The sequence below is a fragment of the Cygnus atratus genome, chromosome 2 (genome assembly GCF_013377495.2).
Source record: "Cygnus atratus isolate AKBS03 ecotype Queensland, Australia chromosome 2, CAtr_DNAZoo_HiC_assembly, whole genome shotgun sequence".
Taxonomy (NCBI): domain Eukaryota; kingdom Metazoa; phylum Chordata; class Aves; order Anseriformes; family Anatidae; genus Cygnus; species Cygnus atratus.
In genome coordinates this window covers 12,552,491-12,673,848 of record NC_066363.1, presented here as the reverse complement: position 1 = coordinate 12,673,848, position 121,358 = coordinate 12,552,491, and the positions used below count along the sequence as shown (strand labels likewise).

The 121,358-nt window shown below is 36.8% G+C and overlaps 2 protein-coding genes across 4 annotated transcripts; one reads left to right on the top strand and one right to left on the bottom strand.

Moving 5' to 3' along the window:
* The first annotated feature begins 32,790 nt into the window (after window positions 1-32,790).
* Window positions 32,791-62,100, top strand: PITRM1 (pitrilysin metallopeptidase 1). The gene is made up of 27 exons (XM_035564281.2): window positions 32,791-32,933; window positions 33,121-33,223; window positions 34,065-34,171; window positions 37,684-37,835; window positions 38,263-38,377; window positions 38,475-38,571; window positions 38,966-39,126; window positions 40,440-40,566; window positions 41,241-41,329; window positions 41,941-42,069; window positions 43,795-43,908; window positions 44,353-44,449; window positions 46,412-46,546; window positions 48,376-48,514; window positions 49,644-49,760; window positions 51,267-51,399; window positions 52,132-52,252; window positions 53,018-53,094; window positions 53,537-53,702; window positions 53,824-53,924; window positions 54,854-54,974; window positions 55,758-55,829; window positions 57,163-57,275; window positions 57,793-57,918; window positions 59,155-59,300; window positions 60,950-61,052; window positions 61,651-62,100. The coding sequence occupies exons 1-27, from the start codon at window positions 32,887-32,889 to the stop codon at window positions 61,742-61,744; spliced, it is 3,102 nt and encodes a 1,033-aa protein (XP_035420174.1). The 5' UTR covers window positions 32,791-32,886; the 3' UTR covers window positions 61,745-62,100.
* Window positions 62,101-62,609: 509 nt separating this feature from the next.
* Window positions 62,610-107,199, bottom strand: PFKP (phosphofructokinase, platelet). 3 transcript variants are annotated; one of them, XM_050708659.1, is made up of 23 exons: window positions 106,750-107,162; window positions 98,870-98,943; window positions 92,982-93,059; window positions 91,744-91,933; window positions 89,101-89,266; window positions 88,349-88,393; window positions 88,140-88,248; window positions 87,739-87,834; window positions 87,071-87,163; window positions 86,563-86,688; window positions 85,935-85,999; window positions 84,333-84,402; window positions 81,006-81,152; window positions 80,091-80,161; window positions 79,567-79,654; window positions 78,559-78,711; window positions 72,853-73,005; window positions 68,098-68,262; window positions 66,875-66,936; window positions 65,752-65,863; window positions 64,436-64,535; window positions 63,704-63,809; window positions 62,610-63,140 (listed from the first exon to the last, which is right to left on the bottom strand). In XM_050708659.1, exons 1-23 carry the CDS (start codon window positions 106,832-106,834, stop codon window positions 62,987-62,989), a joined length of 2,508 nt encoding a protein of 835 aa, XP_050564616.1. In that variant the 5' UTR covers window positions 106,835-107,162; the 3' UTR covers window positions 62,610-62,986. The 3 variants fall into 3 exon arrangements, with proteins under 3 accessions (XP_050564616.1, XP_035420177.1, XP_035420178.1); XM_035564284.2 differs by lacking the exon at window positions 78,559-78,711 and having other exon boundaries at window positions 106,750-107,199; XM_035564285.2 differs by lacking the exon at window positions 72,853-73,005 and having other exon boundaries at window positions 106,750-107,179.
* Between the last annotated feature and the right edge of the window lie 14,159 nt (window positions 107,200-121,358).

The window sequence follows — 121,358 nt, the reverse complement described above, 5'->3', positions numbered from 1 at the left end:
AATTGTTTCATGTTAGAAAACCCATAAACATCTTTTAACTAATTTGCTGCTAAGTGCATCTGGGTTTCTAGTGTAGACATCTGTAAGGTAGTAAACTCCAGTTAAAATTGGGAGTACATGTAGGGTTAACCATGAAGCCATTGTTCACTGGAACAGGACTATATTTATGCTTATTACCATTTTACTTGAAATATATTGCCATGTTTGTAGACATGGTATGTTTTCCCAGGAAATGTATGTTTTCTGAAACCAAGTGCCCCTTTTAATTCTCCCTTTTCATTAAGGTTGTTGATTCTAGATGCTGTGGGAAAGGAATTCTTGCAGCAATTTTAGCAAGTGCCAGCTCTCATGTAAACATTTATCCTCCTACAAGGGTTGACACTATTTTTTTACAAACATTTCCATCTCTTTTCTTTGGTGCTAAGTTATTCAGTCCCATTTGATCTTTCCCATTTTCCCTAATGCTGCAGTCACTTTTTATTATTTTTTTTATTTTTTTAATTTTTTTTGTAGCCAGCAGTTCATTTGATTTGTGGGGTCAATGCTGTTAATGTTTGGGGTACCATTCCTGGATTTAGAATTCACAAAATATAAGCAGAACTAAGCTTAATTTATTGTCTCTGCAACAGAATTTCACTCATTCTCAAAGGGCACAATCTGCTAAAGTGCCAGAGATACATTAACAAACTCTATCTGAAGGCTTAATCTCTAAGAATTTCAGTTTAAAAAAAAAAAAAAGAGTTAATCTATTTGCATAATTGAAGTACGATCTCTGGTTAAATCTCAGGTACTGAATGGGCAGGCTGAGCAAGGATCCTGCATATGCTTAGGAATATATTAGTGTGGTAGGAATGAAAGGTTTGAAGACATTTTCTTTCTTGTAAGAAGTAAGTCCTTCTGTAGAATTACTATTCCTTTAAAAGTCAAATATTTTTTGCTAAGTTCTCAAGTTAAACTGCTGAGTCGGGTCTATTTGGCAGATACAAATGACTTTTCAAAACCAAGAACAATTGAGAAAAATCATGAACACAGAGAACTGATGGAAGGTTTTAAATAATAATTGGTCTAGGTATAATGTCAGGTCTACACTTGTTTGCTTGAAGGTTAGTCAAACAAAGAAGTAATAAATGATGATTAGTCCATAACTATAACGTGAATCATGACCAACTGTGTGTTTGAAGAACCTCACTATGTACTACTTTATACTGGGCATTTTTCACTATGTCATGATAAATGTGGCGCTTATTTGCCTTCCCTGCTGCCTTTGATCTATATTGACTTCACTTCACTGGAAGTAAATTTGCATCTGGCACATGGATAGTAATGAATGGTCATCAAACTTTAATTATCACCTGAACCTTAATCATCACCTGTTTATAATAAACACTTTTGGACAAAGCTGTGCCTATAGTCCAGGATGTGCCAATATTTCAAGTCTGAAGACCTGCCTTGGATTAACAAGTGGTCATGTCTACTGTGCAGTCTATCACTGTGCCAAGTGAGTGGTAAGCCATTTTAAAGTAAGGCTGAGCAGAAAAAAAAAAAAAAAAAAAAAAAAAGAGAGGAGGAGAGGAGAGGAGAGGAGAGGAGAGGAGAGGAGAGGAGAGGAGAGGAGAGGAGAGGAGAGGAGAGGAGAGGGGAGGGGAGGGGAGGGGAGGGGAGGGGAGGGGAGGAGAAATGGTATTTCAGTATTTAGTAAAGAGAGAGAGAGAGAGGAAGAGACCATGATGTCATTTAAAAGTGATTCATGAGCTCCTGGAGGTCTTTGCCTATTGTTCAAAAGTCTAGAAGAAAATTCCAGGCATTAAGGCAAGAAAATGTTTAGAAGTGTTTTACTGCTGTAGGCAAAAGTTATGAATGACCAGCTTGTAAATGGTGTAATTAATGTACTTAATCCTAGTGAAGAAATAACAGAAAATGAAGACTTCCCAAAGATGTGTGACAAAAAGACCATTTAGTACAGGAGCAGACTCATCCTCAAAAGCTAGGATTTATGTCCTCTAATTGTCAATATCCATACTGTTTACATCCAAGGTAGTTGTTTATATTTAGTCAGATGAATCTGATCCAAGGTACTGAATGCATGTAAACCAAGTTTGTGAGGCCTAGGAAAGCAGAGCATCCAGTCAAATGCCCAGAGGCAAGGGGAACCTTGCCAGGGCTGGAACCGTATAGACTGCCCATTTGAAATGTCTCACTGATGATAAGAGATTAAAATATTTCATCTGTTAATTAAAGTGAATAGGAAGTGGCTAATCCCTCTGCGCTTCTTTGCAGATCCAAACCTACCTCTCCTTCCACCATTAAATGCTTATGTTTTTTTTAATCTGTGCGCCATCTTCCTTGAATTTTTTGTTTGTTTGTTTTGTTTTAATCCATAGAGTCTATATTTTTTGATCCAGTCATATCCTGGAAAATATGTGATTCACGATCAATTTATTTCATAATACTTCTGTGAGATATTCTGAAATATTTCCGTGAGGTATTCAGTTTAGGCTCTGCATTTCTTCCTTTTTCAAAAGAGCTTAAGAAAATCTATCCTGCTGCACCACAAGTCCCCATGATCTCAGTTGTACCGTAAGACTCATGATCATGGGTCAGGTTATATCAGCCATAATCACCTCTCCGGGATAGGAACAAATGAAGGTTCAGCCCTTTCTAGTTTGCCACCCACCCAGCTCCTGGGTGGGGAGGAACAAGAGGAGGTGTGGGAGCAAGGACTCCTCTCCAACTCTGCACCCGCCTCTAGTCTCAACCCTTGAGTTCTATAAAAATGAGCACTTCACTTTTCTATTCTAAGCTCCTCTGAGAAACACAAACACTTTTAATGTCAATGCTTTAAGGAAAAAACATTTCTTCACATAGGAATGTCAGTCTCACTTGCAGCCCTTTCCCAGGGAACCACCAAATGTAGGTGTTTCACATAACACAGAAGAAACATCATAATTCTTGTCAGACACATCTAGAGTCATGACAGACAAAGATTATGAACCATTGGCATGAAGCTTATTGAATCTTTCAGAATTTATTAGCATTCACTACTGTAAATGAGGATATTCTTGGGTATTATATAAGCATCCAGCTACCTCTTCATCTCTGTAAGTCTTCATCCTTAACAGCATCCTTTGCAAGAAGTTTTAATATTTACCTGCTCTATTTGACAATATATTTCTTTTTATCTATTTTGAATTTAGCACCTTCTAATTTCATAAAAGTCCCCATATTCTTGTGTTATGAGACAGGGAGAACAGATGCTCCTGATCTACCTCTTCTATACTGTTTATTATTTTGCATATTTTTATCACATTCACTTATTCTTCTTTTTTTCTCCCAGTGTTTTCAATTTCTCTTATATGAGTTTTTGCACTGCTCTATTCATTGTATACCTGAAGATGAAAAATGAAATAATTTTAAAATAGTTAAATCAGATAAAATGGCTGAAGCTTACAAAAAAAAAAAAAAAAAAAAAAAAAAAGATAAAGTTAAAAAGAAAAAAAAAAAACTCCTTAGCGAGACCAAGGACAGAAAATATTAGTGAAAAAATATGTTATTTGAGAAAGGCCCCAGTAAAGAAAATGAGTAGATTAAACATTAATATTATTTTTATTACATATATACATATAAATATAAATGTACAAAACCTCTTACACACACAGCCCTAAATATTTAAAGGTATATAAGCACATACAATACATTTGACTTAGATGGGGGAATTATGAGTCCTAGGTCAACAAAATAGTTAAGTCAGAATTGTGACTACAAATATTTGCCAGTTCATGATATATCTCAAAGTGTTCCGGCAAGTGAAATTGATTTGCTATATTATTTAAGTAGAATGGACATTAATATGATAGAATTCTATTTAAAATAAAATGTTTGTGGTATTACAGAGCAAACAACATGGTGCCTATAAGCCTGTTCTGTTACCAAGGAAATTAAAGATGGGTCTTACACCAGCTGCTGAAAACCAGCCTTGCAAATATACACAAATAAGTAACTTCACTCAAACGCATATATTTTGGCCATGTTAGTTTCCTCATCTTTAGTCGGGGTCCCTGCTTCATTTGATTTATTACAATCATTTCCCCCCTAAATCACAGCCTGAGACACTTTTCTGAGCTGAAGTAGATAAATATTCTAGTTTTCTACAAGAAATGCCATATATTTATCTATTTTCCTACTCTGGAGTTGTTCTTTTACATTATAAATGCTAGTGAATGCACTGTATTTGAACAGTAAAACTGTAATTCAGTCCAAAATCCCAGTTTCTGTACAAGCCATGGATTAATACATAGTTTACAGTGATAGCACAATCCTTGGCAGCATTAATGCCTTAATTCACCAGTGTCTTCCAACCTGTCTATATTTCGTCTATATTTGACCAACACATAAATGAATAAATCATAAATAAAAAGAAAGAAAGAAAAGACATAACAAGTATTTGCCAAAACTTTTTGTGAACATGCCCACTTCAAAAAAAAAAATACATAAAAGCAAAACCAGCAGTGAATGACATAATCTCATGTGATTTAATCTCAGCTTCAATTACCACTCAGCAAAACACTTGGTGTCAGAGCATCCGCTGCGTTACACCAAGTTCTTAATTGCTGAAGCAGAAAGGAGCTGGGGAACTGCAGTGAGTGCCCAGGCTGGCACTGATCGTGACATCTCCATGCAGCCCTGGGAGAGCTCAGGAGGAACAAAGCTCCTGTAAAGAAGAAAAGGGAAGACTATGTTTTCATTTACTTACTGTCTTGTCTAAACCAAAGGACAGGTCAATGGATTCTGCTCACTTCTGAGTCGTTTGGGCATTGTCCTCTTGACCAGGGCATGGATATTCTTGTACTCTGCTGAAGTCAGGACATCCTTTTCCAGAGAAGGAAAAAATCTTTTATCTCCCATTCTCCTGCTTTTGGCTGGGATGGAGCTAATTTTCTTCCCAGTAGCTGGTATGGCACTGTGTTTTGGATTTAGGATAAGAATAATGCTGGTAGCACACTGATGTTTTAGTTGTTGCAGAGCAGTGTTCACACAAGCCAAGGTCTTTTCAGCTTCTTGTGCTGCCCTGCCAGCGAAGGTGCTGCGGGTGCACCAGGAGCTGTGAGGGGACACGGCCAGGACAGCTGGCCCAGACCGGCCAAAGGGATGTCCCATACCATGTGGGGTCATGCTGAACAATAAAACCGGGGGAGTTGGCCAGGGCGTAGGGGGAGCAGCCACAGCTCAGGAAGAGGCTGGACATCAGTCAGTGGGTGGTGAGCAATTGCATTGTGCATCACTTGTTTTGTATATTCTTTTATCACCATTATTATTATTGTTGTTATTGTTATTATTATTATTGTTTTTGTTGTTATTATTTTCCCTTCCTTTTCCATCCTATTAAACTGTATTCATCTCAACCCATGAGGTTTTGCTCTTTTTGTTTTTTCCTGATTCTCTCCCCCAGTGAACAGCTGTGTGGTACTTAGCTGCCTGCCAGGTTAAACCCCAACTGTTTCTCTGTTCACTAGCACCAGAATCAGCATGGTTTGGTTAGTCAGAAGCATCTGTCCACTGTCTGTCCAGGCAATAATGCTATACAACAGCTTTAACTGGAAAAAGATGTGATCTTTTCAAGCCCAATGACAGTGAAGATAAGGCCAATTTCTTAAAGCTGCTAGTGAAGAATGATGCAAAACTGGTAATGTTCTGCATTGCAATGACATTTCTTTGACAGATAAAGCTCATTTTCCAAAATATGGTGTAATGTATACTGAGCCCCTGTCCAGGATTATACAAGATCTAAAAAATAATAGTGCTAAATGGAAAAAAATGTTAGTGCTGTATGAATTCTGAAGATTTCCTATTGACACCTGGAGATTTTCCTTTCCATTACAGAAGAGAAAGTAAAAAAACTGGCAATTTTTAGGAGTCAAACAGATGCACAAATTTAATTCTCCATTTAAAAAAAATTCTCCATTTAAAATTCTCCATAAAATTCTCCATAAAAATTCTCCATTTAAAAAACTGAAGATAGTTTAATTTTGCTTTTAAAATGTAACAACATGATATAATTACATTTTTGAAAGTTCATATTTCTTCAAATGGAAAATACACTAAAAGTGATTCCTTTAGCAATTTCAATTTTAGTTTAAAAAAAAAGTTGAAAATTTCAAGTTCAGCTGTGGAGATGATAATGTTGATTTATCCATTAAAGAGCAAATGGATGAATTATGGAAATCCAATTCAATGTTTCAACTTTGATGGGTATGAATTCTAGAATCTACAGGTCTAGCCTATATTTATATTTACCTTATTCACTGTTCTTATATGGCCAAATATTTCTATATATATATATGGCCAAATATTTCTATTTGTGCAAGGAAAGCAGGTGTTTGGCTGTGCGTAAGGAAACAGTGTATGCATATCCTTCCAAGATCAATTTTCACATGAAGTCAATACACTTTAGTATCAGAGGAGTTGAAGATTGATACATCCTTGCTTGCAGATTTGGGGACTGCACATTCAAGGTATGTTCAGCTCCGCTAGAAAGGAGCTTGCCAGCTGCAACAACATGGCAGAAAGACCATTATTGTGCATATATGATATAATGAAGAAAGCTTGAATCTAAAAAACCAGTATTTGCGTAGCCATTTCAGAGCAATTTTTCACACGGAGGATCTGCAGCAAAATTAACTCAGCAAGAAGCTAATTCTAGCTTGACTCACCCACTCCCGTCCACAGATGCTCAGCAGAAGGATTATCTGAAGGTCTACTGGAAGTTCAGAATCTGATCCAAAGCCCATTAAACCATCAGTCCTTTGGGCCCCTAAATGAGAGTAAATCATCCACCCTGCAACATTTTCACACTTACACATTTGCTCAATTGATATTAACTGATCAAGACAAGTAGCCAAATATTTTTTGTATAACAAAAACACTAAAGCCTGAGAAGTTGTTTGAATTCAGGTTTCTGGTAACTCTTAGCTAAAACATTTGGCAACTGTTATTATAGAACCTGACAAGACGTCACTCTTGACAATGAAGAGAGAAAACCTGGGGTTCTACGCAAGGACCTGTTTAAAACAATGACAACAAACATTGAAACCACACATTTAAGAGGTTGCAACAAAGACTGACTTGGTAATTAAAAGAACTTTCTCAATTCAACAAATGATATCACTTCGAGCTTCAGTGACAGCTATTAAAATTCCTCAGAGGGACATTTTTAATAGGGAATTTTAGTGCTTTTAGTAAGTGGCAAGGCTGGCTACACAGGAGACCAAAGTACAAGACCAGCACAAGCTGTATCAGAGCTGGCCCCTCTCAAGCCCTGCTCTCTCTTGACCAGGGCAGACAGATGACCATTAGAGATGAGAGCCTCCATGCCTATCCCGCTCTTGGTCTCTCTGTCTGCTGACATTGCCAGAGGGTCGTTTTCAGATAGAGACAAGGCTGCATCACTAATGCATAAACATGTCAAAACTAGACTGTTTAAAACTCTTTTATTACACTGAAGCTTGCAGCAGTGATCTGGAATGAGTGATGAGTCTGGGTTTCGGGTTTGAGGATGGCCAAGTTTTCATTAATTTACATCATTTTTGGCCTTGACCATTCACTGTTATGTTTTTTAAGTTGTTTTTTTTTTTTTTTTGCTGGCACAGTTCTGATTGGTCCCCATCCAACTACCCATCTCAAAATGTGTTTACCTCATACTTTTCAAGAGAGGTTTTATTAGCATTGTCTAGTAGTGAGAGAGGAAAGCTCAAAGAGCCCAATTTAGTTTTTAGTCAGAGAATGCCATGCCGCTGATGTATTAAAAACAACCATAGTAAGTCCTTGGAACAAAAACAGAGGAAAATAAGAAATAAAGGTGATAAAAATAAGAAATCAAAGAGGAGATTCTTCCTCAATTAATAGAATACAGGACTCACTACTAATCTAAATCCAGTTCAAATACCTCTGTGTTCTAGACATATTTATTCTACATATACAACATTTTTTCACTATTAGCTGTTCTGTCATGTCTTTATAGAAATCTTTTTTGTCACAGACCTATCTTACTCCATGTCCTATACAAAATACTTGCCCATTCTAGGTGCTGAACAGATAACGAAGTCATCTATTACGGCTTCTGGTTCACTCTGTCGTAGTTACTCAGTTTATTTAGCAGAAAAATGTCTTGTGGACATAGATGCCAGATTCTTGCAGCCCTTCCTGACTGCCTGTATTTTTGACAATGAATTGCACAAACCACATTCCTGTTGGTGCCTCTGTATGTTGCCTATAGCCTGCACATGCTATCTACCTAGGCAAATAATTATGCAGACACTTCAATATACAGTATCTAACAAAGATACCTGTTCATGTCCCCAAGCTGGATGGCAGTGCTCACCAGTCAGTTCAGAGTTTAGGGTCCTATTCTGTCAATCTTTTTCAGAGGTATTTTTACAGTGATGTGTTCCTAATGCTTTCCCACAGTCCTCGTCTGGACCCTATTTTTTATGGAAATTTTGTCTTGTCACAGAACAGATCCTTTTTTTTTCCAGTCCTTAAAAAATGTCTATGCTGTGTTATAAAACCCAGAAAGGAAGCCCAGCTATGGAAGAAAATGGGAAAAAAGGATCCCAGAAACCCTATAAAATACTACCCCTTCATTGGCACATGTAGTTTGATGTTTAACATCAAAACAAAACCGAAAGGACTCATTTTCACTTGTGAATGTCAAATTTATATATTAGGCTATATAGAAATAGTATGTGGAAAAAAATAATAATAAAAAAATAATGATAGTTAAATTTTTGGATTAAAAAAAATAATAATAATAATTTTTTTAAAGGCTGATATGCAGGAGCTTCCCAAAAGAAAGAAAATCTAATTTTCATTTTGTTCTAATCTCAAAGCTTACAATTAAATCTCAAGAGATTTCTATCTGGTATAAAAGTCTCCCCAGTGTCTTACTACAGGATCATATGTTGATGGTTTTTTACTGGCTATAAGAATTAAAAATAGCTGACAAATTCAAACAGCTTCATAACAAAAACATTTTATATCACTGCAGGTTGAGAACATGATTAAAGAAAGCAAGTAAATGTATTTAGAATTTCAATTGATGTTCAGGAAAAAAAAAAAAAACATTTAAGTATGTGCTTAGCTTTCAGCAGGACAAAGCATGAGTTTTAAGTTAAATTTGGTTAATATGCTTTCCTGAACACAGATAATTTTCTGCATCAGGTTGTTAATGAGCAAATGGTAAGTGATACATTTTTTCCTTGCTACAAATACAAATGTATCATGATAATTTCAGACCAGCAAGTAATAAAACTATATTGTGAGAAATACCTTACTAAGAAAATCTACTATGAAATGTTATATAAAAATAACAGATTGTTCTGCATTCGATTTCTCCAAATGATCTCATTTAAATGTAAATTTTAACTAAGTTATGCTTCCCTTGGTGGTATTACTGTTTAAACTAATTGCTGGCTGTTAGAACTCAAAATCATGTGTGTATGCAGCTGTGAATAATGAATTTCTATCATCTTGCTAAAGAGCACAGGTTTTTCTCTCTTGATATCTCTTTGTCTTCATGGTATCTATCAGAACTAGTTTTTACACAAAATGAAATTAAAGAACCATCTAAGAAACATTTAAAATAGATTTTGGAAGAGCTTAGGTGAATCTCTTCTGAGGGAAACATTGGTAAACTTGCAAAATTTGTCTTAAAAGTCACGTTAAGATCATTTACTTAGCAGAAAATGAACTCTAACAAATATTTGCTGTCTTGTTTTTATTTTTTTTTTCTTAGAGATAATCAGTTTATTTTTGGCATAATTTACAATACAGGGAGCAGAGTCAACTTCACAGATTGCAGACAAATGGTATTACTATATATCTCATGATGGCGGGAATTTCACAGATTTGTGGTGGGGGAACACCTCATGTTCATGGCCCTGGTCAGATCAGTCCTTAGGTCTGTTTGTGCCTTTCAGGTGCGACCACGTGCAAAGACCAAGATTTGCCCCAGACAAACACAAGTGTAAGTCCATTTCCTTTTGTGACTTTTGCAGAACTGTTCATAGTCAGACAAGTGTACAGTCATTCAGCATCAGATCCAGGTTTGCCTGTTCACTGCATACCAATGCATGAGATTAACTGGATGCCCAGTGTACTGTGAAAGGAGAGTGCGAATACACATGGTGCAAAATGTGTCCTCTAGGCAGTCTGAGTGATGGGGAAGGAAGAGATGGGGCTAAACATGTTGCAGAATTTATTCTCTCTCTCTCTCTCTTTTTGTTTTGTTTTGTTTTGTTTTGTTTTGTTCCCATAGTACAGTGATTTCTTTCCAAAAGAGAACAGCATCTATTACCAGGAAGTATAGTTGACTGCATGGGATGTATGTTCATAGTAAGTGTAGACCCACTTTTGGGATCCCAGGTATAACCCTTCAGCCATTCTTATCCTGTATACCAAAACCACACTGCTGTTCAGGCTGACCTTGGAAGCTCTGCCAAACATCTGGACATGAGTTTGGTTCCCCTTTTTCTGCCTTCTAGTCCTTCCCTTTATAATGTGTATTTGAAACCTACCTTGATCTTCCACTGATCTGGGTTTACAAAATATGCCAGCACTCTTCTTGGCTCTTCTTCTCTCTTCTGGTTATAGGTAAAAACATTAGGAAAGAGAAGTTGTTGGTCCATCACTAATTTCTAAAAGGATTTTAATGTTGTGCGTTAGAAAGAAAAAAAGAATTACAACCAGTTGATATGATATTGGAATGACATATGACACAGGCAGTGAGTGGCCATGATATAATCTCTTTTAAATTTTTTGATTTAACAATATGGGCAACCTTGGAGATTTTTGATCTGCATTCCAATAGTATATTTGCAAAATTCAGAAAATATTTCTTAATAGGATTGTTGTAAGTGTAAAATTCAACCTTGTAAGATTTATGGTGTCCATTTTCTGACCCCCTGCCCCCCTAAAAAAAAAAAAAAAAAGAAAAAAAAAAGAGAGAGAGAAGAAAGAAAGAAAGAAAGAAAGAAAGAAAGAAAGAAAGAGAAAGAAAGAGAGAAAGAGAAAGAAAGAGAGAAAGAAAGAGAAAGAAAGAAAGAGAGAAAGAAAGAGAGAAAGAAAGAGAGAAAGAAAGAGAGAAAGAGAGAGAAAGAGAGAAAGAAAGAGAAAGAGAAAGAAAGAGAAAGAGAAAGAGAAAGAGAAAGAGAAAGAAAAAGAAAGAAAGAAAAGAAAGAAAGAAAGAGAAAGAAAGAAAGAGAGAAAGAAAGGAAGGAAGGAAGGAAGGAGAAAGAAAAGTGTAAATTCTGACTATTTGTGAGAAGAATACCACTTTGCAAAAAACTTGTCATTTGAAAAAGCAGACGAATGAACTGGAACCCAATGTACAATTTGCATGTATTATTTAAAAGCCAGACTACTTAAAAACACAGCCTTCCTTTACAAAACTCCTGCCAGCAAAGCTGAAATATTTTACTTTGTCCAGTTTCCATTTTTCTGCCAAGGCTACAAAATAAATTAATTCATTCCTCATGCTGCCACTTTGCTTTAAATTAAGTTTCCAAATACTCATTTCACTTAAAATACAAGCTGATGATGATAAGTTTAGCTCAGAGGTGGAAGTTTTAATGATATAGGAAACTAGTAACTGAGCAGAATCTTTCAACCTGGATTACTGTTTCAAACCCGATCAAACCGTAACCTCTTACAGGCTGGTTATGACATTCATTGACACCCTGCACCTCATTCCTTGAACAGGAAACCACTTTGTAACTGGCACTTACTGGCAGACATGCTGGCAATCTAAGCAGAACAAGTTAAGATTTAAGAGGTTTGGAAACTGAATCTTTTCCAAGTGTCGAAATGCGCAGAAGGTCCCGCTGCTGCTCAGACGACGGGCTCGGCTCCCAGGCTGGAGTCACTGGGAGTCCTTCCACTTCCCACACGAGCTTGGGTTCACATGTAAAAGCTGAACTTCAGCTTCTCGCAGCAGTTAGTCTGGGAATGTTAACAAAAGTAATGTAATTTCTTTATTGCTGCGGTTCGTTACCTGGCTGTAAGTGTGTTTAAGACTCCTTCACATAGTGCTAGGAAACTGCTAACGTAGTAAAGACAGGGACCCTCCCTCAAATGGTATAAGTTTTATGGTTGCCAAACATATATAGATAGCTTGATTATGCTTCAGTAGTTACCAGGTCACCATATAGCAAACTTACAGAACTGCACACTTTTTTATATGTCAGTGTTTCCCCACTTGTAAAGAAAAAAAAGAAAAAAAAAAAGTAATATTCTGCAGCAGTACTTGGAAAATGTAGATTTCTCAGAGTTAACACTGGAACATGAACTGTGATTATTGCAATCAATAAAGTTAAATTTGATTTAAAGAATAAGTCTGCTCAAAACAAATGAGAACACTTCAGTAATGCTACATTTCTCTGTTTTCAAGTCTTCTAAAACTAATGGAAATGACATGAAAATATATAAGAAATATATAATAAGAGCTTGGAAATGAATCAGGAAACATAAAACTACGGTTCTGACCACAGCATTATATTTTCCACATTGCATAATGTTGTTGCTGCATAACTTAAATTACTCTTATAAAATCAGGGTTAAGGCAGCTTATATTGAAATCTTGTTAATGTTAACTTAACGATTCCTATTGACTTCAGTGGCTTGAGACAGACCTAAAAGAGATTTTATTTTATTTATTATTGTTCTTATCATTGTCACTTTGCAGTATTGTCTCCATTGGACCACATTTATCAGGACAGTCAGTAATTGTTATATTTTAGAATTAGAAAAGAGTGCAGAAAATCTGTTGAATAACATTATACAGGACCTGCAGTGGGGAAACTGTAAACCTCAGCCCTCCTTTTGAAGAGTTGCTTGAACACCCTCCATAAATTGTAGCTGAATATCTTTTATGTTTGTTTTCGTGGATTGCCTGTGCAGCTATGGAACATTAGTTAAATTGAACCAATATAGATATATTATTTTGTATTATTGAAGGCAATTTTCTTTAATTAGCATAATAAGAGGAAAATTACATATCATACTAAGGGCCACTTGTGTCATTTCCCCGTACACAGAGGTCTTTCCAGCTGATTGTTTTCAATGAACCTAGAAAGCACTATGAACAAAACAGCTCAAGTGTAGCAGTCTTACTTCCAGCATTATTCATTTCATACATGACATATTTTCAAACATGGTTTCTGAGACCCAGACCACATGAAAAGATTTCTTTTGACTCTTTCAAAAAGTTTGTGGTCTGTTTGCTTGCAGTCATCATGGAAAGACTTATTCAACAACTGCATGTTTTTGGTGTTTTTTATTTCCTTTTCCTTCTTGTGAGTGAAGATGAAAGAAGAACCTAATTACTGTAGGATTAAACTTCTTTATATGAAGGACATTTTGCTGTGACTTTGAACATTAATATCACTAGAAAACACAGAGACAATAATTCTCATTTACCATACAGGTTCAGATGATGCAATGTGCTGAATTAAAGAATGTAAAACTATAATTATATACATACGGCTTGTCAGAAAGTAAAAGGAATGTCATAACAGCTGCTAATTAACTTTTACAGGCATGAGCAAAGTTGGTTATGTATTTTGAATTAGGAGAAGGTGAAAAACATTATTTCATCTGAGCTGTGAAAAATAGTCATATGGGCACTTTTCCCCAGATAAATCTGTATCTGAAACTTGGCATGTCATTAATGATTAGTGGTCATGTTCTTTGATGCACTGTAACAGACCTGTTTGTCAAATAATGTAGGGTGAGTAGCAGTTACAGAATCATAGCTCTGAACTTTTTAAAAAATTTGTTGTCATATATTCACTTTAAAAGTAAATCTAAGGATCTGTCAATAAAAATTAATGTTGGCAGTATGGTCTTTCATTTATTATGAATTTTTTTTTGGTTTTCCAGGAAAAAAAAAAAAGATTTGTATTAAATATGAGAAAGGGAGCAATTTAAAGGAAAAAAAAATACCACTAATTTTTTTTAAAAAACAGAAGTTGTAAAGTTTTGTGTGAATACTTTCAGCTTATCAAAAACATATTACAAATAACTTTTTTTTTCCCATATGCATAGTTCCTTTCTTTCTGTGTAGTTGAAAGTAAATTAAATTTCGCAAACGGCTACAGCAGAAAACAAAGGAACTTCTGACTCGCACATTTTTAACACGTATCCACAGTTGAGCAGCCATGACTCACAACCTTACCATAGCAGAAAATGAGGACATCCACACTAGGAAAAGTAGCTATGTAACTCCATATTTGGCTAAAAGTTCTCATGTAGATAAGCCCTAATTACTTGTCAAGAGCCAGACTGATACTTTTTCCATAGTGAGCAACACCCAGCTTCACCAGAAATCTTAACAAGACTCTGGAGGAATGCTGACCAAAACCAAAAATATAAAAATGTCTCTTGCAATATGAATTCAATCAAAATCCATATGTACCAGTCTGCTTTCTTTTTGAGGAATCTAAATTTAAAGAAAACTGAAAGTCCTATCTGTGTCAAAAGACATTGTCCTGTGCTTCAGGGCAAAATCCTAATTTTTATTTTAAAATGACCCTCTTATAAAAATCAAGACTATCATTAATATATCTATATATATATATATATTTCTGTCATTTATATATATATATATATATATATATTTGATCCAGCCAAACTTCCGATTCAAGATTTTTTGCAGTTGAGGTTTTTTTTTCTATTCAAAAAAAAATTTCAAATTCTGTTTAGATTTTGGATCCTCCCTGCCTTCACATGAAGGAGATCACTCATTGAGATTGTGATCACCTAATTTTCCACATTACAAGCAAATCAGTTCTCTTCATGGCATAAGAACATGCAGGATTCATCACAGCTTTGCCCTGTAACAAAATACTCGTGACATAAAGCCCAGCATATGTGTCAACCATATTGCTTATGTGCCCGTAATTCTGAGATATGATGTTTACATTGAAGTTCATAGGCCTTTGAGCCAAACCTTTCTGTTATTCATTACCTGGCTTTCCATTCTGTTCAGTACATGTGCAAGATTTTAGCAATCAAAGTGACATGTTATTTGCTTTTTATAATAACCAATATCAACATCCCCCTCCAAGTTGCATCCTTCCCAAGTAAGACTTGCAAGGAACAAATAAATACTACTTAAACTAGCATTTATTTTGCAATAACCACAGGCAAGGTCACAGGGAGTTTGAATGAAGCCATTTTTCTATACTTGTGCAAAGTCAGTGCCCATGCTTTTCTGAGCAAATCAAACCCAAAATGCTTTTGCCTAGGATTTTTAAATGTGAATTACCCACAGAAAGCTTCTCTGGCTTTGATTCTCCATTTGGATTACCTGCAATTGCTTGCAAGTACTTAGATGCAAATAAGCACCAATTTCCTTTCAAGATCAAAGATTTATTAGATGTCAGATTTTACCTCTGACAATCAGAACACTGTATGCATAAGCCTATTGCTGTAGGTTCTTACATTCAGATTCCCATGTTCATTGTGTTAAACAGAAAGTAGGTTGTTGCCACATAGTAAGTGAATGACCATAACAGTATAAGAAATCTATAATTCTCTCTTGAGGGTTCAACAAGGGAAGTAGGGAAAAAGATTGGATTAATTCTCCTGAAACAGTGTGGTTGGTCATTATTCTTTATGTGGATCAATATGAATTGAGTCTGGGCTATTCTAAAATGTACTGTTACTTTCCAGAAGTCAGTGAGCTATTTTGGTGGTGTACTCAAACCATAATAGTTACATTTGTCAGATTATCCATTATACCTCACATCTCCATAAAAATTCTCAGTGCTCAGATGTGCTGTTGAAATCATCTTAAGTACTTTTGCTTGGAGGTGAGATGATATAGTTAGACCTATTTTGGGTGATATTTTAATGATTACAGAATCAACCATTCTTAAAAAAAAAAAAATGCTGAGGAAAATTTGGTCATAATTATCCTTAATCATTTTGGCTATTTTAAAAATTCTTTTACCATCTAATCTGAGAACAATAGAATATGGCAGGTCAGACATTCAAATATCAGATGCTTCTTTACTATTACTATCAAAGGTTTTTCTCTTCTAATTACGAAGCTTGCTTTCTTAGCACCAGAATACTCAGTGCTCACACATATATACTCAGGATGCATCCAGCTGTATTCCCAGCTGTCCTTTGGGAATAGGTTTCACAGTGGTTTAGATGTCTACCAATCAGATCCTGTAAAGGGCTGAACAACTTCTGTAACTGTCAAGTTCTTTTTTTTAAGGACTAGATTTTTTTTTTTTCAGGTGTAAGCTCTTACTGAAGTAAGAAGGAAGACTTCAGTGGATCTATGATAATTTAAACCAGCTAATATTTTGCCCCTGCTTTCAAAATTTCGGAAGTTGAGATCTTTCAGCACCACGTTACAGGTTGGAGCCATGAGGAATAAAAGTTAAAAATCCCCTTATGACCTCTATCATAAGGACTATGTGCTGAGAATGTATATTCAAGAAAGTGTTTAGAACTGCATAATGTATGCTGTGCAAACGCCCTTCCTCATTTTGACATTGACACTGATTGTCTCAACCCATTGCAGAATGTTTCCTGCTTATAGCTAACTTCATTTTCATTTATCTTCACTGAATCTAATGATAGCAGGTAAAATGTGCAGTCATTTGGACCAAAGCAGTGTGCTTATATGCATTCCCAGTAAATGGTGTCAGGGAATGAAACAAGGATGTCCAGAAACAAAGGAGAACTGCAAGAAAGATATAGAGGGCACAAAAAAGTCAGCTTTTTGAAGGGAATGTGCAAGATTATTGCAATAACCTTTATATGAAAATAAAGCATTTGACCTTTATCTTCACTGCAGCATTTAAAGGATAGGTGAAGTGTTTTGTTTTGTTTTGTGGTTTTTATTTTATTGTATTCAAAAGACAAGAAATAAAATGTGTAAAAAAGCACTTATTTTCAGTGCTAACTGTATCAAGAAAGTAAAACCTATTTTCTCATACAATGTTTAGTAGGCACTGCTGCTCAGTAGATGTCAGTCAAAAGGAGTGAAAAGAGTTGTGAACAGTGACTAAAAATCTCTTCTTCTCTCATTTGTTCAGAATTCAGCCTCTTTTCTCTTGAGATGTCATAATTTCATTGTATCTCCAGTTACCATAGAGTCTTTCAGGATGGACAAGAGATGAATGCACATAAAAGAAGAACAAATGACTAAACGAATGAAAGAAAAAAAATGACTTTTTTTTTCTTTTTTCAAGATCAGTATTAAATGATATCTTTGTTCCTGCAAAAATAAATGCAATGGATTAAATTAAAGCAATGCTGACATTGTGACATGAAAATACAAGGTCATTATTCATTTATTATACCCTACTGAGTCATAGAAGTTATGGAAACGTGCACAATCTCACAGCATATTACCTAAGGTCCTTGATCCTGCTAACATGCACTTTAAAAACGGAAGTCATTCCATGTAACCATAATAGAAAAACTGACATGCTCAGACTTAAGCAGCTGCATAAAATTTTGTGGGATGGAAACCCAGACACATGGCAGCTAATATGAACACAGAAATTAATCTGAATTTCCGTATATTAGCCATGCAGAAATAAATATTCAGTTTACTTCTACTGGAAATGGCAGCTTAATTTCCCTTTATGGATATCATCACACAACAGGAATACAAGGAGATTAAAGTAATATATTAAATTGGCTAATGCAAACCCTTTAAATCATAGAAATTCTATGCCGCATAGAAATAATGCTGCCTAAAGGTAATGTAACACACTTCCTCAAGGTATTTGCATTGAATCAACAGGCAGTGCAAACATACAGTATCCCTGTGAACCAGGTCAGTTAGTTAAGTGACTAAATGTGGATTTGGGATTAGGATTTTCAAACAAACCTGAAGGATTTAGACCATTCCTCTTCCATGCTCTCTTCAAAGCTAAGTGACTAAATGAATTAAATGCCCAATTTTTATTGTTTTTCCTTTGACTTATCAGAAATCCCAGCCTAGTGCTGAAATCCTGGTCCCACTGAAGTCATCTACAAGCCACCCATTTGATTTCAAAAATGCCAGGATTGCGTCTGGGCCACCTAACTTTCCCCACTCCAGAATGAGCATTCTCTAGATGAGAACTGTTTCCGCTCCCATTAATGATTTTATTTAGAGCCAGATCAAGCCATAGGAGATTAGCTTGACTTCAATCCAGCTTAAGGTGAATGACCTTTAAGGGGAACGATCACATGGTGACAATAAGACCTGAATAAAACAACCCCAATAAAAAGCACAAATTTCTGCACAGGGTTTTTATTATGCTTCCAATGGGCAGAAGCCAGCATTGCTGATCTGTGCTGCCACCCTGTGTCACGCAGCACTCTGCCTGCCTTGTGATTGCAGTTGCTAGTGGAGTATTTTCCATGCAGCTCAAAATCACTTACAGTATCATCTCCTTTTCCCTTTCTTTGGTATTGAACTTCTCCCACAGCAAACATCCCACACTAAATTTCCATTCAGTCAGCGGGATTTATATTCCAGATGGAAGTATTTGACATCAGTTTGGTTCAAAACACACGTGTGCATTAATAGTTAAATAAATAAACAAATAAATAAAAAGCTTTCATCGTATCAAAGTCAAACTGATATTTATTTACCACTAGGGACAGACATTGTCGCATGATAATTGTCAAATAGGTTGTGCCCTGATTTAATAGGAAAACCACAATTGAAAATGATGGATAATGTTTTCATTATGTTTATTACAAGGCATTGCTTAATCATACTTATAGTTCATGATGAGGAAATATTTTAATTGGATTTCACTGGGCCAGTCTGGGGACAAAAACTGTCCTTTCATTTTCATGTGAAGTCCTTCAGGCAAAAAGATTCTGATCTTTAATCATGGCCTTTAAATACAACTACAACTAATAAACACATAATTTACATATATATAAAAATTTTACTGTAAATTATAACTTTTAATTCATTACAGATGTGCAAGAGCTTGAATGGACATGGGAAAACCTACCTGACTGCTGTCTTATAGGACAGTCAGTGTTTCTCTCTGTTGAAAAGCTGAAGGGTGCAAAGAGCAGAAACATATATTCCTTTCAATCACAATGTTCCACTTCTTCAAGAAAATATTGTATGTAGAGAAGCCTATAATCTCTCTGTTAAAATCAGCCACCAGCTGAACCCCATGGTGCCTTCTCCATTGGCAGATAGGAATACTTTTAATTAAAGTATGATTTTTGCACTCAGCAATATTCCCTGGCCATTGAGTGCCTATACTTTGTTTGCTTGCATCTGAAGCTGAGAGCTCTGTGATCACTTCTAGTTTGTCCTTCACTTCAGATCTGCAATGGCCAAAGCAGGCAGCTTTGCAGAGCCTCTGCAGCTTTGCCTCTGACTCTTCAGGTTGTTTGTTCAAAGCTCTGTCATTTTCCCTCTGAATTGCCTCTTTCCCAGACTGCAGAATAGGCCATTTCTCGTGGGTCCTCTCTGCTTTAGAGAAATACCTACTAGATACCTATATTGCACTAAATGTCACAAAACTATGTTTAGAGGTTGTTGAGTGGTATACAAAACAAATCACACAGAAAATATGAGATTGTTAACAATTGTTTATTAGATAATTGTTAATTGATGAGTACTGTCTTTGATTGCTATTATTTTTCCAGCATTCTTCAGTGCTGAGAATGGACAGTACTCAGGGAACTCATATTCCTAGTAAACCTCAGGCCACTCAGTGCTGTGATTTTATTTACTGCATGCCATTTAAAGCCTTGAGGGTGTACAGGACTCCCATCTCTTCATGGGCTTTTGTGTGCTATTCTTCACAGCCATTGCTCAGTTTTTCACAAATATTCCTTAATTCTAGGAGTACCTGCACCAAGCAGTGGAGTGTTGGACAAGCTAGTCACAAAACCAGGACTGTTATAAATGCATCAGTGTCATGTTGCATCTATTCCTAGGGAGAGGCTTTTGCTATGGTATGAGAATCACACTTTCTGTAACTCAGACAAGTGTCTCTGAATGGTAATGTACCTTGCTGTTTAGCTGTACCAAATTACCTGAAGCTAGAGATTCCTATTTGGAACGTGGTGTAGTCTTGTACCACACAACCATGGGCTTATCTTCACTATGCTGGGAAAAGGTAGGTATTGCTCTTTGTATTTATGAAAAAAGACTATCCATTTTTGCTCCTATCTTGAAATGCCTGCAGCCTGATTTTTCAGGATTTTCAGCATTTTTATGGCATTTTAAAGCACAGTTCCTTTTGGCTCCGTTTGCAAACCCACCAGATTTTGCTTTAAATTTCAAGTTAAAATGATCTCACCTCAAAGCTGTTATGCCATGGCTAGTTTTGTGGAAAGGTAAACAAGAAAAACCCAGCCTCAACCACATATTATGAATTTTGCATGGTTTCAGTGGAAATCCACGTCTCAGCCTAGATCCTTTAAAAAGCAAGTTATAAATTGCACATGCAATAACTGCACTTGGTTTTCAGAGAAGACAGTGAATAATGCTGGAGGCATTTTATCATTTTGCAGTAGTGTCAAATTTTAGCTTTCTAATGTAATCCTACCTAGCTAATGAGATATGAATGCACGGCTTTTCCCACTGCCAACTGTGTCAACAGCAAGCTCCTTTTGGCCAGCAGCACGATCAATAAGGCGATGCGAGTGGTAAAAGGAAGGAAGCTCAAACCAGCAGTGTGACCAACGAGAAAGCAAGGGTTAAGCTGAGGCTTTGCCATAAGACAGGGCGATAACATCAGTTTTAAATGAGACAAGGGTAGATGCAGTACTGTAATACAGGACAAAATCCTGCTTCTGTGAGGCTTTATGATAAAACAGGGAGCATTCGCCCTCTAGAGGATTAGCGACCAACAGCAGCAATTGCTCTTTCAAAGTCACAAATCCTTTGTTGCAGCTTGCGAATGGTGCCAAATGGTTCAAGTTACTGACATTCCCTTCCTCCTCCTGGCTTCGGTCCTGCTGTGCTCCCAAGACTGTGGAGAAGTCAGAGAGGAGGCGGCTCAGTAGTAGGTGCTTTCCCAGAAGCTGTCACAGAAAAAAAACTACTATAGGTCTAACCACTGAAGCTATCTGGAAAATGATTCAGACATTTCTGGAGCTATAAACTTGCAAATTGTGACTTTCCTGGAACAAAGCAGAGCAGATGTCACTTTTTAACACAGTTGCTTGAATAACAATTCTGCCAGTCTCCTCAGTTCCATTTAAAGATGATGTTATCACCCTTTCCCCTGGCATTGCCTCAAATTACCTCTCGTTCTCTTGTCCCTTCCCTGGCCAGAGTTAACATCCTTAGCATAAGTTTAAGCACCACTGGTCACTGCTGCCCATGGCCCAGGGAAGGTTCTCCTCCAATGGGCACAGCAGGTTCTGGGTGGAGGAGTTTTTCCTCGTGTGGTACCACAGAAGGGCTGCTTTGCTGCCAGAAATGCATCCTCAGTGTCCTTCCCACAGGTGGCACAAGCCTCCATCTGCTTCCTGTTGCATTCTACAATATTCCTTCTACCTCCTCCTCAGTCTCAGAAGGCCTGGAAGATAGGGGAGTTTATGACCCTTTCACTAATTCAACATCTTCCATCGTGCAGACCTAAAATTCTCCACTGCCAATATCAGTTCCCTAAAGACTGCGCCACTCATACCCTCATACCTGTGAAGAAAGCAAAATTTGCCACCTGAGGGGCAGTCAACCAGAATTTCCCAATTTTATCCCAGCATGCAGTGTGTATCATAAAACTTAAGTCTGGTCAGGCAGGACAAAGCTTTTTTTTTTTTTTTTTTTTTCGGATAGTTCCAAAATCAATAATCTGAAACAGTATTCCCAAGACCCAGAAGCGAGGCTAAACTGATCATTTAAGAGAAAACACTTAAAAATGTATGGCATGTAATGGCACTTTGGAACTAGTTACTATTTTTATTTTTGAAATATGTGAAAATTCAACTAAGGTTCCCAAAGGCCTAAATTTTAAGGCTGAGTTGAATTTTAATTGCTTACTAACAACATTATGTAATTCTCTTATTAATCTTCTCTCAAAACAAGCTTACCCATGAGATATACTCCAAAGCCAGTTTGTGTAAAATTGATATTTTTGAAAATGAAAATATATTTGATTTCCTAGCTGGAGTTAACCTCTTCTATACTGAACGATGTATTATGCAGTGTTAGAAAATATGACTGTCCAGTTCTGCAAATAGATACAGCCCTTCTTGTGATTACATCAAGCCTAGAGGAGCACTTCTGTATGCCAGGGTTAGACATTGCCTCATCTGAGTCCAATTGTACCCTAAGACATATTTAAGAGTTGAATAAGTCAAAGTTATTATCATGTTCACTTTTATGCTCAGCTGTTGCTGTAGAATATAGTCTTCTGCCACTCATGTGCTGCCCAGCTGCAGTTTTTTTATTAGGTATTCATTTTGTAAGGTTTCAGACATGTTAAGTACAGGAAGGTGAAATATATAGTACGGCTGAAATGAAAAATATTATATATATTTTACTGACACTAAGTATTGGAGCTCACCTGAGGGTTCAAGGATTCAATGTTCATAGCTACACATTTTCAATTAAAGTTTTCTATTTCCTTTTTAATTCCCTTTTGTCAAAGCCTCACAACTGCATGCAGGATTTTTTTCTATTTTTTATTTTATTTTATTGTGACTACATACCTTGTAGTTACAGTGCAGTCCAGTTCTGGGTACCATTTCTCCTGATAAAATGACAGGAAAAAACAGCATGCAAAACCTTGCTGTGCTGATCCTATTTGCAGTGGTCCTTGATTTGATCAGCAGTTTTCACATTCCCTTCATTTTCTGCTTGTTTGTGAAAGATATGAAGTGACAGTTTATCCTCAGTATAGGGGACAACCTGAACTCTTGATGAAGCTCTAGGAGGGGTTTCTGCTAAACAGTATCCAAGATTTTTAGTGGGAGGTGTCCCTGCCCATGGCGGGGGTGAAGGGGGGGTGGGGGAGGGGTGGAATTAGATGATCTTTAAGGTCCTTTTCAACCCTAACCATTCTATCTATCATTCTGTTATCCAAACAGATAAAAAGCTGTGACATATACATTCCACATACATATGGATACAAGCCAGAGTGAAGTAGAATTTTTTGTTTGTTTTCAAAAATGTGGGAGATTGAAAATAACATGTTAATTTCATGAGTTCTTCTTACATAGGTTGCTATGATTTTGGTCAAAATAAGCAAACACAGTCTTCAGAGAATTTGCTAGTCCAGTGAAAGATTCACTCCTGAGTTAGCTTTCATGCTCCCAAGAAAAGTAACTTTAAAAAATTTGTCAAAATATACAAAACCACACAGGTAACTGAGAAGTCTTTGTTGAAACTATACTTATTTGTTTGGAAAATCCATTTATGCAAAATAGATACTTGTGAAATTGTCTTGTTTTGAAATTCATCATGTAGGGTTAAGATAAAGACATATTTGAATTTCAAATACATACAAATAGATTTGTGTATCTGTAAAAAGTGTCCCAATCCTACAGGAACTTCAGAGGAAGTTTCACTCACGTATGTCAGGGAGGGGTTCATTACATAGGTGCTGTGTGATTATGACAATAAATGAATCTTTTTCCTGAGTCCCATTGACTAATTAATGGAATTCCATTAACTTATCTGTAAAATAATAATAGCAATTTTAATTCTTTGTCCAAGTGCAAAAGTGAGACCTGGTGACTGAAGTAGAGATTATAGTGATCTACAAGTCACCCTTAATCTTAGCAAGGCCAGAGTTTCTTTTGTAAGTCAGTGGCACAGTTAAAAGATTCCTGGAGTTGTGGTATAGAGTCTTCAGTTTTTGTAACTACTAAAGCCATCAAAAATAATAACTTGGTTCTTTCTCATATTATTGGTGCAGGCTGCCATCCAACACTTCTGTAGTAGGTTGCCTTCAATTATTAAGCAGTAAGAGGTGGCAGGTCTTTATCAGGAACAGAGATGAAAGAGAATACTTTGCTTTACAACAAGATGGGAAAGACATGTTGCTGAACATAATGAACTGTATACTATATGGAGTACATCATAATGGGCTCTTTATTTGGGTTACATGTGGAAGATGAAACAAATATGTTCATACATTCCAGAGACATCTTTTCAAAACTTCAAACCACCTCATTTCATTCACTTTGGATAATATTTTACATCTGACAAAGCATAGGATCATTTAGCAGATTAGGTCACATTGCCTATTTGAAGCTTTTATGGATTATTCAAAGGAGAGAGTCTTACATGTCCTGATAGATGTAAGTAAAAGTAAAACATACATGATAAAAACCCTGGCTCAGTTCTGCAACCTTACTTAGGTAAATCTGCCAGTAACACTTAGCAGAAAGCCACTGCTACAGGAATGAAAGCGACTCGTACCCTTGCCAAAATGCAAGGATTGCACAAGCTGCAGCTGTCCTTAGGTAAGTATGCTCTTCTGCCTTTCTGTGAGTACAGTGGTGGTAACAGTACTTGTGCACCTCCCTTTCCAGATGGCTATTTGTACAGCTACGGATAAGTTGAAAGCACCATAAAAAACAAAATCTATAGGGCAATTCTTCAGTGATGTGTGCTTCAAAAAATACTATTTACTTCAGTATGATTGACTACACCATATGTAAGTTAGAAGATATTTTTCGCCCATGAGACTTAAAAGATTAACTGAAAACAAGCTTATTGAGCAAATCGGGAAAAAAAATGCACCATCTTCAACATTTCTGAAGTGTTTTGACTCTGAATCTTCATAAAAATTACACATTTTAAAGTTTTACTTCAATAGCACAAGATGATAGCACAAAATACAGATATTTAATAAGTCTTACAATTGTGTCTCATGTCTAGAATGTGATTATAAGAGTTGGCCAACTGCAGCATGATGTAGACATTAACAGTGGAAGATACAGATGGTTTCTGTTTAGCACTTGTTTATAATAATGAAGTGTAAGTGAAGTTGCATTTTGTGCTGCATGCTAAACAGCTGCGTAAGAGCCAGTATGAAATCTAAAACCAAGTATGATTTAAATTATAACATTGCTTTGCTTTTCTCAGAAACAGCCAGTGAAGTGGAGAATGTTTTGATTACTTTAACTTTATGTCACTTATACACTTGTTTTTATCTTGGTTTTCTGGGACAGTTAGGTTTTGCAGCTCATGCTTTTCTTGTCTGTCATTGAGTTCCCCTCTCATCCACCAACTGACTACTTGCAATGGAACATAGTGAAAGCAGAGGTCTCGGATATTAAATGCCATATTTTGTTAAAACAGACAGATGAGCAGCAGAACAACTTAAATGTTAAGATGATGGAAAAGCAGGAAGAGCTCATCCATTTTATACTCAGTTTTTTGAGCAAGCTGTCCATGCATCATCACTCCAGATCAAGTAAAGTATATGATTTTTCCCTTCCAACCTCATCCATTCTGTGATTTTACACTGCTGGTATGGGCAATGGAAAACCATAGTCAGGATGAGACGCTCCTGAGACCATCACAATACGGGGACAGATAACAGGAACTGGTTCACTTCAATGTACAAGATGTGGCCAACAAGAAATGATATTTGGTTGTTCTGCTGCTCATGGAACAACTTGTCTACATTCCTACCTCTTCCCACAACAAACTTATGATAGCTGAAACAGCCAGAGATGCAAATATGGCATTTTTACTCTAAGCTTGTCAGAATACATCCAGCTGAGTACACTAAGTGTTCAAATAAGCATTCAAATACGAAAAGCTGAAGATTAACAAATAATTGATTCTCTGGCATTTGGAATTCAGAGCTGGCTATACCACATTTATCGTTCACATCACATAAATATTAATTCACTCTCAGAATCTCTTTTGGAGTGTACAAATTTGTCTTGAAACAAAAGCTGGGTGAGATTATGGATATGGTTTGCTCAAAGACCTCTTCCAAAAGGCAACTGGAACAAGACTTAAGAAGGTTAGCCTGCCATCAACTTCCACAACTCTACAGTTTACTCATGGGGTGTTGCACCCTCAGATTTCTTCAAGGTCTTTCTCCCACACTCAGGGGTATGCAGCACAATTTAATTCCATATTATAAAATCACTGCCCCAGTAAGCTGTAATACAGCTCTCTTGCTACTTTATGTAATTGAAACTAAGATTCCTCTCACCCTAACTATGTCTTAGGGCCTTACAGGGATCTGAAGAGACCAAGGGCCAAGTGTGGACCTTAATTTTTATGAACCTTCTCTGGCTTTGCATTTAGAAGACGTTTTTTATCATAGGGGTGCCCTGCTACCCAGACACTTAATTATGTAAAAAAATGCAAAAAATTTGAGGGTTAAATATTTTTTACCTTTCTTCCCTCCTCCTCCCAAAATGAAAGGTAAGAGATAACAAGAAGCAATTCTTTCCAGCATGTGACAGCTGAAATGCAAAGAGATGCAGAGTGGTTTTCAAACTACTCTGAACAGTATCAGACATGGACTAGGTCCCACCTCTCCCCAGAATATGTTTTACTTTACTAAAGAAAGACATAAATTTCATTTTTTTCCATTACTGTGGCTCCACAGGATCTAAAATGTGGTTTTGTAGGTACAGGCAGATAGCTGTCTTAAATAAAATTTTTAACCCTGCATAAACTCCATAACTCCTTTTGTAGGAGAATACACTTTGGCCTGTAAATGTGCTGTATGTGTACCTGCATTCTTAAGGTCTTAATAAAGGCTCTTTGTCAGCAGTGTGACAGGAGCAGGACTGAGGTACCTTATTAGAGCTATGTGAGAGACCATATCTGCACAGCATTAATCTCTGTTCTGGCTTGTCTGACTCTGGTGCAACAAAGAAGTTAAATGAAATAAAACCCAACTAGGGCTAAAAGAAAATTCATAAAGTGGGGACACTCCACAGTAAGTGTCAAGAACGGAGCAGGTAACAGTTTTCTACTTGTTTATCCTCTTGGTTTTGTGGATTATAGTTCTTAAATGGGTCTAAGAGGACAGCAGAATTTATTAGTAGGGAGGGTTTTGCTTTTCTTAGGTTGGCAAAGATGGACTCTGATGATTCATTATTACCTATGTTACCGTTATCTTCCAACAGGAAATGGCATTACTAATGGTTAAAGTGAATTTATTCTAAAATGTTTGTAAAAGGATGAATGAAAAGACTGATAAAACTATGTAAGTGATATTGCTGAATATTTCTGGGTATTATAAGCAACCAGTAAAGGAAGATGCTTCCAAACAGAATTGCCCTTAGAAAGAAGTTCTGTAAGTTATAAATTTTTAAGCCATATTCAGTGGAATAAAACACTGCCACTTGATAATTCATTGTTTTTCTTTGTTAACCCTGAGATTGATTCTCCTTCAGCTGTCATTGTTAACAACTTCCTCGTACATAATTTGGATATAGCATTAAATTGCAGTTTGGAGGCAGCACACAACAAGATATGTATGAAGTTCTCCTTACCCCTAGAGACACTGAAGTGTATACTGGCTTTCCATTCCTGTATTTGTGATTTTCTATAACAAAGTCTTTCACTAAATGATAATCATTTGCAATATCCTTTTTCCTACAAATAATACTGATGTGACTCTAGCTTCCCTCACTTATGTGCATGAATAAGAACCAAGACATTTTTGTTACAGAACCAAGAATTTTTTTGTCAACCTTGACCTAAGCCTCTACCTTTCCTCTACCTTTCTCTCTCCTTCCTCTACCTGAATTCTTTAGTGTCTCAGTATTGGTTAGCAGGGCAAGCAATTCTAATATTTAAATCTTCTAATAAAGATGAAGAAAAAGATGTGAAGGAGGATGGTGAAATCAATCGAAGTGTAAACTGTTATGTGAGGTGTTCATCTTGACTGTCACCAGGTATTCTGGTTTGGTTAAGGTAATCCTAAAACACAAGAAGCACTTGTGTTATGCTACATTACCCCAGGATTTTAGGAAGACACAAGATTTTCCTCTTTTCTTTCTCTCATATCACTGGTTGGAGACAAAACCTGCTCCTAGCACTGCAGCAATGGGAGGTATCCTCAAATCTAATTGTGTGATACAAAGAAGGGTCTGCACATTGATATTATATCAATCCTGCACAGGGTCCCATAGCCCATTGCAGGGTATATTTCCACGTTGTAGGAAGTCTTTAAGAGAAACTGTCAAAAAAACATCACACTGAACATTACCTGTGGTTTTTATTTCCTTTCCTACTGTAAAGTCTTTGTGGTGAACACAGTCTCTTCACACTACCATGTACACATTTAATAACCTTCTACCTGACTCTGACAGGCTTCCTGCTAACAGGCAGGCATTCCTTGGTTACCCCCAAGCCTTAGCTACAGGCTAAACAGGCATTTCCGAAGGTAGGAAAGAAGAAGAAAAACAGGAGCAGCAACACAAACATCAGTTTCTGCCTCCTTCTCTGTCTTTTACTTACAGTTTTGTCTAGAAGGAAACACAGGCAGAGCAAATTAGGAGGCATACTGAGGCCTGGCAAACCAGCTTTGTAAAATACTGATTTTAGTGAGCTGAATATTGGATGAGACCTGTAGTGCAGAAACCTTGGCTAGATTTTTATTATTATTTTTATTTTTTATTGAAGAGAATACTTTCAAAAATATGAATATGAATAATTTTGGAAATGAAATTGATACACAAGCAAAGGGTACAGTGATGTTCAAGACAAAGTTGAAGGTGCAGTCATGCTAACATCCTCTCAAAGAACTATACTCACCAGATCCTTTCTCAGAAACGTGATGGGTGGTGTGTGAAGGAAACAAGGGCATTTGGGATGCTGAAGTTTATCCTTTTCAGATCACTGGATGCCCCACAATTGTCATGAATTCCCTTCACAGAGTCTCTATTCATGGCCTTCAGAAAAGGGTTGACAGACAGTAGTCTCCTCATTATTCTTTCCACTGGCAAAGCAAAATTTCTGACATGCCAACTGTATCTCCTTTAAATTTCTATCTTTCAGAAGACCTTGAGCTTAGCTTTTTTTACTTTAACTTTTTTCTGATCTTTATAAGGAGTTTTATGTTGCTTATACACGTAGTAGAGGGCTATACAGAAAATCTTGTCTCTTCCCTGGGAGTGTGAAGCAGTGTCCTGGGTTAGGTTGGGATAGAGTTAATTCTCTCGATGGAAGCTGGTATTGTACTGTGTTTTGGATTTAGGATGAAAATAATGTGGATAACACACCGATGTTGCTAAACAACTCAGTCAAGGACTTTTCAGCTTCTCACAGTGCCCTGCCAGCAAGGAGGCTGGGGGTGTGCCAGGAGCTGGGAGGGGACACAACCAGAACAGCTGGCCCAGACTTACCAAAGGGCTATCCATACCATCGGACGTCATGGTCAGCAGTAAAAACGAATTGGCCACGGCGTGGCTGCTGTTTTTATTCTTTTCTTTGTGTGTGTGTTTTTTTTTTTTTCCTTTCTTATTAAACTGTCTTCCTCTCAACCTGTGAGCCCTCACACTTTCACCTTTTTCGATTCTCTCCCTCATCCCATTGTGGGGGAGTGAGCAAGCAGCTGTGTGGTGCTCAGCTGCCTGCTGGGTTAAACCGCAACAAGCAGTCACAAGGGAAATAACTTTTATTAACTTTAGCCCTGGGAAAACACTAGAAGAAACGTGCAGATGCAGTTTGTGCTCTGTGCAGGCAGAAATTCTGAGATCCAAGCATGCATGGTACAGGACACCATAAAAAAAATACAGCTATCCAGTTGCAACAGGCATCTACTAGGCGTTTTTCAGAGATTTTAACTTGGTAAAATTTGGCCTTATTGGCTAAAAAGCTAAGAAAAAACACTCTCAAGTGGAAGGGACCAAACTCTGCTCCAGAAAATATAGAATGAGATTTCTTAGTTAAACCCGAGCTAGTATTTTAAATCTTGAATAGTTTTAGTTGAATCTTTTGAAATAAACAGCTAGTACAGGCACAGGAATCTTTAACTCAGCTATATAGGTAAATTTGTAACTGATTGAAAACAAAATCTTTCGAGAGAAAAGTAAAGGTATACCAAGTAAAGGTATCCCTCTAGTCAAACACCGAGGATTAAATTGTCACCTTATTTTTACCAATTAAAAGATGATGTAATTGCAGTTATTAGATCTGACTCTAAATAACTGAACGCAAAATTTGATCATGGTAATTCCAACAGTTTTAAGCAATTTGTCAAGATGAACAAACTAAGATCATTTTATATCTGTTATACTTTTACACAGCAGTGAGATTTTTCTTAATTAAGAATTCTTAAGATGCAAAAGTCATGTTTATGAAATTAATATACACATATGTATGTGTGCCTGTACATTCACAAATAGTATAATGTTCCACTCTTATGTTACTAGTGCAACAATAATCCTAGACAGTAATAAAATGGGAAAAAAAAAAGACAAAATAGTAATAATAGAAAAAAAAATCAGTTTCTATTCCATTTCCCAGAAGAAATGCTTTGATGTGCAAAATACATCATAGACAATAGCAGGAGAAAGAAAAATATTTTAAAGTTGTCTAAGGGGTACAATAAAAGTCCTCCATTTTGTGATTAAATTTAAGTTTAGGAGTGACGTTTGATAGATTTTGAAACTCTGCCCAATCAGACTGGTTAAGTTTGTGAAAGGTTGCTTGTCAAATGCTATGTCAGTGATACGAAAACAGACAGCCAGTAAATCATCCTTCCAATATAAACATCAACTAAAAATAAATAAATGTCTGCAGCAGAATGTCAGCTTGATGCTCCATTAAGATGAATCTTACAAACTATGAAGCAAACTCAATAATGATGACAAGAAATCTGTAAAAAGAGACAGTCGCTTATGGCCAAATTAGGAAAGTGTTAGTAAAACTAGGGAACTGAATAGTCAACAGGAAAATAAATAAATAAATAAATAAAAGACAAAAAGAAATGTCCTTTATAATAAAAATTGATGCAAATTAACTTTTTTTTTTCTGACTATAAGAAAATAAACTATAAATATATCAAAATATTTAGAAATATTTAAAAATTGCACTAAACTCACTCTGTGAATTCACTCTGTGTGAATCCTGGAAGTACTTCTTCTCATTTATTCTTTTGACAACATGTTTCATTAGGTTGAAAAAATGTATAAGTTCTCATCAGTACTTGTTCTTCATGGTGTTAATCTCTAGAAACGTATATACTGAAAGCAACTCCCATCAAACTGGTGTGACTTCAGTCTACTCTGAAACAAAATACAGAGGAAAAAAGGAACACAGGAAAGAAAAAATAGAAACACAATAGGTTAAATGAAAGGAAATCAGGTATAAAGAAAATAGGCAGCGAACAAATTACACTCACTAGTACACAGTTCCTAAACTTTACAAGAGTGTTACTGAATCTTTCCACTAGGATTAAAAATGAACAAGAAAAAAAAATGTAATTAAGACAGATGATAGGTTATATAAGTTAATACACAGCATCCAAATTTTAACTAGAGCAAGTTATTGGCTGTGTTATTTAATTTAAAAAATAATGAAATGGGAAAATTATATGGAAAACACAAAAGAGAAAAACAGGAAATGAAAGACCAGGAGCCACATAGCTAGAAGGGAGATGGACAGTGTGCATTAGGGCAGCACAACCAGCAGCAGGGACAGGGACAGTGAAGGGCAGTGAGAATCGTGCAATGATGCTGAAACCTGAAGCGAGACTGAGCACAGGCAGCAGCGGGAGGCAGACAGCAAAGGGGAGGAAAAGGTCAGAGATGATAGAGACAAAAATTCCCTGCATGCCTTAAATTCATTTTTTTTTTTTTTTGTCAGTCAACATTGAAGCAAAGATGTGAAGACAAGCAGCTTGGAATGCGCCAAGCATCCGTTGCTCACACTGAATTTATTTAAAATCCCACGTACTCTCTGCTTTCAGAATCAGGCTTCTGATGTCTAAATAGCTAACGAGACTCATGTTTAGGAAGGAGGGCTTGGTAATTTGGTGGCCAGACTTCGCAGATCTTGTCCTCCTTTGAAACCTCATGAAAGTGAGATATGGAATCCATTATGAGTTATGACCTACAAACCACAATGATGTGCAAAATGGAAGGAACAGAAACCTATGCACGGACATCCAACGTACCAGCACTTTACTGGTGGGTACAATGGTGTCTGCTGAATCTTCACTGAGGCCCCTGTTACGACATTGACTGGAGTATATTTCTGCTAGACTCTTTATCTAAGGTGTACCATTCCTGTATGAAAGGCCTTGTGCAGGAGATAATGACTCTGCACACGCAGATACAATTGCAGGATTTGGCCCTGGTTTAGTTTTCCCCTTGTTGATTTTGTTTTGTTTTTTCCCTATCAAAATCATTTCATATTGGTGGAATATGAAATTCATATTTGATATTCATGGGCAGGCACAGCTGCAGACAGTCCTTGAAAGACATATATATATATATCTTTTTTTTGAAATAGCAAACAGGCTTTTCTCAAATATTCCCTTTACAACCAACACAGCTTTTGATTTTCCTGAGAACTCCCCGAACGTCCAAAGACATTACACAGAGTCGATTTTATCTTTTTATTTCTTGTCGTGTCCTTCCCCTCCCCCCCCAACCCCCTCCCCACCCCAAAGTCTCTCCTGCCTCTCCCCAAAATCAAATGTTTTCGGGCCGTGTACCCCCAAACACCACCACTACAGCTCGGGGCCAGCAGACGCCAGCCCCACCACCGCCAAAGGCCCCCCAGGCCCCCGCACGGGGCTCCTCACGGGCTCCCCCCGGGGCGGGCCGGGGCTGCGGGCGGAGCCTCCCGCCGCCAATGCAGGTCGCGGGGCCGCGACGCCTGCGCCGCTCCGGCTGCGAGGCCCGTCGCCGGCCTGTCCTCCGCTCTCGTCACGGTTCCCGTCCTACCGAGCCATGTGGAGCCGCTACCGGGCGGCCGGGGGGCTGCTGAGCCGCGGCCGGTGAGGGTGGGCAAGGAGCTGGGGGGAGCGGGAGGGAGGCAGGGAGGGAGGCTCCGGCTGCGGTCGTGTTTTCAGTGGCTTGCCCTCCGCTGTCCTCACCCAGCACGGGCAGGGGGGAAAAGGCCTCGTTCCCTGGTGCGGCGCTGCCATCAGACCGCGTTTGCTTTAAAGAAAAGTGTTGTTTCAGGTCTCTGAATCAGACGTCGTGGAGGTGGAAGAGCGTTTCTGCCAACGAAAGAGCGCTGCAGTACAGGGTAGGAGAGCAAATCCATGGCTTCACTGTACGTCAGGTAGGCATTGCCTTTTCTTGACATTACTTTTGTGTTTGTGCAGATTCATTTTCTCTTGGTGGGGAAGTGTCAAAATGAGTCCAAGTGTCCGCACACAGTGCAAATATTTACGTAGATGCTTTGGTTGGTCTTTTAAAACTTATATAGTAGTTTCTTATATTTATCTGTCTGCAACTAAGTTCTCTGGATATCATAAACACGTGATCCTGTAGGGACTTTGCTATTCCAGAGTAAATGATGTGCCATGGGAGTATGTGTGTCTGTTACAAATGCTGAGCATTCAGTGTGGTCTTCTAAAAGTATGGGTACATAACTGATGCTTCACCATGTGTTGTTTTATAGAAGACATTAAAGTAAAATTTATCCCCAGAGTTGCTTTTGATTGCTTTGTTAACAACTTGCAATAGCAATAATATGTGGAATTTCTTTTTACTTCTTTTAAAGAAAAAAGGCAGAAGCAGAGAATGAAGGTAATCTGCAAACAGTTATTGGTAGTAACAGAATTAGTAGTAGAATTGAGTTCCTTGATTCCTTGGTTTTTCTTTTGCTGCCCTAACCACTGATATTTGAATATATGCCTTCTCTTTTAATTTGTTATCAGGTTGTTTTGGTCTTAATATCTATACTGGAAGAGTATAGTTCTCTGATTTTAGTGTAGTTTATTTTTTTTATTTACATACAGTGTGTTTTTTTTTCATAAAACATAGAAACAAAGAACTTGTGTAATACTGTATGTGGTGTCATTATGTACAGGATCAGCAAACTGATCACTGCTATATTATTCTTAATTTATTTGATCTCCTGGGAGACATTCTAATGTAGGTGTTTTCTTCTAATACAGGTGACAGCTGTTCCTGAGTTGTTCCTGACTGCAGTCAAGCTTAGTCATGACAGTACAGGAGCCAAATATTTACATGTTGCTCGAGAGGACTCCAATAATCTGTTCAGGTAAAATGTTAGTATATGTATAGCATGTTCCGTCTCAGCATCAACTTGTGGTTTATAAACTGTAATTCAGCTTTGTAACTGGATTTTTCAGTGATAACAAAGATAGTAGTACTTTGTGGAACTTCCTTAGAATTATTCAGGTTGGAACAGATGTTACGAGAGCTGTTGTTAAATATGCTGCTCAAAACAGGGTCAACATTTAACTCAAATGAAGTTCTTCTGAAATTTATTCAGGTAGGCCTTGAAAACTTCCAAAGGCAGAGATTCTACAACCTCTTTGGGTAACTTCTTATCAGTGTTTGACTGACCATACGTAGATTATTTTTTTTCTTCAATACCAAGTTGGAACCTTCTTTTTTTTAATTTATGAACGTCATCACTTGGCCTTCCATCGTGTGTACCTATGCAAAGAACCTGTCTCCATCATAACCTCCTTGTAGGTATTAGAAGGCAGCAATTAGACAAGATTCTCATGTCTGCTGGTACAGTCAATCTGCCAGATTAGTTGGGCACAACTGGCCCTTGGTGAAGCCATGATTAGAGACAACCTTGGTTGGCTGTCTCTAATCACCTTCTTTTCTGTACAATTTCACGTAACTTGGATCTCTTTCATGATCTTAGCAAGCACCGACATGAGATTGACTGGTAGCTCCTGGATAGTTCTTTATTACTCTTTTCAAAGAGTAATATTTCCTTATTTCTCTTTTTTAAAATGGGTGTGATCCTTCACTTTCTTAAATCCTGATGGATTTTGCCTGTCTGCTCTGACTTTTCAAATATGATGAAGAGTGACTTAACAGTTGTCTGCCAGTTTCCCTCAGGACACTGGGATGCGGCTCATCACGTCACTTGGAGTCATGGGTGTTCAGGTTCCTCTGAACTTGATCTTCTCTTATGATTCCCCGCCTTGAGGTGCGGGAATACGAGAGGTGTGGGAAGAGTGCTTGCCCTTGAAAACTGAGGCAAAAAAAAATGAATACCTCAGCCTTCTCTATATCAGTTGTCACTAGTTCTCCTGTCTTACTTATCGGTGGGGTGCATTTTCTTTAGTCTCCTTGTTCTGATCAATGTGCTTGTATTCTTCACGTTCCTTGCTGAATTCAGCTCCAGCTGTGCCTTAGCTTTCTTTATTCCACCCCTACATTCCCAAGCAGCATCACTATATTATTCCCAGGGTATGTGTCCCTGCTTCCACTGCCTGTGCATTTCTATCTTCAGTTTGATCAGGAGGTCTTTCCTCAGCCATGCTGGTCTCCTGCCTTACTTTGCTGATTTCCAACACGTGGAAACTGAGAACTCTTGCATTTCAAGAAAGATCTCCTTTAGGAGCTGCCTTTTTTTTCTGATCTTTTTATCCCTGGGGAAGTTTTCCCAGGTAGTCCCATCCATTAATTCCTTAAACAGTTGAAAATTTGCTCTCCTAAAATTAAGGATCTTGTTTTTACTGGCCTGGCCCATATACCTCAAGATCGTAAATTCCACCAGATGTAATCACTGTAGCCCAGGCTGTCACCATTCTTGACCTCTCCAATTAGTTCATCTGCGTTGGTAAGCAGCAGGTCCAATAATGCTGCCCCTGTGGTTGTGCTGTCTGTCACTGGGATTAAGAAATTATCCTCAGTGCACTCCAAGAATTTCCTGAGCTGCTTACAGCTCGCTGTGCTGCTTTTCTAGATATCAGGCTGATTGAAGTCCCTCAGCAGGATCCTAAGAGCAGGATGCTTCCTGTACTTGAAGTAAGAATGCTTCATCAGCATCTTCTCCTTGATCAGATGGCCTGTAGTAAACGCCAGCCATGAGGTTCCTTTGTTGGTTTAGCCTCTGATTTTCACCCATAAGCTGACAACCTGTTTTTCATTGCCGTTTTTCAAAGACAGCTCCATGCATTCAATTCTTTTTTTTTTTTTTTTTTTTGCATAAAGGGCAACCCCCACATCTCTCCTTCCCTGCGTGACACTTTTGAATAGTTTATAGCCATTGATTGTAGTGCTCCAGTTGTGGTTTGTCCCACCAAGTTTTAGCAGTAGTGATTAGATCATAGTTTCCCAGCTGTGCAATGAACTCTATCACAACCACTCTAGGAATCTTCCTCCTCAAAGATAAGGGAGGAGACGCTACGATGGAAAAGAGCTCAAGGGCTGAGGTAAGTACAGGGAGATCACTCACCAATTACTGTCTTAGGCAAAACAGACTCAGCATAGTGAGATGAATGTAACTTACTGCCTATCACTAGCAAACTAGAACACTGAGAAACTAAAAGCAAACTAAAAACACCTTTTTACACCCATCCGCCCTGTTCTACATCCTCCCCCCAAGCCGCACTGGGGAATGGGGGCTGCAGTCAGTCCCTGATGCTTCGTCCCCACCCCTCATGGTCCCTCTCTGCCCCTACTCCACCTGGGATCCCTCCCAGGATGCCGTCCTTCCTGAACTGAGCCTGAGGGGGCTGCCCAGAGGCAGCAGCTCTTCAAAAACTGCTCCCACACGGCTCCGTACCACGGGGTCCATCCCCCAGGAGCAAACTGCTCCAGCATGGGTCCCCCACTGGCGGCAGCTCCCCCCAGACCCCCTGCTCCTGCGTGGGCTCCTCTCCACGGGCTGCAGCTCCGGCCCGGGGCCTGCTCCTGCGGGGGCTCTCCATGGGCCACAGCCTCCTCCAGGCCACATCCACCTGCTCCACCGGGGGCTCCTCCACGGGCTGCAGCGTGGAGATCTGCTCCATGTGGGACCCATGGGCTGCAGGGGGACAGCCTGCTCCACCAGGGGCCTCTCCACAGGCCGCAGGGGAACTTGTGCTGCGTGCCTGGAGCACCTCCTGCCCTCCTGCTGCACTCACCTTGAGGTTTTCAGGGCTGGTTCTCACTCCTCACTCTCCCAGCTGCTGTAACATAGCAATTCTTTTCTCCCTTCAATCTGCTCTCACAGAGACCCAACCAACATCACCCATGGCTTGGCTCTGGCCAGCAGCAGCTCCTTTTTAGTCGTCTGGAGCTGGCTCTGATCTGACATGGGGTAGCTTCTGGGTTCTTCTCACAGAGACCACCCCTGCTGATCCCCTGCTACCAAACCCTTGCCACATAAACCCAATACAAAAGAAAAAAAAAAAAAACATTTTTTTTCAGCTACTAAACTGAATAGTAGAGGGAAAAGATTGTATTTCCCAGTAGGATGTAAATTTAACTGTTGATATTGGCTACTTTTGTAGGTTTATGAATTACTTTAGTTACATAGGTTGTCTGCTGAGCCACCCCTGGTTCTAGTGTTTAGTTACGTGCTGAAGTATTTTGTGCAACTTTCAGAAATAGAATTGCGGAAGTGTTACCCCTTCTAGCAGAGATGGCTGAGCACTCAAGTCAGTCCTTCATAAAAGCTCAGTAACTCTGCATCCCACTGTAAATCATGTTAATTACTAGACAGTGATAATATTTCCATAAATCCAGGCTGCAGATGGGAGGTGGGTGCACTTCTCATCTCAAATAAATGTGTTCCTCTCTGTGCTGTCTGTCTTACAGTATACAGTTCCGAACCACTCCAATGGACAGCACTGGGGTCCCGCATATCCTTGAGCACACCGTGTTGTGTGGTTCTCAAAAGTATCCTTGCAGAGATCCATTCTTTAAAATGTTAAACAGATCATTGTCAACTTTCATGAATGCATTCACAGGTGAGCCCGAAGTAAATAATACTGCTTGAAATCAGCAAGGTTTTACTGCAGCAGAACTTTCTGTTGGTTCTCTTTATTTTCCCTTTGGAGGGCCGTTATTAAGTGTGAATGAGAGACTCAAAATTGTGAGTGAGGAATTAAAAAACTAACAAGGCAAGGCAACAAAATAAATCTTTTTTGTCTGTGAGTTACAAAGGCCCAGTAGAGCTGGATTTTTATAGTATACTACAAGACATTTAAATTTTTTTATGTTTGGCCAGCATGAAGTTTTCTTTACAAATAATTACAACATTAGTATATGTCAATTAGTAAGTTTCTTCTCTTCCAGTTATTTATATGGATGAGGGATTAAGTATAAATGAGAGCAAAATGAATCTCAGTCGCTGAAGTTCTGAAGTTCTGTTCTTGTACCTTTATTTGTACACAGCTAGTGATTACACACTCTATCCATTTTCAACACAAAATCCCAAGGATTTCCAGAATCTCCTGTCAGTGTACTTGGATGCAGCTTTTTTCCCATGTTTGCGACAACTAGATTTCTGGTAAGATGTGGACAGTTTGAGATGTATGCAAACCTTTTAAAAAAAGAAAGGACTCTCAAACTCCCAAGCTACACTTCCTGTTATTAATGTTTTTCAGGCAAGAAGGCTGGAGGTTAGAACACGAGAACCCAGCTGATCCTCAGACACCTCTAGTCTTCAAAGGAGTTGTTTTTAATGAAATGAAAGGGGCATTTGTAAGTTCTGTGGATTTTTGCTTTAGGTCTTCTACAAGGTTTCAGTTGCAGGTTATCAACACCATTATTGCACCAGAGATCTCTGTTCTTCTTTTATGAAATTTAAGTCCTTAGTAAAGACAAAACTGTGATGTGTTTATTCTTGAAGTTAGCCCATTGAAAGATTGTTTGCATATAGAAGAGAACCTTGTTAATGAATATTGTTGTAGAATTTTTCTTTTAAGTTGACATAATGTAGCTAATTTTATGAAAGTACATGGGCATCAAAATACGGCATAACAAAATGCTTATGTGGGGAGTTCTTGTGTAAGTTAGAACTGAGGTCTTATTGAGCACCTTTTATTTTTAAAATGTTTTGATGACTTTTACTAAAATGTGGTGTTTTCCTCTTAAGACAGATAATGAGAGGATATTTGCACAGCACCTGCAAAATAAACTCCTTCCTGATCACACTTACGGTGTAGTATCTGGTGGAGATCCATTAAGTATTCCTGATCTTACATGGGAGCAGCTCAAACAGTTCCATGGCACACATTATCATCCAAGCAATTCCAGGTATCTGAAATTTGTGACTAATTTGCTAGGTTATGTAGTGAGTTAGCATTGTATTTATATATTTGTGAGGGAACAGCATTTCTGTACTTATCGTCAGCAATATAACCTATACCCTCCAGCAGCTATCATAGCTTCAAAGCAATGAATTTGCTTTAGGAAGGGGCAAAGGGTGAATTGGAAGTAGGGGCTTCTGAAGAGAGGTGGCTGATGGGCATTTTCTAGACTGTGTGTGCCTGCTGGGTTATGAGGATTTGTTTGAAAGTTTTTATTTACGGATAATTTACCATGAACGTATATGGACTAGGGGGAAACGGAACAAATACAAAATAGTAAGTATTTGGAAGTGATGGTAGAGTGTTACCATACAGGTAGCACAGATGAGTCTAGGGGTTCCTAATCCCCTTCAAACCAACCCAGATTAAAAGTTAAAAGAAGTTAGAAATGCATTGCTGTTTATTTGCTCCTGAATCATACTACTGTATTGGGCTCTAAATAACGGATGTCCATTTGAGTCAGACACTAATTCTGTTGGTACTGGTAAGGTCATTAAGCTAAAAGTCAACTTACTTGAAAATATGAGGGCGATGTGGAGGGAAATCTATAGCATTCTTTCTTCTGTACTAATTTTGTGGTCAATCTGTTAGTCTGATTAATTCGTTTATGGAACATCAGCTTGTGACATGATCGTGAATTTACCATCCTTTATTTTCTCATCATCCCAAGTATTCATTTGTACCTGAGCTTAGATTTTAATTAAGTAATAACATTTACCTGAGACATACCCCATGCTCATCTTTAACCCAAGGGAAGTTAGCAATGATTCTTGTAGGTACTAGAGCGTACTTTAGTAGAGTGACCTGCAGAACTCAGCTCTATTTTATAGATAAGTTGAGAAATGTATCATAGTATTTTATACATTGCGTGAGGACCATAAGAATCTTGTCTTCTGAAACATTAGGGCATTGGGATTCTGGTTTCAATTACTAGTGTTTTTTTCTTATAAGTTCGTATATTGCTGCAACTAACTGAATTCTAGTTCTGTGGACTCCAAAGAATAAAACAGGAGTTGAAAAGCGTTGTGAAATTTTACCAGCAGATCTGTGGGTTTTATGTATGTGGCAAAATGTGGTGGGTCTTAAAACTACAGACCTTACAATGCATGTTCTCTTTTAGATATAACTGAATCACTGGAAGTTACATGAAATTCAGAAGAAAAAAAAACCACCATAAATAAACAAATACATATAAAAGCTGTTCCTACAGATTTCCTGTAAAATCCGATGTGTAATTTTAAACTTCCATTTCAAATGCAGATTCTTCACTTATGGTAATTTTCCACTGGAGCAACATTTGAAACAAATTCATGAGGAAGCATTGGTGAAATTTGAAAGAATCGAATCAAAGACTGACATCCCAAAACAGAAACTCTGGGAAAAGCCTGTAAGTATTTAAAACAAATAAAGAATAATTTTTAAAGAAGTGCACATCCAGTCTTGGAGTTGCAGAAGCTGAGTATAACTGAGTCCAACCTGCTGGGGTTATTTTGTTTGTTTAAAAGTGTGTTTGTGTGTTTAAAAAAATAAAATAACAAAAAAACACACTGCATCACTGTATTCTTTTCAATTTCAGTAATAACTGCATACAGTTGTTTATTTTCAGTATTCAAATGTCTTCAGCATTTGGAGAACAAGCATTTATGAATTTAAAGCATCTGGAGTTAGGTATTAAAAAATATTGATACTTATATTGTCAGCAAATGTACCCAGCAAATTTTACCTAAGATTCTAAACATTGCTGTTAAAATAACTTTTCCACTTCATTTATTTATTTATATTCTTTTCCTCCCTGGCTTGTGCAGGAGCTTAAGTTTTATTTGAAATCAAGCTTAGAATGTTAATTTCTTGATCCTCTTCTCTATTTCTTTACTTGTAAAAAGTGGAAGTACCACTCTTAGTTTTCCAAGATATACTGAGTAAATATCCTGCGTTTATGTATTTACTTAGGAGAATCTGTGAAATTATTTTAAATCTATGGAAAGAAGATGCAGTCATTTTTTTATTTGTAAGTCGGATATGAGTTTAGTCTGCATCATATGTACTTACTATACTTTACAGCGAGAACACCATGTAACATGTGGCTTAGACTCATTTGCTGCCGATCCTTCCAAACAGACGACTGTCAGCGTCAGCTACTTGTTGACAGAGTAAGTCTATCAAAATGAAACTCTCAATCAAAAACTTGTTTTAGAACTTTAAGGAAGATGCAGGTGTACTTACTTGTGCCCCCATCTCTCTTTGTAAATGTCACCTTTAAGTTAAATAATGCTGTGGGGTAGTACTAGACAAATCCTCCTTTAGTAAATGAAAGTTTACGTACTAAGTAAAATTTGTCTTGTTGTTTTCTTTAGCAGGTAGAGGTAAGGAGAATCAGCCATTATCGTACAAAACTATTCAGTGGATTAGGCTTTGGGAACACTGGCTTCTTGTCTTTGAACTGCCTTCGATGTGCAAGCTTTTCTGTATGACCCAAATGCTAACTTCATCCAGCCTCACAGCCTAATTGAACTTGCAGAGCTTTAGTGCTTGTTATGATGAGTAATTCAAGTTTATGAACAAGTAGCTCAACATAAACCCAGAACTCTCTTGGTTTCCTAAATTTTGGTGTGGTGTTCATAAGAGGCAGTTATTTCTCCCTTGTTTCCTTGTCTCCCCTACATTGTTTAGTAGAAGTAATTATTCTGAAATTAAGTCAGCGGTGTTTGATGTGACATATTTGGAGCTTGATGGCTTTTAAAAACTAATATTTTTTTGTCAGCATTACAGACACCTTTGAAACTTTCACGCTGAGCCTGCTGTCTTCACTGTTGGTTGATGGACCAAATTCTCCTTTTTACAAAGCTTTAATCGAGTCTGGTGTTGGTACAGATTTTTCTCCTGATGTTGGGTAAGTGTTACAAGTTGCATTTCATCCCTGTAAGCACTATTAGGAGAGTTACAAATGAATATCAAGTTGGGAAAAGTCATCTCTCATGCAGGCAACGTAGGCCACACCAGAAGAATCTTAAAGGTTTCTCCCGATGTAATTTTTGGCTTGTCAAAATAATTCAGTAGAAGCCGCGTTAGTGAAAACAGTAGTACGGCTTTGTTTAATGTTTATCAACAAGAAAAATGCATAGATAAGAACACGCTATGCTTTCAATGTGCTAGTTGCTTGGAGTGTTTTGATCTTGTGCGTTTAGTATTACTCAGAAAACTAATAAAATTAGTTTTTGCTCTTGCTGCGTACTGTTGCATTTGCTTTTTTGCTTTAATCCTGTGATTTAGTAGTAGGTAGGTTTGGCACAAATGTGCTTTTGTGCAATTAGGTGCTATTAATTTGCTATTGCCAGAATATGAAAGGATATGTCTGCCAGTATTTATTTGTTCAAACTGTAGCTTTTGCAAACAGTCTTCAGAGCTAGCTCTGCACTGCAAACTAGATGGGTGGATTCTTTTAACCTAACTGCAGGCTCGGTTGCTCATCATAGTTGGACTTCAGTGTTGGCAGAAAGAAAGAATCACTTTCAGGGCATGATTCGTCTGACTAATTTTAAAATTGAGGATGACAAAAATCATGCTTTGTCTCCACTGTCTCAGATGTTTGAGTGGGAAACCTAAACATACTAATCTAGTATGATTGTAATGCCTTGGGATACTCTACATGGCTAAAAATCGTCTCTTTTGGGAGTGCTGCAAGACCTGTGTCATGAATTCCAGTGCTATGTAGACATCTTGATACCACAGGGCATTATATCTGTCTTCAGCCACTGAAGTAGTGATTCAGTTGTTTCATAGTTCTTCAGTTAAGCCTTTTTTGGGCTAACTATATTAATTTGGTGTTGATCTATGCAGTGAATTGTCTAATACATATTGATTCATCTGCAGTTATTAATATAAAGACAAATTTTGAGTCCACAGATCCTCAATTTGACATCTGAGTCTGTCATTGAACCCCTTCTGTAGTTTATAGTTGTGGAATAGTGAATGCTTAGAGTTGAATACCTATTGCTTTTTGTTTGTTGTCCTTGGTCTGAACAGCTACATGCTGCATATTTATGCAAGTATCAGTCTGTCTCCCTAAAGTGGAGTTCTTTATAGTTAACTATGTCTGACAGGTTTACAACATTTGTTGTTGTTGTTGTTTGGTAGTATTGAAAATAATTGCAGCAAACACAGAACACTTCACCACTTGCTCTGCAAATAATGCTTTAAATGTATGAATTTAAAAGTTCTGTTTCACTCGTCTGCTTAAGTAGAATGTATGTGTTTGGCTTTACAGGTAGCTACAATTTTTGCTTAACAAAAGAGATTTTATTACCTGAACGTACGTACTGATGAACTGGAAGATGAACAGAAAATAATAGCTTTTCTCCTGTAACTGTTTTTCTTTCTGTAATAATCATATGCCATATGTTTTCCTAACAGTGAGCTGCTACTACTTAAATTGAACAAAAAGCACTTCTAAGTTCAATTTCTTGTCTCTTTGATAATTATTTTTCTTTCTGGCTGGCTTTTAAAGTCCTCTTTTTATGCGAAAATGATGAATGACTGTATTTCCCCTTCTGCCTTTGCTATGAAGTTTAATGCTGAAGTTCTAGCACTTGTAACTGAGTTGAATATTTTGTTCCAGGTTTAATAGCTCAACAAGAGAAGCCTATTTCAGTGTGGGTCTACAGGGTATTGCTGAGACAGACATTGATACTGTGAAACAGATTATTGCTAAAACAGTTGATGAAGTTATTGCGTGAGTAATATTAAATTTATAAGAATACTGTTAGTTCTCTCATGCAGTCTTTTACAATTAGATATTTATAGTAATATAATAATATATTAATGTATATATAATAATACAGGCATGCATATTGATATGCCTTAAAATTTTAGTTAGCTTTTTAAAAAAAATGCACTGAAGAAAGTTGTATTGCTCAATACTCTTAAAACTTTTATCTGCTACTTCCTCTGTTGTAGCATATTCATCAGCATAACCTTCAGGAGTTTAATGATATTAGTGCTGTTTTACTAAATGACACAGCATGATAAGATTATTTCATATCGATTTTAATTCAGTGTGGAAGTCATCATGTTGTAATGCTTCCTTTATTGATGTTATAATTCATTTTCATAATTTCACGTAGAGTGATTAGTGCTAATGGATGTGATTTCCTTTTCTCTTTACCCCTTCCCAAAGGAAAGGATTTGAGGAAGACAGGATTGAAGCTCTACTTCACAAAATTGAAATCCAGCTGAAACATCAGTCTACAAGTTTTGGACTTGCCCTGACATCAGTAAGTCTGTATGCATGCTTGTGTATGTTGTGCGTGGTTTCTTTTAGTTTGTTTCAGACATAGGCATGGAATCTGCATTCTACACATTAACAAAATATGGGGTAATTTTGTAGTCTCTTGATACCTAAAACTTTTCATTTTATGGCTTTTTTTCTTTGTCGTCTCTTGTACATCTCTCCATTCTTTTCAGTAGTCTTCAAACCATTGCTAGATTCTACTCTGTAGGACTTAATCAGGCAGTTAGCCTGTTGTCTTCGCCTGAATAGTAGCTGTGATTGCAGCAGGAATGATTACTTCTGTAAGAGAGGAATGACATGCTGGCTGTTGGTACGTTTTAGACAGTTGCCCATGCATTTGTAGAAATCAAATCAAAGGACTGTATTTTTCTTTGGAATTCAGCGTTGTGCCACTATAATAATAATATAAATAATAAAATATAATATAATATATATATATATATATAATATATATATATAATATATATATATATATATATATTAATATAAATAATAAAATATAATGATTTAATATAATTGCTAGCCCTACCATTAGAAGGACCTTCCTCTCTGTGATTTATTTATTTAAAACATCAATAGGAGAAATCAGTAAGCCTGGAGGTTTCCATTTGTTTCTAAAGTGATCAAAACAGTAGAAATTGTGTTCTTGGATGGTGGCCTGTTCTGGCTTGCTTACTTTTTATCTGTGCAACTGTTAAAAACAATCAGTCTCCTGATACCCTTTTGTCCTTTAAGATAGGTTCCACAAGAAAAGCTTATGGAGACTCACGTTACCAGGTAGAAGAGATCAGCACTTCCCTTTCCATTTTCCTTCCTCAGAAAGTTGTAAAGAGCAATGAATTCTCCTCTTAGCCTCCTTTTCTCCAAGCTAGACAAACCAAGTATCCTCAGCCTCTCCAAACAGAATGTGCTCCAGCCCTTTTACCAGCTTTGTTGCCCTCCTCTGGATGCATTCAAATATCTTAATACCGTTTTTATATTGTGGAGACCAGAACTGTCCACAATATTTGAGGTGAGGCTGCACCAAAGCTAAATATAACAGAAGAATCCCCTCTTTTGAGCAGTTGGCTATGCAGGGTTTGATGTACCTCAAATGTGATTTGCCCTCTTGGCTGCCAGGGCACATTGCTGGCTCAAGGTGAGCCTGCTCTCAGCCAGCACCCACAGGTCCCTTTCTGCTGAGCTGTTCTCCAGCCACTCCTCTCCCCATCTGTACTTTGTCCAGCATTTCTCCGTCACAGGTGCAGTACCTGGCATTTGCCCTTGTTGAATTTCATGTCGTTGCTGATTGCCCAATACGCCAGTCTGTCTAGATTCCTCTGTGAGGCCCTCAGCCCTCCAGAAAGTTAACAGCATCTTCCAGTTTAGCCTCAACTTGCAAACCTGCTAAGGAAGCATTCAACTCCTGTATCCAAATCATTGATAAAAAAAAATTACACAGAATCAGCCCTAGAATTGAGCCCCGGGGAACAGTGCTAGTGAACGGATCGTTTCATCTGACTGATAAGGTAAATGGGGAGACTGTTATATTTATATAATGTTTTGCATACACCTCCTGTTCCCCTTTTCCTTCTTTCCCTGGCTGAAAGTGAATTTACTTTGAATGTGAGAGAGGAAAGAATATTCCAACAGATTTCCAGAATTCAGACATAACGCACCTATGCAAAAAGAGGAAAGGAGGGGAAAAAAAAAAAAAAGTAGTTTGGTATGGTAAGATTGGAGGAGGGAGTGGAGGGAAGAAAGGGACAGGTGATGATGACATAGTCCTTTAGTTTGAGCAAACACTTCAGCAGCATCCCCCTCCTCAATCTATTAGAAGTATGCAATAGCTATTACTTATCATCTGTATATGAATAGTAGATAAGATGGTTTTGGAACACGGATGCTGCCAGTTACAGAAATATATATGAATTGTCCTGCTTACTCAGTTACTTTTGCCCTTCAGTATATAGCTTCCTGCTGGAATCAGGATGGGGATCCAGTGGAGCTTCTGAAGATTGCAGATAAAGTCTCTCGGTTCAGGCAGTGCCTCAAAGAAAATCCCACATTTCTTCAGGAAAAAGTTAAAAAGTATTTTAAGGTAGGAAAACTTGCAGGAAAATATCTGCAGTATTGATTTTTGAATCACTATTTAGTATTTAAAATTAAATTGGAGGGAACTGAGTTGTTCATATCCATACTGTCTATTTTAAGACGTTGATGAACAGCAGCACTTTTGAATAAAGCATGTTCGTTTTAAATGGTTGAAGTGAAAACTTTTTAAAACTGGAAAAATTGGCCTTTGGACATTTGGAAACACATATTAAAACATTATTATTTTCTCAATGTTCTAATGTTTAAAATACTGTGATGCCTGATGCTATAGAAAGGCACGTGAGTCTTTCCTAATGAGAAGTTAAGACGTGGACAGCAACATGGACGTAGTAATGTTCATTGAACTGCTGTCTGAATGTTGCTGTCAGCACTAATTGCTTTTTGCTCTTTTTCTTGTTTTCCTCTCTATATATTCTACTAGAGTGCTTTCAGATTTAAGAACAGTAAAGGCATTATGACATTGAATAGTTCTGAATCCCTGCATTAGCTAATGGCAGAATAAAAAAAAAAATCCAGTGGTAGCAGTGCAAAAGCGTCTTCCATTGTTTTTGTTGGTGGTTTTGTTTTGTTGTTTTGCTTAAATCCTTCAGGTTGTTTTGAAGGGCACATCTATTATATGTGACTGCCAACCTGATTTACTTGTGGGTGAATGCTGGTTTGCATATACTCAAAGGCAACAGGACACGGTGGCATCAGTTGAAATCTGATTTCTTAAAGGCATAATTAGTGTCTAGAAGTAGTAGGAAGCTGTTAAGCTTTTGGCTTTTGTATTAAGAAATACGGGCACGGTATTTTTATGAATGTCCTTTACTATGCAGTTCTGGTAAGGGGCCTAAGACAAAGGCACCACTCAACAGGAAGTAATGAGAATAGTTGGATGTTCTGATATCCAAAGATTATGTATCTTATATTACACGCTGTGCCTGGAGATTAATAAAGCAGGAAGGCTGTGAGCAAAAGAGATGCTGTTCATCCTATACATTCAGCTGTGCTTGGTTGATTTTGTATTTCACTCTCTAACTGTAATCAGTCATGTTTCCTTAGTCTTTCCAGATAAGCTCATAAAATAGAGAATCCGATTACATTGCCCTAAATTATTGGCAGTGAATCTCAGTGACAGATGTTGGTGTTTGACTCCTACTTTGAAATGGGCATTTTTGAGGTCACTGTCTTTTGACTAGCCTCCTATTATTATCTAAAATGGAAGGTGATTGAGTTATTTTGTGATTAAAATTCCACAATACAGCATAAACACAGAGAAATTCACCAGCAGTTCTGACACTTGCATAATGCATGGAGTTCTCTGGCAGCAAGACTGATGTAAACCGTTTCTGAGCAGGATAAGGCATGCCCCTTTTACATCATATGGGATTTCTGTGCACTCAAGCTTGGGCAGGTTGAATGAGGTGTTTAATGAAACCCTCCTGTATTTAACTAGATTCCCAATCTTAGAACATTCTCCAGATATAACTTCTGGCATACTGCTCTGTAGCCTTATATGCAGTTGTTTAACCTTGATTTAATTAAACTAATAAGTACTGTGTGTTGTTAAGGGAATCTGACTCCATACTGAAATTTCACAGAAGGTTGTTCATGCTTGTTCATGTGGTAAACTGTCTCCCTTCCCCACCCTAGCAGCAGACTGCTCTTCATTAATTGAAGAGTTTAAATTGCCTATTTGTGATACCTTTGATAATAAGTAAACCAAACGATGCATGATCTTTTCTACATTTGATGAAGCAATAATCTGAGGCAAAACAGGTGAAAGTAGCACTCCGAATTAATAATGCTTTGTTTTGGGATACATTTCTGCAGGATAATCCACATAGATTGACTCTGTCAATGAGTCCAGAAGAAGACTACTATGATAAACAAGCAAAACTGGAAGCAGAAAAACTGAAAAAGAAGGTCAATGCTCTTTCTGAAGAAGAAAAAAAACAAATCTTTGAAAAAGGTTAACATGCTTTTTCGTATTTTGGTTTGGGTAACTATTTAAGAACACAGCACTTTTTTTGTGTGTGTTGTTCTGTAAAACGTCTTAAATTCTTAGATATATCGGGCACAATCCAGCATTTCTTCTGAAAGGGATGTGGTTTTTTTTGTTGTTGGTTGGAAGCTTGAGTATGTGTGGTATGGGGCGATACAGTTTACTGTTCATACTAAATTGTATGATTGGTATAATCCATTAGTTTTAACACTCAAAAAAATAGAATGATCAAAGCGTCCAGTAGGGGAGAAGAAAGGGAATTATTTTAAAATAGTAACCTGGTTCTTTCCTATGTTAACTGCACTAAATTCAAGATGAATACCACCATTTATCTTAAAGCACTTTATTTTTGAGTATATGATATTTGTTCCATGCTCCTATAAAATTTACATTTTGTAATTGTACTTCTTTTCTTTTCTACTTAAAGAGCTAACTATAACAATATTTTTGACTTATTCTGAGGAATAACAAACTTGGAAACACGGAGCAGTTATGTCATTTTGTAAAAACAGTGATCTAGTCACAGAGATTGTGTAGAAGAAAGGTGGAGTTAATGTTCAGAAGCAGTTTTACTGGGAGGGGGAATAAGGGAGCATAGTGTCTTTCAGAAGAGGCTTTCTTCTTACAAAGGTAAGTCTGAGAGTACTTAGAGGCAGCCAGCTAGAATCTGAAAGAGGATGAAAGTTGTGAAAACAACTTAGCTGCATTGGTGTACTGACTGAGCACTTGAGAAAGATCTCTTATTGGTTAGATTTTTACTGCAAGGTCTCTGTTGCCTGGGTGGGGTCTACAGAGCTGGACAACAGGGCAGGCTGGCAGATATCACGTCTTTAGGGTTTTAATTACATGTAAACAGGATGCAAAAGGAGAGGGTGGGACTGGAAAGAGGATTTACAAAGGTACCCTGTTCTGTTCGCTGATATGGTATGATAACGTTCAGAATTTTTCAATACAATGTTTGAGAGAACAGTTTATAGAAAATGCTAAACTTCAGACTTTTCATGTTTTTCTGATCTGCATCATCTCAGAAGGTTTTGATAGCATTTTCACTGGAAGGTAAAAATTACAAACATTAGTATTCTGTTTTCTTTATTAGGTTTGGAATTAATTGATCTTCAAAGTAAACCTCAGGATACCTCTTGTCTCCCAGCTCTAAAAGTGTCTGACATTGAGCCCAAAATCCCATTCACTGCGCTGGAGACAACACTCACAGGTTGGTATAACCAGTATTTTGTCCTGAAAAGAATGACACTTGGATTGTTGCTACTTGCGAAGCTGTTCCTCTTCTTTGCTCTTTAAGAAGTGTGTGTACCTGCTAAGCTGTAAATAAACACTAAACAGGAGTAGTTTGTGGAGAAGGAAAAAAACAGTCATTTTGGCCTGAATTGTTTGTTTTTGCCAGTTTGTCAAGGTTGAGGGTGTTCTGACAAGCTAAATATGATATCCAAAACAAACTGTGGTAGCATTGTGAGTCAAGTAAAAGCCCTGACCACCTAGCTTCTGGCTTTTTTCTCAGTGTTAGCTTGCCAAAGTCAAGCTTCCAGACTCTAAGGCTGTCTTTTATATTAGGCTGTAGACCAGAGTAAAGTTTTAAACACAGAGTACCTAGAATCCTTTGGGAGAGATTAATAAAAATAAAAAGTAAAATCTGAACGTGAATCTCACTTTACTGTCCATAGCTTTTCATCTAGTCCATCTCCTTTTCATCTAGTCCACCACCTGTGCAATACAGTTTGCAGTGATCTGCAGAAAATTCTTGCCATCGCCTCTGAGGGGTGATGTGGGGCTGTTTCCAGCTGCGGTTCAGCTGCCTGCTCGTCAGTAGGAGTCTGGCAGTAGCACTCCTGATGCAAGCTCCCTGCCTCCTGCTTTCTCACTGCCTGCCCTGCCCTGCAGTTAGAAAAGTCACTAGGTGGTATGCTCAATTACTCTTGAGCAATCCCCTTGCTTTCCGAAGACTTCAGCTTTTTACAGGGTGCAGCACTCCTGGCAATGTGTGCATCAAGCCTTTGGTAGTGTCTGCCTTTCCTCCCTCCCTATTTTTACAGAATATGGTGTGCAGGAACCGTGAAGAAAAAAAAAAGTCATCCATCATAACATCACTGACAGTCTGTTCCTGCTTTGCCAAGGCTGTCCTATGGGTTGATAGGAAACAAGAAATTGTAGATCTCAATTTTGTTAGAGTTCTGTCAAAATCATGCAGGTAATACTGCTCTATATTATATTTTTAACAGACACTTCTCTGCTAAAATTATCAGCAAGTGTCAAGTGCTGTATAATTTTGATGCTGAAATGACCTGTTTTGTGGAAATCCTAATGTGTATGTTCCCAATACCCAATGTTAGAATAGAACATGCAGTGCAGGAACTGTTTTTCCTCGACTTTTGAGGTGATGAAGGCGAAAATAAGGGAGAAAAAACTTACTGAGTTGTTCAGAAACAAATTACCACTCCATTGTTTTAATGTTACCTCTAAAATGCGTGCTCTGTCAACAGAATTCTCATCAAATTGTCCAGACATCCTTTACTTTACCATGGGCAGAAACAAACAAACAAAACCAACAACCTTCAGTCCAGCATTCAGTACGATATATGAAGTTTAAATAAGAAGTGACTCTGAAGTAATTACAGAAAGTAACTCTGAATAAGATCTTACAAGAATGCTTTTGCATTTCAGAAGTAAACCGTTGGTTGTTCTTTTCTTGCTTTTTGATCCCTAGCTGATGAAGTTCCTGTCCAGTACTGTGCTCAGCCAACCAACGGCGTGGTATATTTCAGAGCTGTTTCCAGCTTGAACACTCTTCCTGAGGAGCTCAAACCATATGTTCCGCTGTTCTGCAATGTCATTACAAAGTGAGAGGTTTACTTTGCTAGAAGCTAAAGCAGTAAGATGTAAAACAACTTACTGAAATAATACTTTTACTAATTTCAGTAGCTGTCCTTTTAGGAAGGAGGTGCTGGTAAGCTGGTGTGCTGCTGAAACAATGGTTCTTCCCTCTCTCCACTGAGTTACCAACTCCTTTGCCCTTTTTCTTCAGTCTGTGCATTGCCTTGTTCCCCAGTGTCAACACAAGCATTCCCCAAATAGATTGGAAACTTGATCTAAACGAAAAATAGCCCAGCAGAAATTGAAGTTTTCACTTTTTTTTTTTTTTGGGTGTAATTTCACATTGTGGTCACAGAAACACTGACCCTATCACAGGGGAAAGAGTGACACAGGGTAGATGAAGTGACATGGACCAGAAGGAATCTGTTCTTTTTGGTGGTGATACCAGCTTACGTGATATTGCTACTCTGGTTCAACATGGATGTGGGGTGAACAATGTTGGGGTGTTGTGAAGTCTGTACATAAAGCACACTTAATACACCATTTTGAAACAGCAGTGGGTTTTAGTTGAAGAGCTTGTTGTATCACTACTTATTTTTTAATATAAATTGTGAAGTATTATGTTCGTTTGATAATGCCCCAAATTACTTACTTGCTAAATTAGTATTGGCCTAAACAGTATTCTTTGCATTTGATATATGAATCATGGTTTTGCCATACAATTAAAATAGAAGTAAATCTCTGATTATTTTTCACAGGATGGGTTGTGGAGTCCTCGATTACAGGGAACAGGCCCAGAAAATAGAGCTAAAAACAGGTGGGATGTCTGTCAGTCCACATATCATTCCAGATGATTCACACCTGGATGTGTATGAACAGGTAAATTAATTATAAACATCATGATGTTAAATTACAATAACAGCTCTGTAGTTAAGGGTCAGTCACGGCTTCCAGTAGAGGGTCAGCTAATGTGCATTGAAAGCAGCGTATGAAAGGGCTTGTGCCTTTTTGTGTAAAATGCTTGACAATTACAGTATCAATATTTTGTGTTAAGGGAAGTGTTTGCAGTTATCTCTTTTAAGATAATGTTTCACTAGCTTTTGTCAACATGTTTCTGAATGCTGCAAAAAAACTTTGGAAACAAAGGGCAGAGGAGAGAAAGGCATAGTGCTGCACATAGAGGTTGCTGTCATTGCATATGTGTCACAATCCTGAATGTTTTCAGGATCGTTAAATCTTAGTATTGGGCATAACAGTTTTAGCAATGTCTCTTAAGATTTTTCAGACTTTCTGGTGTCTGTTTCCTGTAGCTTGCTCCCCATGGATTGTGAAGTTGAGTTAGGGGGAATCCTTTGCAGAAAGATTCATCCCCAGAACAGTTTTACCTGTACTTTGTGGAAAAATAAAAAAGTCTGTTGCTGAACTGATGCTTACTGTTGAGAAAGAGTAATTGACAAGTTTGTTTTGTGTGAAGATCAATCATATTTCATGATTTTAGTAGCACAGCCTATATTAAAGTGGTTTTGTGTTGTGAAGCATTAGGTTGGTACCACTGCATCACTTCCATTAAAAAGTTCTCGTGCATTTCTTGTTCCATTGCTGAAGGAGTTTTTTTCTGTATGTGTTTTTTTTTTTTTCCTTCAGGGTGTACTCTTTTCATCTCTATGCTTGGACAGAAATCTGGCAGACATGATGAATTTATGGAGTGAAATATTTAACAAGTACTGTACATTGGGTTTCCTTCTTTTTTTTTCCCTCGTGTTTTGGGGTTTTCTTTATTTTTCCCCCTCTTCCCCTAACCATTCCCAACTTCTTAGAGATTCTACTCTGAGATTTGCTTTCATAACTGTATCTTTGAGTGGCTCCTACTTTCTAAATTACAGATTCACAGAATAGTTTATGTTGTAAGGGACCTCTAGAGACCATCTGTTCTAACCCCCCTGATTAAGCAGGGCCACCTAGAGCAGGTTGCTCAGGACCACATCCAGACATCAAATCTAAGCATTTCATCCTTTGCATGACTAAGTAGTGGATTAAATGGAAAACTGATGGTCTAAAAGCTCTTTGTTGAACTTGGGATAATGAACGAATGAGTCAGTATTATAAAAGCCCATTGGCGTCATTTTGCCTGAGATGTAGAGAACTGCTTCTACTCTTTTTCAGCCCGCGGTTTGAGGAGGAGGAACACTTCAGAGTGCTGGTTAAGAAAACTGCCCAGGAACTGTCAAATGGGATTCCAGATTGTGGGCATTTGTATGCCTCTATTAGAGCCAGCAAAAACCTTACGCCTTCTGGAGAACTGCAAGAAATGTTTAGTGGGATGGATCAGGTGAAAAGTTCATGTCGTCTTTTAGTGAGGCCCAAATCCTCCACTTTGGAATTAGAGCGCTAAATTTTCGCTAGTTCTTTCTAAATGGCTTCATCTGTAGTCTTTCTGCCTTCCTGTGCAGGTGAAGTTGATGAAGAGAATAGCAGAAATGCCCGATATTAAACCAGTACTACGCAAACTGCCACGCATTAAGAAGTATCTATTAAATAGTGACAACATCAGGTGAGTTCTGGCTAGAACAGAAAGGGACCATTTAGTTAGAGAGAGGCCATGGCCTATGAATGGGCATTTCTTAATGTGCTTTCTGGGATGTTGGGGTTTTGTGAAACAGAAAACCTGAGGAATTACTAAAAATGTTTTTAGTCCACATTCTCCTACCTTAAGAACTTGCTGGTAGTTATGGTTTATTTTGAGTGATTTTTAACATGTTTATGAAGCTTAAGGCAGATTTCAGATGTAACTTTTGTATCAAGAGTGCTTAAACAGCTTGTTGGGTTTTACAGAAATATTCCATCAACATTCTGCTTTTTTTCTTGAAAAGTGCCCAGGATAGAAATACTGTTATAGTGTATTATATCAGTTGAATATAGTTTTTTTTTTTTTTTTTCTTCCTTACAGAAAATAGTGACATTTTGAAATCTGTTTTATGTATATATTAGTAAAAGTAAGAGGGCATGTTTAAGTGCTTAGTATCAGATGCGTTAGTTTCAAAAATACTTCAATTTGAGGTGACATTAAATTGCAACGTATTGTTTGCAAAGAATAAAATGATGTGTAAAGTTATTGAAATACCTGTGCTGTTCAAAACCATGGGACAAAGGAGGTCATTAGTTTCCTTATGAGATGTTTCTATTTTGTAAAATCTGTGTAGTCTTGACCTGTACAGAGAAGGAGGTCACAGCTACTGCTGTCATCAATAGTGAAGTTGGTTTTGGGCAAGCAAAAGAACAAAGTAATTTGAATTTTGGTTTTTTTGCATGCCAAATGCTACATTATGAGTATTTTTTTTCTTTCTGTGATAACGATTATCAGTGATCACAGATGTCACATTCTGATGATTTAAAGTATTTAGGAAGACATAGAGGTGCAAATTATATTGGACTATACAAAACCACAAAAACATTAAAAAACTCAATATGCTTTTTTAACAGATGTTCAGTGAATGCAGCACCTCAACAGATATCAGAGGCATCTAAAGAAGTAGAGAAATTTATAAAGGGCATAACTAGAAGTAAAAAAGAGAGAAAACCTGTTCGACCCCATGTGATTGAGGTAGGAAATTACTTCATTTGTGACTAGTGCATCAAATACCGTTGGATTTGATGTTGTGTAAAGACAATTGTGCAATCAGAAGATCATTTGAACTCAAATACTATATCCATACATAGATGTCTCAAAAAATTTGCAAGTCAGATCTGCGATAAGCTGCTATGTGTTTCCCCACGGTACCTGTCTTCACCCTGTAAAATAGACAACAGTAATCCTGTAGATCAGCTGTCAAATGTTACTCTGAGGTGGTTACTTTTGCATGGGATGAAGGAAAATAAATTCTTCTGTTCTCTGTCACATAAAACTAATTTCTTTTTTAGCTTTACTTGGCATGTTAGCCAAAGGAAAATAGGGAATTGTGCAGTTCCTTAATTGTTTAGGAATCTGTTTCATTATCTGGATGGACATTTCGCACAGAGGGTACTTGGCTCAATACAGTTGACAAAGGATCTGCTCTGTGAATGTACATCTGTATTAATTTCTGAGACATGAATAGGCTCCCAGTTCCCTACCCATGAAGGAAATGATTGTCTGAAATTTTGGGGGGCTCTTTAATCTCCCTCTTGGTGTCTTTCAGTACCAAATTACTCTTGAAAGGAAATTTATTTAGCGCTTGCTTTGAAATACAAATGATTGAGTAGGTTGCTTATGTGTGTGAAGACACATGGGCTGATGGTGGTTTCAAAAGCTTACATAGGAAGTTCAAGGGAGTAGGGATTGCATTTACTGTAATCTTAGTCTAAATTGTTAAATCACCTTTTAATATGAGGGCTGTGTCTCTTGTAGAAATCTTCAGAAGTCAAACCTGTGGGAAGCAAAACGCTTAATTGTTTGCAGATCACAAGGAAACTAATTAATGTAAGTACATTATTGGTTGAGCATAGTGCTACGTGCCCTTCACTTCCACACTCTTACTCTATTGTTTCTCTAAATAGTTCATCAAACTTCTTCATGTTTCTATGTCATCCTTTTTGTTGTCTTCCCTTTGGTTCCGGTTTGCAGATCATTTAGCTGACTTCCTGTCAGTGCATGCAGGAAATTCCCGCTTATGCTGTTCCTTGCAAGTGATGTTTACAAGATTTTATTTTTACCCTGGTTTCTTTCAGAATCAGATCCATGTGGTGTCACTCCCAGTTAGCCCTTTCTTTTCCTTCCTCTGCTCCCTAAATTATTTTGAATGTGAATGACACCTGACAAAAGAGTATCTGTGACAATTAAGTAAAAATGAAAATTTTTATTTGACTATATGGGAGAAACACAACTTGGTGTATCCTGAGCATTGAGGAAAAAGGCAGGGACTGCTCAGCCAAAGGTTCTTCTTGCTGACAAGTCCGGCATGTGGTACTGTGCTGGGCCCAACCAGCCAGAGATGTGTGAGGGGCTGGGGAGCAGGTCTGTGGAGTTAAGGAACATTTGGGAGCGTTGAAATTAAATTTTAAAAGATTCTGGAGGTGCTTAAGGCTCTGCTTATGCGTAAATAAGCACACAAGCAGGTGTAGGTGTGAAAGAGACAAAGAAGCAAGTGTTGCAGGGCCTGGAGACGTGAGAAGGACTGGAAGTTTTGAAGTGGGGGAGTCCTCATCCCTGGAGGTATTTAAGAGATGTGTGGACATGGCACAAAGGAACATGGCTTAGGACTTGGTATGTCAGGTTGATGGTTGGACTTCATAATCTTGAAGGTCTTTACCAATCTAAATGATTGTGTGATTCTAAGTAAAAGACAAGTTTATTGCAGGGTACGTGTGAGCGGAAACTCATATAGCTGCTGCTGTTCATAAAACAGTGAGGAGGGGGTCTTTTTCTGGATCCAGTTGCAATATCGAAAATTGAGTAGATGGAGTCAAATATGATGGACATAGAAGTGGGAAGTTATGAACGCTTGGTTCAGTCCAAGTAAAGACGTGGTATACGTATCAAAGCTCTTTGGTAACAACACAAGGCATGGGCAAATGAGACGCTGGTGAGCAACGACGGGCAGCCAATGTACAATAACCACATACTTTAGTTTCCTAAGGCAGTTTTGTTACTGGATTGCTAACATGGGGGCAAGCTGAATGCCACCGATTGCAGTGCAGGTCAAGTGGCAGCTTTACCGTCTGTGTGTCTGTATGTTTGGCAGCGCTTCACAGTCCTCGACTGGCTAAATTGTCTCATATCTGCTAACTGTAGCAGTAATGCGTTTTTCTCTTAGGATCCTACTTTCAAACCGTGCCAGATGAAGACCCATTTTGTACTTCCCTTCCCGGTGAACTATATTGGGGAATGCATTCGCACAGTTCCCTACACAGCTACGGACTATGCAAGGTAGGAAACAAAATCAGCAGGGAGCTTGTATGTGTGTTGCATAACGCGAAACAAAACGGGACCGCTGAAAATGGAGTGTCAATAAAAATGTTTTGTGGTGTGTTTGTGACAAATTCTTTACAGACCAATCTTCACATTGCTAGGTCCATAAATGTGCTGCTTTACCAAGTGCTGAGATTAAGTAACTAGGGGCTACTAACCCCTAGCTTCCAAATAACAGCCCTATTTACCCAGATGTGTCTGAGGTGACAATCCTATTGCACTAACAAAGTTACAAGTAGAAGGCTGCTTTTGTATTTGATTACAGTGACATAAGTGGAATAATCTAGCAGTGTTCCAAAGTAGCAATGATGTGACATTGCTCAGCTGTTATTAAATATTGAGTGTTGTTACTGTTGTAGATTGGAAGAAGCAAGGCATTGTAAATGGGGATCTTTTTGAACTTTAGAGGCAGTTGAGAATATTACTGTTATCCAGTTCATTTAACAGTTTGCTGTTAATATTTCTCTCATTACAGCCTTCGAATTCTTGCACGGTTGATGACATCTAAATTCCTACATAGAGAAATTAGAGAGAAAGGAGGGGCTTATGGCGGAGGTGCTAAAATTAGTCACAACGGCATATTCACTTTCTACTCCTACAGGTAACAGCATTTGTTCATGTTCCTGTCTGAGGGAACCACTGACTGCACTTTGTATGTTTGTTTGACTTTATTTTTATTTCACTTAATCTTGAAAGAGAGCTACAGCTATGTTGAATCACAAGAAAGTGATTCAGCACTGGTGATGTTGAGATTAATTGCTTAATGTATATCAGTTTTGTTAATAAACCCCTCCTCTGGTTTCTGTCCCTGGGAAAGTTTAACTTATCTCTGCTGGTAGCAACCATTGTTTAAACCATTGTTTTACCAGGTTTATGTAAGACTGGTTATCATTTATTTTCTCATGGGTCCTCCACTTTTTTTTTTTTTTTAATAAATAAATAAGGAAATACAAGGAGAAAAAAAAAGAAGTTGAGATTTAATTATGTTTGAGACCATGGAGTAGAAATGATGCCGTTTCCTAATGCCCTGGTTTTGAAAATACTTCCTTGGCAGACTGTCTGGAAACAGCAGAGATTCAGCAGAAAGCATTGCTGGTGATGAGCTAGAAGGGAGAAAGTCTCTTTTTTTTTCTTTTTTTTTTTTCTTTTTTTTTGTCAAGTCTGGAACAGCTAACCTGCTTTGGACTTGCCAAACCACTTTCAGATGAAATTTGAGTTGGAAGTTATAATCCCCACTAGAAATGACATGTGTCTAGAGTCCTGGCTTAAATAATTTTCCTAGACCAAAGGTAGTCCATCACAGTACTTGGACAGTATTCCTGCCTAAAATCTGAGCAGTGTTGCTTCTCTGCAAAGTTTCAACGTGGTAGGACTTGTCCTGTTTAGTATTTCAGTAGTTGTCGACCTGTTGCACTTGTTTTACAGAGAGCAGAAAGAGGTGTAGCAGGAAAAGCAGCTTAGAGGAGATAAGGTGGTGTTGATATTAATGGAAGTTAATGCTTATTAAGCTGCAGCAGTGAATTGATAGTACATTATAAACACTGTTGGTTTACCATCTTTTGAATACCACTTCTCTGCACGCTGCCTTGAAACTACTTATAGGCAACTGAACTTGCTGCACTTGTGTATTTGAAAATTCAAAATATGCCTGGTTTATTGTAATACTAGCTTCTTCTTTAAAAAATATCTTGTAAACAAAAAGTAGGTTTCTCATTTGATGCAATCCACATGTATCTATGTTTGTGTAATGAATAGTAAACTCTGAATTAAGAACAAACTAATTACAGTATATCATTTTGTAAGACTGAAGTCCTTAATTCTTTTTTTTTTCTTTAAGAGACCCAAATTCATTAGCCACCTTGAAAACATTTGAAAAAGCAGTTGAATGGGCCAAATCTGGAGAATTCACACAACAAGATATCGATGAAGCTAAGTTAGCAGTATTTGCTGCTGTAGATGCACCAATAGCTCCTTCAGATAAAGGTACATTCTCACCAGTCTCCCAGCACTGGGAGCTAATATATTTATTTTTATTTAAGTTTTAAAGGAGAGAAAACAGTTAATTTGCTAAACTGAATCATACGTTAAAATTTGTACTTGGCAGATGTAAGACAACTGCGGTTTCAACAAAACAGTCAGTTCTTGTTAGTCCCTTTTCAGAAATAGCACACATTCAGTCTCTCCACTGAAGTATTCATATTTATGCTGCTCCTTGATGTCAGGGGAATACAGTTAGAAGATGGAGGTAGATTACAGAAACAAATTTAGGCTTGGAAAGGGAGTCAGATGCTAGCAAGCAAAAAATTAAATATTTTGTCTTTTGATTAAATATAAATAAAATTGAAGAATTACTTTCCTGACACAAGTGTACATTTTGACTACAAATGTGTAACTTCTGTGCATTCTTTTTTTTTTTTTTTAAAGAAATTAGAGCATAATACTGCTACGGTGGAGGGTGTTACCTTCTTTACATATCCGCATGCATATCACAGCTGGTAGTATCTTCACATCTTTTTAGTTTGCCTACATGTTGCCTTGCTTTCCTCGCTTTCCCCTTCCCTCTCCAAGTCTGAGCTTAAATTCAATCCAAAACTTGCTAATTTAAAATAGATTCCTGTCCTTTAAGTAAAGGAATTATAAGAATAAAACTAATGTTATTTTAATATGTATTTGTATTAACGCTAGTTTGTTAAATAGGACTTGAAGCTGATTTCATGTTCTTTGAACTGAATTTGGTTTTGGCCTGGGCGATTTAATTTTAAAGAAAAAAAAAGTAATCAATTTTAGGTGCAGATATGAGTGAAATGAACGCATATTGAATGTTGTAATTTGTGAGAGCAGTGATTTAATTTGAACATGCGCTGTAGCAGCTGTGACAAATTCAGTGAAGAACATTGTTCCATAGGCCTAGGATCTGTTGCAGAGACAAATATCTATCCCTTAATACTACCATTATATATTAGGTCCTGCATAGGGTCTTCAACAACCTTATCTCACTTTATCCTGGCTTTGGCAGAAGTTTGGATGAGTTAATTGTCTCCAGATGTCTTCCCCACCTACTGTTTTTTTCTGTAATTATTTTCACGTTAAAAAGCTTTCCTGTGGTTATTTTGGAGTTCTCTGGTTATTCACAGAGCTATAATATTGATGCTAAAATACTGTAGGTAAGTATTCCAACAAAAGCAATAAAGTATTTGTATGCAGACTTCTGTATGTAGCTTGATCAAAAGAAGGTGATTAAAACATTGTCTCAGCATCTATATTACAGCTGATTGAAAATTTTAAGAGGTTGTTCATACAAGCTGCATGAAATCCAGTTTGGCTAAAACATTTTAGAAATTATTGAGACTTTTTAGAATGAATCATGCTAGTGTGTTTTGCTTTTCATTGGTTTATTTCTTTAGGTTTTCTGGATCCAAATTACATTTAGATTTTTGGCAAACTAAATCACTTGCCAGACTATAATACAAAGTAGCAAACTCTTACTACCTCAGAAAATTAAACTTATTTACTCAATTCTAACTTTTGACATTTGATTGACAATTAATTTGTCTCAAAACAATGGTTGAAGTGTAGGCTCTATTCTTCCCTTCCAGTATATCGCTGCAGTATGTGGCTTTGTTTTGTTTTAGGTATGGATCATTTCTTATACGGGATTTCAGATGAAATGAAGCAGTCACACAGAGAGCAGCTTTTTGCTGTCAACAGTGATAACCTGGTTGATGTATCAAACAAGTAAGTCTATGCTCAACTTTAGAGAAAAAAAGATGCTTGAAAAACTGGACAAATCAGAGAAGTTTGTTAAAGTTATCAAAATTAAGTTCTTGAATTTCTTTCCCTGGTCTTTTGTACTACTTCCAGTATTTGTTTTTGTAACCTTAGAGAGATGTTAATTATATTCTGCTTATTGAATTTTAGCAGATGTAATTCCCTCCTATGTTCTGAAGTTGGAGGTGATTGTTTTACTTTTGAAAAGTCCAGAAAGCGTCTGAAGAAAGAGTACACTCAGACTTCCAGCTCCTGGCTGAATGAGCTGGTTCTTCTGGACTCCTAATATTTTTTACTTCTTTGGACTTCTGACTTGCGCTTTAGAGTTAAGAATTTCACATAGAAGAACATCTGTTTAAGCAGATTAGGCTAGTTATTGCCAGGTGGTATTGACTGTTGTATCATCATTAACAGGAGGAAAAAATGTAAATCCAGAAGATGTTATAAAAGCAAACGCAGGGTGCATATCAGACAGCACTGTTTCCTGAAATTAGAGTCTTTTTAACTGTATAATGTAGTTACAGATAACCAAATGCATTAACTTCTCATTTGTTTCTTTTTGCAGGTATCTTGCAGTTGGGAAGTGCACACGTGGTCTGGCGGTACTTGGCCCAGAAAATGCAGATATTACCAAAGATCCCTCATGGGTCAAACGATGAATTGCTGCTGAACATCCAAGCTCATATAAAGCAAGCCAATCTTTGTGACTACATTAATTATTTTTTTATATTAACTTTTAACTGGCCCATGGTCCAACTTAAATGTTCGTTGCTGCTTCTAACAACGTGCAACAAACCAGTTAAAACCCTGTTGTCAAATCTTCTAACCACACAGTATTTGAGAGCAAGAATTATTTGCTCTGTTAGGACAAAGACCATAATACTTTACTCAAGTCTCATATGGATACTATATAAATTAAATATTTTTGTATATGTAGAACTCCAGAGATTTAAATGGTATTTGTTTGAAATCATGTCTGCTGTTGGATATATAAAAAACTGTCTCTTATACTACAGCTTCCATTCTTTGGTATGCTAATTCCAGCTTCCTTTGCATAAACTACCTACAGCTTTGTGACAGTGCCTTCCACCTCACAGTAAGTTTGTAGTGAATAGCAGCGTAGTGGGCAAATCACTAATGAATCTGTGTACAATGCAGATTTTATCTTGTTTATTTGAGCAACATTTCAGTCAATTTTTGGTATGAAATGGTCTAGTACTTTTTTTTGGTCATCATCTAGTTAAATCAGCATAAGAAAAGAGTTTGGCTGTATTTGTTAACCTAATTTTAAAATTATTTTTACCCTTTGCCCTCATTATGAAGAGTTTCTATAGCCTTAACAAAGCGAAGAGAAAAGAAACATGAAACAAGGAAAAAAGTAGGACAGTTGCTTTTTTTCCCCCTTCACTAGATCGGGAATTAAGACAGGTGCTTTTTTTCCTTCGTTAGTCTGTAGAGAATCCTTCATGAAGGATTTTTGCTGTTTGTGGTTAGAAGCAGGCAAATGCATTTTGACACATCACACATGTTTGCAACAGTACTTTATTTCACTTCGGATACATTAAGCACATCCTGTAACTCAACATAAAACTAGCCATCTACACTTATTTTTGGGTGTAAGTACTCTGAAACAAAGTGCAGTAGGTGAGTAACTTACAGAGTGCATAGAACAGTGTTGCACTTTTTTGTTAAAGGGTAGTATGCGTAAAATGGTGCTTATTCCTTAGATGCTGGGATTTGTTTCAAACGTAACACAAAGATAGGACAAAATCTGTGTGACGTGACTGTCTTGTTTCACATAAAGTGCTGGTACAATAACTTAAATGTTACAAAGCTGTAACGATTCTAAAGCATTGTTACTCACAATGTGCATCTATGACAACAATCTAAAAATGATCTCTTTAGATGGCTCCAGTTTCTGCTTCCTTTGGGCTGTGCATAGCAACATGCTCCAGCTGGCCTGAATCTGAAACATCATAGCTGGTCTTGTATTTGGCCAGGATTTTCATCAGTGGTCGCAGCTTCAGCCACCATTGCTCCATGGGAATCCTATGTCTGTGGTGTGGTGGAGGGGGAAAAAAAAAAAAGTTACTTAGTAGCCATGGCAAACACATTGTAGCTCATCTGAGAACACTAACAGTAATACTCTTACAAATAGGATCAAATATTGCTATTTATGGTGGCATATAAGCACCAACCCAAGAAGGGAAGAAATAACAGAGCACTGAAGGAAAAAATAGATTTTACTGGATAGTTTTTCATAGGTAAAATGCCATCTAAGGCAATTAATGCTGCTCTACTACTCTACTAAATTTTATCAGAAGTCAACCCATTCCAGACATTAGAGCAAAGATGAAAAAAAGACAGTGGGCTCCCAGAATTCGTAACAAGAGAAGTTCATAATGTATAAGGAGATTGAATAGAAAGCATAAAGGGAGTTGTTCAAAAAGACAAGTGAACAATCAAAGTGAATCACTGGCTGAATGTAGGCCAGAGACAGAAGCACAATAAAACAGTTGGCAAATGCTGTGTGTCAGCACCATGAAGAAGATGTTCATTTGATGTGGTGAAAGAAAGCCTGTGTGGGGATGTTTAAAATGTAAGCAGCGTATACATACACAAAGTCAGTTTCATTCTTCAGCTCAGCCACTGGTTGAAAAACAAGGTTGCGTCTACGCATTCCCAGCAAACAGACTGAGTCATCAGTATTGGCAAATACTTTTCCTAATAGGAAAAGAAGGAAATAATTCAAGATTTTTTTATTCACATTTGTATGGCCAAATATCCTTGTTCTGTAATTAAAGTGAATGGGGAGCTTAATTTCAGTTACTGAACATTTAACATAACATTAAAACATCAATTAGTACTTTAATAGGGTTAGGAGATCTTCACTTTTTACATTTAGCTTTGGTGATTAGCCATGAAAACAGTGTAATTAATCAACAATGAGACTGAATTTTAACATCCAGTTTTAAATTAGATTTTAGTAAATAGTGTTTTATAAAAATTCCCAAAGAAGACATATTACCTTCTTCTGTCTCCCATGTAGCCATCATGAAACAGAAAGGAAGAACAGATGTAACTTAGGTAATCATCAATTCCTTCATGCATAATATACTGCAATCACACTAGCATTTTTTAAAGGCAGGTAAGAAAACAGCTATCTAAAATACTGACCTCACTTGAGGGGTAATATAGCAGGAAGCACAGCAAGACATTACTGAATAAGATGGAAAGAAGTATGTTGACTAACAACCTATCATGCATTCATGTGTTTGTGTGGCAGTAGGCATATACTGATGGCTAACTGAAGGCAGTAAAATGAGAGATAGGACCAAGTGTTTCTGCACCTTTCCGGTAGGTTTCTTTCAGCTTTTTGGAGATCCACTGCATAGCTTTTGCAGAAATTTTTGTCCCAAAGTTTCTATCGAATGGCGAAGGTGCACCACCCTGTGTGGAAATTTAACTGTGGGTTAATTCAGTTATCAAGTCAGTATTTGTCTCTTTATTTTACTAGTTTAATGGCCTGCTCACTCTCATTTCTATCTCCCCCACTTTAAACAAACAAAATTACCACACAAACCAAGCTAAAACACTTAAAATTTGTGTTAAGCCAGTGTAGAATTCTCACTGAATCAATACTACTTTTCACTTAAGATAAACAAAGGGCACTGATTTCCCTGGCCTCCATTTTCCCTCAGTGCTGATCATAAAGCACCGCCTAGCTCTCACACTGCACTAGGCAACCCGGTTTCAGCATAATATAAAACAGGAAACCATTGAAGGAGAAGGTGTCAGAACGAGCATAAGAAATGTAACTGCTGACTCTGTAATCTAGGAAGTCGGGGAAGCACAGCTCTCTTTATTGCAGCTAGAACAAGGAAGGCTGTGTATGTAATACTAGGATGAAACAACTGGGCTGGGACTTTTTAAACTAGTAATTTTTTTATTAATATGTTTTATGGCTGCTTTCATTCAAAGTATTAAAACAGCCTTTATATGGCTCTGGAAACAAAGTTATTTTTTTAAGCTATTTATATATGAAGTCTGATTTTTGTGTTCATTTCCAATGTAGCAGATGGAACTGAAATCATGTGGAACTATTTAGAACTACTTCACAAACAGTAGATCATTTCGTCAATGCTGGTCTTGACCTTCAAAATAAATTTGGTTAAATTTTATGCAGAAAGTGCCAATCTCAGTGTTGAAAAATCTAAAAATAAGTAATGGTAAAATGACAATGTGAACAACAGTCATTTCACTACTAGCACTCAAGAAATTTAGCTCTACATGTGTTTTTGACTCTACCTCAGCCTTGATAATTAACGTAGCCAATTTAGAAACTTATTATCTGCCCAAAAACAATCTTGTTTAACTTGTATTAACAACTTGTTAATATAGACAGAAGGAGAAAAAATAAAAATAATCATTAAGAAAATAATCATTAAGAAGCTAATGTGTTTTTTTTTCCTACATTTTTTTCCTACATTTTACGGAAGGAGTTGCAATAAATTTTAATGCTAACAAACACTTCAGAGCTACCTATGAGCAAAAATCCACACACTTTCTCTTTAATTCTGAGTCAGACTTACTTGAAATGCTTCAATAGTGTATGCCCTTTGTACATATAGTTAAGCTTGTCTGTAAATTCTAAGGTCATTTTTACCTGCTGCATGTGGCCCAATACATTTTTTCGACAGTCAAACACTCCTTTTCCTTCTTCGGAATACAGCTGATAAATGAAGTCAGTTGTGTAGTTCTCATTGCAGTTCTCATTTCTGTAACAATTCAGGCCAAATACTCATTAGCAACTCAACTGTTAAGTAGTCAACGTCTTTACAGCTACTGAATGACAAACGTTTTCCCAGTTTCTTGATAGCAGCAGTCACTGCTTGGATAATTTCATCTAATCACATAGGTTCACTTTCACGTTTCATGAACGCATTTCATGTAACATATTCATGATTTTAAAGTCTGCATTACTTCTACTGTACCAACATTACTTGCTGGTCAGCTGGAAACCATTATTGAATAAGGTAGCGGAAAATAAAATTTATGTCTGACAAATTAACTATGCAGTGGAAAAACTGCACAAACAGAAGTTATACACATCTAATGCCAGTATCTTGCCATTTATAAAAGCATGGATGATGAATAACACCTAGTCTGCTCCTTACCAGTACTTTAAATGTCAAGTATTTTTTCACCCTAATCACCATAAGCAGAACAATGTAAACAAGTGTAATAGTTTCCTCATACAACTTATTATAGTACTCATTTTTCAGCCCTTTGCTACTCAGCACACTGAAAGTAAATGCTAATGAAAGAGAGAGAAGCTGCAGACTGATTCAGGATGCCTAAGAATGGATAATTTTAAAACATGTTAAATAACATATTTTAAAGGTTTTGGTCTTTGAAAATGGTTTATCCTGTGTTATCTTGTAAAATCTAAGTAGAATTTTTATAGTAAAGGTTATATGTGTATGCTAGTTTTCACACTGTCTTTATTAACAATCTACAGTTAAAAATTGTTGAGAAAATAGGCTGAAAAAAGAATCAAGTATTAGATTATAGAACAATTAGATTTACATAGAAAGAAGGAAGTTTTGGGCTTCAGCTTCCAGACAGCTCCCAGACTTGCTTTCTGGAGCAACAGCTTTGCTAATAATCTTATGCTAAAGGAATAATCAAGGAATGTAGACGTGAAGTGTCTTCACAAGTGGCCAAACAGCCTTGGCTGCAAGTGCTCAGCATCACAGATTTCACTTAATACAACTACTTTTGCTTACCTCAGGACTAGACCACGCTGGATACTGGTTTTCATCTTTTCAGTTAAGTGTTCCACGTTAGCCTAGGAACAACAAAGGTATTTTTAAAGAGACAAGCAGAACACTTTAAAACAACTTGAATGAGCCTACAAACTCATCCTGAGAGCTTATATGAAGATTCCACATCAAGTAGTATGTGCAAATTCAAATAATTTTAGAGATCCAGCAAAACATAGTGAGTATGGCTATTCATCTTGGGTTAAAATGAACTTCTTCCTCCACATCACAAATAACTGATTTTAGTAGCCACACAAAGTGGTTTTTTTTTTTGTTGTTGTTGTTGTTTTTTTAATACTATAGTGATAGAGCACCAAGTTGGATTACCTTGATATACATAAAAATACAGAAACATTGTCATAAAAGATATCCTGCCCTTACTCCCAATCCTTGCAACAGTCCTGTTATGGATACAGCAATGTATTACCATGTCAGTACTCCCATGCATGACATGAAGAGTGCATGCCACAGAGAACTGAATGGGGAGGAACTACAATTCACTGTACTGCTCAGCTTTGTATTTACATTTGCTCAGCAGTTATATTTGTATGTCCATGACAGCAGCTAGCACCAACTACCTCAGAAGTGTAAAAGCCTCACAGTAGACATGTTTCACGAGCTTACCCCCTGCAAAGTCATATCCTAATCTGTAGTCCTTAAATCCTAAAATCTTTATTTCAGTAACATCTCAAAAAATGCTCTTAATAGTTTGATTATCAAAGTCAATATCTAATCCACTTTACATCCTGTTCAGTCCCTGACCTAAGCAGTCTTCTGACGCAATAAGCTGAGGCACAGTCATAATGGAAAAGGTATTTCTTTTTTATCCTATATTTGTCTCTTTTCATACTGCTGAACTTTTTTCATTTACATGTAGCTTGAATTTCAATCAGAAGAATAAAAATTAAATGATTCCCCTAATAGCGTTTAGTGGTGAATACAAAAAAATCATCAGTTAACTGACCCTAACGCCAAGAACAACTGGGTGTATGTTCCTTTAGGTAATATGGCATAAGAACTGGAACTATTGGACAGTGCTACTGACAAGCACAGCTTTTAGCTATAGTATAATAATAATAAAACTACAACAAAAAACATGTTAGCTATCTACTTCAAATATATACATGTACATACAACAACTTTAGGATCTACTTAAAAATGAGGAAAACATTTCTCATGTTGCATACCTGGAGCTCTCGAATATCAAACTGTTCTTCAAAAATATAAGCAGCATCAGCTCCTGCTGCAAGGGCCCCCATATTGGCCAGGTACCCACAATAACCACCCATGGTCTCAATGATGAATACACGACGTTTGGTACCACTGGCTGACTGTTTGATGCGATCACACGTCTACTCAAAGACAAGATATTAGAAATTTTAAAATTTGAATTTTTATTTTATGTCACACATTTTTGTGTTACATATTGATTTTAAAAAATTTATTAAGAAATGTATTTTAAAAGGCTCCAACATAACATAACCCATTTAACTACAATAAGTCATTTTCATAAGTCATACACTGAACACCACACTAGCAAAACATTTTGACGATCAACACGTGTTTCATGCAAATACTAACACAAGAAATAAATTTGTCTTCTGCATGAACATAAAAATTGTGATAGTTTTCTAACAGAGATACTAATACATATAACAGAGCTTTTAAATCAGTTTGGGTATAAGTAAGTTTCTCTTCTTTACTTTGACTCCATTCATTACTGACAAGTTTATATCATCTTACCATTGATTTTAAAATTCACTGCACTCCTGACTATGCTCAAGTTTAAAAAAAAAAAAATAACTTAATACTCTTGGGTATGTTCTGCTCTGTGGATTACTTTCCAACAAAGATATCCATAGAAATACCATTCTCTCAAGCACTACTGGAGCTACTGCTCCTTTTACGTTTTTATTTATTTGCACCATGCTCTGAACAGCCTAAGAAACATTCTCTACTAAGAGATCTGATGCCCACATAGCACCAATACTACCAATATTTACTACAGTTGCTTAAGAGACTTAGGAAAGAGTAGCAGAAAAAATCTCCAGGGTCATAGGACCTAGGAAACTGACATTACTATGCATCTCTAGGCTATAACAACACAAGAAGCTAGTTGATAAACTCTCACTTCCTGGAATGAAAATATTTCTACAGCAACTGTTCAAAGTTATTTTTAAGTCATTGGACAAAAGTACTTCCTTTCAGAAAGAGATTAAGAAAAGAAACATATTACTTCCTCCTTTTCCTTCAAAATAAATAAAAGTTATGCTAGACTTGGTAACAAGAATAATTTTGCAAAATTGATGTATAGTCCATACATCAGTTCTGTTTGGTAAAACTAAGAAATGAAAGTACCTAGCAACTGCATAATCTTGAAACTTGAATTATAGCTTTAAAAACTCCCCATTACTAATTACTAACTACTTACTACTATTAATAACTACTCTCCCTTACTAATTTTCTGAATGACCAACTACAGATCCTGTAATATTTGAGGTATTTCTGTTTCACAGATTTTTACCAGAGCCTTCATTCAGATAACAACAGGACTTCAAGAAGAAATTGCGAGCTATAGTGACTTAAAAAATATACCAAACAGACCACAATAAATACTGAATTGGTAAGTGAGGAAACTTAAAAGACTAAAACTTTTAACATCATAATGTTTAATGCATTCAAAAACTAAAACCAGTATGCATTTATTTAGGTCCAGCTACCAAAAGATGCATGTAACAATCTACTTATCTTTTATTTATATATATTCACATATATGTAAATCTATCTGTATACTTCCACCCCCAATCCCATACACACACTCAAATGCAGAATTCACATAGACGTATTTAGAATACTGATTAACACTCTGTTATGAAGAATGTTTCTGAATACTTCTGTTTAGGATAACCTAAATAAGTTTTTAATTGAACTTCCATTGTTTTTTCAAGGTGACATTTTCTTTTACCCATCTTGGATTTTACAGTGTCCTCAAGCGCTTTTCTTCCTGTTCCAGACGTGGTTTTGTAATTGTTGCAGAATGCTGGCACTTGGTATATGGTAAACAACAAATTTATAAAAATCCCTATTACTTGTAACAGTGGCCAGCACATTGATTGTAATTAAAAAAAAAAAAAAAAAAAAAGAAAAAACAACCTCCCCCCCACACACCTGCGTAGAAATGTATTGATACTACATTGATTTCCTTCTGTTTGAGAAGACCTAAAACATTTGTAAACTCCAAGCTTTCCAAAAACGTTTTCCTGCTGCTGGTACAAGAATGAAATTTTCTGCTTTGGGGATTACCCATTTTAGATATATTTAGAAGGATTTCTATTACAAGAGACATGCAGTAGAAACTGTCTGCTATTCTTGCTTTCTCAGAATGACTGTGACAGAAATACCCAAATGGCACTGAAGGGTTTTAAAGAAACTCAGGCAGCTTTATAGCAGATACAATATAAGGTTTCTTATTCACTTAGCAGCCTGACTCAAGAGGATTAAGTTCTAGGACCCAGTATGCATGAAATCAGACTAGATGAAATGTGGTCTTTTCTAGCCTTAAGATACATAGGTCTCTCTGGATGTACAGATGTATTTAATATGGTTAGCAGTAGTCTTCTGCAATCTAGCAGTCGTACATTTGGGTCCATCTATATGCCTGCTCTAGACAAACAGACCATCTTTAAAAACTGTTGCTGTGTTGTTTTCTAAGCGATACAATACCAATCACCATAACGGCAAGTGGTGATGTTAGGTACTAAAACCAGAAGGCAATACCTGTTTATGAATGTCTCATGTTTTTTACTGTGATTATAACTGGATTATCATACTATTACTTTATCTAGTCACATTGCTAGGTCCTTTTATCTTAGCTTTTTCATGGTAGAATTTCAAATCCTTACTTTCATTGACTGTGATGAGAAAAAAAGAAAAAAGCAAAGCTTTTTACATTGACATTACATTTCCTGCTGTAGGAGAACTGCCAGTAAGAACTTTGTGTGTACTTGTCTACACAACAATGGATTTTGACATAAGACACTAACACAGATTTTTATTTGCTATTTTCAGTGAGAGAGATTTGTAGCTGGTATAAACCCAGGAATTCTTAATGCATGGTTATGGGAACAGCTTCAAAGAAATTGAGGCTATAATAGCAAAGACTACTGCTGCGGTAGCAGCGCTTTTTAACTTGTCCATATTCCACTGCCTTGACACCACCTTTTGTGAAACCTTACAGTGAGCTTGGTCAAGTAACTGATCAGGATTTTAAGTCACCTTTTATTCCCCTCCACCCCCCCCATTGCCCTGTCTCTTAAATAAGCTTTCCCTCCTTCTAACTCCAGGATAAAAAAATGTTCTAGTCATTTTTCCCAATGGTCTTGGAAAAAGTAGAAGAAATGAACCATATACAAAATTTGAAAAATAACATTCTTAGAAATTGTATTTACCAAATTCTGCCTTGGACTTAAGTCCTGACCCTGCATTTTTAATTCATATCCTACTCCATAGGCAAGAAAGCCCAATGCTCACGAGTCTGATGCAGGCTTCAGAAGTTTTAAACACGGAGGTATGGTATTCTTTCTGGAGCAGTTCTTAGGATTCCACTGCTAGTCATGTTGTCATATGGACTAAGCTAGCTTCATGAAAAGTCTGATATTCAAACCTCTAAATCAACAGTCTTCCATCTTTTAAAATAAAATTTTCTGAAATTCAATAGATTTATTTTTTTTTTAACTGAGAGCATTACTGAATGCTGTACAAATTGCAATTAAAAGTACTTAAAGCAGTGAACTAAGAGGAAGCAGTATTACGTACATTTTCTTTTCCATTGTGTCGTGTTTTTACTTTTACATGTGCATATCAGCCATACTTAGAGGCTGACGTTTATAAAAGTTGGTAAGGCAGAAGCAGCTAATGGAGTGACGGGAGGACTTGTGTCTTACCTGTGAATATATTGGTACTATTTACCCATTTTGCATCATAGGTCGTCTTCATTCCAGGGATGTAGTATTGCATCTCCTACTGACCAGGTCATACTATATTTTGATGCACCTCTTTCATTTAGCTACAAGAGCTTTTTTACTCTAATAAATAAGTAATTCTGTACCGGAGCAGGAAAACAGATCTTTTTTCAAGATCATTTCTCAAACCCCAGGATCTCCATGCAGACTTCGGCCAATTGCTTCATCGTTATTTCTATAGACTCATAATAGGAAGTTTAATAAAACCCAAAGCCATTCAGAGGTTCACTCATTTGTTTGCATTAGTCCTCAACTCAGTTCCCCTTTTTTTTTTTTTACTTGATGAAATGGTAAAGAATTAAGGAGTTCATATAGCAATTGTACCTGAGGAAAAAAGCTACAGCAGACTAGAACTAGAAAACTGATTGTTGAATGGAAAGCTTCAGCTACAGCAAGATCTGACCTCAAATCAGCATCAGTGACAGACTTAACTGTTTATACTATGCTTGTATTTATATGCACTTAACATTAAACCTATTGTAGTCCATAGGATTATTCACACGTTAACAATGTACACAAATGTTCTTTTACACTAAGTTCAGTCACTGGCCCATGCAATAAACATGGTATTTGTTTATTAAACATGTGCTTTCTTCTTTCAGCTAAATAATGCTGAGAAGCTACGTAAGATTTAAAAAAAAAAAAAAAAAAGAAATTAGCAAAATCTTTTATTTTCAGTAAAAGCAAATTCCCTAGGAACTAATGCAGTAGTCTTGGATAACAAAATAGAATCCCCAAAAGCTAAACACCGACTATAATCAACTTTAATTAGGTTAATATTTAATCAGTCTTGGTAAAGTTCTTAACTGTAAAACAAAAATTACAGTGACTGATTTTAGAACACTAGACATTTCAAGGTCTTTAGGTATCCTGATGTTATGCATGTTATCATCTTAACTTTTAAAAGATACATGGTCTTACCTCCACAATAGCATTCAAGGCAGTGTCAGCACCAATGCTAAAATCTGTGCCTGGCACATTGTTGCTAATAGTAGCAGGCAACACACAGATAGGTACGCAAAACTCCTCAAAGCAGGAACGTGCCTCATGTAGCTGCAGACAACTCTCATAGGCCTGAAGCAGTGGTACAAGTATGAGTGATACATTCCTTGTCTTTGGATTGCTCTGCTAATGACTCCTTGCATGTGAGGGTAAATTTGGCTGTCCGTTGGCCCAAGTGAGTACAATTGGTGAGATTATTGGGGGTGCATCCTGTACAGACCACAACAGTGCACTGAGGTTGCATTGGCACAATGCTCTTTGAAGAAATGCAGATGATTAGTGCAGGTTAATATAGAGTGAATATGAAGTGTGCACAGCATTAGAGGTCTGAAGCAGTTTAGCAGAAAGAAGACAGCACAAAGATAGATTGGAAATCATTCAACAAAAAGCCACTTAAAGAACAAAGTTTGATACGTGTTAAGAAGTTCAGAAAGTTAACTAGGAAAACACCTGCAACATGAAGGAAATGCTTAAAAGAAATCCTGTTTTTTAACACTATGTTATCCTACAAAGTCAAGACACATCTATTTCCACAGAGAAAAAAAAAATCGCCTTTGCCTTCCAAGGTTCTATCAACACCACACATCTGCTTCTATTCACGCAGATCACACAGAGGTCCAGAAAAATCCAAGAACATGTGCACAAGGATGAGTTAAAATTTGCAAGTACATTTCAAAATTGCTTTGTGAAGTAGCTGTAGGTTTTTGGGAGGATTCCAAACTACAAAATAAATCTGCATGTGAAAAGGATTAGGTGTTCCTAGTAGATGTCAAAATAATGCTTGAAATTCAAGCTGTTTTAAAAGTCAGTGAACATTTTTTTTTTTACTTACATTATTCCAATTCTACCTAATCCAAACTCATTCAGCATCTCTCATGATGTGTGACAATTTTTCCAACTACCTATGTAATGACTCTCCACAAGAAAGCCTAATTACATAGTATGTTCCCGTTTTGTTAATCTTTTTCCCAGAAAAGAATGACGTTCACAGAAGTCTCATCTTTTTTCGATTTCTCAAATCAGTTCAGAGAAGCAAACTATGGCAAATCAAATTATTAGATACCTATCTCCGCAGCTACTAATTTAAGCAATGACTTGGGAGAAAGTGATGGGAAAAAATTCATCCATGAGAGCTCTGCTTAAAGGCTCTTTTCCCCAGATGAAGCAGATCCCATTCAGTGAGATGACAGGTCTTATGCCATCAGGTGAATGTAGTGCAAATTAAGTTTCTAAAGTCTATATTGACTTCAGATAAATTTTGGAAGTGCAAATTTAAACTAAGCTCAGTGCTAGGATGCACTTCCAATTTAATATCTCAGTCTAAAAAGCTGCTGTTTCAGATCTGCAGCTCTGAGTAGTAGTATAGCCAAAACAGAGCCATTATTTATTTATTCAAAACATTCTATGATTTTTTTTTTTTTGAGTGGATGAGAATGAATTTTCACTGAGAATTTCATTAAGCAGTAATTCATTAAGCAGTAATTGCTTAGCCCAGCTCAAGACAGTCAGTTGGAATTTTTGTTTCTAAGGAAAGAAAGTGACGTCAAAACCATAAGGCTTCTTAGAGATCTGCGAAGAAATGCTGATGAATTTCTCTGAAAAGTTTTACAATGAGACTTTTGGGAAACCATGTTGAAGGGAAATTTAGAGCAGTAACTAACACAACTGGTTAGTTATGATATGTTAAGATATGTTTTACTTGCATTAAATATTGCCATTTCATTTGATGCAAGTGATTTTAGCAAACATATCCAAAGATTGTACCTCCACCAAGCATAAGCATCAGATAATTATATGCAGCATCTTAGCATCACTGCAGAAAACAGAAAAACACTTTCAATAAAGGGTAGTTTAACAATTCTGGAAGGTAAATGATGAGTGGTTGTAATAATTGCTTTACATTTTTTTTTTTTTTAATGAGGACAACAGTAAAATCATAGAGGGACTACTGTACCACATCAATATAACATGTTTTAATCATTTCATATCCATTTATTATATTATTATTTAGAAGTGTATTGGCAGAATCAAGTGTGTTTCATAAAAATACAAGCAGTCAAGCAGACTGTGTTCTGTTGACTTTTGTCCATTAAAAGGGATGGACTTACTGCCCCAGCTCCACATCCACATTGCGAAGACCAAACTGGATGAAAACTGAATTGGATAATTAGTTTAGCCAAGTTAATATTCAGCCTGTTCAGCTGCCTGATTCAGATTAATGTATAATCACGTATGCTAGTACCAGCATAGGGATCATACAGGAGAGCGGTCCATTTTTTTCAAGGAAACTGCATGGACAATCTAACAAACTTTCTTCACTCCTCAGTGAGAAAATGTCTTCTTGTGGCTGTTTGCTATTCTTTTTCTCACCACCAGTTGATCAGCTTGCACACCCTTCCCTTTGAAGGATGGAAGGAAAATGCAGACTGTCAATTCTCTGAGTATATCAGAGAATTTTAGCCTCTTTTTTCAAGTTCCTTCATCCTCCATCTCTAGCTGCTACCTTTACTTTTCATTTCCCCATTTAGTTCTACATGTCCTAAATCAAAATGCATATTCTTCCAGACATTGTTATGGATTATTAGTCTTCCCATCACTGTCCTCTAGCCTATCTGTAGGCTTTGTTTTCGAATTAATTTTTCATTTTGTCCATGCTTTTTCATGTTCTGTAGCTGAAAGTCTAACTTTTTATTCATTCTTCTACTTACAGAGTAGATTTCAAGTTTAGTTTCACCCATAAAATGTATTGATAACCTCTCTTTTTGATGTTTATTAAATAACCCAGAAATGTATAGGTTATTTCTACGTAAATATGAAGGCTAACACTTCTTTCTTGTCATATTTCAGAAATCTGATATCCAAAATAGTACTCTACTTATTTCACTGAGTTAGCAACATGAAGTTGAGAACATAGGTATTTTTATTACAGTAGTTAATTTACTGCTGTTTCTTTTCAGAGAAAAATTCAAGTTAATGTTCTCATCCTGTAATCCTAAATTATTTTTTATGTCTACCTAGATACAAAAAGCCTAAAGTATACCCTATTCACATATTGAAACTTCCACCTTTCCCCAGGTATTCCAATACTGTGGAATACTGACAATTTCTCTGACAATTGTTCTCACTGATATTTTATACTGAAGTGAAAATGGAGTATACAAGAAAATTTACAATGCTACTCAAAAGACAACCCAAATTCTGTTCTACTGATTAAGAGTCTAACATTGTAAAATACAATTGAGAAAAAAAATCGAGAGGGTCAAAGAATCTGTCACAGAATCCAAATTCTAGTTATTGAGAAACATACCATCCACTATCATGACTTCGGACACAGCATGCTCTTGCCTAATAACTCATCCAGAAGATTTGTAACTGTGCAAGTATTTACAGATCATATACCATCTTTAATGCCAAGCTTAGGTAAGTATAAAACAGAGTAGTCTGATTTTTGTTCGTTTATTTTCTTTTTTAAATGCAACATCACCACATTTGCAAATGTCTCAAGGTACCATTTACATGCCTTGACAACTCTCAAACAACCTAACACTGACAAACGTCTAGTAATGCCGAAAACCAACAAGGCCTCATTACCCAGAAGGGAAGAATTTACTTACCTTACTGAAAGTTGCTGAGAACATAGAACTGTAAGTAGTACCACAGAAAAACTAAGCGTGGTAACATTTTGGTGTGTTAATCTGAAAGCTAAGAGACGCTAATATGAAAGCACTGAAAACTGACACGTTTACTCATCTAACAGTGTCAATAGGAATGAAAATTATATGACTTGTATTGAGCCTATCAGTCACACTTAACAGGGGACAGCATCGCTATCGAACCTGATTTGAACATGTGACACAGGAATGAAACGAAACATTTTTCATTATCAGTCTTAGTAGATCATATTCAAACAATCAGAGCAGAAAACTGAAAAAATACTAAGCAGGAATCTTTCCTCAACACAAAAGTCTGCTCCTTCCCAAGAAAAAAAAAAAAAAAAAAAAAAGAGAGAGAACAAACCTTAACCTTCTATTGGCTTGAAACTAATTCCTGCAAAGCTATTACTTTTCATATATATTTCAGAGAAAAATCTAGACAAAATAAATGCAAGAACAAAACAAAGACTACCAGTAAAACACAACAAAAAAAGTTTTCAACTACTACATCGAAAATATGGAGATACTGACAATTTGTTACCTAATGAAGTCTAACAGTATCTAGAAACCTAAGTATAAAGCAAAACACAAGGACAGCATAAGGAAAGGGAAAGAGAGGGAGACCCTACTCTACATGAAATAACCTATAAAAAGAAGGCAGTTAGGTAAACATACACAGGTTATGAAAAAAAGGAGAAAAGAAAAGTAGGTGTCATGCACAGTCCTTTTACTCACCTCAGTTTGTGATCAATCATTTTGGAGAGATATTTTTATTTACCAGAACTGGAAAAAAGTCAACCTTTATAAACCTACAGTCTTGTTCAAGGCAATAGTTTGGAAAACTGAAATTTCTTAACTCAAATGAGAATTATATCGAGAAAAATAAACCCTGATGTTGGTATGGTGAACAGAAATAAATAGGTGAAAACTATGCTAACGCTCTTGAGGTTGATAGCTTTTGAGGAATCCTTGAAATTTTTCAAAATATTATCATGATTAAAATCTTCAAACAAATCTACATGACAGAAGAATTGACATTACATTTCAAAAGCAATCTGAGATTCTTTTCCTACTTTACACAAGCAACATGGTTATTGTTTTTAGTTTTTTGTTTGTTTTTAAATGTAGCTCAATATGTATAATCAGTGAAAATATTTTGGCTCCAACACTACTGGATATGCATCCACAAATTATAGTGAAAAGAAAAATAAAACTGAAGGAAGCATAATGTTCCCATTGTTATTGCTTGGATAAAATTATCTCAAAATACTAAGAAAAGCAATACTGTTTCTATATAAGTGTATGGTTGATTAATGCTTCCTAAGTGATTCAGGTGAACTGTAAACATGCATGCTTGACGTGTTGTTTGTGTGGCACCTGCTAATTCTCACTCTATCCAACTGAATTTACTTTTAATTGACCCATTCTTAATTTACATTATGTTACTGTTTTTCTTTTTTTTTTTTTTTTTAATATAGCATATTATGTCTCAGCTCTTTATGTTAAATCTATTTCTTTTATTAGTAGTGTATACAATTCTTCTTATTACAGAAATGGTTACATAAATAAGGATTTGTTTCTGAACCGAACAATATTCACTTGGGATTTGTCACAGCTGGGTATACTGACACTTCACATATAACGGATTTTTTTTCTTCTTCTTCTATCTACAGTGCAAATGATTATCAAGTCCTAGCTTTAGGTTTCTTTCTTTCCTATACAATAAATATATGCAATCCTATTTTGTAGTTTACAAATTCAAAGGTCCTTGTAGTTTTGGATCTACCTTTGAGATCACAAAACTTCTCTCTTTTAAACAAGTATCACGAATGCATCTATATTGAGTAACTGTATTATTTTCCAGATTATATTTCCAAAGTTCTGGTCTATAAAAATATCCAGTTCTAGCCAATTCAGTCAGTTTTAACCAGAACTGCTTTATTAGTAAGCGCACACACCAGAATAGACTTACATCAGTTATAGTGTTCAGAGCAGTATCTGCACCAATGCTGAAATCTGAACCCGGTACATTGTTGGATACTGTTGCAGGAACCATAACCATTGGAACACAGAATTCGTCATATTTCTCTCGGGCAGCTGACAATTCCAAAAGTCCGAGGTACGCCTGTTGGGCACAGGCATTGGGTGAAAAATTAGGACAAATAAAATAAAGACAAGGTTGGAATGATAAAATGGAACGGGCCACAGGGGGAGCCATTTCTACCACGACACACTTCAGCAAGTCAAAGCATTAAGAATCCACTAAAATGACAGATACACAAAAAAACAGAAAGGATTAAAAACATGTATGCATTTGAAAAGAAACAATAAATAGAACACTCATTCATTTCAAGAAAATACGTAATTTAGACAAAGTTGCTTCACAAATATACTACAAAATAATTCCCCAATCTTCAGGTACTATTATCTGTTGTTTCAAATCATAGTATTCCTGAATCAAGACATCCTTAAAAAATCACTTTGGTAAAATAAAATGAACTTGAAATATGGATAGGAGACAAAAAAGAACACTTATCTTGATTTATTACAGATTTTTAAATGCATTATGTGAGAAGAGTGGCTTAAATAAGGGACCACAGTACAATTACGACTAAAGCTTAAGAACTTTTTGATATGTGTTCTGAGTATTGATATGGTATATAGACTGGAACTTGCTTGTACTGCTGAAGTTGGTTTTTTTTTTTTTTTTTTTTTTTTTTTAATACAGAAACAGCATCGCACCACCTCATCTTATTTATCCATTTACCTTACCTTGTTTTTCAGTTATTAGTCATTTCCTTGAATGCCAACTTTCCACAGAAATCAGTGATTAGTAAAAACTGATCCTAAATGCTATGTTGTGTATATAGTACAGCAAATCAAATGCACTTTACATGAAGATTGGGTGAAAACTAAAATGGTCTATTTCTTTTGTTAGGAATTCTATTCTACTTAGACGTAAGTTGAAACTTTGTTGTACCTCAAATCCACCAATAACCATAAGAGCATTAATGTTGTTAGTGCGCATCTGGTCAGCGATCTTCTCCAAATACTTAGCAGGAAGAGTACTGGAAATTATTAAACCAAAAGAAAAATAAAAACAATTTAAAGACTCTGCAGCAATAAGAACTAATTACTAAGCTATAACAGTAAACCCAGCAGGCAATAAAATATTTCTCATTTTAAATATCTATTCATAAAAATATTTCTTTCTGGTTGCCACTAAGGAATCACATCAACTATGAGAAAAATACAGACTTGCAATACTTTTAAGTGTTAAGTACCCTAGGAAATTTTTCAGTTGAAGTCCCAACTCCCATTCTCATTCTCTCCTCAGAGCTGATACAGTACCATCAAGAAACCCTGACTGGAACATAACGTTTTTTAAAAAAAATAAATTAAAGGTTTAAAACATTCGGTGAAAGGAAAAGAGAACTGAATTACACACAGGTTATATAACATACTAGAATTCACCATAGCAATTGGAAAAAATATTGATGTTACCGTTTGGTACCAAGAATCGATCCTCCTTGACCAGTCCAGCCTCCAACATCTCCCCAGTTGATTTCCTTTATCTTTGAATTAAAGTAAAGAAGTAGATTTTGTTACACGATTATCCAATTACTTCTCTTGACATGCAACAAACACCAGGTACTACTTAACATAAAGCTGTTGGACCGAGTTGTTGGGCACTCTGGCAGCACCAAAAATGAAATTGGCAAAAATATCAGTACCAAGAGGTTAACTAACTTAAGTTCTCTTTAATTCTTACCAGTCCCTTTCCATTCTATTTGTCCTTTCTTTCTCCAGATCATAATAAACTTTGCCTCCCTGATTCATACCATGGTCCTGTTTTCATATCTTCTCTTACTGAACATGAAACATAGAAGTCTAAAACTAGGTCTTTGAGGTTAGTTTTGGGACCTATGGCTCCAGTTAATAGGTAGAAATTGCTAATCTTATATCCATTTTCTCCTTAGGCCATTAACTGATACATAACATTTAAAACAGAGGAACAGAAGAATCTAACTCACCTTGAAAAAAACAAAAGCTTCCTTCCTTAAAAGGCATCACTGCAAAGTTTTTTATTGCAAAAGAACACAAATGCAACAGCAATTCTTCTGTTATTCTGTGGAAAATCTACCATATGCTAAACATTGACCAGAATGTGAAAGCGGGATTCACCTCAACTAATTCTGTAGCTCTGAAGCACGTGATCAGTAATATTTAAGTATAAATGAATCTATCGGTTTGTATAGTTGAGAAATAGTTACAATTTGGGTTTCATATGTCTTCATGAAATAATTTACTGAATTACTTTCCATGATAGTATCAAAGAATATGCTTTCTAAGAATATAACAAAGGCAGTAGAGTGGGATGTGGTACATACTACTATACTATCCACACAAAATACTGACCTTCCCTCTAGAAAAACCTTCAAATCCATCAATGACAGCAAACATTTTATGGCCTTCAGTTATGCCAACTCTCACTGCAGCCCTCACTGCAGCATTCATTCCAGCTGCAGGAGCACCAACATTTAAGACTGCCACATTAAAATTAGTCTGCAAGAGAAAAATAACAATCTTTAATAAAGCACTTTCTATTTTATATCACGCTTGATTTTTCCATCATGCACAGATGATAAATATTGTAATGTAGGAAGGGAACTTGCAAAGCCCTGAAAACCATTCAAAACTAACTAGAACATACATAAATCTATTTTTCCTGTTTTCAGAATGCCACACAGAAACAAAAACAATTTGGTTTTTAGAAATTTTTAAATAAGACTTTCAATTTTCTTTGCAGTTTGTTATGCAATTTTTTATAATCTAGCTCAGCTAGGTTCAAGAAAAAAAAGAAAACAAAATAGACTAAGTTATTCAACCATTTTCATATTATCCAAACAGTTGGATTTTGCAAAATATACTCAGAATATCCTAGAAAAGAGTAGAAGCTGATGTATTTCATTCCATCACTGTAGCAGTTAGACAGTGTCATCAGTAGACACACAAAGTGGAACAGATTACAACTTTAATTTAAAAGTATCTGCCAGACTTTTAGAGCAGCTGGCAGCAGTAAACAGGATCATTCAGTGTCTTTCACATTATCATAAGTTTTCAGATTATGGCAGATTTAAAACATTTTAGTGACTCAGAGTAACTGTTTACATATAGTGCTACCTCCTCCTGCAAGTCTAATATGTGTTCCAGGTAAACGTCTCGTCTATTCAAAGGGAAGAGTCTGAGATATCAAATATATATTTGTAAACTAAAACACAGGCAATGTAAGAGAAAAGGTTCTGCTTAAAACAAGACATGAAATAATATTTTGCTACATAATGTATATTCCATGAAAATGCATTTAGTCCCCATTTATATTTGTTAGTTACTGTGTCTAAATAAAACAATTCTGTAAATGGATGTAAACATTACTGACTGAACAACGAAAGGGAGCACATTCACACAACCTAGATATAAAATAGGATGTGAAGCTTCTGTCTTGCTACAGCAGGCCCAATTCTAAAGACATAATTTTCAAATCAAGAACACTATCCTTAATGGAGCTACATCTTCACACTGATAAATCCAAAACCTTTCAGACCACAGATTCTTTTTCAGAGTTAAAGCTTCAGTACTCGCATTAAAATAAAAAAAAAAAAATGTGTATGGGTAAAAAAAGCAACAGTACTACTATGAGTAAATGCCAGCAAGCATCTTTCAATTGAACTGCAAAGCATGAAATGCAAATCATACGTGTATGCATTTAGCAGAACAGGCTTTAAACGATAGCAAACTATGTAAGAAAAATGCAACAAAATTTAACAGCCTGAGCTTATACACTGAAATTCATCACACTTTAGTTCAGCTGAATGATCTTAAATTGTTTACAATCATTAACATGACAAAATTGTAACAACTTAGTACTGGAGAAAATTGCTTTACCTTGGAAAAAGGGAATACAAAACAAACAAAAAGAAAACCAAAACAAACAAAAAATACAGAGTAGTTGTTAGGCAACAATCATTGAATCTTTTCAAATAAAAAAAAAAAAAAAACAGAACTTTTTTTCATTTATTTATTTTTAAACCTCAGTGCAATCAAAGAGTTGTAAAAAAGGAAACGTAAGAGCAAAATATCTGCATGCAGCAACGCTTCTGAAGCAGAGCACTGAGTAGGCTCTAGTGATCCGATCAGCTTAGCCTTTTCCTCAATTCTTGTGACAGGCTTATTTTATCTGCTTTTTAATTCCCCTCTAGCCCCTTTTATTGAAGCACAGATTTGGCTAGCGTGGTCGTAGCCAAGTACTTGTGTTAATTATTCCAAGTGACCTACAACTCCTTCTAATGTCATCCACCACAAAAAGACATAGTAGAACTACCGTAAAACAAAATAGGAAAGACCAATGCTAACAATCCTAAAATTGCACTGCAATGTGAACAAGTAGCCTGATCCAGCAAAGCAAATGCTGAATATCCACCAAAAATAATCCTGAACTCTTTGGTCTCTTGAAAATCACTAATTCAGGTCTGTGTGTGTATACTACATACACAATACAAACACACACATTTTTAAATTATGTTACTGTTTTGGCGGGTATATTTGAAATAACTTCAATCGATATATTTACTTTTACTTATATTTAGATAAAGTAAAAAATATAATTTAATTTAAACTAGAATTATTTTATTTTATCCTCTCTAGAAGCTTCTACTATAACTTTTAATTTGTAATCAAGTTTTCTTTATTGTGAAGAGATTTTCCTGACAGATTACACATTAATTTTTGTCAACCAAAATGGCTGTTGTGATGATGCTATTAGCTATCCACAGAATTTCTGAACAGATGTCAGCTATTCAAATGAACTTTTCCTATTTTCAATGCAAATTTCTGCTTAATAATGTGGAGAAGGTACTATTAATCTTTACTTAAAACATCTCGTTGGAAAAAAATCATCAAAACATAATAGTAATATAATCATGTAAATAAGGCAACAAATAGTCACAAACCACAATTAAAAAGGAATTAACCAGTGAGGTGACATAGTTGCAAACTGGTAAAAAACAGAATTACTCAATAAACCATTAATAGGGAAAAAGAAAAAAAAAAAACTGTCTGAAACTTATTTCAGACACCATTTATTGACAACTTCCTAATAAATCCAGCTTTTCTCAGTTTGTAAATTGTATAGAGGAAATAAGAGGTAAATAGCCACTACTGCCTTGTGCACAGTGACTTACTAGATCAGATAACCATTACATGTGTCTTATCCATGAATTCCTGGACTTGTCTCTGTTCCTGAGTAGTTTTGCCCCTTTGAAAGGAAAGGCTAGAATTCTTTCATACTGTACCCTTCTTTCTACCAAGACTTTTAGTCTCTTAATTGCAATTACATCCCCTTTCCTTCTCTCCATGTCACCTAACAGAAGGGATGACAGTAACCATTAAGACCAGATACTGTGGCAATTGGTAAAAGAGATATATCCAAGACATACTCATAATAGAAATTGTCCAGGAGAAAAAATTTTAGTTAGATTTGTATCATTCTAAAAAATGTTAGCTACTATAATAATCAGATTGTGTGTTACAATCATCTTTCTCCCATTATAATATTTGACTAATTTTATAAAATAACATACGATATAGAATTGAAGACAACATTTAAGGGGGTGAGGAAGAAAAAGTTGATTTGTTGATATACCCTAGGGACAGATACACATTGCACACTCATAAAAGAACTCTCACCTTTGGAAGCTCAGCATCTGGTTTTTTGTGTGACAATAATTTGTAGGTGTTAAGGTTGTTTTCAAAGCTCCTAAAGAATAAATAAAATAAACAAACAATAATGCACTAATTTTTTGAACACAGTTACTTTAAAAAGAGTTAACTTTTTCATAAACTGATAGAAAGCATGAGAAGTTTACAGAACATGTTTTTAAAGATAATATGCAAAATCTTACAAATGTTAAAACTAAGCCAACTCCCAAGTAAGAAAGCTTTAAAATCAGTGTTCTGGCTTCACAAAAAGCCTTTAGAAAGGGAGACAACATAGTTTCCATTAAGCTTTGTTATCACAGAGCATATTGGGAGGATCATAGGTCTTCTAATACAAAAAAAAAAATCTTTTGGAAGAAGGTTTCCTTTTTTTTTTTCCACATTTTGTTTAGCCTTGACCTTGGTTGAATGCAAAGCAACACTACAGAAAAAAAAAAAAAGAATAAAACATGTCCCCGTTTTCAAGAGCATACCTGCCAGTTCCTAATATGAACATGCAAGGCTTGTCTATCTCAAACAAACAAAAATAAAGTACACATCAGGATCCTTATCCTGTATCAGGATAAGGATTTCAAACTCCACTGCTAATTTCAAGACATGGTACTTATTTGAAATAACTGTATATAGATAATGAAAAAATAAATATAAGATTTTAGAGGAAACATGCCCTTAAATACAAAGCACTGAATTTGACAGTAAGCAATAGCAAATGCAGCAACTTCAGCTACAGTACTAGATTTGAAAAGTGTTTTTTTGTGCAGCTAGTAGCAACCACATTACTTTGTGTAAGTAATACAATATTACTGAGTAAAACAGATTTTTAAGAACGAACACTTTCTGTACTTTCTAAATGCTTAATTGAAAAATACTGCTTTAATTATAAGTATGAACAACCAATCCTCACTCTAGCAAATCAAAGTAATTTAAAAACAGCTATCCAATGTTAGGACTAAAGTTACTACAAACGTAAAACATGGTAATAATTGAAAATGAGGGAACACAGAAAAACATTCAGTCCTGTAAGATAACAAGAAAACATAAAATAACTATATATTAGGCAAGAGAGTTTTATTAGATGGGTGATAAAGCACTTTACTGTTAAGCGACTTGAAACAGAACATGCCCTTTTGACACATAAGAGTGCAGGAGGTCTTTCCCAACATTACTGTTGGAAAACTAATGGCTGCTTACAAATAAATTCATCATACACATCATACACAGGACTGGTTTCAAAATCTTGAATAAACGAACATGTGGTTGCTACCAGCCAGTTCATACATGACAGCAGCTCTTCTCTCTGTGGCTAGTTATCCTAACATCAGTCACTAGAGTATGACACAGTACCAAACTAGTTTTCTTTGTTTTGTGTGGTGTTTTTTTTTTTGTTTGTTTGTTTTACACAGATAAATGTTTCAATTATTCTTTTTAAGCAACTCTTCTTCCATCTTCTCTACTATTTTCTAAATACACAAAAACATACATAAACTGAATTAAATGTAAAGTGCCAGCAGAACAGCAAAGCAATTCAGCCCTTCTTCTAGAGCAAATAAATTAATGTGTTATTTGTCATACCTTCCACGAAGCCTCACAGCCTCAACAAATCTTCCTTCATCCATGGCTTTCTGTACTTCTTGAGTCTTGAAAGAACAAGTTGATTATTCAGTAAGTTTAAAAAAACAACCCAGCAAGTTGATTATCAATATATTTCTCTAAACAGGCACTATGAAATAGCTTTCCAAAGTGAAAAATGAAATACCAATTTTTCATTTGATGACCCACATTTTGTCACAGCATAATTTATAGTAGACAGGAGAAGAACAAAGTAGAAACTGACACCTCAAGTCTCCTTGGAAAATCAGCATATCTATTTTGCATTTCCCTTTTTATTTTAAGCTGAAGTAGCACTGAACAGTTCTGGTGGAGAAACCAGAGTGTTGTATACAATGTGCAAATGGATGCAAGCATTCTTCAGATGCTTCCATTGCATGGATGAATATATATTTATTCATATATTATTTATTGGTGGTTCGCAGATATTACTTAGTACCAGAGAACACACACAAAGCTCATTTTGCCCAGATGTGGGTAAGTGTTGTACACATTCCCATCAGCATTTTAACGACAGACCACTGATTATAGTACACAGTGGTCCGTTGTAGTTAATGAATAACGATGAACTGGCTTTTTGCCAGAAACTCACCATCTGCACACACTCCATCAAAGGCAGACGGACAGCCTGGTTTCCAGACAGCGACACAACACAGGCAGGAGTATCTGGAGTGCCTTCTAAAAGGGCAAGCACAGCTTCTACACCCATACGGCTTGCCTGAAAATAGAAAACATTCAAGTGTTCAAGCAAGCATTTAAAACCTAAAAGCCTGCAATCATAGAAATGGTTGAGATTTCTCTGAAAGTCAAGCTGGAATGAATTCTTGTTTTTCAGGTGAAATAGTAACAAATTAATTCTTGCAGCTTTGCTTTTTAACCCTACTACAGATTATTTTACATAAAAGTGCTTCACTATTCTGAATTTGACAGACAGTGGAGATCTCCCTCTCTCCAGTAAATAATCAGATATCTCTATGCAAGGTGGAGTTCAGCTAGTCATCAGTGTGAAACCACCACAAATGATAAATTGTGAAGGAAGTAAAAGCAAACTGTGCATTTGTACCAAGTGATGCCATGAAAAGTTACTCTAAGTAACTCACCAGAATTCTGTCAAAGGCTGAAGGGGTTCCACCTCTTTGCACATGACCCAAGATAGTCACCCGAGTGTCAAACCCAAGACGCTGAACCACAAGCTGCAAAGAATTTCAAAATGTACTGGTTTTATTAGCATCATTAGTTTATATATCTCTGCCAATGAGTGTTTTTGAAATTCTTTTCCAAAGGGACACTTTACAAATAATCAGAGCGATTTCAGCTCAAAAGTTTTTTTTTTTTAATCTTAGACAACAGTGAAAATTTTTGACAAAGATCCATTTTAAAAAAGAAGACTTCGTCCAAAGTAAACATTATTATTTCACTGTAAGTGGGACAGATCAAGACTTAAGTTTTACAAGAAACAAAGTATAATATACCTGTCATTACTGATTTAAGCAGATTTTAGACTTTGTATCAATGAAGGTACCAATGAAGTAAGTGTTTCAGACTGTTGTCTTACTTTGCGAATAGAAAAGGTCCTAATTAATAGCTACTGAAACAATTTCTCTGTAAGTGCTCTCTGGATAAATAAAGCACAAATATAAAATACAACCAGCAAAGTGCATTAGAATCTACTTTTGAACAGATTTACTTAACAGAAATGTTAGTGTTAGTAAAAAGCTCTCTGGTGTGAACAAAATAGAAACTGCAACAGAAGGGTATCGACACTTACATCCTTAACCTTCTCTGATGTTATAGGTTTGTTGTGGCAATCAATAGCTCCTTCAGCCACAATAATAATATTCAGCCTTTTCTTTCGTGCACGATTCTATAGTAAAAATAAAAGCATATTCACACAGTTATATAGAAAATCACCGCACAATTTCAAAAGCGATCATTATGCATTAAAAAAAAATATTCTCTCCTTGCGGTTTATACTTGATCACTTCAGAGTTCTCGTACATTTTATTTTCATACAGGTCTTTTCACTGATGAACCAAAACATCTTATACCAAAACATCTTATCAAATTAATGAGGAAAGGTGCTAAGAAGTCTAATTGTATTGCTAAATCACTGTTTTCAAACAAGCATCTGCAAAAGGTCAGGAAATCCAAAACAGAGTAATTTATTACCTCTGAAAGCTTAACACACATTGAATCCTCCCATCCTTCTTCTGGTGGGTATTCAGGAATAAATACCCAATCCGCACCACAAGCTAAGGCACTGACAAGAGCTAGATACCTAATAAATATAACAAATAATTAGTTATTTATGGTTAAGATTTCTTGATATTTCATAATTATATTTGTATGAAACACAAACTACTGAAGACAATACATACCCACAGTGTCTCCCCATAACCTCCAGAACAAATGTCCTCTGATGGCTGTAAAAATGAGAAAACAAATTAACTGCAGCTCAAAAATCCCATCCAAATTCTTGAAATCAGCAGCTGATATCAGGAAATAGCCTGTGTTCATGTTACCAAAAACAGTATTCGTTAGCAAAATAAAAGGCCATATTAAACTGCATATCTTCCAAAACTTATTTCATTCTAAGATTTATAAAAGCACCTACAAGAGAAGAGATGAACACTCACTAGCAATGTAAATGATGCAGACTCATAGTTAAGAACTGTAATGATACAGCTGTAGGTTTTGTAGTTGTTGAAATTCATAAAGCTATCATTTAATTACTACAGCTTTACCTGGGGAAAGCTTACATTCAGATGCTATCTTGTACTATTCAATGCATGTCTGAATCTTCTCTAGAACAGCATGTCTAGGAAAGACTAAAAACGTATTAAAAAAAAAAAAAAAGAAGCCTGCCATAAAGCTGATAAAAGCTCTGCCCCTAAAACTCTACAATCAAATGTTTGAAATGCTGCCATGACAGGAATGAAAGGAAAGCAACCAAGACACATGAAAGATGTGGTTAAAAATAGCTTATATTCACACTCCAGAAATACTACGTGTGTCAGTTACCTAACTTCTATTTAAGATGAGCATATATCCTCCATTACTACATGACAATAGGAATTAAGATTTGAACAACTATACATTTGTTACAGTCTTCTATAACATGCACAATTACCTTTGAGCAGTGGTCATGATGGCATCCACGACTTCAATGATTCTGTGCAAGGCTGAGTCAGTACCTATGGTCATATCAGTGCCACAGAAGTCATTGTCTATGGATCCAACCATTCCCACAATGTTAAGATAAGCATATTTCTTAACAGCCTCTTCATCAATCTTTCCTGTAAAGAAATATTCAGAGAAAGATCTGTAAGTTTAAACTTCAAAAAATGCATATTAGAAATATTGTTTGTGTGCTCTACTTTTGTAAACTAAACATATCCAAACGTTAAATAATGTTTAGGTATTTTTGGTAACAGGGTTAGTCAGAAGTACAAAGAAAGGGCCAATCAAACAACCAAACAAAAGAATCCTGCACAGAACTCCTTACACTAAGGAAGGAAACAAGAGCTTTTCAGTCCATTTCAAAGTGTCAAAAGATTACCATGTTTTTTAACCAACCTTAAAATTGATGGTTGGGACATAATAGTATCCAAGTTGTAGGCTCAGTGTATGACACACAATGTACAAGCAAAAGGATGCAAACTGGATGTAAGGGGGCATATGCAAGTAATCAAACCCCACATTTAAACTTCTGAAGACTTCTCTTCTGCATCACTGAAAGGCTCTGATTTCATGATTAATAAGTAAAAAGAAAATAGAAAAGCTCCTACTCAATCAATGAAAATGCTGAGTCACCCAACAGTTTTAAAGGATCTCAAGGATGAAATATATCAGCTGCTTAAGTGCTTAAAACTACTTTAGTAGCTGTGGAGGGGGCTGTAGCAAATATAATACCAAATTTTTCATGCAAGATTCAAGAACTACATATCTGTTTGTTTAATGACTATATTAAAGAAAATATTATAAACCATAATGAAAAATATAACTAATGTTCATACAGATAATTACAGCATTCTGAAGAAGAGTCAAAGTGTTTTCTATGAAAATATATATTTATATGTAATGCTTTACAAACCGTTTCTAGTGTTCCTAAAGTGACATAATAATCATGCAAATAAGGGATATCTGGTTGATATATTCTACTTAGATTTCCAAAAATTGACAAAGATTGTCAATCCCCAAAGGATTTTGAGGAAATTAAACATCCACAGCGTAAGAGAGAAGGCTTTTGCATGGAATAAATGATACAAAACAGAGAGTGAAAAATACAGAACAGGGCTGCAGTAAATGCAGATTTTTATATTTCAGGAAGGTAACCAAAGTAGTTTAAAAGGGATCTGGACTGTTCAACATATTCAGCGATAACCTAGAACAGGAAATGAACAGTAAGGTGCCAAAGTTCATTGTTGATACTGAATTACTTGGGTTCTAAATGTGTGGAATGTCTGTGAAGAAAAAGAAGACTAGCAAGACATGATGAGCACCAGTGAAGTATCAGATGGAATTCACTGTAGAGAAATATAAACTAATCCACATGAAAATATATCCTAACATCAAAAATAATATTTATTTTCTACATAATTATATAATATTGCTGTTTTCATTAATGAATCAGCTTCAGTGCCCAGTAGCAGTCAAAAATAAAATAAAAATATTAGAAAATATTAGGAAAATATCAGAGAACAAAACAAAGATCATTATACTACTGTGCAGATCCATGGTTTGCCCTCATCTTGAATACCGCGTGCAGTTCGGGTCCTCCCCACCTCAAAAAGGATATGGTAGAACTGGAAAAGGTTCAGAGAAGGGCAACAAAGATGATCATAGGTACAGAACTTATACATATAAGGAACAACTAAGCAAACTAGGACTCCTCCATCTAGAGAAGAGATGATGAAGGAAAAATACGACAGCTGTAAAATCATAAGTGGCACACAAAGAAATCAGGATGGATCATTCACTGTTTGTTCTAACAGAAAAATCAGAGGACAACAAATGAAACTAGAAACTAATAGGATCAAAATAATCAGGAGGAAAAGATTCTTCACAATCTTCATAATTCGTTGAAGCTGTAGGACTGCTTGCTACAGTGTTTTCAGCAAAAATTTGTATGTGTTCAAGGAAACTCTATACATTCATACAGGAGAAATTCATTAAGGACTTCTAACAGCATCTGGTTCAGGAAGTCTTGAATACAGAAATGGATGGAACCTATGTGAGTACTTATATATTCTGAATAACAGAGCATCAACATAGCATTGTGTAGGTTTGCTCTGTTCTTTTACCCTTTCTTAAACATTCTCTTAGATGCTATCAAATGAATACTGGGCTGGATGCATTTTTATAATGTTCTGATCTTAAACAAGGAGGCAGGAAAGTAATAATAAATTATTAACAACCAAATATTTAGCTTATTATAGGAAAGGAATTGCCATCTCAGTTTGCATTTGAGTGAACACGCTTTTCAAGCAGAAGGCTCAAAGTTCAGACACTGAAATCTGTTCGTAATGGGAAAAAAGCCATACAAACAGTCGCCCAGTAATTTTTTGAGGTCTTTTTGAACATTTATGGTATATAGGAAAGGATGTACAGAAATCACGAACTAATACGTTATGAAGAGATGCATAATTTCCCAGAATGCATGTATTTGATTTTTAAAGTTAATAAATATCCTCCGAATATAGTTTGTAAACTTATAGTTACATCCACTCTGGAGATTGGACTAAAAGTCTAGAGGGTCTAAATCCAAGCTTACCTTTCTGTGCTAGTTCTTCTAGAAGTCCACTCCATTCTTCACGGAACAGATTGGCACCGGTTAAACTACCATCTCCACCAATCACACACAGATTAGTGATTCCTCTCTGAACCAAGTTGTAGGCTGCCTGCAGGCGGCCCTCCCGAGTACGAAAGGATTTGCACCGTGCACTACCAATAACCGTACCTCCCTAGAAAAAGGAAATACAGTGGTTTTCATTTGTAATGTAGTATATTGCTGCATTTTTAAGACGGATTAATGATGAATGGTATTTTGTAGTATAACCTCCACCTTTAATTCTATAGTGAGTAAAAAGTAATGAAAACAATTATTGAAATTGTGGGAAATTAGGTTCTCAGGAGTCAATACATACAACAGAAAAAAGGGTAACACTCAGAAATTTGACTTCTTTTCTGTCCTTGGCCATAACACCTCAATTTTCTCTTGGTTATAGATGCTACGAGATAGACAATGGATAAAACAAAGACAAGTGGATAAAATAAATGTACATGGATAAGATATCTCATTTCAGGTTTTTGTTGTTGTTGTTTTGTTTAAAAAAATCTATGTTTTTCTATGCTAACCGATTTATGTTTATTATATTTACATTAAAGATAATTTCAAAGAAACACTCAGTTCACCTGGAGGGAGTTTTCAGAAAGCCTAGCAAGCAGCAAGGCCTCTTTGCCAAACATAGCATCTGCTCTGGAAGAAGTAGGAGTATTACCATGCCAAGGAAAAGCATAAGGAGATCCAAATGGCCACCTTGCAGGACATTGTAATACAAATGCACAAAATCACTGGTATTATCTGAGCTCTGGAGAACTGTACTGTAATTACACCCATTACTATAATTCTAAATTCACTTAGACAGGAAGCCAACAGGGTTTTGTAAGAAAACACTTGCCTTACGAAATACAGTTATTCCATATTTAGGCCCTATAACGTCTTTGCCAGTATAACTTCAGGAAGCTAATGACATGTGATATTGAAAATCTAGAACAAAGGTTTTCAAGATTATTTTTGTGCACCAAAAATGAGATCCCACAGAGATCTTCTTTAGAAAATGTCAAGCAACCATATCACAGAAATTAGGCTCTGCTAGAAGCGGTATGTGATCACTTCAGTCATCACAGAAATAAAATTTCATAATTGCAGTTGTTAGCCTGGATCTAAGATTTTGGTTTGTTGTCCAAAGAGAGATGCTTTGGGTCCCACCCCTATCCCCTAACACTTACTACTTGCAGGATACTTGAAACACTTTCCCATGAAACTTCAACAATATTATCACCTCCATCAACCATTCCTTGGTAACCCTAAAAAGAGAAAAATATTTCAAGAAGGCTGATTTGAAAAGCTGTAGCATTTCCACTGTAGTAATACAGTAGTAATTTCCACCATGTATACATTAAATGCAACTCTAAGTAATGAAAAACATCGAATTAAAAGATACTTAATTCAAATGAAATAACGTTCAAGCAGAAAAATCTACCTCTGTAACACTTTGTATGCTTTTCCCCCAAGGTATGGATAAGCAAAACAAAATAAACAGCAACAAGCAAAAAGTTTTCATAAAGGAAGAAGAAATCTGGTTATTCAATCTTAATGCCTTAACTCAAATTGTCTTCAAAAACCAGTGCATACTCTAATACAGAAAGAACTACACTGAGCTGAAAGAAAGAAAATTATGTAGTTAACAGCTACAGAAAATTGTTATGCTTGGTTTTATTAATTCCCTGCCTAAACATTAGCAGAAAGATGATAATTACAGACTGTTTTCCATTAGGTGATATTGTGAATACTGATGAGAAAAAGAAAATACAGCAAATTTTGAACCTGGAAAAAACTAATTGATATAGACATAGAGAAGAATAAAGCTGGAGTTACTATTCAAATTTTTGGACATTTCTCTAAATCCAAAGGGAAACAATGCACCAAATTTAAAAGAAATGTGTATACGAGGAACTAATTAACCATTCTTCCATATCCAGTTACTGCAAGGCAGTACATATTTATTTTTAGGTTTCTCTGTAATAAGTCAATTGGAAGGTACAATAGAAAGCTTATAAGACAGCAAAACTGGAAACACTTAATTTGGGATGATCCAGAGGAAACAAAGGTTTTGGCCAGTAAGAATGTGCATTTCCATGTTGCAAGCTTGCACTGGCTTAAAAAGGTAATGTTGGAATAGGATATGACAGGAATATTCTATAAAACTTGAGTCATTCACTAACATGATAGAATGTGAATACAAAGAAAACCTAGACTCAGCAAAAGTACGAGTTACATGTAAGATAATCAAGTAATAGTAAAGAAACAGGTAGAAGATAATCTGTCTCTAATTTCTGTCCTTAACAAATCTTTTCATTATTTTGTATACTCTCTAGATACTTTTAATATGTAACATACACACATCCAAAATAAGACATCTTAAAGATCAGATGTTATTTGCATAACTCTTTCAAAATTGAAGATCAAGCTGGGAAACAAAAAATCCTTAACCTACTTAATTTATCTACGTCTTTCTTTCTGAGAAAGTGCAGAGCCCCAGACAGAAACACTCCACTACATCCAACTGAGCTTGAGGAACAAATTACTAAGTTCAATTATCATAGAATTATTAAAAGAAAAACAAAAAAAAAGAAACCAAGGTGTTCCTCATACCAATAAGTACTGCATAGAAAACTTCTCCTATCCACATTCCTATTGGCGACAACAACACTGAAATACATAGCCAATAAACGCTGAACAAATAGCATGATGCTGTACCCTAACTCCACTTGTAACACAGACCAGAGCAAGCTGCACTAGCTGACAAAAAAAATGCATACAGTCCACATATTTGCTCCAATCATTCACCTTCTGTTTTTACTTGAAAGGAAAAATAAACAAACTGGATCCAAGAAAGTATTGTAGGTATTACATTAAATGCATATCATGAGACTCAACGGATGAAAATTGCCAATTCATATTTTATTAACAGATCTAAAGCATAGAAAGAGCAAAGGAATAAACTACTACTCGAAGTTGGCTCTGTGATTTGAAACACTTTACAGCAAGGCTAAAATGAGCTCTGACTGACTCACAGGACGGTTGAGTTTGGAAGGGGCCTCTGGAGGTCATTTGGTCCAACCTCCTGCTCAAACAGGGCCACGCAGAGTCAGGTCCAGCCTCAACCGACCATTCTGCAATTCCGTGTGACTGTGAGCTTCTCTGTGTTGACAAGCAATAACGATTAATAATTCCTCACACTGAAAGGTAGCTTTTGGAACAGGCCAGATCCATATTAGCTTTGTTTACATTAGCTTTTACTAACTCAGTTCTGCTTGCCAAGTGGTACATGCAAGCTAGCTTGGAACAATGTAACTATAATTTCAACTCTGTTCTTCCCTGTCATTAACAGGTATAAAAAACATAGAACTTAAAAAAAAAAATCTTTCTAGAAAAGCTACAGAGGAAAAAAAAAAAGATCAAGTAGAATTCAAGTATTAATAATAAAAATGATTTCCATTTATCACTTTACCTATTTAAATGCTGGTGTTAACCTTGGGGACTGGGCAATTCATTTTAAAAGTGGAATTCAACATTAAATATTTAATCAAATATTTCAAACTAAACCTGTTGAATTTAACACTGTCATAATTGTCTGATTACTGAAAATTACTGCCTGGCATGCATATAGATCTTAATAAAAAGAGGAACTTGCCAATTTACCCCCAAAAATTTTTACACAGTTTATAAAATAGCAGCTTTGGTACTAACATACTAGAACTATAAGGCAAGCATGGAAAAAAGCAAACTGTAAAAAATACAACAATAGATATTCAAAGGTCAACCCCTTTTCATGCTTCCTTCTTCTAACATCTGAGAATTTAAAGACAAACTAGAGGAAATCTGTGGGTCACACAAGGCACATACGCGTATAGCATAACTCCAGGAGAGAGCAGCAGGGACAGCAAACCTTGCTTCTGATCTTAAATCTACAAACAAAGCTTTGGGGAAAGAACAAGCTATCTTCTGATATGATTCATGTTAGACATTCTAGGCTTCAACAGTTATTTAAGTTTAATTACTGAGTTTTTCTGGTTATTGCTCAATAACATAAAATACAAATATCACCGCGTGTACAAGCCACCACATAAAAGACATGAAGATTTCCTCACAGAAATCCATGACTGCTGTACCACTGCATTTCCAATGCTGGTCTCTTGAGAAAAGGTCTCTTAAGCAAGGCGAAGAACCTAAAGGTTCCACAGCTTAGTGGTAAGAGCATGCAGCCACTGGGAACTACGTGGCCTGCTTCAATTGAGGAAAAAAGGAAAGTTATTTATATAAATATTTAGGATCTCAGTTTCTAAAATTGATAGCCATATATGACAGCTAACACTTCTTCTATATGAAAAAAATCACTTCTGATTAGTAAAAATAAATAAAAAATATAGTAGCTTCCTAGAGCAGCCTGGTACTTTTACACATACTTCCTACACTTACCACATTTTCACAGCATGAGTGAAATAAGCCCATGAGCGTTAAAATTTTAATTCAGATTGGGGTAGACTTTGGGAAATAATGTGATGGTTTTCTATGAGGGTAGCTACAAACTGTTTAAATCCTAATATTAAGTGCTAAAAGATGCTAACACAAATAAAATGTGAAACTAGGGCAACTGTGTAGAGTAAGCATTATTTCCACAAAAGAACAGCAGAATTCTCAAATGTGCTCATTTCAATGAAATGAGATACATGTGTTAGGGTTTGTTGTTGGTTTTTTTTTTTTTTACATTTTTATTTTACAATTAATTTTAATTTTCATGTTTGTCTGTTTGTTTTCTTCCTCCTTTTGGGAATTAAGGTATGTCCAAATAGCATAAGAATTCCAGTATCTAATGTTTTCTTTCTTTGTGCTTTGATCAACTTAAACTCTATAAAATTAGGTAAGTCTTACTTCACTGCCATTTTTTTCTTATTTACCTTGTTAGTCTCTCTTACCTCTAAAAGAAGGACAGAAAAATTGAGCTGTTGTTTTATGTAGAATATTGACCTAGCTTTGGACACAGTTGTAGAAGACAGTGATTTTACAGTGCAAAAGTTCTGATGAGGGAAGGCAATAGTTACATGAAAAAAAGAGTGTACAACTGCAGCAAAGTAGGCTTCAAAGGCTGAGACCTTTAACTCCATTTTTGGCTCCAAATAAGAAAACATTGCCAAAGTAGGGCAACGAAGATGTTGAAAAGACTAGAGGGCATGACTTATGAGGAACAGTTGAGGATACTTGGTTTGTTCAACTCAGAGGATCTGAAGGGTGACTTTGCTGCTGTCTACGACTTCCATGGGGGGGAGGAGGAAGGGGGGTGTTGATCCCTTCTCTCTGGTGACAGGATGAAAGGGAATGACTTAAGGTTGTATCAGGGGAAGTTCACACTGAATATCAGCAGAAAGTCCTTCACTGAGAGGGTGGTCAAGCACTGGAACAAGTGGTTACAGCCCCAAGCCTGTAGGTTTTCAAGAAGCAAAACTCCAACAATAACTTGGTTTCTACAATTGACTTTCATTCCAAAAATTCTGTGACTTCACCTTATCAAATTTTAGCAATTGACAGAGAAGCATGATAACTTTCAATGGGATTTTGGCAAATTCAGAAAAACAATAGCACTTCTATGGAAATTTATTATTCGATACACTGCATGATAGAAAACAGCCTTTAAAAAGCAACAAAAGTAAACATACTCTAAGATAAGTTACAAAGATGATAATTTTCAATTTATATATAATAAAAAAAAAGTTCTGGTCTTTAAAAACAGCCAAAAGACCTCTTTACTTTCTCAAAAATATTTGACCCATTTCAGCAATCCCTCAGAACAGCTGAACATTGAAAGAATTCTAGAGATTGGTCATGTAATTAGCACACACAAAGTATTCAGAGCTCCTTGCTGTAGCAGTGTAGCACAAAAGAATTCCGGAGCACAGTGCTCCACTTATTTGCATTTCAATACACTTCACCTCTCTTTAGTAAATGAGCTGTAGAAATAAGCAGACCAAGAAAGAAGATGGATAAATAGCTGCCTTTTAAAACTAAATTGTGTATTTTACATGCACAAAACAAAACAAAGCACTTTCATAACACCTCTATGAATTCGAGTACTCCTTTTGTTAAATAACATTAAAAACCAAAAAACAATTTTGATAGGAGCATTGACTACTGAGTTTTGCCCCACAGCAAATGTTTTTTGATTTGTAATCACACACATACTTCTAAGTAGTTGTAAAGGAATTCAAGTGTAAACAGAATGACTTTTTGCTGAAAAAAACATTTACTGTATTGAGCAATCTGCACATTTTATAACTGAAGGTGTCTTTCAAGCTGAAGTCTAACCTGAATTTAAGTCTTCCAATAAGACACGCTCAGATAGTAGTATTCTTTTGTCATTTACTTCAAACTTGTCTTCTGCATTTTTCATGTCAAAGGATTGTTATGATTGTTATATAAGTTAATAATAGTCTTCATGCGCATGCAGTCATAATCTTCAACCACAAAATTCTAATGTCTGGATATGCTACTTTTTTTGTTTGTTTAAAAAAAAAAAAATCCAATCTTTAAACCAGGAAAGATGGCACCAGCCTAACACTTGATAAACACTAAGTCTTGTTAAAAAAAAAAAAAATTGTGTTATTTGTGAAATGGTGACAATGACACATTCTTATCATACCCTGGGGGAAATAAGAATTAGTAGTTTAACTAGGTTTACAGAGGTATTTATAAATTACAGTAATTGGGACCAGTAATAATAATTGGGGACAAACATCTAACAAGTACACAAATACGTATCTCACTATTGAGTGTTAACCACCTTTGTATTCTTAATACTTTCAGGCTTCTGTTGGTATATAAAGAATTCCATATACTTAGAAATGACTTTTAAATGAAATAGCTTTATCACACCAAAATTTTGACCACGTCAAAAGTACTTTCCACAAAAAAAAAAAGTTGATATGATTAAAGGGAATGATATCTACAGCATTTATTTCTATTTTATATTACTCACTCTCTATGAAGTTTCCACAAACAGTCAGAAAATTGCTCAAATACAATCAAAAGATAAATAGAGAATGAATAAAAAAACACTAACCTCATAAACAAAATAGACTTTGGCTTTTACATAGATTCCCATGCGTACTACTGCACGCACAGCAGCATTCATACCTGGTAAGAAAAAGCAAAATCACATTGTTATAGGTTACCTTTTTTGTGTGTGTATACTACAAACTTTCAGTGTCTTTAAAAATAAATAAAAATAAGAACAACGATTAGTTCATTCCTGAAGAAAGACAATGATCAGCATCTATTAAACCAGGAATTTGCTTAATGATAGCGTAATCAGTCCATGAATATGAAGGGTGCAGTAGTATTTAATATAATAATGATATGCCAGTATGCACCTCGGTCCGTGATTAAATTGCTGCCTATTGTAAAACAACATTGTAAAAGTAACAGCTACTAAACCAGAAAGAGAAAGGAAATTCATTTCACAATGAACATTCAAGCAATTTACGTTCTTCAAAGGGGAAATTATGCTACAACAGCTCTTTTTCCTGAGCTCTCCGAACAACATGAGTATATACAGAGTATTCTGTCAGGAGCACAGCCAAAGCTCCTGACATTGACAGGTGCCACTTAAAAGGAAAGAAAGAAATTTCAAGAAATTAACACAAGAAATGGTTTTTAGACCCATTTCACATAAAAGAAAAATGCCTATATACCACTTTGCTTCCCTGAAATGCAAATTCACAGTGGAATTCTCTGCTCACACATCTGATAAACTATATTAACATAAAGTATTACATGCAAGTGTAATGATCAAACGCTTGATCTCCTCAGCAACAGTGGAAGTTCCACTGGTCCCCCTACATTTGTTAAATGAATTTCTATCATTATCCATCACTTCAGATATCGTGTTACCTTCCTCATTAATCAAGAAGTTCACAAAAGTAATATGCTAATTGCTTCTATACCACTTAAAAAGGCACATGAGATTATCCAAAGCCTGAGGACAGAAGCAGCAGTTAGGCTACACTGAAAGATCAGCCTCTGCACACCAGCTGAAAAGGGATGCCAGAAACATGACAAATTCTCCAAATCGGCTGCATTCAATAATATCAAAATAGCAAAGCAGTAGGTCAGCTCTGCTGTTAACGTAGGTGTTACATGCTCACCACTCTGGAGATTTGAGAACATGATGGCTAGAATATGTAAACTCACAACACAGTAAGCCATAGAGACCTATATCTACAATGCCTACCATTATTGGAGGAAAAAAAAAAAGTTATAAATGCTTACCTGTCTAAATAAAGAACGAGGCTGAGGTGTTCTCAAAGATTGACTAATGAGGAACAAACCAGAAAGTTCCTGAAGTTGGCTAACATTAAAAAAAGTCAAAAAAAGTCTGCCAAAATCATGCAGACAGCTTTGTTGATGTATAATTAACAAATAATAATATAATTTGCATAATGTCACTTCACCTTAAGACTAAAATCTTGAGTAACCCCATGCTTTCCCCCAAATTCTGTATTAGGAAATAAAAGCAAGAATTCTCTCATTGCCCCTCTATCTTTTGGCAGAGCATGGAAAAGTTCTCAGGTGCCAAGAGAGCTAAAAGCACAGCTCTGGAACAAAAGCTGGCTAATGCCAAGGAAAAACTGAGAACTTCTTTTGACACGCTGTACTGAAAAGAAAGTTAGCATGCTAAATTTCAGATTAAAATTAATCTATTACACAGAGTGAAGGTATCTCCTCAATTAAACAGTTCAAAAAGAAAAGACAAATAAAAGAATAACATCCCCCCCTTCCAAAGTACCCTGGAAAGCAGAGACAAAGACCTTTAACTGTATAAAATCAACCATTCTTCACAGCACTGCCATTTTCTGCAAACCAAGAAGACACAAGCACAAGCTACTCCTTTCATCAAAGTCCACCGCATACTTCAGCTCATTCTGTGCACAACAGTTTGTTTAAGAGATGAGGACAACTTTTTGTACTATCCCTATCACCGCACAGTTCTAGAAGAGAGCTGGCAAGCTCATTTTCTGAAGGGAAGACGTTCATCATCACTCAGAGACTCAGAACTGCCCTTTTAAGATCCTTCTGTTCTTGAGGTTCAACTCTGTCACCTCTCCTGTCTGGCACCTGAGGGGACACAGTAAGACATCTTTGGTATCTAACAAATGTTCAGCTTCAAAGACTCTGGTGTCTCACTCATTAGCTGTCTCTGTACGCCATGTATCTAAGTAAAATAAAATAAAAAAAGGTGTCTGTGATTCCAGCCAGCTGAGGCAGAATTATTTTGTCAGCAAAAAAAGAGTATTTAATAAAATAAGAAGACATTAAATATAAACATCCACGTCTAAAGACATGAACTTGTCTTTTATCTTTTTCTTATGTTTTTGCTTTATTGGTCCTGTACCATATCTTTATATCTTTAGCATAAATCTCTTACTCTGTGTACTTTAAAGAAGGGTTCCTCTGTTCCTATTCCAAATTCTCCAGATCTGCCAGAACTTTTTTTTAAACCTAAAAATTAGCCTACAAATGTTGAGTAGGCTTACCTTTCACACTTCTAAAACAGAAAATTTAAGCATTTATTTCTTAAAATGGCAAATCCATTAACTCTTTCCCCATGAATATATTCATAACACAGTTGAATACTTTTTTTGTGAATACTTCCCAGTTTCCCTGTCTGACATGAAAAACTGGTGAGACTCATAATTCACCTGTCCAAAAAGATGGTAAAAGCTCAAGAAAAAGCAGGAACTACAGACAAAAAGCATTTTCTCTGCACCACCGCTAAAACTTTGTAAGTTCATGTAACAGGCATTATTATTGCTTGGCGATGTATACTTTATTTCTTTATATAGGAAGAGAATTTGGGCATCTATTGGCAAACTCCTAAAGAAGTGGCTGGCATTTCAGAAGGGCTGAAGCATATTATAATTTGGTATCTGCAAAATACAGGTAAAACACTGAAGCTTTAGATTTTATGTTGGCTTTCTAAATCTGAATAGATTGCATTGCTTGCAGTGATTCAAGTATGTAAATACAGAGGATTTCACAAAGTCTCTGCATAACATGTCTAACAAAGCACTGTTCTATTTCATTATCTGTGGAGACTTACAATAGCATTTCTGAATTACCATAATATCTATGAAATGTAATTACACACTTATTACTGAAAAACAGATTTATCCAGTTAGCTATGGATTTAATCCTGAATAATAAATACTGTGCCGATAAACGTAGGATTAGAATAGCAGCTTTAAAAGTAAGCCACAGATAAAACCAATATTTTTTTGGTTTAATGCAAACACTTTTGCATAGAAGCCTCTGAAGGAGGAAAAGATGTATTTTGTTCTTTTGGACTCAGCACAGATTACGCTACCTGCAACTACTTAGATGGCTTTACATAATGTCTAAAATTAATTTCAGAGTGGATGAACTCTAAATTATTTCATAGACGCTGTCTTCCCCCAGAAGAATATTCCTCTCTTGTGCCTACATCCTGTTTCACGTGCATACGCACAATTACAACGATGGAGTTTGAGTAAAATTAAAACACTGTTTTGTGTTTAGATTTTTTTTTCACGTTAGTCAGCTCAAACAGGCCTTTAAATAAGTAACTATAATACTAACCACGTAAAAGAAAATACAAAACTATGCATCTTGCTCACATATCAAGAAATCCTTAAGTACCAACTATTTTAATTACAGGTATTGGCTTAAATGCATGCTTAATGCCTTAACACACGAACTACGGAAATGTCTTAACACTGTCAAACAGAAAGAATTTATTCAAGGACATAAATGGATATACCTGTAATAAAGAAGGAGGCCATAATCGCCAAATGGAAAGATAAGAAGCAGTAGTCAAATACAAAACACTGAACAAATCATTAAAGGTAAATGGAGAAAATTCAAATTGTTTTTGTTAATTACATAACATTTTATTGCACATTAATGATTCTAATTACCTGAGGAGAAATACTATACAGTGTAAGTGCTTAGAAAAACTGTATCAGATCAGAGCCCTGTACTACACAAATATTTACATAACATCTAGACTACAAACATATCTCCTTCTTCACCATTTAAAAGGCATCTGAAGAGACTACTTTCAATCACAGATTCTGCTAATTATAGATGAGCTTCCTCCAAAATATTAAATGTCTTGAAACAGTTACACTCATCTGTTAGTAACTACATGCCTTATTTTTTTTTAATATATATTAAAAAGCAGACACATGTATTTTGCACATTTATGTCTCTACACACACAGAATCATATTTGCTGGAAACGATGCCTTTATTCCATGTGATTATCTTCAAATTACGTAAGTGTTAATAAATCAACTCTACATTTTGGATGTCATAAAAGAGTGCCCATTTTATTATTTGTTCCGTGGCCAAAATTCATTTTTCCAAAAGAAGTGACCGGGACAAGAACAGTACATCTATACTTCTATATTAAATATGCCTTGAAATGTCATTGGCAAGCCTGTAATGCTTCGAAAAGAGAAATATAAATCTTTACTTCAACAGCCTCGGTCTAGGATATTCTAGAATATTACCAGGCAATCCATATTTCTAGCTCCCTCGCTTGCTATCGTCCACAACACTAAATCTTTGAGTTAATCTCAGAAATAACGTGATCACCTTTAAGGACAATAATCCTGAGCAAGTAAATGAGAACAGCTCGAAGGAACCACAGGCTCATCCTTTTTCAACAGCACGCAATTGCCTTCTGTCAGATGCTTTCAGATGATATTGCTCCCGCTACTGAGACACACCTATCATGGTTCTAGAATAAGCACCCTGACTGGAGGTTATACAAACATGAAAGTGACCTACAGCTGCCCAAATCGCCTGTGGTAGCCATTGCCAACCACCATAAAATACAACCACGTACCTGAAGCAGATCACGGTGAGTCCCACTGAGTAATGATGGAAGCATGAATAAAACCCATTTTTAGTCCATTTTTCTGAGCTGCACCACTACCATTTGTAAATAGTCCAGGAACTGAACTAACTCCTAAATTTTGAGAATTGTCAGAAATTTTGCCTCTCAAGGCAACTGTGATTAAGGTAGAAAGTACTTACTCTAGTTTACTATATAGCTGGCTAGCTAAAGTGATGGACTGCCAAGTTTAATGCTTACACACATTAGTGTACAAACTACACCTTTTTGACATAAAATAAACCAGCAATACATTCTTTAACCCCACCAAAAACAATACTTCTGTGTTTAAAGTGTGTTGACTAAATCATAATAATCCCAGCATGGCACGTACACATTATATAGTGCTTAATATTCCACAGTTGGCAAAAAAAGACAAACAAAAAACCTTGCAAGGAAGTACCACAAAGGTGGGAAAGTAACTTACACCTTAACACATCCTATAAATAGAAAGGCTTGTTTGTTTTACATAATGCTACTTCTAAATTATTCACAAGTACAACAGCAGCAAAGGCAGTAACTTGTATTCTAAAACAGTATCAAGCATATTTTGTTCTAGGATAAGATTTACAGCCCACCTGTCTAAATCAAGGCACCTATTGGGATGAAGATACATGTTTATTGCAACACTAACGGGTGCTCTTTCCACTGCATTTCCTGCTGAGGCTGGTTTGCATTACAGATAATCTGACCTTTTCTATGTCTACCTAAGACATTTTAAAGAAAACCACAGACTGGAACTTTTTTTATATTTTCACTTTTTTGTCTACGTCAGAGTTTGTAGTTTTACCTGCCCTACCATTTTGCTTTAACATTTATTTGCAACAAGTTCTGCAGCAAAAGCAGCATATTTCCTTCTGTGTATCCTTCACAGTTTCTCTAGAACATTTGCCCTACACAGAGCAAATGACCTTGACAGGGCATGACTCATTCTGTCCCTTGTTCTACGCCTAACCCAGCATGCAAACAGACTACAGGTTGTGTATCTTACACATCTCTGTCATTCAAGATAGTAAGGCTTATGAACCTCAACTGCCTCATGTCATTCGGTCCAAATGATCAGGTCCTAAAACTGCTTTTTTCTTGTTCTAAGTTAGGTCAACAAAGCTGCCTACAAAATGCCCTGGAAGACATCCAGTTTGCTTTGTTTAGTCTTTGTGACAACCTCTCTCCTCAGACAGCAACTTTCACAGGCTGTTCATCTTCACCTTTCTGTGGAAATATGCTGCAGTTGCAATCTGCCAGATAATGTCTAGATGCTATCCACGCATTCTGCAATTTGCAGAATACCTTAATTCACATAGTGGCAAATCGAGATTAATACTTTATAAAAGGAGATGCATCTGCCGCTGCATTATATAATCTCCAGACACGCGGAAGCGAGCAGCAGGGTTCAGCCTCTTGCTGAACACGCTACTGCTGCTTGAGGCAGTGCCCTGTCACACTTAGAAGTTAAAATTGCGATTTGGTGACCTGAACACTACAACAGAAAAGCCTCAATTCACAGTCCCTTCTAGAATCACTTGTCAGTGGAAGTAATGAGAGCAAACAGTGGATAAAACTTGAACAAATGTAACCTGACTGGGGAGGAAAAGAGAAGCCATTTAAGGTCATCAGCTTGCTTTTTCTCTGGAACTGTTTTGCTCCCCGGCTGGCACCAGTTCCACCCTGATCAGAAAGATTCACGAGAATCCCAGGTAAGACCGGGGACTCCCCGTTATTCCTGCGGAGTGAGGGCGGGAGGATGCTTCTCCCAGCCCAGATGACGCAGGGAGGCGGAATCTGCAGCGACTCGCAGCGGATCACGTACACACCAGAGGGGGGGAACGGGCAGACGCTGGTCCACGAAATGGGCTGCCAGGAGGGTGAGGGCTGCCAGGAGGGCGAGCAGCAGGCACGGCTCTGCCCATACCCACTTGCCCATTGGGAGAGCCAGGAGAGGCTCCACCATGGATGCAGAGCGGTCCCCGCACGTTTCCATGTGCAAAGCAGCGAGCAGTGGTCACTGAGCTGCCGAGTATAAAGGAAAGGGAGGGAGGCTTTTCTCTTCCTCCTCTCTCTTCAATCCACAAACGCAAGTAACGTTTCTTCTCGAAGTTAAAGTACTTCCGAGGCACTCTCCAGGGAAGGAAAAAAAAAAGTAAATTAAGCAAAGGAGCTAAAAGCAATCATCACGAAACTCTCCCGGCAAGCGTGGAGAGTCCTGTGAAGCAGCATGAAAAGCTGGAGGTCTGAAATCTTAATTAACTGCAACTTCAAACTGTTAGCATATGTGAGGTTTTCTGGTAGAAAAGGGGAAACGAAAGTGCGGGAAAAAAACTACTTCACGACTAAGTACATTGAGATCGAGCCTTTCTCTTTCCCCCTGATGTCCGTGGGTCTTTTGTTCCCCCTGCTCGTGCGGCTCGGGCTCCCTCTGCACTTAAGGCATTCAGGGAGGTGGAACACGCTGCCAGCACGCCCCTCCCGAGAGCAAACCACCGCCGGAGCTTCCTACATCACGGCCGGGCACACGAACGTGTCGCCGGGGCAGCCTCCCCCCGCCGTGAGGCAGCACGACCTCCTTCCCCCCTCCATTTCCCCGGGGGCGAAGCCGTCTCGGCGGCAGGAGTTAACAACACCGCAGCGTTTCTTTCTCTCCTCTTCCCCGCCCGGGGCAGGCTGAGGGGAGGCCACGCGTTAGGAAGCGAGGGTGAGAAAAGGAAGGGAGGCAAGGAGGTTTGAGAGGCCGTTAGCGACCAGGCCGCGAAAAAAAAAAAAAAAAAAAAAAAGAGGTTTATCTTTTAAATGATCTCAGTAAGAGACAGCAACAGGAGGCGCAGGACCCCCACACCCCCTCCAGGCTCCCTCGAGGCCGCTCGCGGAGCCTCTCCCCCGCCATGCCCCAGCCGGAGCGGCCTCCCCCAAGCCACCCCGTCCCTCCATCCACCCCCCGGGGGGGGGAATTCCCCCCTCCTCGCCCCCGCAGCCTTCCTCCCACCCTCCTCATCCTCCCTCCGGGCTCACCCTGGGCATCGCCGCCACTGGTGAGCACGCCGATGGCTTTCCCGGTGCCCGAGAGGTTCTCGAAGAATTTGGGCTGGTGATCCATGGTGCCGGCCGGGGGGGGGGACCGGGCGAGGTCGCTGAGGGAGCCCCTTGGCCTCGGGGCTCTGCCCTGCTGCCCAGCGCCTTGACTCCGCCACGCGCTCGGCCTCCGCGGAAAACAAATTAAAAATAAAAAGGGAGAAAAATATAAAGCGGTGCTGGTGTGGATTCACAGACGGTTGTATAAAAAATAAGGGGTAGTTGGGTGCCAGAGGGCAGGGAGAGAGAAAAAGAGGCGAAGAGAGCGCGAACGAGACCAGAGGAGGCGCAGCGCACACCGCAGCCTCTCCGCGCTGCCTCCCCCGTCTCCGGCTGACAGCGCGGCCCGGCGCGGCTCGGCAACGCCCCCAACGCCCCGCCGCCAGGGGCGGTTGACGGGCGGGCCGGAGAGCCAATGGGAGGCCGAGGTGCCGCAGCGAGCCGAGGCCGTTACGGCGGCGGGGCGGGGCCGGGAGGGGTGGGGGCGTGAGGGGGGCTGGGGTGGAGGCTGAGGCGGAGGAGGGGCTGCAGGTGGGGGCGGGAGTCCCCTTCCCTTCCCTTCTTCCCAGTGGCAGCACCTGTGACAGGGCTTGGGTCCCAGGGCCTGCTCGGTGTCTGCTTTGTCGGGTCTTTGTCCCTCTTTTTGCGCTCCCCATCCCTCCTCAGGTATTTATTGCTGCGCTGCAGGCATTCGGGCACATGTAGAGAAGTGGAGTGGTTGCCTGTGAGTGTGCACAGCTCGCAGATAAGTGTTGAGTCAGAGGGAGCAGTGGAGGCCAAGCAGATGGCAGAAGTTGGATGGGAAACTCCTGTCTTTCTGCCCTGCCATTTGTTCCACACTGATAAAGCTCTCTCTTAAACTCACTTTATTATAATATCTCATTGGACCAAACCAGTATGATTATGTTCATCGCTGTAACATGCCCATGATTGTAGCAGAAACAGCTTAAGCCCCTGATTTTGTTAATTTAAGTAGATATTAATGTGTTATCCCATAAACAGTTCTTTCTGGAACTTAGCATGAATAAAACTATTTGCAGAATCAGGGACCAAGTTACTCGCCCAAAATTATAAAGGAAGTCAGGGAGAGAGTCAGGAACAGAAACAAAATGCTGACTCAAGTTTTATACCTTAATAGCTGTAATAATTATTGTTTTTATTCAACATCTACATCACATCTTAGACTTAATTCTCATTCTAAAAATACACGTTCTCATCCTGTCAACTTTCACACAGTCACTGGCAGAAGCACAGTCATTTGAGTACTTCAGTCAATATTACTCATAGGTAAATGTTTCAAGAAATAGTACCTGCAAAGAGATATCTGCACGTACTATATGCACAACACGTATTTGCAAATCTTCTCAGAGGTTAAAATGAGTGCATAATTTGACAATGGAAAAGACACATTTCCAAGTAGTTTGCATACCACGAACATCTTTTCTGTGTAAGTAGCTGCAATAATTATTCAATTGGGAATTTACTGTATTATATCTGAGGAGAGTTCTGAGTCATACATTGTAACAAAGATAAACTTTTATTATAGAAATATATAAGCCCCATAAAGTCCTGCTTTGATCATTTCTGTTTTGAACTGGAGTTGCATCAGTTTCTTGAAGAGTAGATCTGCAAAAGCTAAGTTAACATTTTAAAATTCAGGGCTTAATACAAAGCCTGTAAAATCAATAGAAAGGTCTTAGGCTAATATAAATATATATTATATTATATTATATATATAATATAATATATATTGTATTGCAACAACTTCAAGATAATGAACCAGTGATAATATGTCATCTGAGCAATAGTCTGAGGAAGTTTTGCATTGATTCTGTTTGCTTTGGTGCAGCTACTTAGCCTATCTTTGGAATTGGTTTATTTTGCTTTATTCTTCATAATTAAAGCATTCACACTTTTTCTTGAAGGACACTTGTCCCCTTTGCTTCCAGATATACCCTTGATGCTGCAGAGTTATGATTTTCTGAAACCACTTTTTTCTCCAATTGCCTTATGGTACATAAAGAATTCAATCCTTGTAAGTGATGTAATTTTCCCCTCCCTTGTGGAGGGGCCTGTGATTTCACTTCATCATTTATTATAGCTACTCATTGTTCTTTAGGAGAGCTCTCAGGAGAGAGTTGTATTTTGTCTGTGTAAAGTCTAATAACAGAGGTGGGAGGAGAGGAAAGGATGTGGAACTGTTTGTTCTCGAGGCTGTCTTGATGTACTTAAATATATTCCGGTACTACAGTTGCCAATAATCTTAAAAGAATTGAATTCTTGGCTTGAATATTGAAGATTGTTAGGGAAAACAATCTCATTTAACCTTGTGGGGTATAGTTGCAATGCAGTTAGGTACAGGCACATAAATCTTACTGACATGGAGAGAATAGGCTTTTGTGAGATATGCAAACTGATAATGAAGAAACTGCATATCTGAGTAAAATCTCAGCAGTTACGCTGCACACTACATTAGGTGCTCTAATTGTCCTCTTACTGTAACACTTAATACAATCAGTTTACACAGGATAGGGACAGCACAGGTGGGTTTTGACTATTCCCTGATACCGACTGTTGCTGGTAGGCAAGAGGAGAAGAATGCAGTTAGACTGTATGTTCCCCAGGCCATCTAGATCAAGGCTTCTTTTAATCCTGTCACTACCTAAGAAATCCTGGTGGATCCTTTAAAAATACTTACAGTTTCTGCCTGCCTCAACTTACTGTGCAAATATTATTAAACAATATTGTGCCTTTGAGTTACAAAGCCGTTCATATTGTGGGTGTAGTATCATAGATGCATCCAGTACTTCATTTAACTTCCATGGAAATTAAGTTAAATTAAGAAGAAAAAGCGTGTCCAAAAAGATTATTGCATAAGTAGTGTAGCAGAGTATAATTAATTTTTAATAAATTTCCAGCTTTTAGTACATGAAAACTGAAGATCCAATTGAAATCATTTTCTACTGCTAGATCTTTCTTTCATATGTGGATTCTCTGCCATCTAGTAGTATTTGAGCCCAAACTTCAAGTTTTTCTACTGAGCTTATAGAAGCTGTCTCTTCTGCCCAGCTACCATGAGACTTTGGGATCATAAAGTCAATTATTGATTGTTATTAAAATATTGTTTATAAAATAATAATATTATTAAAAACAGGCAGAAAACAGAGAATGGGATGGAAAGATTTATAGAACTTGCGGCACTTAAAAATGAATCAGGATAGTCACAGAATGCACAGACTGATGTGAAAAAAAGAAGGAAAGGTTTGTCATTTCTGGGAAGAGGGAGACAGGGATTTCTGTTAGAGAACAGATTACTTTATTTCTTTAATACTGCGGTATTCCCTGGCCCTACATCTTTCATATGAACTCTTGTGGTTCTTAGTCTGTCTTTTTCCTATTTGTTTTCACCCTTCAATTGCATCATTCTAACAGTGTAAATGTTGTAGTACAGCAGCTGGATTCTGGTATTTTTTTTTTTTTTTATTTTTCGCTTTTATAATGACAGTACTTGTGATGCTGATGTCCATAAGTCTTCCTTTATGCTAGAAATAAAAGGTGTAAATGAAAAAAAAAAATCTGAACCTAGCATGGGCCAAGAGGTATAAGAAAATCTTCAAGAGATTTGAAGAAGGGTCTTGCTGTTAGGAATAGGTGAAGATGAAAGGGAGATGAGGGCAATGGAAACTAACACAGATTTGAGAAGGGGATGTGATTGTATCCGGAATAGTTAAGTCTTATAGTAAATATTCATAAGATTCTTTAATGTATTTTTTTGTGTGTTTTCCATCTCTTGCTGGTACTGATTTTGCTAGGTGGAGAGTAGCAATTGACAGAGCTGTGGAGAGGAATGTACTTAAAACTATGACGTATACAGACATTATAGAAAAGGTAATCAAAATATTAATCTGTTACTTCCCAGGAAAATGCAGCAAAATAATTTTCATTCTGAAGATAGATAATGTCCTGAGTCACTGTAATATCAGCTTTTAGCAGAGATAAAGAGTGGTATCGCTGGTCTGTGAATATAGCCGTTTTACGCAAGGACAAATAAAACCCTTATAACATACTACGTGTAATTTATTTAAACTGACCAAGTCAGCTGAGGAAGTGGGAGTGGGAACAAGTGTCAACTATAAAAGGATGTTATCTTATTTTCAGTGAGGGATAATAATATAAAGTCACTGTATTCATCATGAAGGAAAATCACTTACTGAATGTCAGCTACAACTTTTTTTTTTTTTTAATGTCAAATGGCTGTTGCTTTGAATTTCTTGTACCTGACTATTCACTTCAGAGTTCTGATACTAATCTAAAGCATTAATGAAAGTCCCAGTAAAATCAAGCAGCAAGACATTTTGATGGTACTTGAATCAATCCCTGTATAAAGAAAAACACAAATCTAATTCCTAAATTTGCTTAAATATAAATGTTCTTAATTAAAAAATAGCTTATTTTAAAAAGCTAATAATCTGATAAAGCAATAGCAAGTTAATTCCTAGAAGAAATATCTTTAATAGGAATGTTGCTATATCACTTCAAAACCAGGAGGTATTGTTCAACTCTTATTAGCTTTCAAGTGGTAGTTTTTTTATAGAAGATATTGTATAAATAGCTATATGGAAAATGTGTCAGTTTGGTCTTTACACCAGAGAGTTTTTTCTTCCATTGTAAAATCATGTTTTCTTAAATAACACATACTAGAGTTTGTAATCCATGCTCAGTTGGTTCATTATGTGTTACTGTTTTGTATTGTGTTTTTTTTTTTTTTTCCTCCTGCTTCAGCTGCTAAATTCACTGTTCAGTGCCACCATCAAACAAATACTATTAACATGATATATATTTCTAGGTTGTCTGACCTTCAAACTTTGATCCTTGAAAGACATGTTTTAAGACCCTAGACATATATTTTCCAGCATTTTAACATGATCCATGTAACTGTGGAGTCCACTTCTTAAACTAAAAATATGTTTTTATTGTTTTATTGGGGAGGAAAATTCGAGACTATGCTAAGCACCACCCAAAATATTGCAGATCAAAGAGGATTTGTGTTATGAAAGATGTATTGTGTCAGATATACAAGGCTTGGAATGATTGAGCCATGCTAGTCATACATGTATCATAACTGCTCAGTTTAAAAAACAAAACAAAACAAAACAAACAACAACAAAAAACCTCAGAAACAGAAAAAACTGCCCAAGTAGCTTCTTCAAAAGAAAACACTGTGCTAATTAAATGGTTGATGAATCATAAAATTGACTAAATTATTTCTCGTCTTTTGGGGAAGAAGAATACGTAAGTTTGTCTTTCTCACCTAGAGAACTTCCACATTGAGACATCTTTTGGTGCCACAGGACAATTTGTAAGCTATGAGCCACAATAGGTACGTGTCTGGTTGGGAAATGACTAGGGCCATGTATACACGTTCATAGTTCACGTGAAAAGTATGTAGACTAATTATGCTATTCTCAGAATATGGTGCGTCTACAGTTTTCTTCCAAGCAGCATGGATTATCTCAAGATACTGAGGAGAAATCTTACCGTTTATGTGATGTGAATGACATGCTTAGGTATTTTATTGCTCAATATAAAAATATAAACAATCCTTAAAATATTGTCTGGTACACAGGACTTCTTATAAATGAGTGTCCTAATTACTTGATTATTATATGGTATTATCCTTTGTACAGTATTTCTGGATTAGTGAATCTTTGTAACAGCTTCAGAAGGAGAGTTAGTGTCCTCATCCAAAAAAGAAAAAAAAAAAAAGTCCTCCTGACTGACAGTTCAGATTGTGGAGAAAGGCTTCAACGTACTTGGGTAAAAGAAGCAGTTGGTCTTAGGAGTGTCAGTTCCTGGTCATGTGCTGTAATTGTTAGGCTATATTATATGAGATGTGAGCACTGTGGAATTTTATGTGGAGGTCACTTCTGATGCAGAGTAGATGATATTTAAGAGTTCTCTGAAAATTTGTTCTGTCATATTCCTCAGACAAGTTTGGCTGGAATAATGCTTTGGCTTTTGTTTCTGACAAGGCATGAATACAGGAGACATCAGCTAACTGCTTATGTGGATTGGAGCCAAATGGATAATTTAGCCTGAAGCTGTTTCTGATTTTTTCCCTCAGCAGACCTCATGGAAATAACTGCAAGGGGAAAAAAAATCTGGAAAACTAGGTATAAATCAGGGTTGCTTAAGGAAAGGGTAACCACTTCCCCATTTTATGACACTAGGATCATTAAAAACAAAAATAGATATGCTATGCTCCTTTAAAATTACGTACCATTTTTATACTTCAAGAAATAGATTACAGTAAGTAATGATCTGATTTAATTCAATTCATTTGGTAAGTGTAACTTCGTTTCTTCCTTAATATATCTGATGTCCTACAAACATCGAAATTGTTGTTACCTTCCTCAAAGACTTGAATTTTATATTTTATTCTCCTAAATTAACAAGACAATGTAATTAATATAATATAAATTTGATTATACAATTACCAATCAGATGAATTAAAAAATGTAGTTGTCCCAAATATTTGCAGACTACATGCAGCAGTTTCCATGTTACTAGATAATTTCAGTTTATCTAAAATTAAACTAATTAAAACTGTGATGAATGATGCAGGTTGGAAGGTACCTGACAAGATCATCTGGTTCAACCTTTTGTGGAAAAGGGGACTTAGATGAGATTATCTAGTGCTCTGTCCAGGTGCATCTTGAAAACTTCCAGTGTTGGGGACTCCACCATATTCCTGGGGAGATTGTTCCAGTGATTGATTGTTCTCACTGTAAAACATCTCTTTCTTGTATCAAGATGAAACCTTTCTTGGTGCAACACTTATGCCTATTGCCCCTTGTTCTTTCCATATAGCTCCTTGTGATGAGAGAGCCTCCGTCTTCGTAGCCACCCTTTAAGTACTGGAAAACAGTGTTGAGGTCCCCCCTGAACCTTTTTTTTCTCTGTGGTGAAAAGACCTAATTTCTTCAGTCTTTCCTCAAAAGGCAGGTTTTTCAGCCCTTCAGTCATCTTAGTGGCCCTCTTTTGGACCCTCTCCACTCTGTCCATGTCTATTTTGGATTGTGGGGACCAGAACTGGACAGAGTACTCCACGTGTGGCTTGACAGATGAATAAAGTGGAATGATCACATCTCTACTTTTGCTGGTAATGCCTTTGCAGATGCAGCCCAGGAGCTGATTTGTTTTTGTTGCTGCAGCAGCACACTGCTGACTCATGTTCAGCTTGTTGTCCACCAGGACCCCAGGTCCATTTCAGCAAGGCTGCTCCCCAACTACACAGGTCCTACCTAGCCTGTAGCCCTTTGGTTATATCATCACAGGTGCAGGACCTTGTACTTGTCTTTGTTAAACTTCATCTAGTTCTTTCTTGCCCATTCTTTGAGCTGGTCCAGGTCTCTCTGAAAGATGGCTCTCCCTTCTGGCATGCCCACCTCACTGCCCAGTTTACTGTCATCAGCAAACCTGGTGAGGGTTCTTTCAGTCCTATCATCTGGATCATTTAGGAAGACGTTGAACAGCACAGGGCCCACTATTGATCCTTGGGGAATTCTGGTTATAACAAGCTGCCAAGCTGAGTAAAAAAACATTGATCACCACCCTCTGAGCACAGCCTGCTAGCCAATTTCCTACCGATCTTGCAGACCACCCATCCAGTCTGTGTCTTGCCGGTTTGTCTAGAAGGGGGCTGTGGGAAACAGTGTCAAATGCTCTGCTGAAGTCCAAATAAATAGTATCCACTGTTTTCCCCATGTCCACAAGAAGTGTTACTTTGTTAAGCAGGTGGTCCAGTTAGTCATGCATGCTTTGCCTTTGGTAAATTGTTTAGGCTTTTCTCAATCATTTGGTTGGGAATAATTTCTAGGAGGACTCACTTCATTACTTTCCCAGGGACTGAAGCAAGACAAATGTGCTTGTAGTTTCCTGAGTCCTTTTTGGGGACTTGTTGTAGATGAATGTGACGTTTGCCCTCTTTCAGTCATCAGGAATATTGCCTGATCTCCATTACTTTTCTGAGACTTTAGACAGTGGCTTTGCAACAATGTCAGCCAATTCTCTTAACATCCTTGGGTGGATTTCACTTGGGCCCATAGATTTATTTGGGTTGAGCCCTTGTAAGAGGCCGCAGACCAGCCCTTCCTCCACTACTGGTGGATTGGCACATGAGTTGCCATAGCTGCTTCATCTGCTGCCTGGGGTCCAGCTATGCCAGTAATGACAGAGGTAAAGAAGGTATTGAGATGTTTTGAGATTGTGATGAAAATTTGAGATATTGCTTCTGCTTACTGCTCACATATTTGAAGAACCTTTTTTGTTGTTTTTAACACCTTTAGCCAGTTCTTCTAGATGAGGCTGATCAGAGGGCTGGAGCACCCCTCCTATGAAGAAAAGCTGAGGGAGTTGGGGAGACAGCTCTGGGGAAACCTCACTGTGGCCTTTCAGTACTTAAAGGGCTCTTATAAAAAAGATAGAGAAGGACTCTTTACTTGGGTAGAGAATGATAGGACAAGGGGGAATGGTCTTAAACTGAAAGAGGATAGATTTAGATCAGACATTAGGAGGAAATTCTTCACTGAAAGTATAGTGAGGCACAGGAACAGGTTGCCCAGAGAAGTTGTGGATGCCCCATCCCTGGAGGTGTTCAATACCAGGCTGGATGGAGCCTTAGCCAACCTGATCTAGAGGGTGGCAACCCTGTCTATGGCAGGGGGATTGGAGTTAGATGATCTTTAAGGCACCTTCCAACCCAAACTATTCTATAATTCTATGAGCATTCATATATATATATATATATATATATTGCTTTTAAGCACACCCAAAAACTCATTGTTAAACCAAGATGGTCTCTAGTTCTGCTTTCTTCCTTTCCCTCAGCCTACTTCCAGGAGGCTGTTCTTCCATAACTCCCAGCACTTGTAAGATCCTTTGCTCTCCATGGATGCTCCCCACAGAATCCCTCACCACTGGACTCTGAGCTGTTGAAGCTGGCTCTTCTAAGTACCGGCCTTTGGTGTACTCAAGCAGAACTATAAACTTCACAATGATATGATTGCTGTTTCCAAGACTACCATTGGTTGTCATGCTGTCGAGTATATCCTCTCAGTTTGTGAGGAGTAAATCTGGCAATATGCTGTTCCTACTCAGCAGGTTCAGTGTCTGCAGCAGGAAGTAGTCCTCATTGCATTCCAGAAAACTGATGGACAATTTGTGCAGTACCTTGTTGTTTTCTCATCAAATGTCCATTTGAAGTCACCCACGAGGACCAGGTTTTGTTGGCCCAAGACTTCCTTGAGCAGAAAGTAAGGTTTTGACATCCTTGCCTTAACTTCAGACAGCCATTAGTGATAGATTGTTCAAATAAAGTGATATGACTGCACTTTTTATTGTAGCTGCAATAACCTTCATCCTTCAAAGGCTCTTCTTATTCATTGTGGTTTCTTACTGCTGGATTGAAAGAGAATTCTAAGCTCAAAATGTCTGAACTTAATGGAAACATTAATTCTGGGGTTCAAAAGGCGGGGAGAGAGCATAAATGGTCACAATGGAATGTGTTCCAGAGATTACAGACCATCTTTGTCTCCTCCACTAACTCTCTGTGGAGCAGAGCACCACAAAGTTGTCTTTCTGCAGGACTGAGGAGACTAGAAAAGGAATTTTGGCAGTAAAGCAGATAGTGGGGATCTGCATTACAGTTTGTATATTAGCAGCCAGCAATTTCTGAGAGAGAGATTGGAAGTACTTAAAAAAATCAATAAAGTTTTTTTTTTGCTCCAAATAATTTACACTTCAAGAAGCAGACTTTACCTTTGATTTTTTTGTTGTTGTTTTGCTATGGTGTCATGTATAATGTATAAGAGCAAAGATTGTTTCTTCGAGAGAGCATCATAGTTCATACTTATGCTGTTTCTTGATCGGTCAATATTTCTTGTTCTCAACTGTGCACTTTTTTTCTTACTCCTTTTCCTCCTTGCTCCAGCTTACTTTCATTTTTTTTTTTCTTTTTCCCTACCATCTATTTTTCTTTTTTTTTTTTTACCTTTCTTGTTATCTTCTTTGTTTCTTTTCTTCCTTACACTGAAGATGGGAAGAAACTCAGCTTTTTCAATCTTTGGATAGTATTAGTGTGGAGGTTAACTGGTACAAATAGCATATTTCTAATATGCTATTAATATGTTAAATATTTTTTATGACACTGATTGGAGATCATAATTGATGATTAAAACTATGTAATGTTTCCATTTGTGGAAGAACAAAATAGCCTTTAATGACTAGCAGAGTAATTTCATTTATCAGATGCCAATCTGGATGCCTTATGTAATGTGGTTTGTTTTCTTCATATGAAAGGAATTAGTAACATCTCCTTTCTCATTTTCTGCAAAATTTAAATAGTTAGATGACATGTATTTAATACTAATTCCTTGTAAAAATGCATTTATATGCATCCTTTTCTCAAAGCAATACCACGAGTTTTATCCCACATTCCGCAGCACAGAACAAAATAAACAAACAAACAATCAAACAAAACAACTCCATAAACACAGTGTCATATGCCAGAACCTACAGATAGAAATATTTTGGCATCTTTGAGAAATTAAGTAACATGTTTAAGTTGTGGAACAGAGTTGGGGCGGTGGAGGGACAGGTTAAAAAAAATGTATTTGCTTTTATTATAATGTTGTAAACTTACATGGTATGTAGTATTTAATAGTATGTGTTAGATGTGCTCATGCTAAGCACATTTTAATATCTGTCTTTTTACATATTTTTATTTTTATTTTTTCCGTAATTGGTTATATTTCTTTGGAATATCTTAGCAATGTGATAAAGTGCTCTTTGGCTGTTTATGCAAGTGACCAAAGTCCTTTTATGATATGTTTGAGTAATACCATTAGGAACATTACATCAAAATAATCGGCATGTTGTTAATAAATTGAATGGTGACTGTTGTGATGAGACGTGGAGCATATTTAATGTTTACAGTGAATTATCCTAGGATCATATATTCTCTTCCAGAAAAGCACTGTTTCCTTGATTTCAAATGCCACTATTTGCTGCTGAGATTGAATGTCTCCCACAATCTCTTGTCTTTAAAATATGAATGGTGTGTATCAAATAGCTTTTTTTTTTTTAAAAAAAAAAAAAAAGTATACTGCTGAAAAACAGGTGCCATAACAACAGCCTGCTGGAGAGATTTTTCTTTTCAAATGAATATCCTTCTTATCAAGAAGAAAAATGAATTTTTTACACAGATGCAAAATTAACTCTTATTAATCAACACCATATAAGATATTACATCTGATGGTATTTGGTTTTCATTACTGCTTTCATGAATTTAGAACTTGATCAAATTAAATTTCACTATCAAATCATGAAGAACAAAATATTAGGTTAGCTCACAGCAGCAGCTAACTCAGTTTTGTGACACACTGGAATTGCTTCTAAAGGAGTAAACAGGAGTAAGAGAGATCAGTGGGAATTTGGGAATTAATGAGTGGTAGTCTAGAAGGTGATCAACTGACTTCCAGGGAAGGATGTGCCCTACAAACTTAGTAGTATTTTAGGTATTTCTAAGAAACATTGCCTGTAGCCAGTGTAATTTGAGTTCAGGATCTGCTCCAGTGAAGCATCATTCCATTTCAGTAGCACATGGTGATGTTCACCAAACATTAATCAGACACCTCTGGCAAAGTGATTCCATTTTGCTGGGTGACCGAGAGGGATAAAAATTCCATTCTACCCCTGAAACACTTCCGCTGCAATGCCATTGTCCTTATCTTGGGATCCACAAGTGCTTGTGGATCACACATTTACTAAATAAATCAAGCAGGTGTCTGCCTTATGAAGCCCTGATACCTTACAGTACCTAGGGCCAGACTAGGATGGGTTACTGAAAGTTAAATAAGCAGAACAGAGGACAAAATTAATTACATAAGGGTAAATAAGACAGGAAGGGAGAGAGCAAATATAATATCTGTTAGAAAAAATGTTTTAATGTCTTCTTGACTATCATATTGACACCAATAAAAATAATTAATCAAGAATCACGATAGAATGAGAGCTGCTAAGAGGAACGTTCACTTATATGTTGGATGTTTTCAAGACCTGTTTGTACAAAGTCTGGAATTCAGTGTTAACCCTGCTTAGAGGAAGAGGTTGAATTTAGATCTTGTGAGGGCCCTTCCAACCCAAATTATTCTATGAGTCTATAATTCCAAATTTTACTCAATTTTGTAAAGTACTAAGAGGATCAATCTATGTAATGTCTGGATAACAAGGTAAACATTCCTTTATCTTTAAGTGCATTTACAAATAAGCAAATGATTGAAGACAAATTTCTGAACAGTTCTATTTTGGAAAAGATACAAGCTTTAGTTACTAAAAGCATTCAGAAAGTATTGCTTTCTTCTTGTTTCCAAAATTCATTGTTTCTGAAGAAATAGCTCTGGAAAAAAAACAAACAAACAAACAAACAAAAAACAGTGGTGCAGAAAATTATTTCCAAGACAACCAAAAAAACTATTGCTCAGTCTTGTTCTTTATGCTTCCTGTGATTTATAATTTCCTTCTGAGAATAGATTTCTTTTATTATTTCATTGCACTTCAGTCTTTAGCTGCTACTGACACCAGTGATTTCACAGCAAAATTTAAACATAAAATTATCATCAGAAACAAATACAGCCCCCAGTCCTATACACAAGATAATTAAGTACTGCTTTGTCTACAGAACTTGGAAACCTAGTTCTAGTAGCTTTCCTTAACAGTAATATCCTGTGCCACAACCCCTGAAGTATGGAGAAACCTTCTCTAGAACAAACAGAAGGAGGTTGTACCTCTACCAACGTCATAAATTAGGGCTAGTGAAGCTCTGTTTCTTTATTCATTCATTTGGATGAAGAATACCTGATGGCGCAGGTCTCACAATATTACTTTCATAAGCAGAATGGTACAGCTACCTTCAGCACTTGAGGTGAGGCAGCACCAGCACAGAGCAGAGCAGGACCATTGCTTCCCTTGACCGGCTAGCCACGCAGTGCCAGGGTATGGTTAGCTCTCTTGGCTGTCAGAGTTCACATATTCAGCTTGCCATTGACCAGAATCCCAGATCCCTTTCTGCAGGGGTTGTGTGTTAACTCCTTCAGAGGCTCTCATCCTGTAGTTGACACTATTCCTTTCCATGCAAGAGGCCACTGTCTGTGCTGCTGTGGATGAACAAGCGATATCATCTTGCTACAGTCAGGGCAGCAGTGAAAATGAAACCGAGGATAACTTGAAGGGTAGGTCTGACAGCGCTGCAGCCAAGTCTGGAGCAGCGATGCATTGCATGGCACCAGTGAGTCAGCAAATATGTGGACAAAGCTTAACAGGAAAGACATGGTCTGTTGGAGTCAGAGACAGCTGAGCACGTGTCTAGCACAAGGATAGCAGTAAGAGGGCATATGGGAGAGATTTGTCCTCTGTTAATTTACGATGGAGCTAATTCACTTTTACAACCATTCCACCCTTGTAATGAGATAGCATTGTAATGTCTGCAGTATAGGCAGTGCTCTGATGTGGGTTAGGACTTCAAGTGAAACGTCATTCGCATATGATAACAGGCACTTACCTGAAAGCTATAAAATATTTTTTACTGTTCCTTTTCCTCTTTGGCATCTGCAATACAAGTGCAATTCAATACGATCATAGTAGTTGGAGGTAGAAATAGTTGGATAAGCCACCTATCTGATAACACAATACCAAATTATTTTGCAAACTTTATTTTCTAGTAACTTGCTATTTCATTAGCAAGCACAACTGTTAAAACTGACTGATATCTTTCATCCCCATGTTTACTACTACTTTGAGTTGTTATTCAGCCAAAATACTGTTTATTGGTTAGTGCTGATGTGCTTTGTATCTTTTTTGCATTGAATGGTAAGTGATTTTGCTAGACCCTTAGAGTTCAAAAAATTCAGTGATTTGGTTCACCATATTTTTAATAGCATTAGCAGCTACTGAAAAAAAAATCTCTCTCAAGCATAAAGAATTAAGCAGTGTATGGTCAGATATGTAACGAAGCCAGTGAATAAGAGAAACAAATAGTATATTTTGCATTGTAAGGCATTTTATATGAAATATTCATAAATTGTGAAATAAAAAGCTTCTGGACTTATGGCTGAAAACGAAATCTAAGAGTACAAAGGCATGAAAAAGTATTAATTGTGATTTAATGAAATGCAAGGACAGGAAAGGCAATTTTGAAAGAGCTTTTCAAATTAGTGTAAAATACTTTAGTATATAAAGCTGTTAACTTCTCTACCATATACACTATATGCATCATTTTGCTATCTTATTTGTAAAGACAGAAATATGTAGAACATCTTAATTCTTTATTTATTTATTTGCAAGTTATCAATTAAATTAAACTTGGATTTATCAGATAAGGTTTTTTTTTTCCCTTCAGTTACATCTGAATAATTCACCAAAATAAATCAAGATGCTTTTCAGACAAACATTTAAGACTGTTTTTTAGCCAATACCAATCAAGCTATATATCA

Bases quoted from the DNA above. Each gene is read 5' to 3' on its own strand.
- PITRM1 (XM_035564281.2), top strand. From the start codon at position 32,887: ATGTGGAGCCGCTACCGGGCGGCCGGGGGGCTGCTGAGCCGCGGCCG. The intron at 34,172-37,683 runs GTAAAATGTTAG...TCTGTCTTACAG, and splicing joins GACTCCAATAATCTGTTCAG to TATACAGTTCCGAACCACTC. The intron at 57,919-59,154 runs GTAACAGCATTT...TTTTTCTTTAAG, and splicing joins TTCACTTTCTACTCCTACAG to AGACCCAAATTCATTAGCCA.
- PFKP (XM_050708659.1), bottom strand. From the start codon at position 106,834: ATGGATCACCAGCCCAAATTCTTCGAGAACCTCTCGGGCACCGGGAAA. The intron at 93,060-98,869 runs GTTAGTGTTTTT...TTCTCTTTTTAG, and splicing joins AAGTCTATTTTGTTTATGAG to GGTTACCAAGGAATGGTTGA. The intron at 68,263-72,852 runs GTAAGACCATGT...GTCTTTGAGTAG, and splicing joins CCTTGAATGCTATTGTGGAG to ACGTGTGATCGCATCAAACA.